The 140187-nt window shown below is 44.2% G+C and overlaps 3 protein-coding genes and 1 pseudogene across 11 annotated transcripts in view; 1 reads left to right on the top strand and 3 right to left on the bottom strand.

Annotated features, from left to right (window-relative positions):
- Window positions 1-21178: 21178 nt before the first annotated feature.
- LOC139385444 (septin-4-like) lies at window positions 21179-51012 on the top strand. 6 transcript variants are annotated; one of them, XM_071130497.1, is made up of 12 exons: window positions 28117-28218; window positions 29584-29708; window positions 34896-35285; window positions 35718-35901; window positions 35995-36118; window positions 36349-36483; window positions 37203-37320; window positions 39403-39504; window positions 41500-41596; window positions 43952-44114; window positions 45854-45953; window positions 48686-51012. In XM_071130497.1, exons 2-12 carry the CDS (start codon window positions 29607-29609, stop codon window positions 48752-48754), a joined length of 1584 nt encoding a protein of 527 aa, XP_070986598.1. In that variant the 5' UTR covers window positions 28117-28218; window positions 29584-29606; the 3' UTR covers window positions 48755-51012. The 6 variants fall into 6 exon arrangements, with proteins under 6 accessions (XP_070986599.1, XP_070986596.1, XP_070986595.1 ...); XM_071130495.1 differs by having other exon boundaries at window positions 28115-28218; window positions 35718-36118; window positions 48686-48816; XM_071130496.1 differs by lacking the exon at window positions 48686-51012 and having other exon boundaries at window positions 45854-46893.
- A 123-nt stretch (window positions 51013-51135) lies between these two features.
- Window positions 51136-80565, bottom strand: LOC139385443 (max-binding protein MNT-like). 2 transcript variants are annotated; one of them, XM_071130491.1, is made up of 6 exons: window positions 80301-80545; window positions 73514-74186; window positions 73004-73045; window positions 72331-72442; window positions 56979-57171; window positions 51136-54292 (listed from the first exon to the last, which is right to left on the bottom strand). In XM_071130491.1, exons 1-6 carry the CDS (start codon window positions 80371-80373, stop codon window positions 53475-53477), a joined length of 1911 nt encoding a protein of 636 aa, XP_070986592.1. In that variant the 5' UTR covers window positions 80374-80545; the 3' UTR covers window positions 51136-53474. The 2 variants fall into 2 exon arrangements, with proteins under 2 accessions (XP_070986592.1, XP_070986593.1); XM_071130492.1 differs by lacking the exon at window positions 73004-73045 and having other exon boundaries at window positions 80301-80565.
- A 5393-nt stretch (window positions 80566-85958) lies between these two features.
- On the bottom strand, window positions 85959-114797 carry LOC139385718 (RNA N(6)-adenosine-methyltransferase mettl16-like; annotated as a pseudogene).
- Window positions 114798-116247: 1450 nt separating this feature from the next.
- LOC139386356 (lissencephaly-1 homolog A-like) overlaps window positions 116248-140187 on the bottom strand; it is a 73659-nt gene continuing 49719 nt past the window's right edge. For 2 of the 3 annotated variants that reach the window (XM_071131893.1, XM_071131894.1), the window contains exons 3-11: window positions 138664-138748; window positions 134817-134891; window positions 134172-134378; window positions 129300-129468; window positions 127085-127187; window positions 126732-126960; window positions 122640-122741; window positions 122088-122244; window positions 116248-120377 (exon numbers count right to left, since the gene is read on the bottom strand). In XM_071131893.1, coding sequence (XP_070987994.1) covers window positions 120304-120377; window positions 122088-122244; window positions 122640-122741; window positions 126732-126960; window positions 127085-127187; window positions 129300-129468; window positions 134172-134378; window positions 134817-134891; window positions 138664-138748 — 1201 coding nt within the window. In that variant the 3' untranslated portion in view covers window positions 116248-120303. The remainder of the gene's footprint in view (window positions 120378-122087; window positions 122245-122639; window positions 122742-126731; window positions 126961-127084; window positions 127188-129299; window positions 129469-134171; window positions 134379-134816; window positions 134892-138663; window positions 138749-140187) is intronic. The other variant, XR_011629035.1, reaches the window with a different exon arrangement.

Raw genomic sequence — 140187 nt, 5'->3', positions numbered from 1 at the left:
GATCCTTGGGAGCAATTTCCAAATGCCTGAAGGTACCACGTTCATCTGTACAAACAATAGTACACAAGTATAAACACCATGGGACCACGCAGCCATCATACCGCTCAGGAAGGAGACACGCTCTGTCTCCTAGAGATTAATGTACTTTGGTGCGAAAAGTGCAAATCAATCCCAGAACAACAGCAAAGGACCTTGTGAAGATGCTGGAGGAAACCGGTACAGAAGTATCTATATCCACAGTAAAACAAGTCCTATATCGACATAACCTGAAAGGCCACTCAGTAAGGAAGAAGCCACTGCTCCAAAACCGCCATAAAGCCAGACTACGGTTTGCAACTGCACATGGGGACAAAGATCGCACTTTTTTGAGAAAGGTCCTCTGGTCTGATGAAACAAAAATATAACTTTTTGGCCATATTGACCATCGTTATTTTTGGAGGAAAAAGGGGGAGGCTTGCAAGCCGAAGAACACCATCCCAACCGTGAAGCACGGGGGTGGCAGCATCATGTTGTGGGGGTGCTTTGCTGCAGGAGGGACTGGTGCACTTCACAAAATAGATGGCATCATGATTATGTGGATCGATTGAAGCAACATCTCAAGACATCCAGTCAGGAAGTTAAAGCTTGGTCGCAAATGGGTCTTCCAAATGGACAATGACCCCAAGCATACTTCCAACGTTGTGGCAAAATGGCTTAAGGACAACAAAGTCAAGGTATTGGAGTGGCCATGACAAAGCCCTGACCTCAATTCTATAGAACATTTCTGGGCAGAACTGAAAAGGTGTGTGTGAGCAAGGACCTGACTCAGTTACACCAGCTCCGTCAGGAGGAATGGCCCAAAACATGCACCTCTGGAACGGTCGTTAAGACACTAACATCTTACAGACGGTAGGCAATTAAGGTCAGTTATTAAATCTTAGGACACTAAAGAGGCCTTTCTGCTGACTCTGAAAAACACCAATAGAAAGATGCCCAGGGTCCCTGCTCATCTACGTGAACGTGCCTTAGGCATGCTGCAAGGAGGCAAGAGGACTACAGATGTGGTCAGGGCAATAAATTGCAATGTCCGTACTGTGAGACGCCTAAGACAGCGCTATAGGGAGACAGGACGGACAGCTGATCGTCCTTGCAATGGCAGACCACGTGTAACAACACCTGCACAGGATAGGTACACACCTGCGGGACAGGTACAGGATGGCAACAACAACTGCCCGAGTTACACCAGGAACGCACAATGCCTCCATCAGTGCTCAGACTGTCCGCAATAGGCTGAGGGTGGCTGGACTGAGTGCTTGTAGGCCTGTTGTAAAGCAGGTCCTCACCAGACATCACCGGCAACAACATCGCTTATGGGCACAAACCCACCATCGCTGGACCAGACAGGACTGGCAAAAAGTGCTCTTCTCTGTCTAGTCGCGGTTTTGTTTCACCAGCGGTGATGGTCGGATTCGCGTTTATCGTCAAAGGAATGAGTGTTACATTGAGGCCTGTACTCTGGAGTGGGATTGATTTTGGAGGTGGAGGGTCCGTCATGGACTGGGGCGGTGTGTCACAGCATCATTGAACTGAACTTGTTGTCATTGCAGGCAATCTCAACGCTGTGTGTTACAGGGATGATATCTTCCTCCCTCATGTGGTACCCTTCCTGCAGGCTCATCCTGACATGACCCTCCAGCATGACAATGCCACCAGCCATACTGCTCATTCTGTGCTTGATTTCCTACAAGACATGAATGTCAGTGTTCTGCCATGGCCAGCGAAGAGCCCGGATCTCAATCACATTGAGCACGTCTGGGACCTGTTGGATCGGAGGGTCTTGGCTAGGGCCACCCCCCCTCCCACAGAAATGTCCTGGATCTTGCAGGTACCTAGGTGGAAGAGTAGGGTAACCTCTCATCGCAAGAATGGGCAAATCTGCTGCAGTCCATGTGGAGGAGATGCACTGCAGTACTTAATGCAGCTGGTGGCCACACCAGATACTGACTGTTAATTTTGATTTTGACCCCTCACCCCTTTGTTCAGGAACACATTATTCCATTTCTGTTAGTCACATGTCTGTGGAACTTGTTCAGTTTATGTTTCAGTTGTTGAATCTTATGTTCATACAGATATTTACACGTTAAGTTTGCTGAAAATAAGCGCAGTTGACAGTGAGAGGATGTTTCTTTTTTTCCTGAGTTTACATACATACATGCATGCACACACTGAGTGCACAGTTTATTAGGTACACCCATCTAGTACGTGGTCGGACCCCCCTTTGCCTCCTGAACAGCCTGAATTATTTGGGGCGTTCTACAAGGTGTTGAAAACATTCCACAGGGATGTTGGTCCGTGCTGACCAATTGTTGGTACGTGCTGGTACATTCATGCTGCGAACAGCCTGTTCCATCTCACCCCAAAGATGCTGTATTGGGTTGAAGTCTGAGAACTGTGCAGTGCACTCAAGTAAACTGAACTCATGTTCCAGGCAATGTTTTTCCTAACCTCAGTTGTCCACTGTTGGAGATCGCGTGCCCACTGGAGACGCTTTGTGTTTTTAGCCGATAAGCGTGGAACCCGCTCTGGGGCGTCTAATGCGATAATCCATCCATGACAAGGATCGATGAGTTATGAGTTCCGAGATTTAATTTTACACACCACTGTTGTACTGCGCCGTTATTTGCCTGTTTGTGGCCAGTCTGTTAGCTTGCACGATTCTTGCCATTCTCCTTCGACCGCTCATTAGCAAGCTTGGACACACCTACTCATTCCAGGGTTTCTTTATTTGTACTACTTTCTATATTGTAGAATAATAGTGAAGACATCAAAACTATGAAATAACACGTAGTAACCAAAAAAAGTGTTAAACAAATTAAAATATATTTTATATTTGAGATTCTTCAAAGTAGCCACCCTTTTGCCTTGATTACAGCTTTGCACAATCTTGGAATTCTCTCAACCAGCTTCAGGAGGTAGTCACCTGGAGTGCATTTCAATTCAAATGTGTGCCTTGTTTTTTTAACCTTTTATTTAACTAGGCAAGTCAGTTAAGAACAAATTATTATTTACAATGACGGCCTAGGAATGGTGGGTTAGCTGCCTTGTCCTGGGGCAGAACGACAGATTTTTACCTTGTCAGCTCTGGGATTCGATCTAGCAACCTTTTCGGTTACTGGCCCAACACTCTAACCACTTGGCTTCCTGCCACCCTATGGGACTCCCAATCACGGCCGGATGTGATGCAGCCTGGATTTTGTTAATTTCAATTTTGGAATTTCAGTCCTTCTTAATTCCGTTTGAGCCAATCAGTTGTGTTGTGACAAGGTAGGGGAGGTATACAGATTCTAGCCCTATTTGATAAAATACCAATTCCATATTATGGCAAGAGCCGCTCAAATAAGTAAAGAGAAATGACAATCCATCATTACTTTAACACATGAAGGTCAGTCAATCCAGAAAATGTCCAGAAAGTTTCTTCAAGTGTAGTTGCAACAACCATCAAGCGCTATGATGAAACTGGCTCTCATGAGGACCACCACAGGAAAGGAAGACCCAGGGTTACTTCTGCTGCAGAGGATAAGTAACAATATAGCCTCAGTATACTATTTATATGCTCCATATGTTTATGGTACTGCTGCTGTATGTGTGGAGATGGAAATTGAGGAGGTTGTGGTTAGAGTAGGCCTAGTATAGATGATATGTACAGGCCCAGGTCTCCTCTCTCTCTCTCTCTCTTTATTTTACTCTCTCACACACACACACACTCTCTTACTCTCTCCCACACTCTCCACCCCTCTCAACCTCCATCCTACACTCCTCTCTTTTGCCCAGGGTAATCGAGCTTCCATCCCTGTGTGGTCTTGCCTGTAAAGGAGTGGTGGAGTTAAAACAGCCTCCATAGAAAAACAGTCCACAAGGACATACAGTATAATGTAATGGATATAAACAGTAGTTTAGCTGGAGGCTTTCTCTGTCACAGGCTCCATGTCGCAACTTTTTTCACTTTCGTTGTCTGTGTGTCCTCTCTGTAGTCAGGCCTTTTCTTGGACCCAGATAGGAAACTCTTCTTATCTACTGCAGTCTGTGTAACTTGTTTAATAGAGGGGTTTCTTAGGGGACAGGCTGAATTTAATTGATCTAATAATGAATTTAGAGAGATTCTTTGCTTTTCAATGAAGGGATGATGCAGGTGTAGAAAAAAATATGAAAGAGAGGGACATGGAGAAAGAGCAGAACCTTGAACAAGTTAACAGAGCTGGTTCATGAATGTGTGTACGAAACTGACGGTCACAGACCCAGCCCAACCCTCACCCATGCTCTCCCCCTCAGACTGTGTGTGTGTGTGTCCTCAATGCCCTCTTCCACTCCCACGTTTGGGGTGATCCAGCACAGAGCTCACACACACACACACACACACACAAACCAGTGGCACCATGACCCACTTCTCAGGTCACTGTGGATCTTTTCCAATCAGTTGAGCCTCCATCTCAATAAAAAGGTTGCCATGACAGCCACTGACCCCTTGGCAGGCGAGTGGCTGGCCGCTAGTCAGAGCAAGGGTTTGGGGACTGCTTTGGATGTCATCAAAGGTCCTGCTTGGAACCAATGTCTATGCTTTGATACTCACTTGGAAAATCAACTGTTCCAGACCTTTTTAAAGAAAGGATGTATTTTCTAACTAAAAGTTTAATTGACTTGAAAGCTTAATGAGAGTCAGTATATCAGTCTATCATTCAGCCAGTTGGAGTTTCTCTGTGCTTGATAGACACTGATCTATCTGATAAGCAGTGAGTCACTGAAGTTGAGATCTTATACTCTGAGAAGGTTGATGTCTTAAGCTTTTACTGACAGAGATCTAATCATAGGCTATTTATTTTATTTTACACGTATGTAGTTGGACGGACCCTCTTTTGGCCCCCTGGGCCCTAATTATTGTGCATGTATGGCTTTTCCCCCTGGAGGTGTGTAAATGTCACCCTCTATGTGGTCCTGTTGAATGTCAGGCTTCTTGCTGGCTCCTCTCCTTCTACTGGTGCACTGTAATACCTCTATAAGTGTGTGTGTGTGTGTGTGTGTGTGGTAAGTGTTCAATCTCTCTCTCACATTCTGTGCCCTTTTGCCTTCTTCCTTTCTCTCACTTTCTCTGTTTCGTCTTAATAAATTATTAATTGAAGAAAACGTTGACGACATAGTGCATGGATTGTAAAAGCTGATTGATGAACAACAAGCACAAGTGAAATGTATTTACGTAAGACATGGCACACACACAGTCATTTCAGGGTACAGTTTGAGAGTTTTGCTGAAAGAGCTAATGGGCGTTATACTGACTATCAAGAGTGTTCTCACTAACCCTGTAGGAAGAGTGTTTCACTGTCCTGTAGGATAACAGTCCTAATGTTGGAAACAAGCAGTCTTATGTTGTCACCCAGAATCACACGTTTCTTTAACAAGCTATAGCACACGTTACATACAGTCGTTTTTTTAAAGGACCACATAGTTTAGTCTGCTTTGTGTTTTCCTTTTTGCCAAGGAAAATTGGGTATCGCAATACTGGTATCGTGACAACCCTACTGTCCTGTGTGTGTGTGTTCGTGTGTGTGGTTGTGAGTGCGTGCGTGCAAGGGAGAGAGACTGGTGTGTATGAGTGAGGCCATGACCAGGCAGGCCTGAGTAAATACCATCATGCCCCACTGCATGTACCCAAACAGGGCCTCTGTTGTACCAGACCAGTTAGCTCAACAAACAAACTGGAGGTGAGGTGACGGGGCTCTGCCCAGATCTACAACCACAGTAGTCGACCACGGAGTGTGATGTATTAGCAGTGTCTGGTGTCCCCGGTCCTCAAAAACACCACTTTATTACCGTGTCACGTTGTTTCTGCAGTTCATCCAGGCTGTATCACAACCGGCCGTGATTGGGAGTTCCATTGGCCGCCGCACAATTGACCCAGCGTCATCCAGTTTTGGCGGAGTAGGCCGTCATTGTAAATAATAATTTGTTCTTAACTGACTTGCCTAGTTCCATAAAGGTTACAGAAAATAAACAAGTAAACTATACTACCAGAGTTTAGAGTGGGATCAGCTGAAGCAAGAAGAACCATTGTTCAATATCTCAACCATTTTAACGATTGGTCTTCAACCCACATTTTTTTGTTTAGTTTATTAATTTGACCGTTTAAAAAAAACAAGCACACATAAAACTTGAAAAAGCCATACATGCACATTAACAAAATCATAGAGGATAACGCACAATGAAGTCTGGGACTTTTTTCTCATTGTGGTCCTCTTGAGACAAGATGGCTAGACAAGATCCAACACAGTATGGCAGAGAAATAATAAAACAAAAACATATATTTCAAGGAATGCCGTGTTATCGTTTAACCAGGTCTTTCAACTCACTACCATGACATCATTGGCTATCTATGCCCGCTCCTACATTAAGTGGAAAAACCTGTCTATAGGTAACTGTCTATAGGTAACTGTTCTGTGTTGGATTAAAGAGTCAACCTGAAAATCATTGGACATCTGCAACTGACTTTCCACACAAGGGTTGAATCCTCATGCATACCTTGACCTTTCCCACAAATCAAGCATTGATGTAAATGTGGATATGTCAGGATTATGCATGGCGATATGGAGATCAGGGTAGGATTTGACCCTGAAGTTATTGTATCTGTGTACTTTCCTCAGACAGACCCTCCTATAGTCCTTCTCTCTAGCTCTGTATCTAAGCATGGAGATCACAACATAATATTTGACAGTGGACCGACCCTAAGGTTATTGGTGGATGGTCGTGTGTAGTTTCCTCCTTCCTCCGGTAGCCCCGCTCTCTCCTTCCCTGTAGCCACATTCGCAGTCTACTCTGCCTGGAGTTCCCAGCTTCTGATGGAATTTCCTGAAGTCTATTGTACTGGGGAAAGCTTGATCTCTCATCCCAGAGCTTTCCCTCTCTTTCCTTTTCACTCACACTCTCTCCCCTCTGTTTTTTTTTCTCTCTCTCCCTCCCCTTTTTTCCCCCCGAATTGCTCTCTCTCCCCTCTGTGTTTTTCTCTCTCACTCCTGATGTGTAGGCAGCTTGATTTCCTACAGCTCTAGCTGGGCAATTTAAGTCATTTGTTTTTGCGCAATATTCCAAATTCCTGTATTGCAGAATCTAGTTTTTGTTTGTTTTTATGAGCATTTGTCTGCTTGTTCTCATGTTGTCTTTTTGGTCTCGTTCACTCCTTCTGTGCTGTGCACCTTCCCATTTACACCAGAGATCTGTATATACTGTCGATGCTCATGTCTCCGCCCTAGAATTGGGAGACGTTGTCCCAAAGGTGGGAACGCAGGCGACCAAGCTTAGGTTAAAAATAAGCACATAGAAACGCATTGGGCTTATTTTGGACAGATTCGCCTCTTTTCTACAAAGCCCCTCCCCTACCACTCACAACAACAAAGATGAGAGATCACTTCTTCCTCTCTGACAAACGGTTTCAACTCGCTATTTGCATTTGAGGTTTGGTCCAACAGCATCGGTCATATGGACACCAAAAACATTGAGACATTATTTTACTGCAATAAGAGGAGATGTGAACCTTTCGAACCATACCCTGTTTATGTTTCAACTCCTCACATTTCAGGAAGAGCAGACACTACTAAAACAGATAATAAACAATAAACATTGATTCTGGAAAATGAGTGCTCAGTTTGTCATGCGTGCATTATGGTACCACGTATTGCTAGTAGCATTTTAGTAAAATAAATATCGTTATGCTAGCTGTTTAGTCTATGTTTTATAAATGTGCAATAAGCATAAAACAATTGATAGAAGGAATTGGCAACTCGTTCTCATTCTGAGAAATAAGGCAGGCCACTTGATTTCAAGCTGGCATGCTGTTCAAACAGTTGGAGACGGACAGACGGTTGTGTTCATAACAATTCAACTGTTTTGCCTTGTTAGCTGAATTTAGATCTTGTGAAATTATACCTAGATCCAAGTTGGTTAATATTAGCTGGGTACTCACTAGCACATGGACTTGTGCTTGAGAGATTATTTGAGACCGGTGGTAATTTTCCACAATGCCTGCTACATTATTAGTGAATATGCATTATGTATGGTTCTGGTTAAATCTGTTACAAAAAAAGCATTTTTATAGAAGACCTGAAAGACAGATCAGTGACTGCTGCTGCTGCTGCAAAAAAGCAGGTATAACTATTTTGATAAAATGACATTATTAGTGGGTCTTATGGTTGTGGAAGGAATATATTCAGCTGAGGTATAATTACACAAGCTCAGAATTCATTGGATTATTGCTGACTGTTTAAATGCAGTGGATTTGATATGTAATTGGACCACAAAGCTTATTTAGAGAAAATGTATATATTTTTTAATCTAGATATATATATATATATATATTGAATCCCCCATAGTTTTGAAAAAAAGAGATGAGTTTTGGGCCATATCGCCAAGTGTGTGTGTGTGTGTGTGTGTGTGTGCGCACCGCATACATGCTCGCTCATGATAGATGCAGAAGATTCCTGGAGCGGCTCACTGTCCCTGTTGGCAATCTGTAGCATGGTAAGTACTAGCCTGCTTTCTGTTGGCCAGCAAGAGGGAGCTTCAGCTAAACTAGGCTACAGGAGGGGGGGGGGGGGGGGGGCAGGTGCTGCAGCAGCTATTCAACCTGCAGCTGTTTATTATAGAGGGCATGAGACAAAGCTAGCTCTGACCTATTAGCTGAAAAGATGTCTGTATCTGGTAGTCTGGCTTGACATCTGGTTAACTGCTCGTTTCTGTCTGCGATGCATTCAGCCTGCCTATCAGCAGGGAACAGGACCATGCTGAAGTGTGGAACTAGAACCTAATGTGTACCATATATAGCTTGTGTGTCACAATATGACTGGTCAGTCTCTGTTGTGGGTACTTGTTTTAAAAACAAGGTCAAATGGACATTGTTAATTTGCAGCTACCTGATTGTTATATGGCAGTCTGATGACTGATTGGAGGTTTTAGTGCAGGAGCTGATAACTTGGTATGCTTGAGGGTCTGTGCGTGGGGGAATTTTACGTAGATTCATGACCACTACAGATGCCAAGTTTTCAAGTGTTGTCTATGAATGCCCTATAAAGCCTTTATAAGTTGTAAAATTGTTTCAAGTGTAACGTGTGTTTCTCTGCTAGAGTGTGTTGGTTGGCATGCATTCTTTGCATGTGTGTTTTTCCAAATGGCTTTTTGTGTATTTGTTCTCTGATGTTATAGGAGTGGAATGGTCTACTGTAGATGTTAGTTTACTGATGGGCTGATGAGGAAAACGTGACTGAGGAAGTTGGAAAATTAGCCTTGGTCCAAATGAACGACCCGGCCAGGCCAAAGATGTGCCTCCCTAGAGGACCCCATACGCCTACTGTGGGTAAAAGTTGCACAAAAGTAATAGGCCAAATTACCATTAGCATTATATGAATCTGCAAGTTCAGCAATGTCTGAAGAATGCACATAGAAAACAATCCAAGCATGCAAACTCCTCTGGGTACAGGTCAGGATATTGCTTGTCCAGTCACAATATATATGAGCAAGACTTTAACAACCAATTGACTTCTGGCTAGGGTCATAAGCTTGGGATAATGTTCCAGTTGGTTAGTCACAGGTGAAGCCCAGACTCCAGATGTTATGACTGTTCCCCAGTGAAGGCTTAGCAGGCCAATACCCTGAGGTCTTTAGCACCTGACTTACAGCTGAAATGTCGTTGCTCTGTCTTAAGTCAAAGACCCTGGAGTCTCTACTACATGTCTGAGCCTGGTGTCTTTACTAAGACTCTGTGACTACATAAAGGTCAGGGGAGGATTGGACTTGAGACCTGTTGCTTATTATGCTAACAGCTTCATAATGGCTGTCGCTGGGGGGGGAGAGAGAGAGACGTACATCTTGTGGTGTCTGACCTGTCAATCACACAAGCCAGGAGTCTGTGTTCGTGCGTGCGTGTAATGTCTGACCTGTCAATCATTAACTCCAACAGCCTCATCACAGGCTGAGGAACGTCACTCACATTGTTATGGACAAAACCCCCGGTCGCCTGGGAGAGGAACCATGAATGGACTCAGTCGCTTGGCAGATGAGCCAGGAGGGGCGTCAGGAAGCTGGAGGTCGGAGGTCAGAGGGAATGAGTGACCAGTTCAAAACAAGATGGACAACGGATGTCACACCTCTTATACTTGACAAATCAGTTATTGGATGCAGATTTGGCTGTAATTTTATTAGGGACTGGGTGAGTCTGTGCTAATGAGTCTACATGACTTTGTGTTAAATGGAGGTAGCTGTGCAACTGAATATTGTGTGACTAGAAATCAGTCACATTATGAGCTCGTGTTAGGCTAGTCATTGAGCAGTTCAGCCCATTGAGCACATACATTTTACTGTTTAGATGAAGGAGCATATCATTATTAGCACTTGTTTAGTATTTCTATGAAATGCTGTGAGCTAGCAGCAGTTGGTTTGAGTCAGAAGAGCTCTTATGGAGTGTTTAGAGAGGCAGAGACTGAGCTTTTCAAGTTCTCTAATCTCAGCATCTGTTTTGGTTCTGCCCTGTTCTTATCCGGGGGAAGTGTGTGTCTGCTTGTGTACATGCGTGTGTATGTGTGCGTTCAAGACTTTGCACATCTCTACTACTAGGCTGTAGCATTCAAACACCAGAGCCAAATCACTACTAGGCTGTAGAATTCAAACACCAGAGCCAAATCACTACTAGGCTGTAGCATTCAAACACCAGAGCCAAATCACTACTAGGCTGTAGCATTCAAACACCAGAGCCAAATCACTACTAGGCTGTAGCATTCAAACACCAGAGCCAAATCACTACTAGGCTGTAGCATTCAAACACCAGAGCCAAATCACTACTAGGCTGTAGCATTCAAACACCAGAGCCAAATCACTACTAGGCTGTAGCATTCAAACACCAGAGCCAAATCACTACTAGGCTGTAGCATTCAAACACCAGAGCCAAATCACTACTAGGCTGTAGCATTCAAACACCAGAGCCAAATCACTACTAGGCTGTAGCATTCAAACACCAGAGCCAAATCACTACTAGGCTGTAGCATTCAAACACCAGAGCCAAATCACTACTAGGCTGTAGCATTCAAACACCAGAGCCAAATCACTACTAGGCTGTAGCATTCAAACACCAGAGCCAAATCACTACTAGGCTGTAGCATTCAAACACCAGAGCCAAATCACTTTCATCTCCAAACCAAGTATATCCTCACGTTGGAACTCAATATTATATGAACGGATATGAACTTTTGTCTTATTTTTGCCTTTTACTTTGATTTCTCTGGCCTTACTTAGTGTACTATATGAGGAAATACAGTGTTGTTCACCACTAGAAGGCAGGCATTCCAAACAGACTGAGGCCCCTTCCTGAGAGAGAACCTACCATTAGGTGTATTTCTATTCTCTGTGCCTGTTAACCAAAATCCCAGCGGACATTCAGTCTTCCTGTGAAAGGAAATGGTTTTCATTTTCAATGTGGGTGCACATGCATGTTTGTGTGCTGTATTATTTAGGGTTGGGTGATATTTTGGATTACCTATTCTATTCTATTGTAGAAGAAGTCATCCAACCCTAAATAATATAGCACACAAACATGCATGTGCACCCACATTGAAAATGAAAACCATTTCCTTATCTTCGTATGGTGAAATAATTAATCTTAGTTAATTCATTTAGACTTAATTTTCAACATATTGATAGAGCCTAACTGATAAAACTGAGCCATTTTGATTTGTAAAGTTCAAATAAAGTGTAGTCTTGTATTTCAAGATACATCGTCTTGCACTTCACAATATATCGTCAATGTCAAATATCACAATATTCAATTGAATCATATGTCGGACCAACCCTCATATTATTACATTATCTTGCATATCACAGGCTGTTACCATCATTGTCTATAGGAGGGCTGTTCAATTCCAGTCCTGAAGGGCCGAAACTGTTTTTACCTGCTAGTTAATTGCACTCACCTGGTGTCCCAGGTCTGAATTAGTCCCTTATTAGAAGGAGAGGATGAAAACCAGAAGTGTTTTGGCCTTCCAGGAACAACATTGAACAGCCCTGGTCTACAGACAAGGGATCTATTCTACGTCGTGCCCACAGATTCCATTCTAATATATACATGTTCTTCCTGTCTCCTTTTGGAGTGTCCTTCTTAAAAGCCTTTCTTCCATTCTAGAGCTGACTGCCTGTCTTGTAAAAATGGAAATGAGAGATAGTAGTAGTCTATGTAGTCAATGTGTTGATTCACTGGAAGATGCTGCTAGCACAGCAGAGGCCCAGACACACTGGCCCAGACACACTGGCCCAGACAGACAGACGACGTCAAGGGACAAGGTGTGGCTCTGAATCCTAAACTATTTTTGTGTGCAGTGGCAAGACACAAAACACTGCCAGGGATTCTTATCTGTTCCTCTTGGAGATCCACAATGTGGGATGAGTTTAGTAGACAGAACACCTTTTGAAGCAAAGGGAAACGGGTGGTACTACCTGAGTTTGTCCAATAAGAACACAGATGTTCATTTTCCGTTCCAAACCGCTTTACTACGGACCTACAGTGTGATTTGTAGTTTATTCAAGTACCCCTGCATGCCTAATTCTAATTGAAGGTGAGAAAGCCAATAAAGTGGTAATAAGCACTTCATAATGTTGTAGTAAGGACCTCACCTGCCCCCCGACGGGCCGGGCCTTCAGCAGACTAATCTGGGCTCATCTCTCCGCTCTCTCTAATGACATAATGGGATAATCGGTGAGAGGATACACTGAGGGATGGGTGCTGGCCATATGAGCAGAGAGAACAACATTCAGAATAGAGAAACACGAGTGCAGATTCCCTCTCCAGACGTATTTGATCATAACTAGGCTACTGTACGTCTAGCTGAGCATCCGTCTTTCCATGCTGCTGTGTAATAGGCCAGGGTGACTGGTACTTTGCAGAGTTGCTTTGCTGCTGAGCTGGATACTGGTCCTGGAAAACATGTTTTTAATAAGAGTGCTTTAGTAGGGATTGGGTGACCCACGAATACGATGAGGTATTCAATGAGATATGTGTGGCCAGACAGAAAAAGCCAGCATGCTGGGTCAGCAGGTACAACCTCCACTTATGACAGGGATGAGATGAATATGTATAGTGGCAAGAAAAAGTATGTGAACCCTTTGGAATGTCTGCAAAAATTGGAAATCAAATTTGATCTTCATCTAAGTCAAAAATCTTCATCTAAGTAACACAAAAACTATTGTATTTTTCTTGTCTATATTGAATACATCATTTAAACATTCACAGTGTAGGTTTTAAAAAAGTATGTGAACCCCTAGGCTAATGACTTCTCCAAAAGCTAATTGGAGTCAGGAGTCAACTAACCTGGAGTCCAATCGATGAGACAAGATTGGAGATGTTGGTTAGAGCTGCCTTGCCCTATAAAGAAACACTCACAAAATTAGAGTTTGCTATTCACAAGAAGCATTGCCTGATGTGAACAATGCTTCAAACAAACATCTCAGAATACCTAAGATTAAGAATTGTTGTCACGGCTGGCTGAAGGACTGGACCAAGGTGCAGCATGGTAAGCAGTGTATCTGTCACGGCTGGCTGAAGGACTGGACCAAGGTGCAGCATGGTAAGCAGTGTATCTGTCACGGCTGGCTGAAGGACTGGACCAAGGTGCAGCATGGTAAGCAGTGTATCTGTCACGGCCGGCTGAAGGACTGGACCAAGGTGCAGCATGGTAAGCAGTGTATCTGTCACGGCTGGCTGAAGGACTGGACCAAGGTGCAGCATGGTAAGCAGTGTATCTGTCACGGCCGGCTGAAGGACTGGACCAAGGTGCAGCATGGTAAGCAGTGTATCTGTCACGGCCGGCTGAAGGACTGGACCAAGGTGCAGCATGGTAAGCAGTGTATCTGTCACGGCCGGCTGAAGGACTGGACCAAGGTGCAGCATGGTAAGCAGTGTATCTGTCACGGCCGGCTGAAGGACTGGACCAAGGTGCAGCATGGTAAGCGTACATTTTCTTTTTATAAAAAATGACGCAGACAAAACAATGAACAAAACCAAACCGTGAAGCTTTGGGCTATGTGCCCTGAACAAAGACAAACCGTGAAGCTTTGGGCTATGTGCCCTGAACAAAGACAAACCGTGAAGCTTTGGGCTATGTGCCCTGAACAAAGACAAACCGTGAAGCTTTGGGCTATGTGCCCTGAACAAAGTCAAACCGTGAAGCTTTGGGCTATGTGCCCTGAACAAAGACAAACCGTGAAGCTTTGGGCTATGTGCCCTGAACAAAGACAAACCGTGAAGCTTTGGGCTATGTGCCCTGAACAAAGTCAAACCGTGAAGCTTTGGGCTATGTGCCCTGAACAAAGTCAAAGTTAACTTCCCACAAAACAGGTGGGTGAAAAGGTATGGTTCTCAATCAGAGACAACGATAGACAGCTGTCCCTGATTGAGAACCATACCAGGCCAAGACATAGAAATACAAAACATAGAATAAAGACATAGAATGCCCACCCTAGTCACACCCTGGCCTAACCAAAATAGAGAATACAAAGCCTCTCTCTGGCCAGGGCGTGACAATTGTTGACTTGCATAAAGCTGGAAAGGGTTACAAAAGTATCAATCCACGAATAGACAAATTGTGTATAAATGGAGAAAGTTCAGCACTGTTGCTCCTCTCCCTAGGAGTAGCTGTCCTGCAAAGATGACTGCAAGAGCACAGCGCAGAATGCTCAATGAGGTGAAGAAGAATCCTAGAGTGTCAGCTAAAGACTTGGCCTCCAGCTAAAGACAGAAATCTCTGGAACATGCTAACATCTCCGTTGACGAGTCTACCATACGTAAAACACTAAACAAGAAAGATGTTCATGGGAGGACACCACGGAAGCTGCTGTCAAAAAAACATTGATGCACGTCTGAAGTTTGCAAAAGTGCACCTGGATGTTCCACAGCGCTACTGGCAAAATATTCTGTGGACAGATGAAATTAGTTGAGTTGTTTGGAAGGAACACACAACACTGTCTGTGGAGGAAAAAAAAGGCACAGCACACCAACATCAAAACCTCATCCCAACTGTAAAGTATGGTGGAGGGAGCATCATGGTTTGGGACTGCTTTGCTGCCTCAGGGCCTGGACAGCTTGCTATCATCGACGGCAAAATTTTAAAAAGGACAACGACCCAAAACATGGAAGTAAATCAACAACAGAATGGCTTCAACAGAAGAAAATACGCCTTCTGGAGTGGCCCAGTCAGTCCTGACCTCAACCCAATTGAAATGCTGTGGCATGACCTCAAGAGAGCAGTTCACACCAGACATCCCAAGAATATTGCGGAACTGAAACAGTTTTGTAAAGAGGAATGGTCCAAAATTATTCCTGACCGTTGTGCAGGTCTGATCCGCAACTACAGAAAACGTTTGGTTGAGGTTATTGCTGCCAAAGGAGGATCAACCAGTTAAATCCAAGGGTTCACATACTTTTCCCACCCTGCACTGTTACTGTTTACACTGCGTTTTCAATAAAGACATGAAAACGTATAATTGTTTGTAAATAGTTTAAGCAGACGGTGTTTGTCTATTGTTGTGACCAACAACAGATACCTGTTGTGCTTCAGTTCATTTATACAAGACCCTCCTCTACTGAGCAAGACAGGAAGTCCAGTCCAGACGCTGACATCAACTCCCCCCCCCCCCCCCCCCTTATTGAATCTGCTCACCACACAATGTCAACACTGTGTCCAACGGCAACCATCAGTCCTAATTTTCTCCTGGCCCCTGTTTAGAGTCAACATTGTATTAAGGCCGGTTTTGGAGCTTGAGATCACACAAGGTAGTAAGTAGTATGTTAATGTAATGAGGACGACAGACCGGGTGGATGGAATGCAATGTAACAGTTTAGTAATAGTCCACATTTTCACACAGTTCACAGCCTTGCTACTAACCAGATGTTCATACATTGTTTTGTCTGACGTGGTTATTTGCAGTCTCAGGTGTCTGTCGTCTAGGCTGCATATTTTCTCTTCCTCCACTGTTTGGGTACAGCAGACCTGCAGTACTTTGGTAAAGCAGCCCTAGCTAGTCTAGATAAACATCAACATCACTGTTTGGGTACAGCAGACCTGCAGTACTTTGGTAAAGCAGCCCTAGCTAGTCTAGATAAACATCAACATCACTGTTTGGGTACAGCAGACCTGCAGTACTTTGGTAAAGCAGCCCTAGCTAGTCTAGATAAACATCAACATCACTGTTTGGGTACAGCAGACCTGCAGTACTTTGGTAAAGCAGCCCTAGCTAGTCTAGATAAACATCAACATCACTGTTTGGGTACAGCAGACCTGCAGTACTTTGGTAAAGCAGCCCTAGCTAGTCTAGATAAACATCAACATCACTGTTTGGGTACAGCAGACCTGCAGTACTTTGGTAAAGCAGCCCTAGCTAGTCTAGATAAACATCAACATCACTGTTTGGGTACAGCAGACCTGCAGTACTTTGGTAAAGCAGCCCTAGCTAGTCTAGATAAACATCAACATCACTGTTTGGGTACTAACAGACCATAGCTAGCTAGATAAACATTAACAATACCTTCCCATGCAGGTTTACAACCAAGGGCTTTGTTTTCTGTCTGAAACTAAAAGTAATTATCCAGCTGTAGTTTAAACGTTACAGTGATCCGGGGTTCATTGAAAACCAATAAAAGTAATTATCCAGCTGTAGTTTAAACGTTACAGTGATCCGGGGTTCATTGAAAACCAATAAAAGTAATTATCCAGCTGTAGTTTAAACGTTACAGTGATCCGGGGTTCATTGAAAACCAATAAAAGTAATTATCCAGCTGTAGTTTAAACGTTACAGTGATCCGGGGTTCATTGAAAACCAATAAAAGTAATAATCTCTGGTTTCCCCAGCTTTGGCTAAATGGGTGAGAGTATAGTGAGTTTTTCCTAGCCACCGTGCAGACCTTTTGTTCAGCTTGGCTTCTGTAACTGATGTTAAATGTCATTTCAAAAGATTTATAAAGACATTCTCGCGTGTGTATGAATACCTTATGGGTGCAATTTCTGTGAGATTCTTTTTATGATACGAAAAGCTTCAGAGGCTCAATGCTGTGAGGCCACCGGTTAGCTGCACGGTGTTCATGCTTCTGTTAATGGAGCAGTTCTGATTGCTGTGCTGTTTTCTTAACCCGCAGCATTGGATGGGACATAAAACAGTAGAAACAGCCACAAAAATATATACATCTTTTGAAAAGCAGACTCGTAACAAATGCAGTTCAAATGGCCAACTGTAATTGCCCTATTATACAGTTGTGTGTCTTTCTCCGCTCTTTCCATAGTAGCTCTCTCTCGAGACGTCAGCAAAATAAAGCAGCTCAAAACAGCCCAGACAGCCTTTTGCCTTGCTGGAAATCACAGCTCTACCGTGTAGAGGTATAATTTGTCTCTCTGCTTGGAGGGAGGGAGGGAGGGAGGGAGGGAGAGAGACCCCGCCCCCCCGTTTTGGGCAGTGACATGTTGTGGTGGTCAGAGGAGGTATGGATGGATGACAGGAGCCACACTGCCCAACCCTGCACAGGAGGATGAGTGCCCTTAAATGTTACACTCCCTGTAGGGACTGGGTAGGCACAATGGTTGTGGTGCAGTGGTTTATTGTTGCCTAGCGGGAACTATCCAGAAGCCTGCATCCATCTTAAGGCCATTGCTTTCATAGATCACTATCCAACTGAGCATTCGAGGAGAGAAATACATTTTAAAGACCTGAGGGCATGTGCCGTTTTTCACTTCTTCCCACTTTGTTTTTCCTCTGGAATATATACTGGGTGTTGTCGCTAAGCATTTGATTATAGGTCTCCATCCATCCATCTCTCTCTCTCTCTTCATCTTTGATGGCCTCTGCCTTTCGTTTCCTCAGCCCTCTGACGGAACACCTCCTTTTCACGACCTCACAAGCCGATTGTTTCTCCGCACCGGCTTGTCGAGGATAAAACCAAACTGAGGGTGGAGGAATGCTGCTTGTGCAGCCTGGTTCCAACAGGAACGTTTAGCTGGGTCAGATAAAGGACCTTAATTGAATGGAGGAGGAAGTGTAGGAAGTGTAGGTTCGGCACTAACGTCTTCTCCTCATGTGGGGGCTAGGGCTGCTGTGAACTGATGTTTTTGTTCCTGCAGATGTGGTAGATAACGGGTGATGTTGGAGTTCAGTGAGAGCTTTAAGATTCTGCAACATTCCATCTTGTGATCAATGCGTTTAAATTATTTGAGTAGTTCTGAGAAAGCCGACACTGTTAAGGCATTTTGGTGTCTGTTGTGAAAAACTCTGTTTTCAGTCACCAGCCTTGGTGCTGAAATGTTCTCATAATGCTTTTCCTGTCCTGAATTAACCTCCGTGGAGAATATCAGTGCCTTTTTTGAGCCTATTTGGCAAAGCCTGGCTTCATAAGAGCCAGGCTGCAGTGACGGCTGCACCCAGAGAGAGACCCTGTCACACATATGACTGAATCATGCTTGGGGTGGTAGTTGTCCTTGTCTACAGAGCAGTAGCACAGTTAGATTGCTGTGTTCATTACAATTATTGTCCCACTAGTGTGATGCAATGAAGCTCTGCTATTTATAACAAACACAGTGTGTGCCTTTGGCATCAGCTGTTATTTTATGACATGGGGTTGTCGTCACTTTCGTGTGTGTCAAGCTGTTCCATGTGGAGGGCACCAGATGGCGCCCCCCTCTATCTGCCAGCTCACACTTGTGTCATTGTGGTATCCAGGGGAGTCTGAGGATCGAGTGTCTACAGTGCTACGTGCCTCGGCACAGTTGGAGCAACCATGTGTTTTCCTATATCATATGTCTTCCAGTTGACGGAGGTCTGTTGACAAAAAGTTTACACAGTAAATGACTCACATTTTTATCTGATCTAAGTGCATCTGATTTACATCTGACTTGTTCCCTACTGTTACAATTAGGAAACCAGACTGTTCTTGTCACAAACCGGCGGAGGCCATATTGGAGACTTAGGAGTTCCAGTAGCATGTACCCTGTTTGTCTGTGAATAGTAGTTTTATCATCAGGGAAGCCATTCTGTACCCTCTGGCCCCGTGCCGGCTGACCCTACAATGTAAACTGGGAGAAGCCAGGCATTTTAATTGTGTTTGGGAATATGATCCGGCTGAGCCTCCAAAGTCAGCTTTTTATTATTGTGTGTGTGTGTGTGTGTGTGTGTGTGTGTGTGTGTGTGTGTGTGTGTGTGTGTGTGTGTGTGTGTGTGTGTGTGTGTCATCCCATCTCTTGGGGCATGCTGTCAGCTCCTTCAGACAACCCTGATTATCAGTCCCTGAGAGAGTATTTGAGAGGACCAGGGCCCATATTCACAAAGTGTCTTAGAGTAGGAGTGCTGATCTAGGAACAGTCCACCCTGTTAAATCATAATGAATAAGAGGGCAGACCTGGATCAGCACGCTTCGTAAATACGGGACCTGGACTCCTTTCAACAGATTTTGAATACTACAGGACAATACTATTGACACCACAGGAAACTGGGCATGGCACCCCAGTCTGCATGGAAATGGGAATGTCCCCCTCATTCTCCCTCCAGCCAGCCCTGCATATTTCTCTGAGCTTAACAGGATCTTAGTGGGTTTTTACCATATTGTATGGTCTGTTAAAGGGGATACTGTCTACTGCCTACAGTATTCATTACATTGTCTATATGTTAGTCGCTGACAGTGATTATCATATAGGTTGGGATCTGGTAGTGGTCTACAATAATCCAGACAGTCTTTCCTCTCGGAGGCTGACTGTGTGAATTCCACACAGCAAATCTGTCAAGTGAAGATGAATGTGTATCATCTGACTCCCTGCCCTCACTCACTCACTCACTCACTCACTCACTCACTCACTCACTCACTCACTCAGATTAGCTGAAACCCCGAGGAGTTGTGCTTCTTAATCTACATATTTAGAACAATGACTCTGGTTAAGCCTATGAGACCATCTCAGTCTGACTGCTGCTGAACTGAGAGAATCATGTTCCTGCTTCAGTCCTGGGCTGCCTTTACTAAGGCATTACAAAAGACAGAGAAAATGTATGTGGCTCAGTCTTTCTGCTGTTCCCATTCATTTGACTTTAAACCTCGCTGTAAAATGGGAGGGAATAGCGTAATCGCAAAAACCTAATTCCCTAAGAATGAGTTATTATTACTGGGCAAGCGATGTGTACCCTCCCAGCCAGATTATGGGAACTCTTTGTACTATGGCCCAGTACGGTGACTGACTAAAGCCTCTTTGTGTGTGTGCATTGTGTCCACATTGCAGACATGTATTTTTATGGATCTTCCAATTTAAAAAAAGTATTTGAGTGTGTGCATCCCTTTGTGCAGTATGCCCTGTCCCCTCACAGATGCCTGTGACATGCGCGCGCACACACACACACACACATGCACACACACACACACACACACACACACACACACACACTGGAAAGACTCTTCTGCCCTGCTGCAGTACCAGTCTGGCCCTGGTACTGGCAGCTGAGAAGCTAGGGGGGTTGGACGGGGGCAGAGAGTGGTGCCAGAGCATGAGGCGCCTGCAGCCTGTGTGAGCACTAAGGGATGAGCTGTGCTTAAATTAAACTCTTCCTTCCTGACAGTTTGACTATTAGTGACACAAGAGTGTGCGTGTGTTCGTGTGTGTGTGTGCACGTGGATGCACATGCATGCACAACATCTGTGTGTGCATTGTGGAGCACAGCTGTGGCTGTGTAGAATGAGGACAGCATGGGCTTGTTTAAAAGGCGACAGGGCAGATGTTGTAAAGCTTCCAACAGTGCAGCATCTCTCCTGAAGGAAGGAGGGAGAGGACATCACTACTTCTACATCTGCATCTAATCTGCATGGGCTGCACACTGTGGTCAGAACTGAGAAAGGGGTGGGATTATTCAAATATACACCACACAGAGTGGTTGGCAATGAGTCAAGGGGCATGTCTATGCAAAACAGAGCCCTAAAGTCTGTAGCAAGGGGTCTGGTTATGCAGATTTGATATCAATTGATTGGATGAGGGTAGGAAAAATGGGTGTGTTTATGTAATGAGGTGTATTCTGCGAGAGGTGATGTGACCGCAGGACGGAGGAGCTTTTCAAGGCCTGTTTACTGTCTCCTCCTCCTCTGATCTGTCTGTTCTTATTGGGGGCTTTTATTTGCATGTTGTTGTGGTCCTAAAGAAGAAAATGGCAGCAAACTCTGAAACAAACAGCGACTACGAGGTATGTGTTGTTGTGTTTGTCTGTTGCACTCTGCATAAATATGTGTGAGAGTGAGTGAGTTAATGGTGTGTAGTGTTTACATCTTCATTCTCTGCTAGAGTATTGTAATGAAACTATTTGTCTTGTCAGCAATGCCAGTTTCTCCCCTGAGTATATACTTGAAGTTCACCACTATAATCACACAGTCTGCAACACAACACTACAAGTTGCATTCAGTCAGTTTGGTATAAATATCAGTCTGTGTGTGTTCTCTGTGTGAACATAATTCTGCATTAGGCTTGATCTTTTTTTTCTCAACTCGGCTTTATACTGTGAAGTGTTTGGTTTGATATGCATGGCTTCCTATTACTGTAAACACATGTTGGTTGTTGTTACCATGTGTTATTGTTGGGTGCTTGTTGCCTGTTGTGAGAGGGGAACCATCACTTTTCCATAGGGATGTCAATGTTGATTAGATGTAGTAACAGCTGAATGCACTGTGAGTGTTTTGGATTTGGAGAGTTAGCCTACCTGCTGCTGATGCTGCAGGTGTTATTAACTGGGGCACTGGGGCTCTCTGCCTGTCTGATGGTGTCAGTTGAATGGCATTTTGCTCAAGTCTACTGTAGATGTACTGTAGTCAATATGGGTATTTCCAGGGTTGGGGAGTAACTGATTACATGTAATCGGATTTACAATTTTCTTTTTTTTTAACATTACCAGCAGAAATATTGTAATCAGATTAGATACTTTTGCAAAACTAGTTGATTACTTCTTGGATTATTTTAAATTCAGAAAGGTTGTTTGAAAAAATACGTTGACATCTTTCTGTTTTCTCAACATTCAATTTTGCATTTAAAAAGGTTTTAAATCTCAGAGATCACTATGATGACACACCAAATGTGTCTGATGAATCGTTTTTGTCTTCTAATCCCTTTTAAAGGGAAAGTAATCCAAATGTAAATAATCAGATTACGTTACTGAGTTTGGGTAATCCGAAAGTTATGTTACTGATTACAATACTTTATACACTCCATGGCCCCCTCTGTATGTATGACAACTAAGATGAGCACCTGACTTCCCTTTGGCTGTTCTGGCAGATCTGTGTGTGTGTGTATGTATTGGCAGCTCTCCTCTCCTCCCCCCCATCTATCTCTCTGCCTTCCTGCCTCTCTCGCTCTCTGCATCTCTCCATTCTGTCTCGTTAATAGCCCAGTCTCACTCAGACACACAGAGCCCTGCTGTGCTGATCTAAACAACCACAGCATTCACATAGAGCAGAGAAAAGCACACATGCTCACTGCATCACCACCTGCACCTGGGTGAGTCACAAGGGTGAACCTCACTTTTGTTCTACACAAACATGAAACCAAACACTCCACAATGTGCAGACATTATAAAGGGAATTCGCTCATAAATGAGATTGGGGTAATAGCCTATGTTCCAAAATGAGTGTTTATAGGTGAATCCCACAGAACAAGAACTCATTATATTTAGATGTTGTTTGGATGTTCTGAATCTACTGTATGTTTGAATGTGTCACAACACACTCGCAGGACTTGGGTGGCCAATGGGGCATCTCCCGTCTAGTCTGCAGAACATCCCAGTAAAATACAGTTTGGATTTCACAGGGGCATTGAAGCCTCTCCTTTCACTTAAGACACTGGAAAATAAAGTGCAACCTCCAGAAGGAGGGGAAATGAACATGTTCTGAAGTAAATGCCCAGTCTATGACTATACTCCCACTTAATAAGGTTGTTTTCACAACCGGACATTGAATGATGACACCATAATTACCATACTGTAGTTTTAGTAGATAGAAATAACTAGACTGACATTTGAATTTCCTGCAGTAGAAATGTGTTTTCATCACACCAGGTCAATAACAACATGCTGTACAGTTTTTTATGGCTCTCTGGGGCTTGTGATAGCAATTCCCATGTCTGCACACATTTCTGCTGAGTGGTCAATAGCTGGCACAGCCACAAAGTCATAAAATCTGATCTTAACCGTAACCACACACCCTAATGCCCTAACCTTTAAGACCAAAAAGCACATTTTTGTTTCTATACATTTTTACGATATAGCCTATTTTGACTTTGCAGCTGGCCTATCTAAAGGGAAATTTCTCGGTTCTATTTCCAGGAAAAGACTTGCGACAATAAACGTTAACCTGCCACACACACACCATGTCCTATGTAAAGCACTTAGCTGCCTGGTCCCCTGAGTGCAACATTACATGCTACTCCTCCTCATCTCTCAACACAGTGGCAGGTCAGCACAGTGGCAGGTCAACACAGTGGCAGGTCAGCACAGTGGCAGGTCAGCACAGTGGCAGGTCAGCACAGTGGCAGGTCAGCACAGTGGCAGGTCAGCACAGTGGCAGGTCAACACAGTGGCAGGTCAGCACAGTGGCAGGTCAGCACAGTGGCAGGTCAGCACAGTGGCAGGTCAGCACAGTGGCAGGTCAGCACAGTGGCAGGTCAGCACAGTGGCAGGTCAACACAGTGGCAGGTCAGCACAGTGGCAGGTCAACACAGTGGCAGGTCAACACAGTGGCAGGTCAGCACAGTGGCAGGTCAGCACAGTGGCAGGTCAGCACAGTGGCAGGTCAGCACAGTGGCAGGTCAACACAGTGGCAGGTCAGCACAGTGGCAGGTCAGCACAGTGGCAGGTCAACACAGTGGCAGGTCAACACAGTGGCAGGTCAACACAGTGGCAGTTAAACCCTCTACCTCGCTCCATCAGTAACAAAGCAGGGTATTGTTGCCAACCACAACTACTGTTATGTTCAATTTGGTTTCATGTCCTTTTATTGTTTCTCTGAGACTGTATTATATAGTCTAACCAACCATCCACCTTTTAGTCCGTCAGTCAGGGGGAAAAGTTTGTTCCCACAACCCATCATTTCTTCCCCTTTTTTGGACTTAGTTGGTGGTATGTTGACAATGGGCCCTTTGAGGGCAGACAGACAGTGAGTTGATTGAAGTACCCTCCTAAAGGTGAACATTAGCTTCTTCAATAAGCATGTGAAGGAACCCCATAACATGCCATTCAAAAGAGCTTATAACAACTCATTAAAGAGTATTAAGTACCTTCCACAAAAGTGGGTGCAGAGTAAAATGCATCATGTGCATTTGCTGGCTATATGCTGGCTTCATTATGGCATGTTGTTACTCGTAATGACCTGAACTATACAGATAGAAAAGTTTGAGATCACCAATTGTTGTCACGTGTAGTTATTGTGACAGGACATTGCCTGGCTGAGAAGTCTGATTCTGTACTGTAGAGATTTTTACCCATGACATTTTCTTTAGAGCAGAGAAATATTTTGTTGTGTTGGACTGACTGCTCTGTAAAATCTGTGGAATGAAACTTTTAAGATAAGATCACAAGATCACAAACCTTCATACAAATCATAAACAGCTGACATACTACACGTTTCTGACTGCAGCTGTTGAGTTTTCCACAACATCTGTGGAAGTATTTTGCAGTTAAGTGCCTTAGATATTGCTCAAGGGGCTGGCCACCGCAGCAGTATGCCACCTTGGACTTGAACCAGAAACTTTCTGGTTTCATCTGGTTGGTATGCACCGACTGCACTATATACAGTGCATTCGGAAAGTATTCAGACCCCTTGACTTTTTCCACATTTTGTTACGTTATAGCCTTATTCTAAAATGGATTAAATACAATAAAATCCTCAGCAATCTACACACAATACCCCATAATGACAAAGCCAAAACAGGTTTTAAGACATTTTTGCCAATAATAAAATAATTGAATACCTTATTTATAAGTATTCAGACCCTTTGCTATGAGACTCTAAGTTTAGCTCCGGTGCATTCTGTTTCCATTGATCATCCTTGAGATGTTTCTACAACTTGGAGTCCACCTGTGATACATTAAATTGATTGGATATGATTTGGAAAGGCACACACCTGTCTATAAGGTCCCACAGTTGACAGTGCATGTCAGAGCAAAAACCAAGCCGCGAGGTCGAAGGAATTGTTCATAGAGCCCCGAGACCGGATTGTGTCGAGGCACAGATCTGGGGAAGAGTACCAAAACATTTCTGCAGCATTGAAGGTCCCCAAGAACACTGTGACCTCAATCATTCTTAGATGGAAGACGTTTGGAACCACCAAGACTCTTCCTAGAGCTGGCCGCCCGGCCAAACTGCCCAATCGGGGGAGAAGGGCCTTGGTCAGGGAGGGTTCCTCTGTGGAGATGGGAGAACAACCATCTCTGCAGCACTCTACCAATCAGGCCTTTATGGTAGAGTGGCTAGACGGAAGCCACTCCTCAGTAAAAGGCACATAACAGCCTGCTTGGAGTTTGCCAAAAGACACCTGAAGACTCTGTCCATGAGAAACAAGATTCTCTGGTCTGATGAAACCAATATTGAACTCTTTGGCCTGAATGCCAAGTGTCACGTCTGGAGGAAACAAGGCACCATCCCTATGGTGAAACATGGTGGTGGCAGCATCATGCTGTGGGGAGGTTTTTCATTGGCAGGGTCCTGGGAGACTAGTCGGGATCGAGGCAAAGATGAACGGAGCAAAGTCAGAGAGATCCTTGATGAAAACCTGCTCCAGAGTGCTCAGGACTTTAGACTGGGGCGACGGTTCACCTTCCAACAGGACAACGACAACAATTAGTGGCTTCGGGACAATGTCATTGAGTGGCCCAGCCAGAGCCCTGACTTGAACCGATCAACCATCTCTGGAGAGACCTGAAAATCGCTGTGCCCCAACGCTCCCCATCCAACATGACAGAGCTTGAGAGGATCTGCAGAGAAGAATGGGAGAAACTCCCCAAATACAAGTGTCCAAAGCTTGTAGCGTCATACCCAAGAAGACTTGAGACTGTAATCACTGCCAAAGGTGCTTCAACAAAGTACTGATTAAATGGTCTGAATACTTATGTAAATGTCATATTTCTGTTTTTAGCCATTTATAAAAAACAATTTTTTTCTTTGTCATTATGGGGTATTGTGTGTAGATTGTTGTTGTTTTTTACCTCAATCTAATACATTTTAGAATAAGGCTGTAACCTAAACATTTTGAAAAAGTCAAGGGGTCTGAATACTTTCCGAAGGCACTCAGAACAGCATATGAGACCACCAGGCTAATCTTACTGGAGGTGTCATTGTATTAGTTTCCTGTGGTGTGATTTCTGTGTTGGTCTGGCTCAGCTCCACCATAGGTTGGGTGTTTTATAGCTAGTCGACAGTGTTTTTTCCTAAGCTTATTGGTGCATCAGCCTCTGGAACTATGTTGAGTTCAGATGCTCAGCTGTAGCCCTGTTGGCTGACTGGGTTGTTTCAGGTATACGTCAAGAGAGCGTTCAGATATATAGCCTAATTTGTTTCTGACTGTATGCTTTAGATTTCTCCTCTCCTTTTCTCAGGAATAATGTGATTTAAATCAAATGGAATGCAATGGAATAAGAAGTTAAATGAAGATGTAAACTGTAGAGTTATGTGACTTAATTTACCAAGACAAATGTTGGTCAACGTGACTATCATTTTCATTATGACAGCCTCTTTGTCTATTCTTGTTAGTTGTGATGAATTCAGTTTGACTGATTCTCTCTGACTGTATGTAGTCTGCTCTCCCTTCCTTTCTTTCTTAAGGATTTGAGGTTGTCTTATTATGTTGAACCCATGATAAGCACATCAAAGTGATCTAATGGAAAGTCCCATGAGAAATAAATGTCCAACGTATTTTCCCAACAAAGCACTGTACGTACATGAGATAAATGGATGGAATCATTCTAAACACAGTTGCGTAATAGGCCTAGTGTTATGTTAGGGAGGTTGCAGCAGTTCAATGCATAACTCTGTAAAGTCATTAGTGTATGTGTGTCTCCCATGAAGGCAAGTGAATAAGTACACACTTGGGACAGGGTAGAGAATCGGGAGAAGGGAGATGAAGGCTCAGAAGGAAAGCATGCGTGGGTGACGAAACACTTGGAACTGTATTTGTGACTGATGCTACCCTACCTCTCTAGATTGAGCTGTTCATTAACAGAGAGCAGGATACATGATGCTGTTCGCCCTCTCTCCTCCCTCCATCCTCATATCCTGCAGCAATGCAAGAGGGTGAAAGGGGGGCAGTAATCCCAAGGTTAACCCACTCCAGAGTACTCTGTGCCAGGCATGCCAAGTAGCCCTGATGGACATGCTGCCCAGGCTGACTGACTGGGTGATGTCACCAGTCCAACTCTGCTGCCTGACCGTCACTACCACTATTGTTTTGCTGTCTGTGTTAAGGCTCTTAAATTCAGTATAATCTGAGATTCCTCCTCTTTATCCCTCTCTTTATCTCTCTCCTCTCACTATTGGTTTCTATCTGTTTTCTCTCTCTCCCTCTCTTGATATGCCATCTCTTTTCGTCTCACTTTATGTCAAACTGTTGAATAAAGACCTCATGAGACAGTGTTCTTTTGGAAGCGAGGCAGCCAGCCATGCAGGCCGGTAAAGAGAGGAGACTTCCATCCATCTACAGGGAAATTCCTTGATCATCATCCCTTAAATCCTTTCAGCTGTGGCTGCGGTCTCTTAAGACTTTAATGCTAAAGATAATCACACAATCCAGTGTTTGACAGCCCAACTGATACACCTGGGCTTTTCAGGCAGTGTAACCAGAGATGAGTGGCCTCAAAAGTTAGGAAGTTGGTGTTATTGGGATGGTGTGGTTTGGACAGCCTGATCCTGTGAACCGTGATGGGTGCGTGGGCCGTGGATGGATTTCATGTCTATGTGGCTGATAGGACTAGGAGCCCCAGGGCGGTGGGACAGCCAGGCAGCTCGATGGGGCTGAAGGACACAGTGTCCTGGTTCAGAGGGGGTATATAGGCAGGGGATGCTGGGCACTCCGGACCATTTCCCGGTGAGGGCATGAAGAGCTGGTTGAGAGGTGGCAAGAGAGCAAGGCTGTTACATCTCATACAGGGTAACACAGGTGAGGTACTGCAGGAGAACAGGTGAGTTATTGTTCTGAAGATGATTTTTTAAAATTGAGTCTGGTGAGCTTTTTTTTTGTTAAGGACATCATAAAAATGTAGTCTAGTTGGAGTACACCCAGGATTAGTTCATTTCTTATAAAGTACACTTTTTTGTAAGTTTGGATTGTCTTTGAATTGTTTAAAGATTGATTACAAAGACTGCATTATCTTTAGATATATGTCATCAATCAGACTTGTCCTTCAGGTTTTTAAATGGTAGAGCAGAGAAGTGTTCAGAATCTGACAATTATCCTCTCTGTGTGGCAAGTAAAAGATTTAGAAATGTTTGATCTGAAAACCATTCCACACACATCTCTGCTCCAGAGTTGATAGTGTTGGTTGTTATTGACCTGGGACGCTGTTAACTGGGTCACATGGTGGGTCGTCCATGTTGGGCAATAGATTGGACATTGATCCATGTGGTTTGGTCAGAGAAAAGCAGACCAGAGGAAAACAGGTCAATTGTCCTCTAATCTGTGAGACTATTAATTTCCTTTCCTCTCTGTCCTCTCTGCTCCTAATCCCAATCCCTGTGTAATTAAAACCTTGTTGGGATGACATGAAAAACCTTGTTGGGATGACTTTGAAAACCTTGTTGGGATGACTTGGAAATCCTTGTCTTGAAAACCCTGCATGGCCTTGCTGTGAACTTTGAGTGTTAGTATGCATGCGTATTTCAGTTTTTACTTTCAGTAAAGACATTTCCACTCTACCTGATGCAACTGCAGCCGGATCAGTTCATTTCATCTGCTTCAGTAACAGTGCTTTGTTAGACCCCCTGAATGGGAAGAATCAGAATCAGATCAGAATCAGTTAAACTAAGTGCAGCTGGACAAATAAACAACATTAGGCTGAGAGTACTGCTGGAGTGGAATGACCAGACAGAATAGATCCCTGCCCATACCAACATTATTTCTGGACATTGCTGAAACAATTCTTTCCACACACCACTCTGAATACAACTCAATCACCCTGTGGGCTACTCCAGCGGACAGCCATGTTGCTTACTCTGGCATCCAACAGCCATGTCATTTTCTACAGCTGGATCCAGACGTCTGTGTCTCACTACACACTCGTTGTTCATTTAATTCAAGTTTATTTAATCATTTCATTTATTTATTATTATTATTTTTTCTTCTTTCAACCCTTTTGTACTGGTCTGTTCTACACAAAACACCATCACGCAACGCTATCCTGTTGTCACGCCAACCTACCCTTCCACTTCCTCCATCCCCATTCCCCATGCCTCGTTCTGTTTGGTCCTTCCAATCCTCACTTCCCTGTTGCCCTTGCCCCGCCCCTCTCCACTCCAAATACATGTTCCCTCCTGGTTGGAGATTGCAGAGTGCACTGTAGCCCCAGTAGCAATGGAGGACAGTGACCGTGAGGCTCACTCATCATCAGATGACCAGGACTCTGCCCCGCCATCCCCTGGCCACACCAGGGACCACCACCATCAGACCGAACAGGTACCAGTGATCAGACCAGATATGGGTCAAAGAAATATGCCAAGTACTTTCCAAATACAGTGCCTTGCGAAAGTATTCGGCCCCCTTGAACTTTGCGACCTTTTGCCACATTTCAGGCTTCAAACATAAAGATATAAAACTGTATTTTTTTGTGAAGAATCAACAACAAGTGGGACACAATCATGAAGTGGAACGACATTTATTGGATATTTGAAACTTTTTTAACAAATCAAAAACTGAAAAATTGGGTGTGAAAAATTATTCAGCCCCTTTACTTTCAGTGCAGCAAACTCTCTCCAGAAGTTCAGTGAGGATCTCTGAATGATCCAATGTTGACCTAAATGACTAATGATGATAAATACAATCCACCTGTGTGTAATCAAGTCTCCGTATAAATGCACCTGCACTGTGATAGTCTCAGAGGTCCGTTAAAAGCGCAGAGAGCATCATGAAGAACAAGGAACACACCAGGCAGGTCCGAGATACTGTTGTGAAGAAGTTTAAAGCCGGATTTGGATCCAAAAAGATTTCCCAAGCTTTAAACATCCCAAGGAGCACTGTGCAAGCGATAATATTGAAATGGAAGGAGTATCAGACCCCTGCAAATCTACCAAGACCTGGCCGTCCCTCTAAACCTTCAGCTCATACAAGGAGAAGACTGATCAGAGATGCAGCCAAGAGGCCCATGATCACTCTGGATGAACTGCAGAGATCTACAGCTGAGGTGGGAGACTCTGTCTATAGGACAACAATCAGTCGTATATTGCACAAATCTGGCCTTTATGGAAGAGTGGCAAGAAGAAAGCCATTTCTTAAAGATATCCATAAAAAGTGTTGTTTAAAGTTTGCCACAAGCCACCTGGGAGACACACCAAACATGTGGAAGAAGGTGCTCTGGTCAGATGAAACCAAAATGGAACTTTTTGGCAACAATGCAAAACGTTATGTTTGGCGTAAAAGCAACACAGCTCATCACCCTGAACACACCATCCCCACTGTCAAACATGGTGGTGGCAGCATCATGGTTTGGGCCTGCTTTTCTTCAGCAGGGACAGGGAAGATCGTTAAAATTTATGAGAAGATGGATGGAGCCAAATACAGGAACATTCTGGAAGAAAACCTGATGGAGTCTGCAAAAGACCTGAGACTGGGACAGAGATTTGTCTTCCAACAAGACAATGATCCAAAACATAAAGCAAAATCTACAATGGAATGGTTCAAAAATAAACAAATCCAGGTGTTAGAATGGCCAAGTCAAAGTCCAGACCTGAATCCAATCGAGAATCTGTGGAAAGAACTGAAAACTGCTGTTCACAAATGCTCTCCATCCAACCTCACTGAGCTCGAGCTGTTTTGCAAGGAGGAATGGGAAAAAATGTCAGTCTCTCGATGTGCAAAACTGATAGAGACATACCCCAAGCGACTTACAGCTGTAATCGCAGCAAAAGGTGGCGCTACAAAGTATTAACTTAAGGGGGCTGAATAATTTTGCACGCCCAATTTTTCAGTTTTTGATTTGTTAAAAAAGTTTGAAATATCCAATAAATGTCATTCCACTTCATGATTGTGTCCCACTTGTTGTTGATTCTTCACAAAAAAATACAGTTTTATATCTTTATGTTTGAAGCCTGAAATGTGGCAAAAGGTCGCAAAGTTCAAGGGGGCCGAATACTTTCGCAAGGCACTGTATTTGAGCTGCTGTGCTTGATTTAGTTGGACGGGCACAATGAATGGAACAAATGGAATAGTCCAAAAAGTTCAAAATTCTAAGCTAAATAGAGTGCACCTCACATATTTGTATAGGTCTCTCAGTGACGTCCCCAGAAATCCCCATCGCCCCCCTCCTAAGCCCTATCCACTCTTAAGTGTCATACACAACACAGTGATGTTGTTGTGGCAGGATGTTTCATACCGCTGCGCTCTTATGTTGCCCCTGTTACCTGCCTCGCAGGTAGCCTAGTGGTTAGACTGTTGGACTAGTAACCGAAAGGTTGCAAGATTGAATCCCCGAGCTGACAATGTAAAAATCTGCCATTCTGCCCCTGAACAAGGGGCTGTCATTGAAAATAAGAATTTGTTCTTAACTGACTTGCCTAGTTAAATAAAGTTAAAAAAAATATGGAACCACAATCAGCCTAATTGTCGGCATGCAGGGACAATCTCCTGTTATTATCCTCAGAACTATGTGGAAGGACAATCTAACTTTCATACATACCAAGGACTGGCAACCACGTACATGAAAATGTTTAAGTTAATTGTCCCCATGCTTTAGAACCCCTTTTGTAGTTCACTAGTTTACTTCCTAGTTTACTAGTTCCTGTTTGAACCAGATATTTGTGCAAAAAAGTTCAGAGTGCTTTACTATTGATCCAAAGAAAGGAGGCCCAATGGGCTGTGTGTCTGTTCACAGAGCTAAAAGCTGGAAGAACAGCAATGTATCATCATGACTCTGTCCGCTTTCAAAACGTAATATCACTATTGAGCAGAGATATGGTACCATAACTCCAGTTTACACTCATTACTATTGTTCCTTTAGAACTAAAACAGCCTCCTAGCCCTTTCAAAACCACTATATTATTTATAGTGGAGCAGGCTGGTGATTCTTTACACAGGCTGGCGCATGGCAGAGAGAGTTGTGGTAACATGAGCACCAGTCTCTAGTCTGGGAACTACAGGGAGAGCTGTGGTAACATGAGCACCAGTCTCTAGTCTGGGAACTACAGGGAGAGCTGTGGTAACATGAGCACCAGTCTCTAGTCTGGGAACTACAGGGAGAGCTGTGGTAACATGAGCACCCGTCTCTAGTCTGGGAACTACAGGGAGAGCTGTGGTAACATGAGCACCAGTCTAGTCTGGTAACTACAGGGAGAGCTGTGGTAACATGAGCACCAGTCTCTAGTCTGGGAACTACAGGGAGAGCTGTGGTAACATGAGCACCAGTCTCTAGTCTGGGAACTACAGGGAGAGCTGTGGTAACATGAGCACCCGTCTCTAGTCTGGGAACTACAGGGAGAGCTGTGGTAACATGAGCACCAGTCTCTAGTCTGGGAACTACAGGGAGAGCTGTGGTAACATGAGCACCCGTCTCTAGTCTGGGAACTACAGGGAGAGCTGTGGTTACATGAGCACCAGTCTCTAGTCTGGGAACTACAGGGAGAGCTGTGGTAACATGAGCACCAGTCTCTAGTCTGGGAACTACAGGGAGAGCTGTGGTAACATGAGCACCAGTCTCTAGTCTGGGAACTACAGGGAGAGCTGTGGTAACATGAGCACCAGTCTAGTCTGGGAACTACAGGGAGAGAATTCCCTTTACAAGTTCAGCTACACACAGGGGCTCTGCCTTTGTTGGTCTCATGAATTGTAGGTATTGTCATCAGGTAAGGTAGATGGTTTACTCTTGTGGTTTGGGAAAAAGCAGAGAAGGGAAGAAAAATGTAATTATGATTGACAGGTTTAGGTAGATTTGAAAATGAGAGTGCTGTTACTAATCACCACCTTGGGGCCACAAATTAATCAGTCATTGTGTAAATGACATTTGAGGTGACATTTTTAACACCACCAGGTTTTTATCAGGTTTCCTTTGTATACCAGTATGTCGAGAGAGACACCCATTAGATAATGTCAAGGTTAAGTCCTTGTTGATGTAATAAAGTGTGTTTTTGTGAATGTTTGAAGTTGTATCACACTATGCATTACAGCAGTTCATTTGAGTAGTCATCTAGTAATCAAGAGGGTTCATTAATCGCTTAGAGGTTAATTTGCTTTAGCTCTACTCTATCATTTGGTTGTGGAGAGCGAAGTGCACACAAATGCCACCCAGATGTGGTGTCACAACATGTTTCTGTGATCTGTGCAGTCTGGCAGTGCCTCCTGTCCTTCTGCTGTGGTGGAACTTCTGATGTAATCCATTAAACGGTTCCCTCCACTCTTTATCATCCACGTGGCTACAATACCGTACCTTCTATTGAATTGTGTTGTCCCAGCTTGTGTCCCAAATGGCACCCTATTCATTATATAGTGCACTACTTTTGACCAGGGTCCATAGGGAATAGGGTGCCATCTCATATGCATACGTATATACTGTACTCTATATCATCGACTGTATCCTTATGTAATACATGTATCACTAGCCACTTTAAACTATGCCACTTTGTTTACATACTCATCTCATTTGTACATACTGTACTCGATACCATCTACTGTATCTTGCCTATGCTGCTCTGTACCATCACTCATTCATATATCCTTATGTACATATTCTTTATCCCCTTACACTGTGTACAAGACAGTAGTTTTGGAATTGTTAGTTAGATTACTTGTTATTACTGCATTGTCGGAACTAGAAGCACAAGCATTTCGCTACACTCGCATTAACATCTGCTAACCATGTGTATGTGACAAATAAAATTTGATTTGATTTGATTTGACCAAGTCTGAATCTGCTGAGCAGGGAGAATCTTTTCAGCCAGCTGCCACGACACTGCACTTTAAACAAGATATATCCTCCCATTTCCTACAAGTTCATGAAGGTCAATTATGTAGTTCTGTCCTTGAGCTGTGCTCGTCTATGAATGTTCTGTGTTATGTCATGTTTTGTGTGGACTCCAGGAAGAGTAGCTGCTGCTTCAGCAATAGCTAATGGGGATCCTATTAAAATACTAATACTACAATTATGATACGAGTTATCTACTCTAGTGGAGGACCATGTGCTTGTTATCAGTTTGATGGACATCACGGAACTCTTCTTCCCCGGCATTTGACATCGGCATTCCACAAATCAGCACAAATATTTACCCTCTTATGTTGTTAATCTTGTAGCTTCTCTGGTAGTCTCTCTAGTGAATCAGTCAATCAATATCTTCTTTCCTCACTGTCTCTTAGTGTAAATCTTCTCGAACACCTAGAGAACTAGGCCTATCTTGCACTTATAATAATGATTTCTTAGGTTGTTTCTCGTACCTTCTCTCCATCAAAACATTCAGTGATTCTAACCACTCTGTACTTTCTTCTTTTCTGTTGATCCTTATGTTGCCCCTGTTACCTTCCTCCTTGTTTTCCTTCCGATCTATATTATCCTCCTTCCTGCGTCAACCTTTACTCCCCTCTGTCCACTCTTCTCTGCATCACCTCTCCCACCCACCCGGAAAACACCCACCCGCATCGTTCCCTGGCCCCCCTCCCCCTTAGCACTCAAGCCATTCCAAGGACGACTCTGAAGACTCTGAGTTGGAGAACATTATGCAACAAGACCCCCACCACAACGGGGGCCATCCACACCCCCACCTGCCTCTTCCCGGCTATGAGCACAGCCCCGACCATGAGCACCCCCACCCGGTGGACAGGGAGGCGGAGGGTGGCGACAGCCCCCCGAACACCCCCGGGACGCCCACCTCTGGGACCCCACCGTTTTTGCGCCCCCCCACGGCAGGTGGCAGGGCCCAGTCAGACAACCAGTGCGTAGGGAGGCTGCAGCTGGGTGGAGGTGGGATGATGGATCATTATGACATGCAGTCTCCCCTCAGTCCCACCAGGCCCAAGAGCCCCTGGGGCCGCTTTGATCCCTACGACTTTCCAGAGGTAAACTTCAGGCCAGGGGGACCGTGTAGAGACCAGAGGCAACACTATGGGCAACATGGGTTGGGTTATCAGCTCTCCAGTCCAAATAGTATGTGCTTTAGCCTCAGAGGAGCACTTAGCATCAGGTTTAGGCCATTTCCAGTGATGTTTACTTGGGAACTTTGATTGTGTCTGACCGATGACTCAGTTTGTGGCTTTCGCTTTGAAAATTGATGTTGGTCAAAGACAGTAGTGTGTTCTGTTGTGTTGACAATGGCTTCATTCAATACCCTACATCTGGTAAAATGGCTTTAAGTTTGAAAGACATGTATTTATGTGTGGTAGGTGTTACCTTTTTATTTGGAAATATTACTGTAACTCGCAATGTGCCGCCACCAGAATTTAGCAGATTGTTTAAAATGGCGCCTCTTTGTGTTTCTCCTGCTTTCTTAGGACCAAGACAAGGAATATGTGGGATTTGCCACACTGCCAAACCAGGTGCACCGTAAGTCTGTCAAGAAGGGCTTTGACTTCACCCTGATGGTAGCAGGGGAGTCTGGTCTGGGCAAGTCCACCCTGGTCAACAGCCTCTTCCTCACAGACCTCTACAAGGACAGGAAGCTACTCAACGCTGAGGGTGAGGCGGCCATTTTGGTGTCTCATCTTCTGAATAAATTAATGCATGATTTTAAATGGCCAGCTGCTGAGGAAATGTGTGTTTTAACTCCAGAGCGGATCACTCAGACAGTGGAGATCACTAAACACACAGTGGACATTGAGGAGAAGGGGGTCAAGCTGAAGCTCACCATCGTAGACACCCCTGGCTTTGGAGACGCTGTCAATAACACTGAATGGTATATGTCAAACATCCTTCCTCCATAGGACTCTCCTTTGATGTCAGTTTGAGGTACAGTTGCAGTATAGCTCAGTATATAGTAGGAGAATGACTGATGTCTGTGTCTCCCCCACCGCCCTAGCGTGAGGTCAGTGGGTTAGGGTTGGTATGGTTAGTGGTTGTAGGGTGGCTGTCTCTGCAGTATTGCCTCAGTGCTGGTGTGTCTCTGTGTCTCCCCCACCGCCCTAGCTGGAAGTCAGTGGCGGACTACATCGACCAGCAGTTTGAGCAGTATTTCAGGGACGAGAGTGGACTGAACAGGAAGAACATCCAGGATAACAGAGTCCACTGCTGCCTCTACTTCATCTCTCCCTTTGGACACGGGTACATCAGCTACGACATGTCGTCTCTGTCTCAATACTCTTTAAATGGAGTCCTTTCTTCTGTTGAGATAAACATATTGGCTGTGTCTCAATACTCTTAGATGAGTTTCCTTTCCCCTTCTACCTTCCTTCCTTCACTACCACTGATAGGGTTTCCACTATGCACCATGTTGGTTTGCACCATGTCCCATGCATTCTAAATGCATTGGGTTTCCCTGGAATCTAGAACCACCTTGCTCTGCTGCCTCCAGGGAAATCTGCATCTCGTGCAGTGCTAAACGTTCAACGTTCTATCCATTTTGAGAGCAGATGCTACAATACGAAACTTTCTCTCCAATCGTTGGGGTAAATGCTGATGCGGTACTTTTGTCTGAGTTTACGGTCTGTTTCACACCAGTGTGTAAGTTGCACCATTAGTAGCATTGAAGCACTGCTGCAAACCTGTAATAAGGAGATAGCTCCCTCTGCTGACCACTATTGGATACTACTACTGTCCTTGAAAATATGGGTTAATGAGGATTACCTTCATTTGGATTACCTTAATTATCCCTTTAGCTCTTAACCATATCCAAGTTTTGTCAGTGTTTCCACATGTACAGTGTGTTTTGGTTGTTTTCTTAGTGTTGAGTTGTTGTCCCTAATTGTATGTTGCTCTGGTCATTTAGTCTGCTAAATCACAAAAAATATATGTCATATCTTGTTGTCTTGTATCTGTCTCAGTCTGAGGCCTCTGGATGTGGAGTTTATGAAGGCCCTTCATGAGAAGGTCAACATTGTGCCCATCCTGGCCAAGGCAGACACACTCACACCCACTGAGGTCAAGAAAAAGAAATTCAAGGCAAGCCCTCTCAAACTCGCTTTTCTATCTGTGTCTGCTTGTCTGAATACCGTGGGCGTGTACAAATAAGAAATGGACAGGGTTCATTGGTTTCTAAAATCATTTTGATTTCTAGGTGACTGTTTTGATGGATTTCCTTTTGCTCCATCCTCAATCACAGGATTGCAAACAGTAGTTTATTGTTCTCCTCTTCTCTCTGTCACTACCTCCATCTTCTTCTCTCTGTCTCTCCCTCCATCTTCTTCTCTCTGTCACTGCCTCCATCTTCTTCTCTCTGTCACTACCTCCATCTTCTTCTCTCTGTCACTACCTCCATCTTCTTCTCTCTGTCACTACCTCCATCTTCTTCTCTCTGTCACTACCTCCATCTTCTTCTCTCTGTCTCTCCCTCCATCTTCTTCTCTCTGTCTCTCCCTCCATCTTCTTCTCTCTGTCACTACCTCCATCTTCTTCTCTCTGTCACTACCTCCATCTTCTTCTCTCTGTCTCTCCCTCCATCTTCTTCTCTGTCTCTCCCTCCATCTTCTTCTCTCTGTCACTACCTCCATCTTCTTCTCTCTGTCACTACCTCCATCTTCTTCTCTCTGTCACTACCTCCATCTTCTTCTCTCTGTCACTACCTCCATCTTCTTCTCTCTGTCTCTCCCTCCATCTTCTTCTCTCTGTCTCTCCCACCATCTTCTTCTCTCTGTCACTACCTCCATCTTCTTCTCTCTGTCACTACCTCCATCTTCTTCTCTCTGTCTCTCCCTCCATCTTCTTCTCTCTGTCTCTCCCTCCATCTTCTTCTCTCTGTCACTACCTCCATCTTCTTCTCTCTGTCACTACCTCCATCTTCTTCTCTCTGTCTCTCCCTCCATCTTCTTCTCTCTGTCTCTCCCTCCATCTTCTTCTCTCTGTCACTACCTCCATCTTCTTCTCTCTGTCACTACCTCCATCTTCTTCTCTCTGTCTCTCCCTCCATCTTCTTCTCTCTGTCTCTCCCTCCATCTTCTTCTCTCTGTCTCTCCCTCCATCTTCTTCTCTCTGTCACTACCTCCATCTTCTTCTCTCTGTCTCTCCCTCCATCTTCTTCTCTCTGTCACTACCTCCATCTTCTTCTCTCTGTCTCTCCCTCCATCTTCTTCTCTCTGTCTCTCCCTCCATCTTCTTCTCTCTGTCACTACCTCCATCTTCTTCTCTCTGTCTCTCCATCCATCTTCTTCTCTCTGTCTCTCCATCCATCTTCTTCTCTCTGTCACTACCTCCATCTTCTTCTCTCTGTCACTACCTCCATCTTCTTCTCTCTGTCACTACCTCCATCTTCTTCTCTCTGTCTCTCCCTCCATCTTCTTCTCTCTGTCTCTCCCTCCATCTTCTTCTCTCTGTCTCTCCCTCCATATTCTTCTCTCTTTCCCTCCCTCCATGTTCATCTTTCTGTCCTTCCCTCCATATTCTTCTCTCTGTCACTACCTCCATCTTCTTCTCTCTGTCTCTCCCTCCATCTTCTTCTCTCTGTCTCTCCCTCCATCTTCTTCTCTCTGTCTCTCCCTCCATCTTCTTCTCTCTGTCTCTCCCTCCATCTTCTTCTCTCTGTCTCTCCCTCCATCTTCTTCTCTCTGTCCTTCCCTCCATCTTCTTCTCTCTGTCTCTCCCTCCATCTTCTTCTCTCTGTTCCTCCCTCTGTCCCTCCCTCATTCCATCTTCTTCTCTCTGTCTCTCCCTCCATCTTCTTCTCTCTTTCCCTCCCTCCATGTTCATCTTTCTGTCCCTGCTTCCATCTTCTTCTCTCTGTCCCTCCCTCTGTCCCTCCCTTGTTCCATCTTCTTCTCTCTGTTCCTCCCTCTGTCCCTCCCTCATTCCATCTTCTTCTCTCTGTCCCTCCCTCTGTCCCTCCCTGGTTCCATCTTCTTCTCTCTGTCCCTCCCTCTGTCCCTCCCTCATTCCATCTTATTCTCTCTGTCCCTCCCTCTGTCCCTCCCTGGTTCCATCTTCTCCTCTCTGTCCCTCCCTCCCTCGTTCCATCTTCTTCTCTCTGTCCCTCCCTCTGTCCCTCCCTCGTTCCATCTGCTTCTCTCTGTCCCTCCCTCCAACTTCCTGTAGATCCGAGAGGAGATCCAGCAGTATGGGATTAAGATCTACCAGTTCCCAGACTGTGACTCTGATGAGGATGAGGACTTCAAACAGCAGGATCAGGAGCTCAAGGTGAACCACATTTATCCAAACCTCACATCACTAGTTGAGGAAGTAAAGGACACTGGTCATCATAACCTGTCTGCAATACAGAAATGCTGGGATAGGAAACTTAGATTAGAGATAATGTCCATACCCGTGTTGTTATTGAGCACACAGCCTTGAATAGTTATCTGTTTGTGAATTCTATTGATGTGTGTGTGCACTGGCGCACTAGAGGGCAGGGTGTGGCTGTGCATCCAGACCAGGCCTGAATGGCGTTTTGGTAGATAAATGTGTCTCAGTCACTCCCCCTCATAGAACCGTGTCTGTGACCTCATGTGCTCTGTTCATTTCTAAGTAGACTCCAACACCATTGTTAAGTTTGCCGATGACACAACAGTAGTAGGCCTGATCACTGACGACGACGAGACCGCCTATAGGGAGGAGGTCAGAGACCTGGCAATGTGGTGTCAGCACAACAACCTCTCCCTCAACGTGATCAAGACAATGGAGATGATTGTGGACTACAGGAGGAGGACAGAGAACGTCCCCATTCTCATCAACTGGTCTGTAGTGGAGCAGGTTGAGCGCTTCAAGTTCCTTGGTGTCCACATCACCAACAAACTAACATGGTCCAAGCACACCAAGACTGTTGTGAAGAGGGCACGACAAAACCTTTTCCCCCTCAGGAGACTGAAAAGATTTGGCATGGGTCCTCAGATCCTCAAAAGGTTCTACAGCTGCAACATCGAGAGCATCCTGACTGGTTGCATCACTGCCTGGTATGGCAACTGCTCTGCCTCCGACCGCAAGGCACTACAGAGGTAGTGTGAACAGCCCAGTACATCACCAGGGCCAAGCTTCCTGCAATCCAGGACCTCTATACCAGTTGGTGTCAGAGGAAGGCCTAAAAATTGTCAAAGACTCCAGCCACCCTAGTCATAGACTGTTCTCTCTGCTACCACACGCAAGCGGTACCGGAGCACCAAGTCTAGGTCCAAGAGGCTTCTAAACAGCTTCTACCCCCAAACCATAAGACTCCTGAACATCTAATGAAATGGCTACCCAGACTATTTGCATTGTCCACCCCACCACACTTTTACACTGCTGCTACATTCTGCTTGTTATCTACATGTACATATTACCTCGACTAACCGGTGCCCCCACACATTGACTCTGTACCGGTACCCCCTGTATATAACCTCCACATTGACTCTGTACCGGTACCCCCTGCATATAACCTCCACATTGACTCTGTACCGGTACCCCCTGTATATAGCCTCCACATTGACTCTGTACCGGTACCCCCTGCATATAACCTCCACATTGACTCTGTACCGGTACCCCCTGTATATAGCCTCCACATTGACTCTGTACCGGTACCCCCTGTATATAACCTCCACATTGACTCTGTACCGGTACCCCCTGCATATAACCTCCACATTGACTCTGTACCGGTACCCCCTGTATATAGCCTCCACATTGACTCTGTACCGGTACCCCCTGTATATAGCCTCCACATTGACTCTGTACCGGTACCCCCTGTATATAGCCTCCACATTGACTCTGTACCGGTACCCCCTGTATATAACCTCCACATTGACTCTGTACCGGTACCCCCTGTATATAACCTCCACATTGACTCTGTACCGGTACCCCCTGTATATAGCCTCCACATTGACTCTGTACCGGTACCCCCTGTATATAACCTAGCTCTTTAATTTTTTGTTACTTTTATTAACATTTTTTTGTATTTTTCTTAAAACTGCATTGTTAGTTAAGGGCTTGTAAGTAAGCATTTCACTGTAAGGTCTACCTGTTGTATTCGTTGCATGTGTCAAATAACATTTGATTTGAGAGAGATAGAGAGAGATGGAGAAATGGGTAGATCTGCATTGCAGCATTTTCCCCTCTCTGCATTACCTCATCATAACCACAGATATATTCCCCCCACTTTGTACTTTATTCACGTCATTCATATTCACCTCTCTTGCTCTCTCTCCCTCCCCCGTCTCCCTCCTCCAGGACAGTATACCTTTTGCGGTGATCGGCAGCAACACGGTGGTGGAGGCCAAAGGGAAGAGGGTCCGGGGTCGTCTCTACCCCTGGGGCATCGTGGAAGGTAACCCTGTTACACCATTGTTATGTAGCTCTTGTGTGTGGGGGTCTTAATATGTTAGGGTTGTACTGGGAAGTGGACATAAAGCTAGGGTTAGGGTTGTACTGGGATGTGGACATGAAGCTGGGGTTAGGGTTGTACTGGGGTTGTACTGGGATGTGGACATGAAGCTGGGGTTAGGGTTGTACTGGGATGTGGACATGAAGCTGGGGCTAGGGTTGTACTGGGATGTGGACATGAAGCTAGAGTTAGGGTTGTACTGGGATGTGGACTTGAAGCTGGGGTTAGGGTTGTACTGGGATGTGGACATGAAGCTAGGGTTGGGGTTGTACTGGGATGTGGACATGAAGCTGGGGTTGTACTGGGATGTGGACATGAAGCTGGGGTTAGGGTTGTACTGGGATGTGGACATGAAGCTGGGGTTAGGGTTGTACTGGGATGTGGACATGAAGCTAGGGTTAGGGTTGTACTGGGATGTGGACATGAAGCTGGGGTTAGGGTTGTACTGGGATGAGGACATGAAGCTGGGGTTAGGGTTGTACTGGGATGTGGACATGAAGCTGGGGTTAGGGTTGTACTGGGATGTGGACATGAAGCTAGGGTTAGGGTTGTACTGGGATGTGGACATGAAGCTGGGGTTAGGGTTGTACTGGGATGTGGACATGAAGCTGGGGCTAGGGTTGTACTGGGATGTGGACATGAAGCTGAGGTTAGGGTTGTACTGGGATGTGGACATGAAGCTAGGGTTGGGGTTGTACTGGGATGTGGACATGAAGCTGGGGTTGTACTGGGATGTGGACATGAAGCTGGGGTTAGGGTTGTACTGGGATGTGGACATGAAGCTGGGGCTAGGGTTGTACTGGGATGTGGACATGAAGCTAGAGTTAGGGTTGTACTGGGATGTGGACATGAAGCTGGGGTTAGGGTTGTACTGGGATGTGGACATGAAGCTAGGGTTGGGGTTGTACTGGGATGTGGACATGAAGCTGGGGTTGTACTGGGATGTGGACATGAAGCTGGGGTTAGGGTTGTACTGGGATGTGGACATGAAGCTGGGGCTAGGGTTGTACTGGGATGTGGACATGAAGCTAGAGTTAGGGTTGTACTGGGATGTGGACATGAAGCTGGGGTTAGGGTTGTACTGGGATGTGGACATGAAGCTAGGGTTAGGGTTGTACTGGGATGTGGACATGAAGCTAGGGTTAGGGTTGTACTGGGATGTGGACATGAAGCTGGGGTTAGGGTTGTACTGGGATATGGACATGAAGCTGGGGTTAGGGTTGTACTGGGATGTGGACATGAAGCTAGGGTTAGGGTTGTACTGGGATGTGGACATGAAGCTAGGGTTAGGGTTGTACTGGGATGTGGACATGAGGCTAGGGTTAGGGTTGTACTGGGATGTGGACATGAAGCTGGGGGTAGGGTTGTACTGGGATGTGGACATGAAGCTGGGGTTAGGGTTGTACTGGGATGTGGACATGAAGCTGGGGTTAGGGTTGTACTGGGATGTGGACATGAAGCTAGGGTTAGGGTTGTACTGGGATGTGGACATGAAGCTAGGGTTAGGGTTGTACTGGGATGTGGACATGAAGCTAGGGTTAGGGTTGTACTGGGATGTGGACATGAAGCTGGGGTTAGGGTTGTACTGGGATGTGGACATGAAGCTAGGGTTAGGGTTGTACTGGGATGTGGACATGAAGCTGGGGTTGTACTGGGATGTGGACATGAAGCTAGGGTTAGGGTTGTACTGGAATGTGGACATGAAGCTGGGGTTAGGGTGGTACTGGGATGTGGACATGAAGCTGGGGTTAGGGTTGTACTGGGATGTGGACATGAAGCTAGGGTTAGGGTTGTACTGGGATGTGGACATGAAGCTGGGGTTAGGGTTGTACTGGGATGTGGACATGAAGCTAGGGTTAGGGTTGTACTGGGATGTGGACATGAAGCTAGGGTTAGGGTTGTACTGGGATGTGGACATGAAGCTGTGGTTGTACTGGGATGTGGACATGAAGCTAGGGTTAGGGTTATAGTTGAGGTTAGGGTTGAACTGGGATGTAGGCATGAACCTAGGGTTGTGGCTAGGGTTGGGGTTTAGGGGTGAACCGGGATGTGGACGTGAAGTTAGAGTTGAAGTTGTGGTTGAGGGTTAGGTTTGTGGTTGAACCTGGATGTGGACATGATGCTAGGGTTAGGGTTGTGGTTGAGGTTCGGGTTGGGGTTGAATCCGGGATGTGGCCATGAAGCTAGGGTTAGGGTTGAGGTTCGGGTTAGGGTTGGGGTTGAATCCGGGATGTGGCCATGAAAGGTTTAGAAAAAAACACTGTCCTAACATAACACACACACTGTTACTTTTGACAGTGGAGAACTCTGCACACTGTGACTTTGTGAAGCTGAGGAACATGTTGGTGAGGACACACATGCAGGACCTGAAGGATGTGACACGGGAGACCCACTATGAGAACTACAGGGCTCACTGCATCCAGAGCATGACACGCATGGTGGTGAAAGAACGCAACCGCAAGTATGGACACACACACAGACCAGTATCTCACTCACTGTAGCTCGTGTTGTTTATAGCTTGGATCAGGTATCTTAATACTGCATGTTTTGTTACTCATATACAAACATAATGTAGCTCAACTACAATTCACACTAACATACAGCACCAGTCAAAAGTTTGGACACATACTCATTCCAGGGTTTTCTTTATTTGTACTATTTTCTACATTGTAGAATAATAGTGAAGACATCAAAACTATGAAATAACACATATGGAATCATGTAGTAACCAAAAAAGTGTTAAACAAAAATGTTTGAGATTCATCAAAGTAGCCACACTTTGCCTTGATGACAGCTTTGCACACTCTTGGCATTCTCTCAACCAGCTTCATGAGGTAGTCACCTGGAATGCATTTCAATTAACAGGTGTGCCTTGTTAAAAGTTCATTTATGGAATTTCTTTCTTCCTTAAAAGTCAATCAGTTGTGTTGTGACAAGGAAGGGGGGTGTAGAGAAGATAGCTCTATTTGGTAAAAGACGAAGTCTATATTATGGCAAGAACAGCTCAAATAAGCATAGAGAAATGACAGTCCATGATGGCTTTAAGACCTGAAGGTCAGTCAGTGCGGAAAATTTCAAGAACTTCGAAAGTTTCTTCAAGTGCAGTCGCAAAAACCATCAAGCGCTGTGATGAAACTGACTTTCATGAGGACCGCCACAAGAAAGGAAGACCCAGAGTTACCTCTGCTGCAGAGGATAAGTTTAGTTACCAGCCTCAGAAATTACAGCCCAAATAAATGCTTCACAGAGAACAAGTAACAGACCCATCGCAACATCAACTGTTTAGAGGAGACTCTGTGAATCAGGCCTTCATGGTCAAATTGCTTCAAATAAACCACTACTAAAGGACACCAATAAGAGGGAGAGTCTCGCTTAGGCCAAGAAATACACCAGCAAAGGACATTAGACCGGTGGAAATCTGTCCTTTGGTCTGATGAGTCCAAATTTGAGATTTTTGATTCCAACCACCGTGTCTTTGTGAGACGCAGAGTAAGTGAACGGATGATCTCTGCATGTGTGGTTCCCACCGTGAAACATGGAGGAGGAGGTGTGGGGGTGCTTTGCTGGTGACACGGCCTGTGATGGATTTATTTAGAATTCAAGGCACACTTAACCAGCATGGCTACCACAGCATTCTGCAGCAATACGCCATCCCATCTGGTTTGTGCTTGGTGTTTTTAAACAGAACAATAACTCAACACAACTTCAGTCTGTGTAAGGGCTATTTGACCAAGAAGGAGAGTGATGGAGTGCTGCATCAGATGACTTGGCCTCCACAATCACCTGACCTCAACCCAATTGAGATGGTTTGGAATGAGTTAAACGCGGAGTGAAGGAAAAGCAGCCAACAAGTGCTCAGCATTTGTGGGATCTCCTTTAAGACTGTTGGAAAAGCATTCCAGGTGAAGCTGGTTGAGAGAATGCCAAGAATGTGCAAAGCTGTCATCAAGGTAAAGGGTGGCTACTTTGAAGAATCTAAAATATATTTTGATTTGTTTAGCGCTTTTTTGGTTACTACATAATTCCATATGTGTTATTCCATAGTTGTGTTGTCTTCACTATTATTCTATAATATAAAGAAAAACACTTGAATGAGTAGGTGTTCTAACTTTTAACTGGTACTGTATAGTCACAAACTCTAACAAAATATACACCCACATACTGTCAACCATATTGTCTTTCTCCACTCTACTCCCGTAGTAAACTGACCAGGGAGAGCGGCACAGACTTCCCCATCCCTGTGATACCAAGTACCACAGACACCGAGACGGAGAAGCTGATCCGAGAGAAAGATGAAGAGGTACAACGACGACAATCAGAGCATGAACCAGAGCAAGAGCACAGTCATGATGAGCACTCAGACCGACCCCTAGAACCCCACTCTGACCCAGGCCTAGACCCAGGGCCTGAACCTGAGGCCTCTTGAGTCCTCCGGGCTGTCAATCATATTTTATATACATTCCATTAATACAGGCAGGTGCCCCTGAGGACCCCAGTCAGGTGTGGTAATTCTGGTCTGAGGAAGGGTGAGGGGTGACAGTTGGCCCCTACAGCAGCACCCCTAAAACAGCACCCAGCCATGAGGTGCACATGGACCTGTAAGAGATGATTAGATCTGGGTACAAATAATGTTTTTTATTCAAATACTGTTTGAACCCAGGTCTGGCAGTAGAATATAATATGCCAGGTCACGCTGCCTGGGTAGAGTAGTGTTGTAAATGGAAAGAAGCTCTCGTGTGGTTCTCTTCTCCCTGTTTGAGTCTGTCCCTGTCCAAAAGCACCATCGTGCCAATTTCATATAGTTATGTATTTATATTATTTATATACAGTACCAGTCAAAAGTTTGGACACCGACTCAATCAAGGGTTTTTATTTTTACTATTTTCTACATTGTAGAATAATAGTGAAGACATCAAAACTATGAAATAACACATGGAGTGCTGCATCAGATGACCTGGCCTCCACAATTACCTGACGTTAACCCAATTGAGATGGTTTGGGATGAGTTGGACTGCAAAGTGAAGGAAAAGCAGCGAACAAGTGCTTAGCATATATGGGAACTCCTTCAAGACTGTTGGAAAAGCATTCCAGGTGAAGCTGGTTGAGAAAATGCCAAGAATGTGCAAAGCTGTCATCAAGGCAAAGGCTGGCTGCTTTGAAGAATCTAAAATATTACATATATTTTGATTTGTTTAATAGTTTTTGGTTACTACATGATTCCATGTGTTTTATTTAATAGTTTTGATGTCTTCACTATTATTCTAAAATGTAGAAAATAGTAAAAATAAAGAAAACCCCTTGAATGAGTAGGTGTGTCCAACCCTTTGACGGGTACTGTAGATATTTTCTGATTAAAAGCCGATAACTTTAAAGAACCTTAACAATACTTTAACAAAAATACCCTCACCTGAGGTTTGAATCTGATGCATGAAGCCTACCCTGAAACCCACTTGTGCAGCTTGAGTTTTGGTGCAGATCTTCCATTGATATCAATACATAATTTACTCAAAAATAAAGTTAAGCTTGTGCATCTCAAGCTAGGTCCCCCCTGAATGGCATGAGCCATTAAAAACATAATACATTATTTTCTGCTATTTCCTCATTTTTGGTATGTAACCCTTCCCATTATTAAAACGTTGGAAACACAAAACTGTCACCTTAATTTCATCCTATTTTGATATGTTTGTGGGATTGGGGGGATGCTATGAAGGGCAAATAATAGTATTTCTGCAAGTGCCATATCTTTCACACTTATACTTCATATCACAGTATTGAATTATTAGGCTCTGTGTGTAGCAATTACAGACATTTATGTGTATACCTGACTGAACACACACACAGTCACCAGCCTCAGTCACATGGTCTCCAGACAGAGTAGAATGGGGTGGCAAATTGTATCAATCAGTTGTCCTCTGCTGGCTTGTTAGTCATTGGATATGGTCATTGGTACAGTGATGTAGAAGTAATGGTCATGTTCCAGGCCACCTTCAGCCTGTCTTTCACTCATTAGACACCAACTGTATACATGACTGAACACACACGCATCCGTCATCATCATCAGGTCACATGGTCTAAAGTCAGAATAGACTGGGGTGGGCCTCCCGGGTGGCGCAGTGGTTAAGGGCGCTGTACTGCAGCGCCAGCTGTGCCATCAGAGTCCTGGGTTCGCGCCCAGGCTCTGTCGTAACCGGCCGCGACCGGGAGGTCCGTGGGGCGACGCACAATTGGCCTAGCGTCGCCCGGGTTAGGGGTGTCCTTGTCTCATCGCGCACCAGCGACTCCTGTGGCGGGCTGGGCGCAGTGTACGCTAGCCAAGGTGCACGGTGTTTCCTCCGGCGCATTGGTGCGGCTGGCTTCCGGGTTGGATGTGCGCTGTGTTAAAGAAGCAGCGGCTTGGTTGGTTGTGTATCGGAGGACGCATGACTTTCAACCTTCGTCTCTCCCGAGCCCGTACGGGAGTTGTAGCGATGAGACAAGATAGTAGCTACTACAACAATTGGATACTACGAAATTGGGGAGAAAAAGGGGTAAAATTCAAAAAAAAAAAATAATAATAGATATAAATAGACTGGGGTGGCAAATGGTATCGATCGGTTGTCTGTCAGCACTGCTGGCTTAGTTGTGATTTGGATAGGGCTTGGTTATTGGTGCAGTCATGTGGAAGTAGTGGTTGCGTTCCAGGCCACCTACATTGCAGTCATGAAATGTAGGCGATCACTACTTCCGCATGTGTAGTGTTCTGAGACAATCAGATCTGATCTCTGCAAATGCAGAAGTAGTGTTTAGCATTATAGGAATCCATCAATATGACTTAATAATCTGATAGTCTGGTGAGAGTAGACTGGTATGGGGAATCCTATTTATCTGTTGTCACATAGCTGGCTTTGTTGTGATTGGATAGCGCAAGGTTATTGGTATGAGAGTTCCTAAAGCCTGTGAGCATCTCCCCAGTCCCTACTTGTGTTTTTTTGTGTTTTGCTTCATGTCCCAGGTGTTTGACTGACAGCGGCCTCTTGTCTCTTTTCTCCACAGTTGCGGCGAATGCAAGAGATGCTCACAAAGATCCAGGAACAAATGCACACGCAGAAGGAGGCCTATTAACCCAGGCTACTACTAGAACCCCTGCCCCTCTGTAAATGCAGGCCCCCTCTTTCCACTACTAGTACCACTCTACTCTAGTCCACAAACATTGTCAACTCCAGCTCATCCAACCCCAACAGCCACCACTCCTCATTTAGTCAATAACCCTCACTATCAGAGACTGATCCACGACCAGGCATGAGGTATTCACAGACAGGAGGTGGCGTGGAGAGAATTTGCCTTCTCTTCCAACAACATGGAAGTCCTGTGTCTCCACACCTGTTGTGGAAACTCTAACAGTAACAACGGGCACTCCTTTCGAGTGCCATTGCTGGAGCACAACACCGGGCCGGATAGTACCGACCTAACCACCTGCTTGTCCTTAAAGGGTTACGGCCTGCCTGCCCTCTTTCCACTCATAGTTTACCTGTGGTCTTCTCAAGATAGCAATGAACTGGAAGGCAAAAAGTTAACACTTCAATGTTCATTGATGTTTCTCCTTAGTGAACTCTAACCCTGACATTGGTTAAGGGGTAGACTGTAGGGAATGTGTTGTCCTGTCCCTCTGCTAGGTGTTTGAAAGTCTATCTCATAACAAATGTAGTTGTGTGGTCTTAACCACCCTAGACAAGGTCTGTTGGGAAGGAGGTTGGCCTGCCCAAAATTTTTTTTTTGTCATGCACAATTTTTTCCCAAGAGCATTTTTGTTAAAGGTCAATACTATAGATGGTCATACAGATAAAATGTGTTACTTTTTTTTACTACAATGTTACATTTGTAAATGTTTTTGTTACGGGGTTGCATCTATCACTTGTTATTGCTTTTTTTTGCATTGCTACACAGAATAGCGTGGAATGAATAATTTTTTCACCATTTTTATTTTTAATTTCAACATATGTTACTGAAGTACTGTTGGGTGTTTTTTTGACATGTTAATAGGGCTAACTAATGTCCTTCACTCTCCCAATTCCAGCATGCTCAACCATGGGTTGTTCATTCTTGTATTTTACTTAAAAAGGAAACCCACTACTTACAGTTCTGATATCTGTAATGATAGTTTGAGAGTTTGCTGTAATATTGTTGACTTGCAGGTTCGTCCTCAGGTCGTAGTAAAACATTTTGCAGCGAAAATGAGTTCTTAGACTGGGATACAATCCGAGTATAGACGTTGCGACTTTTAAAGGCAATTTCAGATTAAGCTGACATACGTGATGGGATCTCTGCAAACGCAGAGAACATTGCCTTTTAAAAGCCTCAGTGCAAAACCTGCAATCTGACTAAATCCTGGCTCAAATGGACAAGTTCCAGCATTAACTCCCCATTTTAATATTTTTTTTCACTGAACATGACCCAAGAGGAGAAAATAGAAGCCTTGAGCTAACTGTGCCAGCCAAGAGATGCTGGCCTGGGGACCAAGCAGACAGGACAAGGCCCTTATTCTGCCAGAGGTCAGGGGGCTAGAGAATGACAGGGTCACTTCAGTAAGGTTGTTTGTGGGTATAGTGTCTGTTATAGAGGTGCCTGATGTAGCAGGCCTTCATTCATGGGTGATATTTTTCTTGATTATGTTTGTGGACAGTAAGTATGCACCCTCTATTTTGAAGTACATTAAGTAGATATGTATGAGTGGATGATTTTATTATAGTATATATATTATGCACTCAACACAAGATAAATTATAATTACTTATCATTTAGGTGTTTCCTCCCAAGAATTTTGACTTAACACTTTTCTTTCATGAAGAAGATGAATAGTTGTGCATGTGTATTTATTTTCCTCAGGTGTAAATGTCAGTTCATTCACAAGGAACAAGTCATGAGACAAAAATATACATTTGTTTGGATTATTAGTACGAGTACCAGAAATTGATTTGAAATAATCAGAATAAAATATTTTTATTTCACATTCTCTTTGTAAGCAACATTGTTCTATTGACCTGTTCTATTCTGATCCATCAAACGCTTAGAGATTCACCTACAGACCCAGTCCAAAATCACACTAGAACAAAGGCAGAAAATAAGAATGTTGTCATACTACTTTTTCTGAATACATTTATAATAAATTACTTTGGCCAGGATTCAATCTGAGCGCAGATTGGCAACGCTCCAATAAAACGCATTTTCCCATTGAGCCAACATATGCAGCGGTTACCGTGAATGTGGGCTCCGAAAAAGTGCATTGTGGACAAAGCTCGCTCGGATTGAATCCAGCACTTTATAAAGTCATTGAGGAAGAGAAAGGATGCAATGAATTGTAATACAATAAAGGAAGTAACATCTGGTCTCTCTTCATTCTAGCCATTTTCTACTACTCCTACTTTGTATTGCGATAGAGTGTTGCTAAGCGAGCCTACACACACCCTAAAAATGTAGATCAAATAAATTGACCAAAGCAAGAAGTTATAAATGTAATAATATTTATTAGGTATCTTAAGCATTTTCCACTTATGCATTTAAATGATTTCTCTTTTTACATAATGGACAATTAAATCTAAACGCAGTCCAAAATGTACAGGCAATATAGAACTTCCACTTTCTCCATAGGGAAAACAAACTTTGTGGAAAGGGCTCTGAAAGCTCTCCCGCAGTATACAGTACTGTACATGGTCTCAGAAAACAGCTGGCATAAAAATCTACATATGAACCAAAATCACCAATCTACATGCAAAAACAGGCAAATCTTTAAAATACACTAAAACCATTATTGAATGTGTACATACATACATACTGTTCCATTCCACACAAAGATTGATCAAATATATATTTTTAAATGTTACGACTACCATGTCCATTCTTCCTCCCAAAGACAGACACAAAACCATTCAGATTAAGTGAAGAGGAACACAGTCACGTGCTGTCTTTGCGAGTGCTATGTACAGTTGTAAACCAGTTTTGCTTTAATTGGGGTTATTAAGTAGCATATCAAAGTGCTAGAAGTTAAAAGTTGAATCTCAGCTACACAGGTCGTGTAATAGTGCAGTGGACGGCCAACACGAGAATCTAGATAAGAATTGATATACCAGATAATTCATATAGTTGGTGGAAAAAGAGGATAAAATGGCGTAGGTGACTGCCTGACCATGCCGTTTAACCTCAAACTGCCACATTCACTTCAATGGTCTACCGTGACTGCCGAAGGCCTTAGTTAAACAAGATCACTGCTGCAACACAAACAAGATATGCCTCACTATATAGCTACTTTATTACACATACATAGATACTCCAGGAACAATTTACAGTGATTGTGCCTGCTATGGCTCCTGCCATATATATATATATAAATTGTGGTAATATGTAGCCACTTGAGTATTGTAGTTTTACTCCTGTGCTAAACTGAGTGGTTGTTCAGTTTTGTGAAAAGTCCTCACAGATATACTTACATCACCTGCTTCAGATGTGCATGGTGGAACTGGTAATGCCAGCATTTGGGTTTGATTCCTGCTTGGGCCACACACACATTATATGTTATTACAAACTAGTACACTCAATGACCATTTTACATGCCGTTGTGGTTTACCACCAGCAGGGGAAGCCTGTGGAACATGCAGTAATACGACAGCGCTGCAGTGGGAGAAGAACGGCCAGGCCGTGTTTTAGGTTTCACTTCACAGCCATGTGCCTGGGTAGTGGGAAGGGGAGGTCCCAGCAATTATGTCCTCAATGTGCTCCTTTATGGCGCTTAGTTGCTAGCGCGAGCGCACACACACACACACACACACACACTGATCCCATGCTGACGCTGACGTGCCAACACCTACCAATCACACAGCCAGAGAGCAAGTCTCTCTGACCCCGATTCAGCGGTCTGAAATTGGATGCTTTGCCTTCTGGTCACATCAAGGCCCGTATCCACAAAGTGTCTCAGAGTAGGAGTGCTTATCTAGTATCAGTTTAGACTAAAATCATAATGAATGAGATTATACAGGCAGATCCTAGATCAGCACAACTATTCAGGTGATTTGTGAATACAGGCCCTGGCCTCTGGTAGACTTCAGTTAAATCTAAAACCTTGGTGCTTTCATAATAGCAAATAGTGGCACCACCACAGTCATTAGCAGTGTGGTTTGTAAATACTCTTGGCTGTGGAATACGTGACCCTGTACCAGAAATATAAAAACCGGTCCTGAATGAAAATATGCAGGTCTGACTGCCTTGGACATTGGATGTCTCGCACTATTAGCTACTGTAGATATGAACACAAAGGAGGGCCAGACAGAGAATGTCTCCATGTGATTCTCTCCACTGCATCCTATACAATATCACACTCTATCAACATTACCATCCTGGACATCATACTCAGCCCAACAACAACATAGGCTGTCTTTCACCTCTCACAACCATTATAAAGATATATTTTAAAAAATTGTACATTTTTATAGTTTCTTTTTGGAATGTTCTGAGTTACTTCTTATTGACAGCTGTAATGCATCAGGTTAGTTAATAATGCAGTTTGAGAATCATCAGTGAATATGAGGATTTGCGTCCAGTATGAAGGCTTTTACATTTGTTTGTCAGTACAGTAGTCCTGGTGCCTGCCTCACTCTGGGCCTGCTTCAGTCGCCCTGGGCTCGGAGTCTGGGCTGGTTCCTGTCCGGCTGGTCTGCTCTGAGGCCGATGGTCTCCAGATCTGGAGGTCTGTCTCCGACTTCAGCCTGACTCTGGCCACCTCAGGGTGGGTGTGGCCTGTTCATGTAGCTTGGTTCTCAGGCTAGCTTCAGGATGGCTCTGGCCTGGTTCAGAGATCAGGCTAGCTTCAGAGTGCTAACGGGGAATGAAGGCAAGGTCACCATAGTTACAGGGTTCAGCAGCTGTTGGTGATGTGTCACCACCTGGGCACCAACTGCCGTCTGCTTTCCCATGATGGTGGTTGTGCTCTGGCTGGGGGCAGTACCATTGACCTGGGCGAGAGTATGGGTGATGTGGCCCACCATGGCTGGCTGGGTGACAGCCACGGACTGGGGGTAGATGGTGGGTAGATGGTGCTGGCCCAGGTGGGTAACAGGGTGGATGGAGATGTCTCCGATGGGCTGGTGGTGGTGCCCTGGGGCCAGCTGCATGGGGGCTGAGGAGGGGGGAGCTAGATGGGTGATGTGCTTGGCTCCTCCAGATGAAGCCTGGATGACGTGGTTGACGGCCTGGATGACAGAGGCGTGGGAAGCCGAGGCGTGGGCAATGACTGTGGGCTGGAGGCTGGGGGCCTTTACCATGTGAGTATGAGCGTGGGCAGTCACCATGTGTGTGTGAGCCGGGAAGAGGGTGCTAGGGGAGGTTACGATGTGTGTGTGAGGCGATAAGAGTGCCTGGATAGGGGTGGTGGTGGTGATGTTGGATGCTGGGGTGGAGAATGTAGCTGAGACAGCCAGGGGTGACAGCGGGTGGGGGTACGTTTGGGCCTTGTGTTGGCTGGAGATGTGTTGGGTGAGGATGGAGGTGGTGGGGGTTATGGGAGTGGTGGTCACAGTCTTGTACAACTCGGGTTGCATGGCTTGTTGAGGCACGGTGGGTAAGGCTGCCGGAACATTCTCCTCATCCATGTCGTCATCCATGATGTCTTCACCCTCTGTGTGACAGACAGAAAGAACACATGAACTTTACACTTGATAACGTCACAGATATGACCGCTTTGTACATTCTTAAAACACTGTGTAGGAACTAGTGTCGTTTGGTCTTTCTATAAATAGTGTGCAATTGAGATCAACATTTCAAAATGGTTTGAAACAAAAATAACAAGGATTTTCATGAAGTTCTACATGTGTACTTAGGAATGAAAGTGAATATGTGCAAATTGGCCCATAACTCCACCTATACAACAACCTAGGTTTAGGACTATACAACCTTTAAAACAGGGTTTATACAGACACCGGCAAGTCAAATTCAAGGACTTTCAGGGACTTTTTACAAGTAATTCATTGCAATTGTCAAGAACCTCAAATGGTATACAATTTATAATGATTATAATTATAAGGTCCAATATAGAACTATATAGCTATGATCCCCCTTATATCTTAAACCAGTTAAATGTGATCTACATAATCCCCAAAGGTAATTATTTATCAGGAGGGCCATAAACAATAACTAGTAATGCTGCATACTCCAAGAAAGGTTCAAATCTCACCTTTCTGGTCATTTATAAAAACAATTGCTGGAGGTATAATCACTTTTGAAGAAGTTTAAGTACAAATATGAAAACTCAGCAAAAAAAGATAAACTCCGTTGACAGTGAGAGGATTTATTTTCAGCAAACTTATATTTACACATTTTGTATGAACATAAGATTCAACAGACAAACTGAACAAGTTCCACAGACATGTGACTAACAGAAATGGAATAATGTGTCCCTGAACAAAGGGGGGGGGGGGGGGTCAAAATCAAAAGTAACAGTCAGTATCTGGTGGCCACCAGCTGCATTAAGTGCTGCAGCACATTTGCCAGTTCTTGCTGTGAGATGTTACCCCACTCTTCCACCAAGTCACCTGCAAGTTCCCGGAAATTTCTGGGGGGAATGGCCCTAGTCCTCACCCTCCGATCCAACGGGTCCCAGACGTGCTCACATGGGATTGAGATCCGGTCTCTTCACTGGCCATGGCAGAACACTGACATTCCTGTCTTGCAGGAAATCAGCCATACAGCTCATTCTGTGCGTGGTGGCATTGTCATGCTGGAGGGTCATGTCAGGATGAGCCTGCAGGAAGGGTACCATATGAGGGAGGAGGATGTCTTCCCTGTAACGCATAGCGTTGAGATTGCCTGCAATGACAAGCTCAGTCCGATGACGCTGTGACGCACTGCCCCAGACCATGACGGACCCTCCACCTCGATCCCGCTTCAAGTGTAACGCTCATTCCTTTGATGATAAACACGAATCCGACCATCAGATAAAACCGCACCTTGTCAGTGAAGAGCACTGAGCACTGGTCCAGCGATGGTGGGTTTGTGCCCATAGGCGATGTTGTTGCTGGTGATGTCTGGTGAGGACCTGCCTTTACAACAGGCCTACAAGCCCTCAGTCCAGCCTCTCAGCCTATTGCGGACAGTCTGAGCACTGATGGAGGGATTGTGCGTTCCTGGTGTAACTCGGTCAGTTGTTGTTGCCATCCTATACCTATCCCGCAGGTGTGATGTTCGGCTGTACCGATCCTGTACAGGTGTTGTTACACGTGGTCTGCCACTGCGAGGACGATCAGCTGTGCGTCCTGTCTCCCTGTAGCACCGTCTTAGGCATCTCACAGTACGGACATTGCAATTTATTGCCCTGGCCACATCTGCAGTCCTCATGCCTCCTTGCAGCATGCCTAAGGCACATTCACGCAGATGAGCAGGGACCCTGGGAATCTTTCTTTTGGTGTCTATCAGAGTCAGTAGAAAGGCCTCTTTAGCGTCCTAAGTTTTCATAACCGTGACCTTAATTACCTACCGTCTGTAAGCTGTTAGTGTCTTAACGACCGTTCCATAGGTGCATGTTCATTAATTGTTTATGGTTCATTGAACAAGCATGGGAAACAGTGTTTAAACCCTTTACAATGAAGATCTGTGAAGTTATTTGGATTTTCACAAATTATCTTTGAAAGACAGGGTCCTTAAAAAGGGACTTTTTTTAGTTGTTGCTGGGTTTATTTCCTATTTCAACAAAACAAATGTTTGAATAAGGCTTGAAATGACTTATGCTTTCTACAAATAGTCGTTTTTATAATTAGAATATACTAACTATAAGATTTCACCTTAACTGTAAAATACATATTTTCTAACGGTCTCAAGCAAAATGTCTGCCCCCATCGCTGTGAACTTCACAGAGCTCTAGTTTGGCTTCCTGAACTCTCATCTCATATTAAAATCGTGTCCATATATGACAAAAATTGTTTGAAATCTATTTGTTTAAAATTATTTTTGATTACTGGCTCTAAATCGATCTCGGATCGCTACTGCGACAAACCCCCTCTCTCCTGCTGCACTATGATGTAAGGATTCCAGGCATATGTGTTGTTAGTGGCTGAGATGTAGGGTTCAGCAAGGAGTTTCTGGACAGTCGGAAGAGCAAATTAAATACTAGGGACATCCCAGCTTCAAGTGGTGTCAGAATTCACATCCTGCTTCACACAGGCAAAAGAGACCTACTCCTGTGTCGGTGAGAATCAGGGTTCTCGTTCAATGCAAACATTTTTGATCGGTGTGTCCATAGATCTATTTATAAGCAAAACGGTTTTCTTAATTAATTTGATAGCTTGGTTAAATCGATTGATTGAGCGTACCTGAGGCAGTAGAGGTAGAAGCCTGGTCGTCTTCTGGTTGAACCGTCTGTCTGAGAACACGGTCTATCTCCATGACATTCATCCATTGGCTCAGCTCGTTCTTCAGCTCAGCCAATCGCTGCTGAGTAGCGATTTTCTCCCGCGCCAGTCTCTCCATCTCATGCTCATACTCCTTCTCCTTGCGCTTCAACGTCTGTAAGACACAGAGGGAGAGAGAAAAGTGCTCAGTACAGTTTGAACACACCCATTTATAAATGGGGCAATCAAATATATTTCAGAGAGAGCCTGCATTCTGCAATTTGACTATAATAAAACTTTGAACTGAAGTTTCACACAAGTTCTTCAGTAGAACCAGTAATAGGCCGTCATTGTAAATAAGATTTTGTTCTTAACGGACTTGCCTAGTTTAAAAAATTTAAATATATTGGCTGGATTCTATCTCAGGTGTCATTGGTCCTCAATGTGTACATTGAGTTTGCCTAGTCATAATTAAAATCATACCTACCAATGTCATAAACCTCCCCATTTGCGTTAATGTAAAGTAAAAGCTGCTATCCAGACCGGTGTTGTTTTAGCAACAGCCGCGGAACTACATGCCCTTAGTGTATTCGTTATGCTGGTCACTTCCTTATCTGTGACAGTACGTCACACAACCAACAATAACACCAACACCATTTCCTGACCCCATGGTCTCTACTTCATCTGTCAATGTTGAGACAGCGACAGGGCTACACACACACACACACACACACACACACTGACCAAGAGATCCTTCTCTCTCCCTGTACAGAAACATGTCAAATGTTACATTACTGTCAAAACGACACCACGGCCACATCCTGAGTGTTTACAACAGCCGATAGATAATGTTTCTTCAGAAGGTCATTGCTGCCTCTACTTCACTTCCACGGTAGGCTGAGCAGGATTCCAGAGGAGCAAAGGACAATCCCCTCTGGGAACACTAACTAGTACTCTCGGAGTGTAGTACTACTGTTGGACGCAAGCATCAACATCCTCTTAGAGACTGCTTGGGTATGCCTCCTTATGTGGGTCCCTTCCATTATCCTCTTTGCTCACCTTGCTAGTCCCCACAAAATGTTCTTTCTAAACCACATGGACACTCATTTACTACTCTGGAAGCATTAATCAAGACCATTTCATAGGACTGACAGCAGTCTAAAATAAAGTGTTGGGAGAGCCATTTCCATGTCTGTTGCTTCCTTTGACTGGACGAGCAGAAGCAACAGACATTAACCTACACCATGACCGGGCAGGCAGCATGACTGTGTGAAAGGAAGAACAGACAGAGAGACCTGGATAGAGGGAAGGAGTACAGAAAGAGGGAGGTGCTGGGCAGTGGCTCTCTGACCCAGTTTATCTTTTCCTGGTCAGCTGACAAAGGCCTGACAAAACAGGCTGTAGTGGGCGGGGCGGGTCTGTACGGAGGGAGAGCAGCCGGGACAGAGAGATTATACTGTCAGGCTGCCTGGGAGACAGAAAACAACTAGGAAGAAGTCTGCCAGGACAGGAAACCTTTACATTGACTTTATGAGAGACAAAGACATTGAGTTTCATTCCCCCTCCTCCAGTGGGTATTGCCCAATCGACTAGGTTCAGAAGACCATGGAATCACGACTAGCCAATCGGGACGAAACTAAGAAGACTAGAATCACGACAAGGCTAACAAGGCTGGACTCATCTGACTCAGAGCCATTAAGCTGTGTGCTCACAGACCTGGACTTCCTGTATCTGTGTATAATGTAGCTGTGTGTGAGAGACTAGGTACACATACATTTGTACAATTGCTTTTCAGTATGGAAGTATAAACAGATGTAAGGCCAATTGCGGGTCTTCAACCAGGATCAGATAAGATGCTCTGCTGTGCTGTCACTCACACAAACTCAGGCCCCTCACACTGAAACACAACCCAAACCCTATGACCTGTCTAAATCTACGTGTGAACTGCTCCTTACCTTGGAAGGCAGAAAGGAGATATGTGTGTGTGTGTAATATATAATGAGATGAGACTGTTGTGCAGACTAAAGCTAAAGAAGACCAGATCTTTCATTCGGTCTTGATTTAAATGTTAGGGTAGAGTGAAAACGATTAAGACAGCCAGTCTGGTGTTGTTATAGGCTCTATCAGTTCAACAGAAGGAGTACTGCTGCAGACTCCCCTGACTGGCTGGTGGTGAGTCACCTATGGTCCTAGACAGACCCCAGCCGGTCTGGGTGGTCTTCACCACCAACATAACTGTATGAATAATGACAGCACTCTGCTCCAATCAGACCGCCCCTCTCATTTTGTTGTCACGGCAACAGCTGAAAACCGCCATTGTTTCCATGGCAACATGTCAGGTGATAAGCAGCACATTGTCCCAGTGCGTCAGTTGTACAGTGGTAGAATATTAAAAAGGCATCAGAAACATACATCAGCGACCAAATAAACAATGCTATAACAAAGTTAAAAAATAACGGTTGTAGAACGCAGTCATAAAGCCCATGCTGTAACACGGAGACAGTCATATGTGAATGCGAGTGTGGGGGCATGTCTTTTGCAAGCATGCTCATGAACACACGGTGGAATTCTGGGCCTAGTGCTATGACTCATACAGACAGAGAGACAGTGAGCACCCGTGAGAAAGATGCTGTATGTACTACTCACTGCTCTACAAACACCAACGCCCACTATGGCCCCACCCCTGTCACTACACGATCTAGTAGCTAGCTGCTTCTAGCCAATACACCTCCATCTGCTTGCTATACTAGCTGTAGTTGCCATTCGTATGCACTTGGCTGTTCAATACTGTCCTTGGAGAAAGTCAAAACACTCTGCAAGGCAAGATGTACCACTACCACCACCACCTATAACCGTAGTCGACACAAGCAAGGATATCTGCCCCAGCCCCCATTCAAGAACAGAGAACACACAGCAACAGCTAGGGTGAGACAAGCTAAGAACAGTGTACCTGAAACAGGCCAAGAACAGCAGATGGATACTACAGAACACAGGACAAGAAACCAGAGAAAGCATGGACGCACCTCTTCAGCATCAGCCTGTACTGATCCACCTACTACTACAGCGCATTCGGAAAGTATTCAGACCACTTAGACTTTTTACACATTTTGTTAAGTTACAGCCTTATTCTAAAATGGATCAAATAGATGTTTTCCCGCTCAATCTACACACAATACACCATAAAGAAAAAGCAACAAAAACTGGATTAGACATTTTTGCAAGTGTATAAAAAAAATAAAAAACTGAAATATCACATTTACATAAGTATTCAGACCCTTTACTCAGTACTCTATTGAAGCACCGTTGGCAGTGATTACAGCCTAGAGTCTATTTCGATATGACACTACAAGCTTGGCACACCTTCATTTGGGGAGTTTCTCCCATTCTTCTCTGCAGATCCTCTCAAGCTCTGTCAGGTTGGATGGGAAGCGTTGCTGCACAGCTATTGTCAGGTCTTCCCAGAGATGTTTGATCGGGTTCAAGTCCAGGCTCTGGCTGGGCCAGACATTGAGACGTGTCCTGAAGTCATTCCTGTGCTGTCTTGGCTGTGTGCTTAGGGTCGTTGTCCTGTTGGAAGGTGAACCGTCGCCCAGTCGGGTCCTGAGCGCTCTGGAGCAGATTTTCATCAAGTATCTCTGTACTTTGCTCCGTTCATCTTTCCCCTCGATGCGGACTAGTCTCCCAGTCCCTACCACTGAAAAACATTGGTATTGGCCAGGTGATGAGCGGTGCCTGGTTTCCTCCAGACATGGTATTTGGTATTCAGGCCAAAAAGTTAAATCAGACAAGAGCATCTTGTCTCTGGAAAACTCCAAGCGGGCTGTCATGTGCCTTTTACGTCTGACCTGATTGGTGGAGTGCTGCAGAGATAGTTGTCATTCTGGAAGGTTCTCCCATCTCCACATAGGAATTCTGGAGCTCATTCAGAGAGACCATCAGGTTCTTGTTCACCAACCTTACCAAGGCCCTTCTCCCCCGATTGCTCAGTTTGACCGGGGGGGGGGGGCAGCTCTAGGAAGAGTCTTGGTAAACTTCTTCCATTTAAGAATAATGGAGGCCAGTGTGTTCTTGGGGACCTTCAATGCTGCAGAATTTTTTTGGTACCTTTCAACAGGACAATGACCCAACACACCTCCAGGCTGTGTAAGGGCTATTTGACCGAGAAAGCTCATATGACCTGGCCTCCATAATCAACCAAACTCAAACCAACTGAGATGGTTTGGGATGAGTTGGGCCGCAGACTGAAGGAAAAGCAGCCAATAAGTACTCAGCATGTGGAAGACTTGCTTGGGCCAAGAAACACGAGCAAAGGACATTAGACCGGTGGAAATCTGTCCTTTGGTATGAGGAGTCCAAATTTGAGATTTTTGGTTCCAACCGCCGTGTCTTTGAGACACAGAGTAGGTGAATGGATGATCTCTGCATGTGTGTTTCCCACCGTGAAGCATGGAGGAGGAGGTATGATGGTGTGTGGTTGCTTTGCTGGTGACTGTTGGAAACACATTCCAGGTGAAGCTGGTTGAGACAATGCCAAGCGTATGAAACGCTATCATCAAGCCAGAGGGTGGCAACTTTGAAAAATCTCAAATATATTGTTACTTGTTTGTTTAACCCATTTTTGGTCACTACATGATTCCATATGTGTTATTTCATAGTTGTAGAACAATGTAGAAAATAGTCAAAACAAAGAAAAACCCTGGAATGAGTAGGTGTCCAAACGTTTAACTGGTACTGTATGTGTGTGAGAGAGAAGGGGTCTGAATACTTTCCGAAAGCACTAAGTCCCTACCATCCTTAGAAACACTGAAAAAGAGCTCTGCAGCTACGACAAGGCAGTCCACACTACGACGAGGGAAGAGGGGGAGAAAGGGAGATGAGGTTACAATTAGCTTTTGTTTCATTCGCACGTGACAAACATGACTCCCTCCCTTCCCCCCGCCCTTCCTTCGAGGAGTAGTGGGGCCTCGTTTAGATCTGTTTTTGTGAAAGAAAGTAGAGCAGGTTTCACTGTGCCGTGTGTGTGTGTGTGTGTGTGTGTGTGTGTATAAACACAGCTCAGGCGGCATGACATGCAATGCGGGAGCTGAGCACATGGCCCCGCAGAGAGAGGAGACCGAGGGGGAGGGAGAGTAGCGGGGGAGGAGGGAGCAGCCAGGCTGTACTCACTGAATCACTTTTGCAGAACAGCGGAGACAGATTGCGCTAGGCTAGCCTAAGCTAGATAGCGTGAGCAGCAGGCAGCCAACCACATTGCAGACAAACTACTCCTTCAGTGCACGGCGCTTGGTAATTAGCCTGGGGGACAACGGTCTTTTCACTAGCGTTTGTTGTGATCATCAGTAACCGTAAACCTGTGTGTTGTCTTCTCTCTAGTTGGAATAGAAAACTTCAAGTTGCTCTAGGCAAAAACAACAAAGGAGTCGCTTTTTAGTGGAAAATACCTACTTTAGGGTGTGTGTGCGCAAGCGCTGTGTGCGTGCATCTGTGTTCAAACTGGGTGGTAAGTGGCCTAATTTAAAAGTGCTTGCCATGTAATGAGTTATACAGTCGTAGTGTTCCAGACCTTGCTGCAGTGTTGTCAGTCACTATGAGGAAGAGTTGCTGAGGACGAAAGGCCACTATCAAAATTCGTATCAATCTTTGACTGGCACTGTACTTTTCTAGAATGAGAGCACCATGAACAATACAAACATTGCAGACAGCAACTGTGCCCTCTTCTCACCTCCTCAGCAGTTGGCAGGGGATGGAGTGGTAATTACCGGCTGTGTGGAACTGAACACTTACCGGCTGTGTGAAACACACTTCTCTAACATCCGTTATATGCAACCTGTGAGTCAAAATGTACTTTATACAGACAGAGCTGGAGGAAATGACAAAACATGTAAGATTGCTGTGACAGCTTGGGTAAAGGAACAGTACCTTTTCGTAAAACTGAAAAGAGCAGAACAATTCTGTTGCTCTTGAAAATTGATGGCTCAGACCTGACCAAGATGTGGTTTCAACACTGCAATAACAATGCTTCAAACAGAAGATACTGAATGCTCAGTCCCAAATGGCCCTCTATTCCCTATATAGTGCACTAATAGAATATGCCATTTAGAATACGCTTTTATCCAAAGTGACTTAGTCATGTGTGCATACATTTTCGTATGGGTGACCCCAGGGGGAAATCGAACCCGCGACCCTTGGCATTGCAAGCACCTTGCTACCAACTGAGCCACAAAGGACTACCAGGGAATACTTTTGACCAGGTCCCATAGTAGCTCTGGTCAAAAGTAGTGTACTATATAGGGAATAAGGTGTCATTTGGGACACACACCCAAGTCTGCCTTGAGTACCTGCCTACATTACCTCAACAAGTAGCCTCATTGGAGTCTAAATCAACACCAACAAAGAATTTCCAAAGTGCCCCGAGTTCATTCCCAGGCTCCTCCAGGTCCTAGTAAATAGCATTAATGTTCAGCCAGGGTTAATTCCCCTCTGTGTTAAACCACTTACAGATGGAATAGGAGCTGACCAAGGAACAAATAAACACACAAACCCCAATGAGGACAGACCAGTGGAAGTAATAGTTCACTATTCCAGCTTGGGATCTGGTGCTGCTTTAAAAGGACATGTCTTTCAGAATCAGAAATGACCAACTAGGTGACCCACTTCAGTATTATAGAGACTTCTTTTGATGACGTAAATCCTTACAAATAAAACACTAACACTTCAAATCCTGTGATTTCCTCTAAATAGAACAGTTATTTCTCCTTTAGACTGAATGAATTAGAAAAATGTCAACTGAAATCATTGAGTCAAAGAATTGGATTTTAACTAGGTTAAAATCTCTGACTGTGACGAACTCAAAACATGAGCTACTCTTAAAAACATATTTGCTAAATCAATTACTTTGTATTACATTTATGATATATGATTTGTAGCAGACATGAGCAGCTTCCCCACCACATGGAAAAGCACACTTGCCCTCCAACACACAGCTATTCTGCATCCCAAACAGGTTCCGTCAGAGTCGTTCTGCCGCCAGTGAAATCTAATAGGCTGGTTAAAACGAGCCTGGTGTTTACGCGTGTCCCCTCCCTCCCTTTTCACCCTCCCTCTCTCCCTTCAGTTAGTGGCTAAGCCTCCTCTCTAGCACTGAGCTGTGGCTGTAGCTGTGGGCGGGGCGAAGAGGGGGGCCCATCACGGGGTGACATCATATAGCTCTGGCTAGCCATGTGCTCTCTGCTCATGTGGCCCTGTGAGCAGAGTGAGGCAGGATGGAGGGAGGGATGAAAGAAGAGGGAGGAGCCCCAGTGCTGAGCACGTTAGCGTTTAAGAGTCCCAGCCATGGCGCAGCAGAGAGTACAAAGCCGCTCTCTCTCCCTCTCTCTCACACACACACACACACACACACACACACAACAGCAGCAATGAGGTCAGATAGAGAAACACATCCCACGTTAGACAGTCGTAAAATCTAAAAATATAGCGTAACACATAGGACAACAAACTACTGTAGGATAAAGTATTGAGAAAAACATCAAACTGTGAAGCATACGGAAGTAATGCTTGCAAGCAGCAGAATCTTTGAAACATTACACACCAGTGTTGGTTTAGATACCACAAGAATCCCACTAACACGTGATGCAGGCAGGCAGCGTTATATTCAAGTTCCTCGTTCGGTTTGGTCTTGCTAGCTTACTCACTCTCAGTCACTTCTATGAAAGGAGGAAGAAATTAAACAGAAGTGTGACTTGACTTCTCAGCAGAGTGGCTGTTGGCGAGAAGTAGCCTCACAGTGACACTAACCTCAGTGCAAAACAAGAGACATGCTCTGATAAGACACCCGGCCTGAAGATAAGAGTCTGTATTCATAAAGTGTATCCTAGTAGGAGTGCTGATCCAGGATCAAGTCCCTTCTGACCAAAATAAGTCATTCATTATGATCCAAAAGGCTAAACTGATCCTAGATCAGCACTCCTACCCAGGAGGCCATGTTGTTCAACAAAGGTGACAGACACACAGGGCTGCCAGCATCACTGCCCAAAGATGAATCAAATGAAAAGTAATCCTTTGCCCAAATCCTCTTATTCAACCTCTCTGGTCTGGTCCTCATTGGTCACGTTAGCAGACTATACTGCCGCTATGCTGCCCCTAGCCTAAATAACAAAAAAGGTTGAAGAGAGGGGATCAGGAAGGAGCATGCGGGGAGAGAGGTGCGTGCAGTCGGGAATCGTGTCTGTCCTGCACCGTACTGTCCATGTCTGAACGACAGCGATCACACGCTGCACTTTTAAACACCCCTCCATCTCCTTTTCTTCTCACCCCTCCCTCGCTCTCCCCCAACCCACCACTATTGGAGCTCAACCAATAACAATTAGGGAAGAGAACTGCGTGACTCAGCACGACTTCTACAACTCAACTGTTACCAAGAAGAGAGGCCCGCAATAGGTTAGTGTGTGTACTCAGCTCGTCTATCAGGAAACCCTGGTCTCAGTCTGACGTCCATAGATATGAGTACTGAGAAGGAGCCACTTACAGTAAACTGATGAATAAAGGGAAGACCAGAGAATGTGGGTGTGTTGTAGCACTGGAAACATGAAGCAACTACACACGTTTTGGCCTGTGTCACATACTTATAACTTCAAAAGTAATTCAAGTAATTCAAACATTTTAACCAGTATTTCGGTCCAGCAGACATGCAATATTTAAGCTGGAAATAAACTCAATCTCCCCCATCCAAAAAAACAAAATTCTGACTTCCCTCTTCACTAAATAAGCTCAAGCTAAATTCCTACGGCTAAAAATGGAGACTGCCCTGCAGTGCAAATACATCACGAGTGGAAAATGTCTGTAGTTGTTTGTTTCCTGGCCGGTACATGTGCTTTAAATACACCCTAAATCCAGCTTGGCTGTCGAGAAAGGGTGGGGGTGCTGGGTCAGTCTGCTAGTCGAGCACGACACACTAGAGAGGGAGGCAGGGGGAGGAGGGAGATTGGGTGACATGAGTTCTGTGGACCCACACTGCCCTAGTTTCCCGCGCTCCTAACCCTGCCTCCCAGGGAGTAAAACCCCACTGCTGTCACACACAGGATCAGATTCTCACCAGCAGAGGATAGGGGGGTGTGTGTGTGTGTGTGTGTACAGTACCAGTCAAAAGTTTGGACACACCTACTCATATGGTTTTTCTTTATTTTTACTATATTCTAAAATTGTAGAATAATAGTGAAGACATCAAAAGTATGAAAATCACACATATGGAATCATGTAGTAACCAAAAAAAGAAAGTGTTAAATACAAATAAACTCAAAAAAAAAAAAAGAAAAACATCCTCTGTCAACTGCATTTAATTTAACGTGTAAATATTTGTATGAACATAAGATTCAACAATGGAAACAAACTGAACAAGTTCCACAGACAAGTTCCGCCCTGTGCAACTGGATCCTGGACTTCAAGGGTAGGAAACAACATCTCCACCCCACTGGTGGAGAAGGGTGCCTTCTCAGCCCTCTCCTGTACTCTCTGTTCACCCATGACCGCATTGGCCATGCATGCCTCAAACTCAATTATCAAGTTAGCAGACGATGCTAGTGGTAGGCTTGATTACCAACAACGACGAGAAGGCCTCCAGGGAGGAGATGAGGGCCCTCGTAGTGTGGTGTCAGGAAAATAACCTCACACTCAACATCAACAAAACAAAGGAGATGATAGTGGACTTCAGGAAACAGCAAAGGGAGCACCCCCCTATCCACATCGATGGGACAGTAGTGGAGAAGGTGGAAAGTTAAGTTTCTCGGCGTACACATCACGGACAACCTGAAATGGTCCTCCACACCGACAGCGTGGTGAAGGCGGCGCAACAGAGCCTCAACAACCTCAGGAGGCTAAAGAAATGTGGCTTAACACTTAAAACCCTCAAACTTTTACAGATGCACAATCGAGAGCATCCTGTCAGGCTGTATCACCGCCTGGTACCGCAAATGTTCCGCCCACAACCGTAAGGCTCTCCAGAGGGTAGTGAGGTCTGCACAACGCATCACCGGGGGCAAACTACCTGCCCTCCAGGACACCTACAGCACCTGATGTCACAGGAAGGCCAAAAAGATGATCAAGGACAACAACCACCCGAGCCACTGCATGTTCACCACCCTATCATCTAGAAGGCAAGGTCAGTACAGGTGCATCAAAGATGGGACCGAGAGGCTGAAGCTGTTTTTCAATCTCAAGGCCATCAGACTGGTAAACAGCCATCACTAACATTGAGTGGCTGCTACTCATCTCATATGTATATACTGTACTCTATACCACCTACTGCATCTTGCCTACGCCGCACAGCCATCGCTCATCCATATATACATATTAATTCCTTTACACTTGTGTGTATAAGGTAGTTGTGGAATATTACTGCACGGTCAGAACTAGAAGCACAAGCATTTCGCTACACTCACATTAACATCTGCTAACCGCGTGTATGTGACCAATAAAATTGATCGATTTGAGACATATGACTAAGAGAAATGGAATAATGTGTCCCTGAACAAATGAGGGGGGGGAATAAAAATCAAAAGTAACAGTCAGTATCTGGTGTGGCCACCAGCTGCATTAATTACCGCAGTGCATCTCCTCCTCATGGACTGCAGCACATTTGCCAGTTATTGCTGTGAGATGTTACCCCACTCTTCCACCAAGGCAACTGCAAGTTCCCAGACATTACTGGGGAGAATGGCCCTAACCCTCACCCTCCGATCCAACAGGTCCCAGACGTGCTCAATGGGATTGAGATCTGGGCTCTTCACTGGCCATGGCAGAACACTGACATTCCTGTCTTGCAGGAAATCACACACAGAACGAGCAGTATGGCTGGTGGCATTGTCATGCTGGAGGGTCATGTCAGGATGAACCTGCAGGAAGGATACCACATGAGGGAGGAGGATGTCTTCCCTGTAATGCACAGCGTTGAGATTGCCTGCAATGACAACAAGCTCAGTACGATGATGCTGTGACACACCGCCCCAGACCATAACGGATCCTCCACCTCGATCCCGCTCCAGAGTACAGGCCTCGGTGTAACGCTTGTTCCTTGGACGATAAAACGCGTATCCGACCATCACCCCTGGTGAGACAAAAACGCGACTCGTCAAAGAGCACTTTTTGCCAGTCCTGTCTGGTCCAGCGACGGTGGGTTTGTGCCCATAGGCGACGTTGTTGATGGTGATGTCTGGTGAGGACCTGCCTTTACAACAGGCCTACAAGCCCTCAGTCCAGCCTCTCTCAGCCTACTGCGGACAGTCTGAGCACTGATGGAAGGATTGTGCTTTCCTGGTGTAACTCGGGCAGTTGTTGTTGCCATCCTGTACCGGCCCCGCAGGTGTGATGTTCAGATGTACCGATCCTGTGCAGGTGTTGTTACACGTGGTCTGCCACTGTGAGGATGATCAGCTGTCCACCCGGTCTCCCTGTAGTGCTGTCTTAGGCGTCTCACAGTTCGGACATTGCAATTTATTGCCCTGGCCACATCTGCAGTACTCATGCCTCCTTGCAGCATGCCTAAGGCACATTCATGCAGATGAGCAGGGACCCTGGGCATCTTTCTTTTTGTGTTTTTCAGAGTCAGTAGAAAGGCCTCTTTAGTGTCCTATGTTTTCATAACTGTGACCTTCATTGTCTGCCATCTAAGCTGTTAGTGTCTTAACGACCGTTCCACAGGTGCATGTTCATTAATGAAGCATGTGAAACCATGTTTAAACCCTTTACAATGAAGATCTGTGAAGTTATTTGGATTTTTATGAATTATCTTTGAAAGACGGAGTCCTGAAAAAAAGGACATTTCTTTTTTTGCTGAGTTCATATATATATATATTCAATGTAGACACCCTTTACCTTGATGAAAGCTTTGCACACTCTTGGCATTCTCTCAACCAGCTTCATGAGGTAGTCATCTGGAATGCATTTAAATTAAAACAGGTGTGCCTTGTTAATTTGTGGAATTTCTATGCTTCTTAATGCATTTGAGCCAATCAAGGTAGGGGTGGTATACAGAAGATGGTATTTTACCAAATAGGGCCAAGTCCATATTATGGCAGGAACAACTCAAATAAGCAAAGACAAACGACAGTCCACCATTACTTTAAGACATGAAGGTCAGTCAGTGCGGAAAATTAAGAACTTTGAAAGTTTCTTCAAGTGCAGTCGCAAAACCCATCAAGCGCTTTCCACAACAGGAAAGGAAGACCCAGAGTTACCTCTGCTGCAGAGGATAAGTTCATTAGAGTTAACAAATTCAGATTGTAGCATTTACTTGTGCTGCAGAGTTCAAGTAACAGACACATTTCAACATCAACTGTTCAGAGGAGACTGCATGAATCAGGCCTTCAATGTCAAATTGCTCCAAAGAAACCACTACTAAAGGACACTAATGATAAGAAGAGACTTGCTTGGGCCAAGAAACACGAGCAAAGGACATTAGACCGGTGGAAATCTGTCCTTTGGTCTGACGAGTACAAATTAGATTTTTCGGTTCCAACCGCCGTGTCTTTGTGAGACGCGGAGCAGGTGAATGGATGATCTCCTGCACGTATGGTTCCCACCATGAAGCATGAGGTCGTGGTGTGATGGTGCTTTGCTGGTGACCCTGTCTGATTGATTTAGAATTCAAGGCACACTTAACCAGCATGGCTATCACAGCGGTCTGCAGCGATACACCATGTCATCTGGTTTGCACTTAGTGGGACTACCATTTGTTTTTTAACAGGACAATGACTCATTACACCTCCAGGCTGTGTAAGGGCTATTTGACCAAGAAGGATAGTGATGGAGTGCTGCATCAGATGACCTGGACTCCACCATCACCAGACCTCAACCCAAATTAGATGCTTTGGGATGAGTTTGACCACAGAGTGAAAGAAAAGCAGCCAACAAGTGCTCAGCATGTGGGAAATCCTTCAAGACGGTTGGAAAAGCATTCCAGGTGAAGCTGGTTGAGAGAATGCCAAGCATGTGCAAAGCTGTCATCAAGGCAAAGCCTGGCTGCTTTGAAGAATCTAAAATATATTTTGATTTGTATAACACTTTTTTGGTTATTTCATAGTTTTGATGTCTTCACTATTATTCTACAATGTAGAAACTATTACAAATAAAGAAAACCCTTGAATGAGTAGGTGTGTCCAAATTTCTGACTGGTACTGCATATATTTTGAACAAGCACACACACAGCGAACATAGCAACAGGAACTCCATCACATCACTCCAGAGTTAAATTAGGTTTGTTCAAGACCTTTGTACACCAGTCCCCTGCTCGCACATAGCTTTCGATATGCTACCTGCCTGTATCACACATCATTGAACCACTTACAGCCATTCATTTTCAACCACAAAAGTCTATTAAAAAGGTTTTAATCACGTAAAAATAATCTAAATAAAAAGCGTATATAAAATATTAGCTTAAATACTTTTTCAAAGGGGTTTTAATGAACTCTTGGTACATTTTGGAGACTCTGGTCTGTCTATACCCCAGGCAGAAGTGCATATCCAAAAAGTTTAGCCTTCTGCTAGAGACTAGAAACTCCCTTTCCTCCCCAGTCCTCACCTGGACTAACCTGACCAGACCTGATGACATTGCCAAGAACACCAAGGAGCTAAGGATATACAAAGCAGCTCCAATAGCCTACTGGCACTAAAACAAATAAGAATTGTTATCATCTTAATTAATCTGAAATGAATTGCCGTTTATACCAATTTTGTCCCAGGCAGTTTTCCCACACAAGCCGCCACCTGTAGGAGTGGTGGATCAGGCATACAGTAGTTCACACACAATCAGCAGGAGACAAAGGGCTAGGCAATCTTCACTTGACAATGAAGAAGCAACAGAAAAGTTCAATGCTCAGATGGTTCCTAGCAACACCACCAGACAGTGAACCAAGGGTCAGCAACAGGGACAAAACTGTCCCGGTTGGCAGGGGGGGGATTAGTTAGTGTAAAACGTTTGTACCTGAAAAAGAAAAATTACATAAAAGTAGGTTACAAATATCACTAGGAATTCTGCAAAAAATGGGTTTAATTTAGTAAATTTGTTCAAGTATTCACACACATAAAAAAAGGCACATTACATGACCAACAGTATGTGGACACCGGCTTGTCGAATATCTCATTCCAAAATCAAGGACATTAAATATATCTTTATCAAGGTTAAGTTAATAATTATGCTTTGGATGATGTATTAAACCACCCAGACACATCAAATATGCAGTCGTCCTTTTGAACTGAGCTGCAGGACAGGAAGGAAACTGCTCAGGAATGTCACCATGAGGCCATTGGTGATTTTAAAACAGCTACTGAGTTCAATGGCTGTGATGGGAGACCACGGAGGATGGATCAACGACATTGTAGTGACTCCAAAATAATGACCTAAATGACAGCGTGAAAAAAACTAAAATATACAGAATAGCGTGTGTAAAAGGCACTGAAGTAATACTGTAAAAAAAATAATAACCTGGCCTAAATGCAAAGCCAACAACCGATCAATGAGCAACTGCCTCATGGTATGTGTATGCTTGACATAAGCAAAGACTGGGGAGTTTTACAGGATGAAAAGTAACAGAATGGAGCTAAGCACTAGAGGAAAACCTGCTTTACACCAGACACTGGGAGAGAAATTCACTTTTCAGCAGGACAATAACTTACAACATAAAGCCAAATCTACACTGGATTTGCTTATCAAGAAGACAGTGAATGTTCCTGAGTAGCCAAGCTACAGTTGCTTCCAGAGGCAGTTTGAAACTCAGTAGTGAGTGTTGCAACCGAGGACAGACGATTTTTACGAGTAAATGAGACAACGGTCACGTTCTGTGAGCTTGTGTGGCCTACCACTTCGGGGCTGAGCCATTGTTGCTCCTAGGCGTTTCCACTTCACAATTACAGCACTTACAGTTGACCGGGGCAGCTCTAGTAGGGCAGAAATTTGACAAACTGACTTGTTGGAATGGTGGCATCCTATGACGGTGCCACGTTGAAAGTCACTGAGCTCTTCAGTTCGGCCATTCTACTGCCAATGTTTGTCTATGGAGAGTGCATGGCTGTGTGCTCTATTTTATACACCTGTCAAGAATGGGTGTGGCTGAAATAGTCGAAACCACTAATCATTACACTCTACTTTCTTCAAACAAAGCCTACGAGATACGACACAAAACTGACTCTACTTCCCATGACAGGGAAAGAAGTAACATTAGAAAACTGGAAAATCCACACATTCAAATGGTGAAAACGCAGAGTGAAAATCTACACTTAATTCAACAGCGAATTCAATTCCATCGTAGTCCTTTGCTCAACCATGCAGTTATTTTAGCTTGCTTACCTGTATATATCGGAGGGCGCTCCTCAGGACACTGAGGTTAGAGGTCTTCTTCTCATCTGCATTGGGGATGTTTTTCTTCAGGGTATCAAAGCACTCCTTCAGGTGAGCCCGTCTGCGTAAGGGATGGCGGGATGAAAGAAGGGTAGAGAGAGAAGTCTTAGTGAGAGGGAGGATGAGGTCTGATTTCACACATTCAGCTTCTTTAAAGAAATAAATGTTGCAAACCAATTTCCCATTTAGGGCTAATAAATAATTACTACTAACATGAGACATATTGAACAGGTTTCTGTTTTCGTGGTAAAACGTCTGTGTTAAAGGATACAGGCAGGGGTAAGGCAACAACTCCTCTGCTTGGTCCTGTTTTTGGCCATTATAACCCTACTACTACAGTACAGGGAAGTACAATCAGAATATTGAAAGCCATTAAAAAAGTCCAAGATATGACCAATTATTGTCTGACAAATGCCATATCTATAGATTAGACATTAGTGAATAAATGAGAGCATCATTTTTTTCTTAGAACAGGACAGAGAAGTAAGCAAGCAAGTCGGTTGAAAAAAGACGTGGGCAATAATAGTGTACACCTAATCTCACCGTAACCTTAAACTGCCCTGTGCAAAGAGCTCAATCCACTGTTTAATAAAAGGTGACCATGGGAGAGAGATGCACCCACCTGTTTTTCTCAAGCTTGTTATGTACTTCTCTTGTCCCTGCCCTGTAAAAGCACAGATCGGAGCACATTATAAGATTGGGTGTCCAGAATGGGCAAGACGACGAGACTCACTGAACAAGAATCAAATCAACCAACAAATATAAAAGTACTCCATCATCTCTGTTACTTTACTTTAACAATATACTGTATAATATGCACAGGCAGCTAATTGGATCTGATTACCGCTCAATTGACCAATCAGGACACTCATTATAGAGTACATAATCCAAGAGTTATTTAGTCCAAAAATCTTTCAGTGTAGGGACTTTTCATGGTTTGTGATTTCTGATACCGTTTTTACCTTACCACTCAACATGTGACTTACAATCACATCTACACACACTCTTTGCTACAAAATAGCCCCCCCCCCCTCAAAAAAAAGGAAAACAAAAAATGCAAAAGGAAATTAAAAAAATAATCTAACCAAAGTGCAAACCATCTCTCCTATAAATAACCAAATTGGCCACTTACCCTCCAGGCCTCTTCTTCCCGTCCAGGTCAGGGGGGCTGCCTCGGCCCCCAAAAGGGCTGGTCTGGGCCCCACGGGGTGTCTGGGGGGGCCCTGGCTGGGGAAGTAAGGCATGCAGCTGGGGGGCTGAGACGATGGAGCCAGGGTAGGGCTGCACCAGCTGGGGCGACTGCTGCTGCAGCAGTTTATGGTTGCCAGATTGGGGAGAAACCATCTGCGGAAGGTGATGGTGGTGGCGATTCTGCTTGTGGTTGCCAGATTGGGTCAAAGGCAAGTGGTGGGAGTGGTCTGTCTTCACCTGAGGAGAGAGAGCCAAAAGTGCACCCTGTCCCTGGTGGTCGTGCCCTGGGGAGTGAGGGTCCCTCCTGGGGGAGGCCAGGTAGGGTGCTGCCCCGGCCTGGGGGGACAGGGTGGTGGAGGAGGGGGTTGGGACAGTGGGGGGCAGACCTGTGTGGTTGGAGGTCATCATGGGGATAGGGATGACAGTAATGGGCATGGAGGGGGGTGGCAGTGGGGGCGGGACAGGGGCGGGGCAGCGCTCCGAATGGGGGCAGGGCTCTTCTGCTCGGGTCACATGGTTCATCTGGATGGGGGAGTAGGAAGTGACATCATTGCGCCTGTGGGTGTGGTCAGACAGCTGTTGGAGGCGAAGCTTCTCCCCCAGCTCATTCTCCTCTGTGGGGAGAGAAAGAAGGCATGGTTACAGGCTAGAGCACGTTAGCAACCGTAAGAGCCAAGAATGTTACCAGAATTTCATTCAATTTATCAATAAATATTTTGATTGTACTAGCTTCGTCAACAAAGGAACATCTGAAAAGTGCAAAAACATTTGACCGTCTAAAAAAGGAAACTCCTCCATAGCTCTGGGACTGCAGTTAGGTTAGCTCTGGTAACGCAGACTTCACCACCCACTGGGTTGACAGCAATGACCTCTAACCTCTGCCATGACCAGAGAACATCGTTTTCAAATAGGTCAAGCAGCATAGGTTAGGTACCAGCAGAAACATGTCTGACAACATTTCCAGTCATTTGACTAATCTCCATCTAGTGAGCCAGGTTCACTCCCAATGAATACTACAATCAATAAACAAAAACAGGGGAGGAACACTAGGGTGGCTGGAAGGAAGCATTCTGCCATCCATTCACCTAGCTAGCACACCATGTTTACAGCTTATGTTGCATGTTCTGAAATGAAATATGATGCCAGACACCTCAATAGGGCTTTTACAATGCTGACATACATTCATACCAGACCTGCAGCCAGACCTCATCCTGCCTCCTGGACCTCTGCCAGCTTGTAAGAGCCGTATAATGCAGCCGCAATGCCTTGCCAGCCAGAACCTTGAGACTAGTTAGAAGAATTGACATATTAAAGCAGCTCGTCTTTGAGGGAATCCTGTGGGCCCTGTTCAAAAGTAGTGCACTATATAGTGCATAGGTGCCATTTCCGAGGCAGCCAAAGTCCTATATTTATACAACGTTGCTCTTGTTGGCACTGGCTGGCTACAAGACAAAACTCAAATTCTGTTTATTCTTTTTATGAGTGGATTTACACACTTACAGGTCTGCAGCATGACAGGAGGACTGACAGTATGTGTGGTAAAAGCTGGGCCGAGCTCAGTGCGAGACATTTTTTTTTGAAGAGGAAGTGGGGTATATTCCAAGGTCAGTGTGTTCAAGTAAAAGCAGGTTTTATGCCTATTGCCCAATCCAGGTCATACTGGCATGTAAAAAGGGATATGTTCTGTTGGGACATTGCAAACTTCCGTAATTCCCCAAACTAATCTTCTTACTGGGGACCCATATGCAACGACTGTAATGTGTAGGCCTAAATACTGTAATGAAGTATTTGTAACTTTGAGCTGAAGCAGAAGAGTTTTTTCTGAGAAACTTCCATGTGGGATATCTCCACATCTACTGAAAGCCCTCAGAGAGAGAGCTGCAGGACGCGGTTGGAAACACATCAGAAAATGTATTGTGGCAGCAAATCAATTAGACAAAGCTTTTATTCAGCCCTCTAACCCAATGTTGTGACTGAAAACTGAACAAACACATTGTGTTGATGTTAGTGCAGTACTGAGACTGAAGACATTGAACAATTGAAGCGCAAAACGCTCCGTGAACTCGTCTGTTATTTAGGAAGCAACTGGCTTGTTAGAACGTTTCAGTACTGATGCTCTTAACATTAGGTCCACGTGCGGTCCTGGAGAATGAGCTCCAATTGCGTTTTCCTAGCTCCTTCAACACATTCCCGTCTTAGAGTGGGGGAGAAAAGACGACAACCTGGACAAGCCAGAGAGACAAAGGAAGAGAGGGGGGGTTGAATCCCTGAGTTCTAGCAACGACCTTACCTCTCTTCATCCAATCGGATTGGAGAATCACCAACAGCATGCGTTTCAATGTGTAGATACTATGGGGGCGGGGGAAGGGGGTTGTCCAGTTGCTATGGTAACAGTGGTGTTAGAACCCGTCAGACACAAGAGAGCTTTACAGCCACCCTTTACATCGATAAGAGGTTGAGCAGATCCGAGCTAAACATGGCCATTACAGCACGTTAGCTACACAATGGTCCCTTTCCTTAGACCACCATATCCAGTTCAGTGGGAGACTTGATTCAATTGGGTTGTTCAGAGAACTTCTCAGAAGCGTGGGATAAATTGAGGACATGCAACAGTGTGTGGATTGGGCCCAAGCTGTGGTAATTTACCTGATTACAGGGAGGGTGAAGCTACATGTAGTCGAAGATATTGACAAAAGCGAAAAGTCTCAAAGAATAAATAACAGTGTATGTGTGTGTGTCTGTCATAATAATGCTATCTGGCTGTGCATCTTCCAAGAGGCCAAGGCACACACGGAACACGATTTTGCAGTTAACACAGACATTGGTCATATTTTGTTCAGAGCCAGGCAATAGGAACAAGCAACAGCTATACTCTCCCCAGCACAGCAGAGGCCAGATCGTCACGGTGACATTGAAAGCCCCCTCGGTCTTAGATATGAAGAGTTGATGATGTTCTACATACTGCCTACTAAGATTAAACAGAGCGGCTCAAACTGAAACTACATTTTGGTTGGCCTTTTATAACACTAGTAAATTGTTGATCAGAAGAGGTCTATGTATGTTTGTTCCTTGTCTAGAAAGAAACAATTTGCCTTTATACTGACCTGAACTAGATCTACTTAAGTTAGTAAAAATGAAAATGTCCAAGACCCGGGGTTGTATTCATTAGTGCACACTGTAGCACTGTCATCAGTGTAAACACCGTCATCAGTGTTTAACCTCTATCTCAGGCCTATCTGGTACACTCAATAGTGACAAAGTGCAGTCAGAGTTCAAAGTTCAGCAGCCCTGAGAAGATTCAGTCCATTAAGTGCTCTTCTCCCACATTCAAGAACAACCCATAAAAACCCAGGAGGCCTGGGGATTGGTTAGGCCAAACCCCAGAAGGACTGGATTGGTTAGGCCAAACCCCCGAAGGACTGGATTGGTTAGGCCTTGCTCAGTCACAGTCCCAGGGTAGGATTCAAAGGTCAAACACAGTATTAGTTAACAACAGAGCCAGGAATAAGTCCTCCTCTACATGCATCTGAGAAGGATGGTCCTTTAAAAACCCATGACATACTTAAACCATCGTTTAAGTGCAGAGTGTTGTGAGCTTGTCATTTGTTGAACAGGCAGTGGTGTCAAAACTCCTAAATCAAATTGTATCGGTCGCATATTTTCCAGATGTTATCACGAGTGTAGCGAAATGTTTATGTTCCTAGCTCCAACAGTGCAGTGATACCTAATAATACACACATATCAGAACGAGAAATGTCAGAGTCCGAGAATATAAATATACACTGAACAAAAATATTTTTAAAAATGCAACATGTAAAGTGTTGCTCCCATGTTTCATGAACTAAAATAAAAGAGCCCAGGAAGTTGCCAAAACTCAAATTGTATGCACAAATTTGTTCACATCCCTGTTAGTGAGCATTTCTCCATTGCCAAGATAATCCATCCACCTGACAGGTGTGGCATATCAAGAAGCATGATCATTACACAATTGCACCCTGTGCAGGGGACAATAAATAGTCACGAAAAATGTGCAGTTGTGTCACACAACACAATGGTCACAGAAGTCTCAAGTTGATGGAGTGTGCAATTGGCATGCTGACTGCAGGAATGTCCTCCAGAGCTGTTGCCAGAGAATTGGATGTCAATTTCTCCACTAACTTCATTTTAGAGAATCTGGCTGTACGTCCAACTGGTCTCAAGCGCAGACTACGTGAAACCACACCAGCCCAGGACCTCCACATCTGTCTGAGACCAGCCACTCTGCCCGCTGATGAAACTGTTGGTTTGCACAACCGAAGAATTTCTGCGCAAACTGTCAGAAAACGTATCAGGGAAGCTCATCTGCGTGCTTGTCATCCTCACCAGGGTCTTGACCTGACTGCAGTTCAAAGACGAAACCAACTTCATTGAAGGTGAGCATTTTCCCACTGGCACTCTGGAGAAGTGTGCTTTTACAGATGAATCCCGGTTTCAACTGTACTTTGCAGATGGCAGACCGCGTGTATGGCATTGTGTAGGCGAGCAGTTAGCCAATCTCAATGTTGTGAACAGAGTGCGCCATGGTGGTGGTGGGGTTATGGTATGGACATGCATTAGCTACAATGTCCCAGTTCTTCCATGGCCTGCATACTCAGACATGTCACCCATTGAGCATGTTCTGGATCATTAGGGTGCTCTGGATCGACGTGTATGACAGTGTGTTCCAGTAATATCCAGTAACTTCGCACAGCCATTGAAGAGGAGTGGGACAACATTACACAATCAACAGCCTGATCAACTCTATGTGAAGGAGATGTATCGTGCTGCATGAGGCAAATTGTGGTCACACCAGATACTGACTGGTTTTCTGATCCACACCCCTCTCTGGGGTAACTGTATTCCCAATCATTTGAAATCCATAGATAAGGGCCTAATGAATTGATTTAAATTGACTGATTTCCTTAAATGAACTGTAACTCAGTAAAATCTTTGAAATTGTTGCATGTGGCGTTGATATTTCTGGTCAGTGTATATGATGGTGTGTATAGACATATTAATAGAAATGGTGTGTACAACAGTAGTTATATAGGATGAGCCTTGACTTGGTTACAGTATGAAGTGGGTAAAACACTATGGAAACATTAAAGTCACCAGCTTTTAATGACTATTGACTATGTACACAGGTCATAACTCGTCCTCTCTCTGCAAATGAATGACTGGTGAATACACAGCTGTGGAGAAGGTAGAGGAAGGGGTTGTTGTTTCTTTTACCATTTTGGTTCTCAACCAAAGAGTAATCAGATGTGAAAGCATTGACCTAAGGTGTGAGAGAATGACACCCACTCCATGGTTTCCGGTAAGATCGGGGGCATAGTTGAGGATAGCCTCGTTCTCGTGCTATTTATAAAGATACTTTTGTGAATCCAGGTGAGAGTCAAGTCTGGTATAACGTTACTGCATTAGTGTGTCAATTAAAACACTTTTCATTGGTAAATTGGTTGACTCAAGACTACCTACCACGTGTTCTTATCTAATAACATACACCCTTTCAAGGTACAGGAAAAACTTGATTAATGTTTGCACTGCTTGCTTGACTTACTACTAAAGATCTATTGAAATGTTGTCTGGTTGTGTTTAGCTCTATGGCCTTGATAGGTTGGGGATAAAAACATGTGTAGTTCCGCTTATATAACCAAAGCACATAGCAGAGGAGTGAGTACAGTAGAAGGGGAGAAACACTGCCCTACTTTCTTCCATACTGATCTAGCAGCAGCACTAAAGAGAAGAGAACAGGGAGGGAACGAGGGGGCCTCCGAGTGTAGGAGTGCCAAGCATGCACGTGGTGAAAGGGGCGGTCCCCGTTGCAGATGGGGCGTGGTCAACTTGGACACGTCACCAGCAACAAGCAAAAAAAAACATTCTGCGATTAGCCGAAGGTTTCTTTACTAGGCATGTTCTATCTAGCCTACATATCAGTTTAAAAAGTGTCATGTACGAAATCACATACATGTAATGGTGTATTCATACAGCAATTTTAGGAATTCAAAAGATTGAGCGCCACAAGAGCCGAGAGGGAAACCTGAATCTGTCATATGATCCCCTGATATGTCAGGTCAGATGACGTAAAACGTCTTCAGCACTCGCGTCGCCACCGCCCTTTACTGAGATGAGTTTTTTAAATTTTTATGTAAAATAATGAAGAAGGTTGCTATACGACTTTAAAAGTCGTCGCTAGATGTTAAACTTACATGGTTTGGCCGAAAGCTCATAGTTGGAAACAGTGCTGCAAATAAACACGATCGTTTCAAGATTTGATAGGAGGCGCGTCGATCGACGAGTTTGTAATGCAGTAGAATTCACATGGCTACATTGTGTCCTGTCACACATCCAAATGATATATTTGTAGCCAACTTCTTAGCACAATGATCCAATCTGAAATAGGCTACTATTTGAAATCACACCTCCAATTGCTCAAGACATTTGAGACAAGGACGTCTGATTAGTCACGACCCCCAACGCAAACAAAGGCAATACAAATCAACTGTGCACTTAATCTTACATTATGAACCAAATGTTTAATTATGAAGAAAAAAATGACTGAGGTTAAATGCATGCAGATTATCTTTTCCCAGGAGAATAATCTTATAGATTTGACACATCTAAATAACGAATGATTTTGATCCTTTCAAATCGTAACGTTGAAAGCATCTAAAAAAAAAAAACGATAATTGATTGTAACCTTTACATACCACGTGCCTTCTGTTGTTGCTGGGCTTGCAATTCCAAAAACTTGGCTGCTTCTAAAAGCGTCTCGATGCTCATTTCTTCTACGTATTGGAAACTAAACGTTACAAGCAAAAATTAAGCGAATGTTACAGGCTATGCACTTTATTTTTCAGTGTAAGGATCCAGTACTTCAGTCAGCAAAATTGAAGAAAAAGGTAATCGGATACCCCTCGTAGAAACTCTTCCACATACGTAGAGGAGTTGCAACAAGATGGCGCTGAGTATAGTAGGTAACAAATCAGGGCCAAAAGCATACAACATAAGACCGCCCACACATGTATTCCCTCCCATACACTAAAATAACAAATAAAACACGACATGGAGTATTGAAATGACTTGACATACTGGCATTGAATTTCATAATGCTACAACACAAACTACACGTTTTCTCATCACAAACTACACGTTTTCTCACAGACTCCTAATCCACGATTTGTCTGTGTCCGTTCACGACAACACGTTTATATATTATTAACATTTCATTGCCTAATAGCTAATCACCAGCCGAGAACAACAAAGTATTGAGCTTGCAAACTAGTAGAGTAGCCATCATTCTCATATTATGATCCGGTCTCTGGGTCAGTGGCCTTAGCAACCAGCCATCATTGACCGAGGTAGTTTGTGTGTATGCATTGATATGTAGGCTACGTGTGCAATTTTTTTAATGTAGTTCTGTCCTTCAGTTGTTCTAGTCTAATGATGTTCTGTATTATGTAATGTTTCCTGTTTTGTGTGGACTCCAGGAAGAGTAGCTGCTGCTTTTGCAACAGCCTAATGGGGATCCTAATAAAATACAAAATATTTACCACCATACACGTATTAGTCATCAGAAATGTCTGTTTAAAGTAATGTAAAGGTAAACATGTCATTTATTGACCGTATTGCAAACATTTGCTGTAGTTGCCATCATAAAGGTACAAGTAGTCAGACAAAGGGCATAGTGGAATGGTTCATTAATAAACAAGGTGGTACTGGGCAGGGCGGCTTGAAACAAGAGCAATTAAAACGTTTGCTATATAAAGAGATGGTACGGTTTTCTCTCCACATGGCGCAAGGTCGTGGACACTCGGCCAACTGGCTGGCTGTTGGGTGAGTAGTAATTTTCCTCAGTTTAACTCTGAGCAGTAACTGCTCTGTTACTTTGTGGACAGCATACCTCTTGCACTTAGGTAATTAACAATCATGTATCTTTATGCTTGTTTGTGGGTTTTACTGGATTGACAGCTATTTTCAACTGTTTTCCAAGACCAAGGGTACCATAAATCCAAACCAATCATTTAAGTGGCACCTCTTGTGAATGGAAGCAACCATGATGTATCAAAAATCACTGACCTCCAATGAAAATCACTGACCTCCCATGATTCTCACACACAGGAACTGATCAAGTCAAAGTCCTGCTGTGTATTCAGTGGTGACCTCTCATTCAGGGCTGGTCACCTGTTTTGAGCCCCACATGTGTAGGGCAAAAAATAAAATGATATGTATGTAACCGATGTGAAATCGAGCCCAGGCGAGGAGAGAGACAGAGGCTATACTGTTACACATACACACCACATTTTGGGGGGCTTGCCTGTTTTGCATGTTATTTTGGCATTAATACATGTCACATCAGTTTGCAAACAATGTAAAAAATATATATATAATTGTTAATAAAGCTGCATACACACACTGTTTTCTTGAGTAAGGCAGCTCCAAAATGTTTCAGCCTAGCTCAGTGCTTTCTGTGGTGGTAGAGAGCCAGCAGAAAATGGGAGCATTGCACCGTGATTGGCTCAGTGTTCTGTCACTCATGGGGACAGTACTTCATCACCAAGTTTTAGTCCTTAGTAAGGGTAGACATCCAAAATTTCAGCCCTTTGGGTCCAGCCATATAATTATTACAAGTGCCATTCCAAGAAGGCTCATTGTCATTGACCACAGATAAAATGACATCAAATCAAGTTATGTACAGCAGCTTTGATTGTACTGATCATGTCAACATCTTACTTTCAAAGTCTTAGCTACCAGTCATCATGAATCAAGTCGATAATCTACTGGCAAATCCTTTTAAATCCTTGTCATATGAAGAGAAATGATAGATAAAACATATCTGTGCTCATCGGTCAAAGATTACACAACAAATTGGAAATTGCAAGTTCAACAATCAGTCGTCTGGAAGGAATCAGTGGCTAACTGCATGCATTGTAAAGTAACTACTAATGTGAGCCTGCTATTCAATGGAGTGGCTGTGCCCCCCCCCCCCCCCCCCCCCCCGCAAGTTCCCACAATAAATCCAGAGATTGCCAGACTGATGGCCCACAAAAGACCACGCGCCACCTTCACAAGGTGAGTCCAAAAATTACCTGTATGCTGTTGCATACATTATGTAATATGCAAGGGAGATATGTATACTGTAGCTAAGAAAGTAATACTAAGTGTATGTTGTGTAGTAAGATGTTAGTAGCCCATGTGCCTTAGCCTAATAATTGTCTATTTTCACCAATGCGGTATTGTAAACATTGTTCGTGGCCGGTGTCTGCTTGTTTGCCAACTTTTTTTGTACAGCTTTTAGTGCTACTGATAGTAGTGGGGGCGTGCAAATTCAGTACACATTATATAACCCGTCAAATGTTATTACGACGTACCTTTTTTGAACGCCATTTGGGTCTTTGCATGTGCCTCACCCTAAATTGTCTATTTTCACCTTAATTTCACCTGTTTTAGAGAAATGTAATCATTGAATATTGTAAGAGCTTTCAATGTTTATATGCCCCCTTTACTTATCTTACGGTTCTGACTTGTTGTACAGGGAGTACACTGTAAGAACGGCCCATGTTCTGAATTCTGTCGTTGTAAAAGTGTTGAACAAATAGTTATGACTATGTCCATCGTCGCTCGCTCATTAATGTCTTAATTGAAATTACAGATTGCCTCATCTGCTTGTCGTTCCCTTATGCCATTGTTTGTACATCTCAATTGTCAGTAGAAACCACATTTGATTAAGCAAGTCAGCCATGTTTTTTTTTAAGTCCATAAATGAGGCTGAATTAATTGTTTCTCTGCCAGTGGTAGGCCTGATCACCGACAACGATGAGACAGCCTATACGGAGGAGGTCAGAGACCTGGCCGGGTGGTGCCAGAATAACAACCTATCCCTCAACGTAACCAAGACTACGGAGATTATTGTGGACTACAGGAAAAGGAGCACCGAGGACGTCCCCATTCTCATCGACGGGGCTGTAGTGGAGCAGGTTGAGAGCTTCAAATTCATTGGTGTCCACATCAACAACAAACTAGAATGGTCCAAACACACCAAGACAGTCGTGAAGAGGGCATGACAAAGCCTATTCCCCCTCAGGAAACTAAAAAGATTTGGCATGGGTCCTGAGATCCTCAAAAGGTTCTACAGCTGCAACATTGAGAGCATCACTGCCTGGTATGGCAATTGCTCGGCCTCCGACCGCAAGGCACTACAGAAGGTAGTGCCTACGGCCCAGTACATCACTGGGGCAAAGCTGCCTGCCATCCAGGACCTCTACACCAGGCGTGTGTCAGAGGAAGACCCTGAAAATTGTCAAAGACCCCGGCCACCCCAGTCGTAGACTGTTCTCTCTTCTACCACATGGCAAGCGGTACCGGAGTGCCAAGTCTAGGACAAAAAGGCTTCTCAACAGTTTTTACCACCAAACCTTCAAACTCCTGAACAGGTAACCAAATGGTTACCCGGACTATTTGCATTGTGTGCCCCCCTAACCACTCTTTTACACTACTGCTACTCTCTGTTTATCTTATATGCATAGTCACTTTAACTATACATTCAGGTTCAAACTACCTCAATTGGCCCGACCAACCAGTGCTCCCGCACATTGGCTAACCGGGCTATCTACATTGTGTGCCACCATCCGCCAACCCCTTTTTTTACGCTACTGCTACTCTCTGTTCATCATATGCATAGTCACTTTAACCATACCCACGTGTACATACTACCTCAATAAGCCTGACTAACCGGTGTCTGTTTATAGCCTTGCTACTCTTATTTTCAAATGTCTTTTTACTGTTGTTTTATTTCTTTACTTACCTACAAACAGTTTTTTTTCTTTTTTTCTCCGCACTATTGGTTAGAGCCTGTAAGTAAGCATTTCACTGTAAGGTCAACACCTGTTGTATTCGGCGCACGTGACAAATAAACTTTGATTTGAGACAAGGCTCCGCTGAAAGCCTGGTGTAGCAGTAGTAAGGTGTTGGGACAGCTTTATGTAGGCCCTAACAGTTTGTGGGCACCGTTTGTCACCACTATAGTGCAATTATTGTATTGTTTAGTGGCTTTGCTGGCATGCATCCCAAGTTACAACCCCCCCCCCCTCCCCACCAAGATGCTAAAATCGAGCAGGAAGTCAATAATGGCCTTAAAATGTATGTATGTATGTATATATATAAAAAAATTTTTTAAAGCACTACTGTGATAGTGACAGTTGCACTCACAGAGCTGTGAACTCAAACATACATATACACTGTCTTTTCAGCTGCACCATGGAGCACATCCTGACTGGTTGTATCCTGTCTGGTATGGCAACTGCCCGGAAGGCCCTACAGATGGGGGTGCGGACGGCCCAGCGCATCACTGGGGGCGAGTTCCCAGCCACCTAGGACGTACATGCCAGGCGGTGTCTGAGAGGCCAGAAAAATTGCCATGGACTCCAGCCACCAGAGACATGGACTGTTTACCATGTTCCCGTCAGACAGGCAGTACCGGTGCTTCAAGGCTCAGACCAACAGACTCCTAAACAGCTTCTATCCCCTGGCCATAAGACTGGTAAATGGCTAACTACTGCTCTCCCTCAGGTGATCCACAGGACTCTACCAACTGACACAATACACTTACAGCCACACGCACACACCCCCTCACACCTATGCTGCTGCTATAATGATTACATTTATTACTACCATAACGCTGCTGTTCATTGATTTATATATTATTACTATCACTGCATTGTTGGGAATGAGCTCTCAAGGAAGTGTTTTACACCCGTGGTATCCTGTGCACGTGGCAAATGAACTTTGGGTCCACTTTTCCTGGTATTTACCACTAAATCCCTGTTCAGGAAGTTTGTCTGTTCGGCTGCGACCTCATGTGACAATTGTGCGTACAGGCACACGAAATACTGGGCATCCTGCATTAGGTTTTGTTTTAGCTAAAGTGTGTGTATGCAAAGTTCATTCATTACCGACTCAAGTCAATACGAGTCTAATTGTGATACTAAGACAGGCCACTAATAGGTGGCTGGCTACCCAGAAAAGCTATATTTCATCAACAGGATACAAGTGGATGAGCTGCAGCTATGGACTGCCCTCTTGTGGTTGCTTATGGAAGCTGCATCCTAGACAAATGTCTGGGATAGACTACCTGTGTGTAAAACACTGACTGAACATGGAAATACACAAATAACATGGTACTAAAACATACATTTATCAAAAACATTGCTCTAGTCATTACATTACAAACTGTACTGGGCCTGCAAATAAGTATATCTTACACAAACACTGGACACGACCGAACAATACCGGTAAATTATGTTCTCAAAGTCCCTGCCTGTTTTTCTATTTGTGAACGCGACCCAGTACTACAGGTCAACTATGTTCCATTATATCCCCAGTGGCTTGGCCACCACTCTAAGCAGTGTTCTTCAGGTAGGTCCAGTTGTTTCAGCATGTCCTTGTTTTGGCCTTCCACCCAGTGGATCTCCACAGCAACGTCCTGCTCCTCAGCCTTCACGTTCACCAAGCACTTGAACAGGAAGTGTTGTACAACACTGGGGCTCTGTGGCTGCATCACTTCCTATCCAGTGGTACCGACTTCCTCTTCCTGTGTTTCAGCAGGTACTTCCTGTGGCGTGGTTTCCTGTTTGTATCGTGGTGGGTAGTGCTGTCTGTGCCAATGTGATATTGGGTGTTGTAGAGGTAGGAGAAGACTCCATGATGACATCCTCCGCTGTCCTCTATTGGGACACAGCTGACCCCCTGAGAGTTGACGCCATCTGCCCTGTTGGTCCCGGACTGTGGAACACTGCCTGGCCCCTGTGCTGCTGTGGGAGTGTAAATCTGAGTGTGAGCTATATGGGATGTGTGTAGTGGAGTGCTGCTGGCTCTGTGGGTGCTGGGCTGTGGCTGAGGAAAGAGTGGTGGAAGTACCACTGGGGGGCGCTCTGGGCAGCTGAGGTGTCAGCCTTGGTCTCTGCATCTCTGTCTCCTGTGGATCCAGGTGTTCTCCACAGCTGTCAGGAACAGACTCTGCTCCTTCCTCCCACAAGGGACACGCTTGTGTAGCACCTGCAGAACACAGATGACACAGTTGCTGTGTATTTTGAGTCTGCAATCTATGATTTGTATACCTCTGTTGGAGAAATTGGGTTAGGGTGTGTGCTTGCAGAAAAAGTATGTCCATGAATGAGTTGTGTACATGTAAATGCTTAGTTGTCTGTGTGTGGCTCCTAAGTGTGTGTGTGTGTGTGTGGTGCTTGCTGTATGTGTCAGGGTTTTTTCTGCACAGAAAAGTATTGGGCGGGTCACATAAGTGTTTTTTTTCGGGTGGACTAAGTCCAAACAGTAATACAAAAGTGTATGTGAACAAAAAAATGTTTTTTGGGGGGGTGGAAAATGGTTTTTCAGCGTAAATATGAAATGACTAAAACCAGATAGATAAGGGACCTATATTTGTTGTATAAGATCAACATTGAAAACTTAATGACATTTCCTTCATGTTTGAGCATGAGAACAAGCTCGTGTGGCCTACCACTTTGTGGCTGAGCCGTTGTCACTTCACAATAACACCACTTACAGTTGACCAGGACAGCTCTAGCAGAGCAGACATTTAACAAACTGACTTGTTGGAAAGTTGGCATCCTGCAAATGTTTGTCTATGGAGATTGCATGGCTGTGCACTCAATTTTATACACATGTCAGCAACAGGTGTGGCTGAAAAAGCTGAATCCACTAATTTGAAGGGGTCCATACGTGTATAGTACATTAATCCCACTAATGCAACAAAATGTGAAAAAAGCTAAAGGGGGTGTGGACTATAGGTATACACAACTGAAATATTTTATTAAAGTAATTTGAGTAACTGATGGTTAATGGGCAGTCACTACCATTATGGGACATTCATTCGTGGTTCTATTGTGTTATAGCATTTAATGTAATTTAAAACCAAATCGAATCCAAAATGTGACAAAAGAATTAACCGGAACAGACCTCAGAAAGCACTAATAAGCCAGGGCAAAATGCATAGAATTGCAGGAAAATCATTTTAAAACAGCAAAATTCTCTCAGCTCCATGGCAAAGTGTGTATTGAGCTGCAGAAAATTTGCTTTAAAAAAACAGCTACATTTGCTCTCCCCTGCCAAGATTGGTGCTTTAAATTCTTGCCCGCAGGTATGCATGGACGGAACGACCACCACCTAAGCCCCTTTTTAATCCAGAAACAACCCTGTGTGTGTTTACCTTTTAGGTCACTGAGTGTCTTTTCTAGCCAGGCAGTGATGGCCTCCACGGGCCTGGGGTTGGAGGGTCAGCCTATAGAGGAGGCCTGGGACTGCAGCAGCATGAAGGACAGTGGCTTACGAGACTTCTCCAGTTTCCTCTCCTTACTGGGGGGAGACTGAGATGAGGGAGCTGGAAATAATGAAATATCAATTGACAGAGTATGTGGGATTTACCATTGTCATAATATTCCTCTCTTCCGGTGAAGATGTATTCACATACTTCAATGTATGTAAAACACTTATTTGGAAAATGTGAATCCACCTGCCCAGACTAATAAAGGGTGATTCATGATGACAGTGTGGAGACTGCTGGTAAATGCACAATATCAATACCCACACGTACAGTATGTTGTTCAGACAGGCATGTTAGTCATAAACTAGTTCACTGGGACAGCATTCCTGAACCTGAAGGTGCTAAAAGACAAGTTTGTCCCAGTTCCACACTCATACTGCATGTCATTATACACCTGAGGCACTCAAGTTCACTCTGACCAAACACGCACACACAAACAAGCTTAGACATTGACAACGTGAGCTAGTAAAGTCTCACTGTCCTATTCACCATGGAAACCCCTCTGGACGCCTGGGGTATGATGATGAAGTGAGGAGAGAAAAACAGAGGGAGGAGGAAAAGAGCGGGAGGAGAAGAGAGGAAGTAAAATACTTCAGCTCACTCATTCTGTGTGACAATGAGTGAATGAAAGGGGGCTTGATGGAGAGCCAGAGGAAGTGAAGAGAGGGAGAGAGTCTTGGATTCCTGGAACCATTATGAGGACTCCTGTCTGTTTAGACCAGCTCACGCCACGGATGAGTCACGGCCTACATACCTCTCTCACTGCTTTTCTCTCTCGGTCTCTTCTGTCCTTCCCCGTGACTCTGCTCTTTTTCATCTGCTGCTCATCTTATTGTCAACACATTGAATTGTAAATGCAATATCAAAATACACCACAAAGGGGCGCTCCTTCCACATGATTTAGTCCTACGTCCCTGCAATGACATTGGCCCTGCTGTGCCTTGCCTCAGAGCTGCTACTGGTGCCATGCTGCTATGGTGGAAGCATTCCTTATCTAAGCAAGTCCACACATAATGATGCCACGGGGCTCTACCTTATACAAACATACCGTATTGGTCCATAACATTTTATTTAAATGCACCCAATTGCCAGATCGGGTCTGCAATGAAATAATGCAACAATGACATTGTAATCAGTCAGACAACATGGGGAACTGACCTGCACGGAATGGAGGACTGGACTACGACCTTCAGACTGGTCCTAGATCAGTTCTCTGTTATCCTATGAGATAATGTAATTTGTGTGGTGGTATACTTACTGTATTAAAGACTAATGAAGACAGTCATGTTTAATTTACATATTCTCTTTCCATAGAAAAAAGGTAGCAGACTGGTCAATAGAAGAAAAACATGGAATGTGTCTAGTCTAGACTCAGACCTGGGTTCAAATACATAAAAAAAAATAATTGTAATCATTTTTTATAATTTAGTTGGGCTCTATTAAGATTGCATGGATCAAAGGAACCAATAGAACATTCGCAAAACTACAAGCCCCCGCCCATCTGGCACTCCAGGAAAGCTAAAGCAAACAAAAGATTTCAAATAGTGTTTGAACCCAGGTCTGTCTAGTGAGTCTATACCAGCCAGGCCTTGTTATAGCTGCTTCATGTGTTTCTGATTGTTTCCCAGCCCTTCTCCCTCTGCTCAGTAAGCCCCTGCAGCTCAAAGGAAGAGGAAAAAAATCTATACAATCCATCAAGGATTGCAGCCTGTCTGTACAGCACATCGTTGACATAGATACACACACTCATATGCACGTACACACACAGATTTATACACAAAGAGATAAACATACACTCCCAGACAAAAGCACACACAGGAAAACACTTACACATGCCCACAAGCAAATAAACAGAAAGCACAGACAGGAAAGGACACCTCTCCTCATCTAGTCTGATGTGTGTACATCTTTAAATCCACTCTCGGTCTCCATTGATTCATCTTTACTCTTTCTCTCCCTCCCTTTCAGTCTTTCTTTCTATTATTAATCTGACTCACCCACTCCCACATACACTCAAATGTGTGCTCAGTCCACACACACAAGAAAGATGGCTTTCTGTATTCTGTTTTGACCACACCTCGCTCTAGTCGTCTAGCGTAGCCAGTCTGTCTGTTTCTCCCTCTTTAGCAGCCAGTCAGCCCCATTTGTCCAACTAGGACTCAAGCCTGGATAATCAGCTGAACAGAGCCTCAGCATGGCTCCCCAGATAATAGGCCATTATTCAATTACTGACCACAAACAGACAGATCAGCAGAAGAGAGATGGCCATTTAACCATTTAACCTAGATAGGGATAGCCCCACCCCACTTTTCCTCTCCCTGTGGGGCCACCAGAACCTCAATACCAGGGTCTCTTGTTCCTGTTGACCTCTGACCCCTGCTGTAAATCTTCTGACTGGCTGCATGCCAGACACACCCCCTGTACTGGGCCCACAGTGTCACATGACAGTCAGAGAATAGAGACCAACAACAGAAGCTAGAAGACCATGAAATAGCCTGGCCTCCCCTTAACGCTCTCTCTTTGATTCTCTCATGTCTTGTTCCCTCTAATTCTCTCTCCAAGTTTCCTTTTATGGTATTTGTACCTTCATTCACTCTCTCTCCATCATCCTCGATCTGTCTCTCTCCCCCTCCCTCGCTCTGTTGTGAAGGGATCTGATTCTGTCCATGTGCCTGGTGAGACTCACTTACTGCATTACACATCAGTCAGATGTGTGATCTCAGAGCAATTTATTGAATCACCAGGATGTGTTAAAAACACAGGCTGTGATGCCAGAGAGGAGCTAGTTACTAGTACACAGGTGTCTGCTCTAGTAATCCATGGGTTAAGTAGGCCACAGACACATGTACACTCACCAACACCCAGTCATATGCACAATTCATACATAGACAGACAGACAGACAGACCCCCCTCCCCCAGGTGTGGGGTCATCCACATACTCCTTCCCCAGTCTGCCTGGTAATGATGCAGTGCTCCACTGTGTAAAGAGAGAAGAGGAGAGGGCAGTAAAATGTAGGCCAATCTTTCTGCTCAACTGCCTTTGTGGTGAAAGGCAAACGAGATTACACAAAGACCAAAGAAGTCCTTCAGATACTGTAACACTCCACTTCCCACCCCCACACCTCTCTAGCTCCCTTTAACTCTTGCTCTTATTCCCAATATTACCAGCTTTCACACTCTCACATTGATCTCTATGATGCTCTCTCTCATCTCATTCTATCACTCCTTCAGCGGCCCAAAAGCCTAATGGCATGGCGTGCATGTGCACACACTCCTGCCCCAGCAATGGTTGCCTGGATACAGCAAATTAGGGTAGGGACACAAACATCTCCCCAGAGGGCGGGTTGAGTGCTGCCTGCGTTCTCTAAAGGAATGGGCTGGAGAGTGGAGTGGGATGGGCCGCGAATGCATTATTAAGGAAGTGTGTGGAGGTTGGGAACGTCTGGAAAAGCAGCAGGGGTATAGTTAGGACATGCCCCTAGATGACTGGGGAAGAGAGAGCGAGAACACGAGAGAGAGCGAGATGCCATGATTATGCCTTCCTCTTCTACTCTACCACTATAGATGAACTGGTTGGGAGAGGACTCGAGGGGTACTGCCCACACCGCCCACCAGAGCCAGCTTACCAGAACAGTAACGTCATCATAGAAACTCCAGGCCAGAGCCCAGTGCATTGTCCGTCCCTGGCAGAACTCTGTGTGGTTCACTTTGGGCACCTGGGAACAGAAACAGACCGATACAGAACATTTGACAACACTAATAAAGAAGACAACACCAACAAGCGTTAGCAATACACACGTAGCTCTGCAGAGGTACATTTCCAGCATGTCCAGGTGATGGAGAGCTGCACTACGTCCTTCAAGGTGTGAACAGCACACATTTACACACAGTGCCAGAGCTGAGCACTTGTGTGAAGAGCCTCCAATAAGCATGAAGAATGTGGGGGGGGGGGGGGGGGGGGTGGAGACCAGTGTAAAAGACTCTTCAATAGTATTCACTATCCACTTGATACCACCTCCCTTCACACTCACAATCAATATGTGGTGGGTTTCAGTGCCCCAGAGATACATGTCAAAGGTCAGGGAAATGGATCCCAGAGGAAAGAAGACACATCCCTCTATGAGAGCGCCATGTTGACCCCTAAACACTCACCAAATTAACCAAGCAGCGAGAGAGAACGAGGAAGATAGAGAAAAGTGCGCGAGAGAGATAAGGTGCAAATATCATTAGCATATTAATTAGGTCTCCTATTCCACCCCCACCCTCTTGCCTGCGCTGGACGTTGGCCAAGGATGCACTCACACTAATGAGCAGTGACACGCAGCGACAGCCCTCTGACACCTCTGGAGGATTGTGGGATGGTCCTCCCCCAGTGATTGACATGGTGTGTGTGTGGTTAACACCCTTGGGAGCTGCTGTGATGCCATTCTGGTGCCAGCTGCCAGTCATCCCCACTGAATGGGTCTGATAATCTGAGGTAAGCGACTGGTACAGGCTGGAGACTAACCTCTATAGTCAGATAGTCAAGTCAGTTAGCAGTCATGCGCTAGGGGCTAATAGCTAGGATAATGGCGCTAATGAACATTAGCGGCGCTGACCTACTGTGTGTGTGTGGGCCCTGCCATGCGTTTCAGTCATGCAACACTAATAGAAATCAGCTCAATCAGGTCTGGGCTGTGACATTGTTTAGCCAGCGTATTAGCCAGGCTTGATCCGCTACGGTTCAGAAGGTATCTGATCCCCCTCTTCCGTCTCAGAGGAGGTATTAGATGGTAGGAGGGAACTCATTCAACCCTCCATTACCTCACCTTGTCATTGGGTACAGTGCCTTGCGAAAGTATTCGGCCCCCTTGAACTTTGCGACCTTTTGCCACATTTCAGGCTTCAAACATAAAGATATAAAACTGTATTTTTTTGTGAAGAATCAACAACAAGTGGGACACAATCATGAAGTGGAACGACATTTATTGGATATTTCAAACTTTTTTAACAAATCAAAAACTGAAAAATTGGGCGTGCAAAATTATTCAGCCCCTTTACTTTCAGTGCAGCAAACGCTCTCCAGAAGTTCAGTGAGGATCTCTGAATGATCCAATGTTGACCTAAATGACTAATGATGATAAATACAATCCACCTGTGTGTAATCAAGTCTCCGTATAAATGCACCTGCACTGTGATAGTCTCAGAGGTCCGTTAAAAGCGCAGAGAGCATCATGAAGAACAAGGAACACACCAGGCAGGTCCGAGATACTGTTGTGAAGAAGTTTAAAGCCGGATTTGGATACAAAAAGATTTCCCAAGCTTTAAACATCCCAAGGAGCACTGTGCAAGCGATAATATTGAAATGGAAGGAGTATCAGACCACTGCAAATCTACCAAGACCTGGCCATCCCTCTAAACTTTCAGCTCATACAAGGAGAAGACTGATCAGAGATGCAGCCAAGAGGCCCATGATCACTCTGGATGAACTGCAGAGATCTACAGCTGAGGTGGGAGACTCTGTCCATAGGACAACAATCAGTCGTATATTGCACAAATCTGGCCTTTATGGAAGAGTGGCAAGAAGAAAGCCATTTCTTAAAGATATCCATAAAAAGTGTCGTTTAAAGTTTGCCACAAGCCACCTGGGAGACACACCAAACATGTGGAAGAAGGTGCTCTGGTCAGATGAAACCAAAATTGAACTTTTTGGCAACAATGCAAAACGTTATGTTTGGCGTAAAAGCAACACAGCTCATCACCCTGAACACACCATCCCCACTGTCAAACATGGTGGTGGCAGCATCATGGTTTGGGCCTGCTTTTCTTCAGCAGGGACAGGGAAGATGGTTAAAATTGATGGGAAGATGGATGGAGCCAAATACAGGACCATTCTGGAAGAAAACCTGATGGAGTCTGCAAAAGACCTGAGACTGGGACGGAGATTTGTCTTCCAACAAGACAATGATCCAAAACATAAAGCAAAATCTACAATGGAATGGTTCAAAAATAAACATATCCAGGTGTTAGAATGGCCAAGTCAAAGTCCAGACCTGAATCCAATCGAGAATCTGTGGACAGAACTGAAAACTGCTGTTCACAAATGCTCTCCATCCAACCTCACTGAGCTCGAGCTGTTTTGCAAGGAGGAATGGGAAAAATGTCAGTCTCTCGATGTGCAAAACTGATAGAGACATACCCCAAGCAACTTACAGCTGTAATCGCAGCAAAAGGTGGCGCTACAAAGTATTAACTTAAGGGGGCTGAATAATTTTGCACGCCCAATTTTTCAGTTTTTGATTTGTTAAAAAAGTTTGAAATATCCAATAAATGTCGTTCCACTTCATGATTGTGTCCCACTTGTTGTTAATTCTTCACAAAAAAAATACAGTTTTATATCTTTATGTTTGAAGCCTGAAATGTGGCAAAAGGTCGCAAAGTTCAAGGGGGCCGAATACTTTCGCAAGGCACTGTATGTATGGGGTATTCAAGTATGTTAACTCACGCCTGGGCTTGGTACAGTGCATATGTGTGTTGTACCCATTTGCATGAGCTGTGTGTATAAGACCATGTATGAGCATCTAATGTCGTCTCGTCGGAGCTCCCATTCTGACAAGTGTCTCAACTCCTCCTTCAAAGGTGCCAGGCTGCACTTCTTTCCCAACATGCAACTGTACCATCTGGAAGAAAAATAATCTTAGGAGTGTGTGTCCAGCAGCCTGGGTATGAACTCCTGTCTAAGATCAAACAAGCCGCAGATATTGGATCTCCCTCCTTGACTCTATGGGAAAAAGAGCCTAAAGGACTTTCTGTTTTTGTAGTTCTGAGGCAGAGTGGTTAACTACGATTTCAACTGTAGTTTTAATATATATATATATTTAGACATCAAAGCTCTGCTCCTCCATAGAGACTCATACTGGTCTCATTGTTGTTCTAGCTCTCCCTCTTATTTTATATATATATATATATATATATATAAAATGAGAGAGCGAAAGAGAGAGGGTTAGAACAACAACAAGACCAGTATGAGTCTCTATGGAGGTGCAGAGCTTTGATGTCTTGGCCCTGAGCAGGAGAGCAGATCAATATCTCCTCTGCAATGAAGAGATGAGTCTATTGTAATCGATACAACAGCATATAGAGCTTCAGTATTAACCAGCAAGGAGAAAGAGAAACCTATCAGGGAGTCAATCTGGATAGGAAAACTAACAATGCATGACAAACCTTGTCTGGTTAGGTTGCCTTCCTTCCTGTCTAGATTAATTAGGCCTAGATAGTATATATCTATGAGCAATGCTATGTATGGTGAGGATGGAGTGTTTGTTATGTGAATGTCAAGTGTCAACACATCATGCACACAGAGCAGAGCACTACTTTCAGAACTATTGGCCAAAAAGTATACAAAAAAAAGAATGTATTGAAAAATGTATCACTGTGTTTAATGTACAAGATGACATGTCGTCACACCCCGAGTTGTCCTGAACAGAATGAGGCTGTGTTTGTTTATTGTGAAGAGAATTCGCCGGGTGCACACACCTGAATGCACTCATGACTCCTTTCAATGCTCACCTAAATTAAGATCCATTTCTCTGAATTTCCTTGTGAATGCTTAACACTAAGAACATATTTTATAACTTAGCTAGTCATGTTGGCAATAGAACAAGCTTTCAAATCCTTGTCATGCCCAGTGACCCAGATTGCGATTTATAATTGACAGTTTTTCGATTGCGTTAACAACTGTAACTGTGATAGTGTTGTGTTCCAAATGAAACAACTACAAGTGTGTTTGCACAGCTAGGAGAGCTCAAAAAAGCACCTTATAGTTGAGACTCTTCTTTGAGTCATAAAAGTGGATTACAATTACTTAGAAACTGTGTCCTGTGAGTCCTGTGTGACCACTTGGAGACACCAGTTAGTCCTCTCACTCAAACACTTGTCATTGTTTAGTCTTATGATACCCCACATTTACCAGGAATATTCTTATGTTACTCAAGGTATCCAGATTATTTTGTTATCAACAAATTTCGCAAAAAGTACAGTAATTGTAAAATGCAGATATAATCAGTATAATGTTTGAATTCAGTCTTGTCAGGTGAACTGTTGTGTATTAATTAACACATTCTCTCCAAACTGCTCCTAATCAATTGCTACCATAGTTATGCATATTATTTTCATATTTCTTCTGTAAAAAATATTTCAATGTAGCCCTATCCATATATCACAAGTTTAAAGGGTTGAAATGGGAGAGAACACCTTTATACAGCACAGACTACTACAGCCAACCAGATTTGAACAAGGTTTTGAATAAAGGTTTAATAAAATGAAATAAGAATTTGGTGACCTAAATGCCATTCATTGAAAGCACTGAAAGGTTTGGGAATGGGAACAGGAAACAAGCCCTCTCTGAAAAGTGTACACTGTGTTTGAGGGCAACACAACACAAAAACCAATCTGGCTAGATAAATATCAACTAACAAAAAAAGCCGGATGAGCTTGATGGCATTCACTAAAAGCCTTGAAAGATTGGGGAAGAGCCCATTCAGAGAAGCGCCCGCAGAATGGAGGTAAGGGTGGGAATGTTGGGGGTGAGAGGATTTTGGGTAGGTTTGGGGGGCAAAAGCCTCGCCTCAAGTGGCACTATGAAATATTGAGGACCTGTAATATCCCCAGATGTTCCCCACTTTGTCATGCAGCGAGGAGGGGCTGAACATTCATGTTAACACACAAACAGCTTCCTCACTTCCTTCCTCCAGAAAGATCTTCCCACCCCAAAAAACAAAACTCTCATGGGGGTCAGACAAAGGCATTTAGATTCTTGGCAAAGTCGAACATTTCTTTTTACATTTATTTTCAAGCAAACCCCTCCAAGAGTGATTATCATATCAATAAAAGACAATAATTAGCAGAGGGCATCACTTGGGGGAAATCAGCTCCTTTTCCTGGCTGGTGGTTGGGGTGTGCTTGACTGTGTGTGTGTGTGTGTGTGTGTATATATCTGTGTGTGATAGTCTGGTGAGAGTAATTACAGCTCAGTGTTGTTGAAAGGGAGGGTGGGGGGGGGGGGGGGGGGGTTGGTTGAGGGGATGGTGGGTCTCAGAGGACCAATCAGAGGGACTGGCTTGGTTTCCGTGGACACCTGGCAGTAGCTCTGCTGTCCCAGCATGCAGTGTGTGGAGTGACAGCCTGCTTACTGCTGCCTTGGCCCCAAACACACTACACACATGGCAGGAGAGGAGAGAGGGAGGACAGGAAAGAACAAAAGTCGGAAGAGAGGGAGACTAGGGCGGGCACGCCTTCCCCTGTGGCAGACACTCATCTATGGTCTTTACACAAGCCAAGCGCACCACCAAGTGTGAACACACAGACACATGCACAGCCAGGCAAACAGACAGAGGGAGACAGACACTTTTCCCCCTGTGAGGGCCACTCATCTTTCCACTGAAACATATGTGCACACCGACGCTCACACACACACGGTTGACAATCATCTTTCCACACAAAAATATGGTAGTGACACACACCTTTCATGTCAGCCACTTGTCTCCCAGTCACCACGCATGCGTGCGGTCTGATTAACTCTAATAGTGCGTATCTCTCCCACTGCATCCATGTCTCACTCCACTGCACCACTGACAGGCCTTGTAATGGTGGTGGTGGTGTGTGGAAGAGATCTGCACGCCCCACACACAGCTGTTCCCTGTGGGCGTGCGGATACTGCCAGGGGGTGGGTGACTGTTTACTCCTGGTGCCAATTCATTAAACAAACTCTGGGTGACAGCTCCATTCCTGCATCCCATCTGTCCTGCTCTCCTCCATCAGTAGTCCTCTCATTCTTCAATCTCTCACTTTTCCTCTCATCCAAAATTGAAAAGGTGCATTTGTAACAGAAGGTAATGAACAAACACCCAACAACACCAACACATAACCATCAGCTTGTTCTATATTATATTTGGGGTTTAGGAAAGTGGCGCAGATATGAAGCATGAGCAATCTGAAACCAATCTGAAACGATCTTGAACGCTACCCCACTTCCTTCTGTGAATGCTCAGTGTACTGATGGGGACCAAAATGTTGTGTTTGTGAACACAATATGCGCATGCGTGACAAGTAGGCGTGTCTTGAGTTGCAGGCTGTCATGGATGATCCTCTTGACAAACTCCAGCTCTCCGCCCTCAGCCATGATCTCTGTCACCCCACCTGTGTTCACTGAGCTGGGGGGAGGACGACGAGGGTTCCTGGAATTTACCCCCTGGGGAGAGGAGGACAGAAAGGGAGGGGAGGAAGAAGGGAGGGGAAAAAAAGAGGGTCATGGGGAGAGAAATAAAGGGTAAGAGAAAGAGGAAACGTGACAGGAAAAGAAAGGAAAAGAAGGAAAATGAGAAAAAAATGATCTGTGAAAAGGAGATGAATAAAGCAGTTATTCCTGATACTCAAAACACTTTCAATCTAAAAGAGGCCTTACCTTAGCCTCTAGTTGGTTGGCGAAGAGGGGAGGGTTACAAATGCAGAAGTCATAGACAATGGCTGACTTTAGAGCGTCCATTAATAGGGTCTTCTGGGGAACTTGAGACAGGGCAAGGACACGTTATCAACAAGGTTTCAAGCCATCTTCCTTTCAGTAGTACATTACATTACGGCTACCAATGGCCAACTTGCCACTGACCTTTGATGAGGTCATAGAGGTTGTTCTGCTCTATGCTCCTAGTGTCTATAAGCTATAAATCAGTTATAGCCTCTCATAGCACCACATAATGAAACAGTTGACCTTTGATGAGGTCCGAGAGGTTGTTCTGCTCTATGCTCCTAGTGTCTATAAGCTATAAATCAGTTATAGCCTCTCATAGCACCACATAATGAAACAGTTGACATTTGATGAGGACCGAGAGGTTGTTTTGCTCTATGCTCCTAGTGTCTATAAGCTATAAATCAGTTATAGCCTCTCATAGCACCACATAATGAAACAGTTGACCTTTGATGAGGTCTGAGAGGTTGTTCTGCTCCACGTTCCTGGTGGCGTAATCAAAGCAGATGTCATCTACCTCAGAAGCCAGGTAATGCCAGCCGTTCATAGAGGCTCCCAGCAGGGGGTAGATACAGGACGCTCCAGTACCTGGGGATATAACACACTACGTGAGGAACAGGGTGTGTGTCTGAGTGTTAGTGTCTGTGGCAGTCTTTTTAATGCCACTCCCGCTGTCTCCTATTGTCCATAACAGAATAATAAGAGGTGAGCCAGACAGCCATGATCAGATCATCCAGGCCTAACAGAGACCAGGGCCTCTAATCTAACTGACCACAGTGAGGTCCCCTGGGGCAGTAGAGATGGGTGAGATGGCCCCCGGCCAGGTTAAGGCTTGGGAGAGTAATTCCCTGTGGATATCCATCAGGAGAGTGACATCTCCAATCAGCTTACAGAATGGACCAGGGTCACCAATCACTAACCTGTTTCTCTCTCTAATGAGCTAACTGACACACATCACAGTCTTTGATAGAGCAGGAAACCAGCCATGACATGTGGATGGGGATTTGGCCAGTGATCAACAGGAAATAGATGTGGGATCTGAAGGTGGACGTGCCAACAATCATGCAGCCCCTCTCTGCCAGTCTGTAATGCCAACTGGCAGCCAGCTGCTCTGGGACTAGTTAGAGTCAGCCTGTATTAAAAACATGTCTCAGAGTAGGAGTACAGATCTAGGATCAATCTTATTATGATCTCAAAGGCAAAACCTATCTTATATCAGCACTACTCTAAGACTTCAAATATGTGTCTTGGGCTAGACCTGCGCCAGGCAGCACCTCTCTCCCGGCCTGAAAAGTGCATCGTCAGGCAGCTGCCCTTATAGGCTATGTCCCAAATGGCACCCCAATCACTATACAGCACACTACTTTTGACCAGGACCCATTGGGCTTTGGTCAATGCACATTGTAGGGAATAGGGTGCCATTTGGGATGCAACCACGATGAGTCATACCCAGAAAGATTACTGCTGGAGGAATATACCCTGAGCAAACAAACACGATCACACATTAAATACCTTTATCACTCTCCATTACTGATGTGATGTTTGTATGCGAATTAATGAGAGTTTATTCATCCTATTCAGCATCAAGGTTATTTGTGCACTTTCTTTATATAGACAGGTGAGAAATCCACCGTCTGATGTAACAACTAAGAACCAGTGGGGGGATTAAAGAGACAGGCCATATAAAAGCCATCTATTCTTCTACAGAAACAGGACATAGGATCGGAGTGGTGGTAATTATGCATCCTAGCAATTATGGTTGAACCAACATGGATGGTTCATTTGGGTTCATTTCAAGGGAGAGAGAACAGGATCGGCAGAGGGGCCATATTTATAGTGGTTATTGGAGGTCATAACCGATGTCGATGCCCCTGCGTGGTTCCCCTTGGCCTCCGACCAGGTCCTCCACCCAGTGGATGTAGTTGAGTCTGAGGCACGGTGGGGATGAGACGCTCCAGAGGGATGTCCATGGTCAGCCCAAAGTCTTCCTTCAGCAGGGTAGGGCTGGGAGCAGGGTAGGGTCAGGGCTCGCACCGCCTCTGGCTCCTTGAAGTTCATCCTGCAGGAGGGGGGGGGGGGGGACAGTTACAATGCTAAAGTATCTACCCCTATAAACCAAAACCACAAGTAACTACACCTATAAACCCAGCCGTAACACATTTTTTGGAAACTCACAAAGAGCTACTAACCACAAGCCCTAAATATAAATGGCAAATCAATTCTACCCCAACAGTGACTACCCTGCCACTGCTGCTTCTCCTAAAGACCACCCTACAGGCTTCCACTGACACCATGTCACATAAACCACCAATCTTCCAGGCAGCACTAGACTGCATTCACACCTTCCTCCATATCACTCATAGCCCAGTGCTCCATATCACCCATAGCTCCATATCCCTCATAGCCCAGTGCTCCATATCCCCATAGCTCCATATCACTCATAGCTCCATATCACCCAATAGCCCAGTGCTCCATATCACCCATAGCTCCATATCACTCATAGCCCAGTGCTCCATATCACTCATAGCCCAGTGCTCCATATCACTCATAGCCCAGTGCTCCATATCACCCATAGCTCCATATCACCCATAGCTCCATATCACCCATAGCTCCATATCACCCATAGCTCCATATCACCCATAGCTCCATATCACTCATAGCTCCATATCACCCAATAGCCCAGTGCTCCATATCACCCATAGCTCCATATCACCCAATAGCCCAGTGCTCCATATCGCCCATAGCCCCATATTGCCCATAGCTCCATATCGCCCCATATCACTCATAGCCCAGTGCTTCATATCGCCCATAGCTCCATATCACTCATAGCCCAGTGCTCCATATCGCCCATAGCTCCATAGCGCCCATAGCGCCCATAGCTCCATATCACTCATAGCCCAGTGCTCCATATCGCCCGTAGCTCCATATCACTCATAGCCCAGTGCTCCATATCACCCATAGCTCCATATCGCCCATAGCTCCATATCACTCATAGCCCAGTGCTCCATATCGCCCATAGCTCCATATCGCCCCATAGCTCCATATCGCCCATAGCTCCATATCCCCATAGCTCCATATCGTCCATAGCCCCATATCGCCCCATATCACTCATAGCCCAGTGCTCCATATCGCCCATAGCTCCATATTGCCCATAGCTCCATATCGCCCATAGCTCCATATCGCCCCATATCACTCATAGCCCAGTGCTCCATATCGCCCGTAGCTCCATATCACTCATAGCCCAGTGCTCCATATCGCCCATAGCTCCATATCGCCCATAGCTCCATATCGCCCATAGCGCCATATCACTCATAGCCCAGTGCTCCATATCGCCCATAGCGCCCATAGCTCCATATCGCCCATAGCTCCATATCGCCCATAGCCCAGTGCTCCATATCGTCCATTCCCCCCTAATTACTGCTCATCGCACGTCAACCACCACAATGAAACCCGATGACAAATTAAATAATATACACTTCCTCACTTAATGATACAGAAATAATATTTTCCAGCATTAACCAAACAGACCCCCACACCTCCTTCTCTACATTTCTATGATTTTCACTGACTGGAAAGCACGTTTTGGGTTTGGGAAACACACAGACAGAGACACTGCCTGGAAAGCATGTTTTGGGTTTGAGAGACAAAGAGAAGGGACAGATGTGTAATTAACCAGTCTGTCTGCATTCACACCTCCACAGACAGCAATTAGACACCTCCTGGTGATAGGATCGTCTGGCACCTCCTTGCTGGGTTTGGGGGACAAGAAGGAGAGTGTATCCACCACAACTACGGCGGAGAGGAGAGACTATCACTGATGACGAGCAGCACTACAGGGCGAGGACGAGTTAGTTTCCCCAAAAGGCACATAGCCCGAGTTATATAGTACATATGTGACAGACCGGGGATCGAACCCGTGTCCCTCAAGATGGTGTTAGCCCGCTGAGCTAAAGCCTATCCACTAGCTCAGAGTGTCTTCAGGTCTCACAGTTTCGCTCTTCTCAGAGTCTAATGATCAACATGCAGAGAACGAGGCCGTTCAGAGCCTGCCTGCCCAGCCCCCTATTTTTAGACCGTGACGAGTGTGCACGTATGTACTGCAGAACACTACAACGGCAGGTCTCCATGGCAACCACCCGGTCCCACCGGCACACACAGGCAGTCAGCTCACGTAAATCCAGCCACGCTGGAGCAATATGGCTGATACCGGAAGAAGCGTGAGCGTGCACGAGATCGAGACACACATTGTAGGGTGGATGTTTGTGCACCAGGCGGTGGTGGCGATGGACGGTGTGGGGCATGGGACAAACCCGGTAAAACATGTTTATGAGAGAATTAATCTTGTAGGTGTGCAGGTGTTACAGGAATAAGATGAGTGAGGTGGATGGCAAATGATAAGGGAGGCCTAAGGGAACTTTTCGTAATGAAAACAGAGAAAGGTTGTGTGAGGGAGGTAGGTTGAAATCTTCAGAAGGTTGTGGGCTGTGGTGGATGAGTGGACAGGGAGAGTTCTGGTCTCCCTACGGACTCCAAACTGCCTGGGCAGAGAGGCTAACTCAGCATTTTCTCTGTGCATTAGGAAATACAGATTGTGAGAAACAGATGACAGTAACAAAGAGAAAGAGGGAGTACATCAATTAGAAGGGAGGGGGGTGGGATGGTGTGTGTGTGTGTGAGATAGAAAGTGTGAGAGAGAGCAAAATAACAGCAGAGGGAGACGAAGAAAAATATGAGGGAAGTGAAACTGATGAGCACTAGAACAGTCCTAGGGCAGTGAGATGAACAAACCCATATCTACCTAGGGAACCAACTGCCGCAGCTGAAGAAGCCAGCAGCAAGTAAGCCCCACGCCTCCATCCTCCGCTAGCGTAGTCCATCAGCACAGAGAGAGATGGAGAGGTCACCTTCAGGGAAAACTCATTTTTATTCTGAATGCACAGTATAATTATTTTACAGATTGGCAGCTCCTCTTCCCACTTCAGGTTGTGCACTGAACACAAACTGTATTGACTGTTCCTCATTCAGAGGTGTAGCGAAGACTGCACTTTAAATTAAGGCACTTCTAAGTGTGTAGAAGAGCTCATTAGGTATAACGAAAAAAATATTCCAAGGGGAAGTTGAAGCCATTCAAAGAAGCCACATTTATCCTCAGTAAAGCGCTCTACCAATCCAAGCCCTTGCGGATCAGGGGGTATCATCGGTTAACGAGCGAACCAATCAGAGAGGTCCTGGTAATCAGTAGGCTGTAATCAGTAACCCAGTCGACCAATCATGGAGGTTGAGGTGATTTAGTGCACTTCCACCATATAAAGCTACCTATCCAGTTCCTTCAAATCTGCAAGGTTAGTACATTGCCTTCAGAAAGTATTCATACCCCTTGATTTATTCCACATTTTGTTATGTTGCAGCCTGAATTCAAAATGGATTAAATATATCATTTTCCACCCATCTTCACACAATACCTCATAATGACAAAGTTAAAACATGTTTTAAAAAATGTTAGCACATTTATTGAAAATGAAATGGAGAAATATCAAATTTAGATATTCACACACCTGAGTCAATACTTAGTAGAAGCAGCTGTCTTTTGGGGTACGTCTCTAAGAGCTTTGCACACCTGGATTGAACATTTTTGCCCATTATTCTTTTAAAAATTCTTCATGCTCTGTCAAGTTGATTGTTGATCTTTGCTAGACAGCCATTTTCAACTATTGCCATAGATTTAAGCCAATTTCAGTCAAAACTGTAACTAGGCCACTCTGGAACATTCAATGTTGCCTTGGTAAGCAACTCCAATGTAGATTTGGCCTTGTGTTTAAGGTTATTGTCCTGCTGAAACGCAAATTTGTCTCCCAGTGTCTGTTGGAAAGCAGATTGAACAAGATTTCCCTGTTCTCACAGCTGTATTATGTTTATTTGTAATCAATAAACAAATCCCTAATCCTGGCCAATGACAATACCCATAACATGATGCAGCCATCAGCTTCCTTAAAAATATGAAGAGTGGTACTCAGTGATGTGTTGAGTTGGATTAGCCCCCCTTGGGTTGTGCCGTGGCGGAGATCTTTGTGGGCTATACTCAGCCTTGTCTCAGGATGGTAAGTTGGTGGTTTAAGATATCCCTCTAGTGGTGTGGGGGATGTGCTTTGGCAAAGTTGTTGGGGTTATATCCTTCCTGTTTGGCCCTGTCCGGGGGTGTCCTCGGATGGGGCCACAGTGTCTCCTGACCCCTCCTGTCTCAGCCTCCAGTATTTATGCTGCAGTAGTTTATGTGTCGGGGGGCTAGGGGGGTCAGTTTGTTATATCTGGAGTACTTCTCCTGTCCTATTCGGTGTCCTGTGTGAATTTAAGTGTGCTCTCTCTAATTCTCTCTTTCTGAGGACCTGAGCCCTAGGACCATGCCTCAGGACTACCTGACATGATGACTCCTTGCTGTCCCCAGTCCACCTGGCCGTGCTGCTGCTCCAGTTTCAACTGTTCTGCCTTATTATTATTCGACCATGCTGGTCATTTATGAACATGTGAACATCTTGGCCATGTTCTGTTATAATCTCCACCCGGCACAGCCAGAAGAGGACTGGCCACCCCACATAGCCTGGTTCCTCTCTAGGTTTCTTCCTAGGTTTTGGTCTTTCTAGGGAGTTTTTCCTAGCCACCGTGCTTCTACACCTGCATTGCTTGCTGTTTGGGGTTTTAGGCTGGGTTTCTGTACATCACTTTGAGATATCAGCTGATGTACGAAGGGATATATAAATACATTTGATTTGATTTTGATGATTAGCCCCAAACACGTTGTATTCAGGACAAAAAGTGAATTTGTCTACCACATTTTTTGCAGGATACGTGTTTTGTAATATTTTTATTCTGTACAGGCTTCCATCTTTTCACTCATTTATGTTTGTTTATCCATCCTCAGTAATCTCCTATCACAACCATATCACCTTTTTAAAATCAGTATTGGCCTCATGGTAAAATCCCCGAGCAGTTTCCTTCCTCTCCGGCAACTGAGTTACAGTAGGAAGGACTCCTGAATATTTTTAACGACTGGGTGTATTGATACGCCATCCAAAATCTAATTGATAACTTCGCCATGCTCAAAGGGATATTAAGAGTCTGCTTTTCTATTTTAAACACATCTACCAATCAGTGCCCTTCTTTGCGAGGCATTGAAATACCTCCCTGGTCTTTGTGGTTGAATCTGTGCTTGAAATTCACTACTCGATAGAGGGATCTATATAGATAATTCTGTGTGGGGTACAGAGATGGGGGAAGTCATTCAAAAACCATGTAACCACTATTATTAAACACAGAATGAGTCCACACAACTTATGAGATTTGTTAAGCACATTTTTACTCCTGAACATATTTAGGCTTGCCATAACAAAAGGGGTCGAATACTTATTGACAAGACATTTCATCTTAGAGATGTACTAACAAAATTCCACTTTGACATTATGGGGTATTGTGTATAGATTAGTGACACAACCTTAAATTTAAATTCTGATTAACAACACAATATGGAGAAAGCAAAGGGGTGTGAATACTTTCTGAAGGTACCATATTTGGTCTAGCTAGGGGCTCGTTTTCAGACTGATCCATACATATTTCTCATTTCACCTCCTCCTGCCTTCCACTGTGTTAATAATGCAAGCAGAGCACCAGGAAGGAACCCACTGTGAGATGGAAAGTTCAATTACTCCATTTATTAAAGGAAGGGAAAAACTCCTCTACCCACCATGGATGATTTCTCTGCTGGTAATATCTGCCCCCCCCCCCCCCCCCCCCCCCCCCCCCCCCCCAAAAAAAAGAATGACAGCCAAATGAAATGTCACCCAGAGAGCGTTGAATTTTTAATGTCCCCTCCTCCCCCTACTGCCGTGGCATCAAGGGTCGTCAGCCAGCCAGAGACAGCCATGATGGAACGCCTGGGCTGGGTCATCTTTCTGGTTCATGATTCCTAATCCCATCTCTCTCTGCCATCTGAGTCCCATCTATCCATCTCCTCTGTACTCATCTACACCCCTCTCTCATCTCCCCTTTACTATTCACTCCATTCATACAAATTTTGCTCTGTGGTCTTGGTCTTTTTACTGTCCATGTATCTTCTATTGCTCTCCCTCCCTCCCTCCCTCTCCTTGACGAGAACCCCCAAAATACACTGCTCAAAAAAATAAAGGGAACACTAAAATAACACATCCTAGATCTGAATGAATTAAATATTCTTATTAAATACTTTTTTCTTTACATAGTTGAATGTGCTGACAACAAAATCACACAAAAATTATCAATGGAAATCAAATTTATCAACCCATGGAGGTCTGGATTTGGATTCACACTCAAAATTAAAGTGGAAAAACACACTACAGGCTGATCCAACTTTGATGTAATGTCCTTTAAACAAAATGGGGCTCAGTAGTGTGTGGCCTCCACGTGCCTGTATGACCTCCCTACAACGCCTGAGCATGCTCCTGATGAGGTGGTGGATGGTCTCCTGAGGGATTTCCTCCCAGACCTGGACTAAAGCATCTGCCAACTCCTGGACTGTCTGTGGTGCAACGTGGCGTTGGTGGATGGAGCGAGACATGCGTCTCCAGACTGTCACGACTGTCACATGTGCTCAGTGTGAACCTGCTTTCATCTGTGAAGAGCACAGGGTGCCAGTGTGTTCTCTGTCTTGGTGTTCTCTGGCAAATGCCAAACATCCTGCATGTTGTTGGGCTGTAAGCACAACCCCCACCTGTGGACGTCGGGCCCTCATACCACCCTCCCGTCGGACCCACCCATGGAGTCTGTTTCTGACCGTTTGAGCAGACACATGCACATTTGTGGCCTGCTGGAGGTCATTTTGCAGGGCTCTGGCAGTGCTCCTCTTGCTCCTCCTTGCACAAAGGCGGAGGTAGCGGTCCTGCTGCTGGGTTGTTGCCCTCCTACGGCCTCCTCCACGTCTCCTGATGTACTGGCCTGTCTCCTGGTAGCGCCTCCATGCTCTGGACACTATGCTGACAGACACAGCAAACCTTCTTGCCATAGCTCGCATTGATGTGCCATCCTGGATGAGCTGCACTATCTGAGCCACTTGTGTGGGTTGTAGACTCCGTCTCATGCTACCACTAGAGTGAAAGCACCGCCAGCATTCAAAAGTGACCAAAACATCAGCCAGGAAGCATAGGAACTGAGAAGTGGTCTGTGGTCACCACCTGCAGAACCACTCCTTTATTGGGGGTGTCTTGCTAATTTCCTATAATTTCCACCTGTTGTCTATTCCATTTGCACAACAGCATGTGAAATGTATTGTCAATCAGTGTTGCTTCCTAAGTGGACAGTTTGATTTCACAGAAGTGTGATTGACTTGGAGTTACATTGTGTTGTTTAAGTGTTCCCTTTATTTTTTTGAGCAGTGTATATCTACTTTCACTTCTAAAGGCTAATTCTCTTGCATCCCTCTCTCCAAAGTTCTCACTCCCACCCTCCCCACATCCCCCTTTCAACTTATTTCAATCATCTCCCACCCATCCCTGGTCAGGATGAAGACTTGTCTCACTGGTAGGTATTTTTTCAGTTGAAGGATCTTGCACTTTTATGACTATTACATTTGTTCCATTGCACCAGGCCAGCTCAAAAAGGCACAGCTGAAATATTTGAAAGAAAACAAATAATATTTGAACCCATGCGGGTCTGGTAGTGAGCAAACTCTAGAGAAAGAGGTTGTTTGTCGTCTCCCTCTCGTGTCTGTCGTTTTGTCCATCAGTATGGTATTGAAGCTCTTTCTGTCTGTCAGTGTCTTTAGTTCTGTCAGCGAGTCATCTCTATCCGTCTGTCCTTCTGTCAGTTTGTCATGTACTGTATAGTAATGATTCTCTCTTCTGTAATCAACACCTGGCTGTTGCAGATGGACATCAAGCACATTTAAACAACTCTCCTCTGCCTCACTGCTCCCCCAGATATTCACGAAAAAAGCCACGCCAGATTGCTGATAAACTAACTACCTCACACGCTCTCCACATTCACAATGAAAATACCCACAACCCATGCCAATATGCTTTCACTCACACAGTAGATGCTTGCACCTGGTGGTGACATCGGCATATGTGTCTGCTATCATCTGCATTTACACAATGTAATTTTCACACTGAACAGACCGTTGGCAATTTCACCACAAAGACGAGGCTGGATAATAATTTCCTGGAGTACGAATGAGAGGGGTGTACACACTAGAGGTCGACCGATTAATCGGAATGGCCGATTAATTAGGGCCGATTTCAAGTTTTCATAACAATCGGTAATTTTGGACGCCGATTTTTTAAATATTTTTTAACACCTTTATTTAACCTCTCTGTGCACGGAACCCGGTAGCGGGATGAAATTCGACAACAAACGGTGATCGCTACATAAATAGTCATATTAAACATGAATGAAAATACAAGTGTCTCACATGTTTCGAAAGCCTAGAATCTTGCTAATCCAACTGCGTTGTCAGATTTAAAAAAGGATTTACTGCGAAAGAATACGATGCAATTATCTGAGGATAGAGCCCCATAAAAAAAACTATTTCAACCAGCACAAGCGTAACAAAATCACAAACTGCAATAAAATATATATTGTTTACCTTTGACGATCTTCCTGTTTGCAATCCCAATGCTCATTTTTACACAATGAATGGTCTATTGTTTGATAAAATAAATTTTTATAGCCTAACACGAAACATTTTGTGAAACCGCTTGTGTCGTGAATTCCGTCTCATTCCATTTGATGACACACTCAAGGTAAATACACACGCAAAACGTGACTTTTCCAGTCATATTTGGTTTCATTGCAATCAACTGGTTTGTTTGTAACACAACCAAACCTGATGGGTCATTTCGGGGGACGTATTGACTGAAAGAAACCGATTTGAATACAACAAGTAATGACATCATTGTGCACCAATGATTTGCCCGCTGTTGATTGACTGTATTTTAACCCAATGACCACTGATCGACTTGAAATCTAGCTGGGTAGATAGCCAATGAGCTGAGGTAAACGGCAATATGTAAACTCTGGCGTAAAGAGGGTCATTCGCCATTGAAGTTTCATACCGGAAGGAGCAACGCATGTTGCGCACAGCATTGTTTTGGTAAAGCGCATATTCAGCTGTTTATATATCAATCAGCATGGAGACTAAGTCAGGGAAAGCTAAATCTAAGTCTAGATATACAGATGTACACACAATTTTAGAAGAAATTGATCGAGGACGATTCATTTAGCGATTCCCAAATGGAGGAATATTTTTTGAACGGAGAGGACATAGTTTTGGACTGGTAAGTTCTTCTCATGCTAATGCCGTTGTTTGAAATTAATAATATAAAATATTATTTATGAAACGAAATAGCCTATTTGAGGCTGTTGAGGGGAGGGCAGGCCCACAACAATGACCAAAGTGAAATGGAGACAGTAGATACAGCTGGTCTGTTGTAATATAATAAAGACAGTAGATCTAGCTGGTCTGTCATAATATAATAGAGACAGTAGAGCTAGATGAAATGTCATAATATAAATGAGACAGTATATCTAGCAGGTCTGTCATAATATATTCAACCTTATGTTCCCTGTACTCATATATATATATATATATATGTTTATTATACCTGTTGATACAGGGCTCAGTGACACCTACTCCGAATGGGAGCCCCCAGTGCCAAGGTGTCCATCCCCCACTGAAGCTGGTTCATCCAGCTCCTGCCACAAGTGGTGTTCATCTGTATATGTATGTACACACACACACACACACACAATCATTTTGCACGCCCAATTTTTCAGTTTTTGATTTGTTAAAAAAGTTTGAAATATCCAATAAATGTCGTTCCACTTCATGATTGTGTCCCACTTGTTGTTGATTCTTCACAAAAAAATACAGTTTTATATCTTTATGTTTGAAGCCTGAAATGTGGCAAAAGGTCGCAAAGTTCAAGGGGGCCGAATACTTTATGTGTATATATATATATATATATATATAGGGGGTGGGGGGTATCCTCTAGTAATTGGAGTAGTGCTGGACAGGCTAGACCACGGCCGGGGAGGTTTGGGACTTCAGTCTGTCATTAGCAGGAATCAAAGAAAAGCTAGCAACTCAGGACACTCTTCATCCTCTTTCATCAAACAGAGACCGCGGGAAGAGGGAGAGGGGGAATGAGGGAAGAGGAAGAGAGTGAGCAAGACAGAAAGAGGATGCAGAGAAGAAGGAAAGGACAGAGACAAGATGGAGGTATAGAAAGTACACAAGGCAGAGAATAAGAACAAGAGAGATGTGCTCTATTACGCGCCGTCAGCTCCAGCCCAGCACCAGGTGCAGTGATGACTGCGCAGTTGAGTTGACATCAAAAACAACATTAACCCAATAACCTCCCTTTCTTCTCCTGCCTGTCTGTATGTCTGGTCTTTCTCTCTATTGCACCTGGCCGCCTACCCAGCCATAATAACCTCTCCTGCAGCCACAGGAGGAGGCAATACTTGTCAACCAGGACTGCTGAGGGCTTTCAATCTAGCCTCTAAGCTTCTTAATGCAAGACTTTATTTTGCCTTGTAAATGAAATGTTTGACATTTATTTCTCATAGACCCCCACATCTCTATTCCAAATGAAAATTAGTCATCATGTTTTGTTTTTTTGAGGACCAGAATCCGAACCGGGAACGAAGGTGATCTATACTGTCCCAGAACATAACTTTTAAAAGCATGGGATCCGGTTAAACGTTCCTTTAAAGGAGTTTTTCTCCAGCCAAACAAAGTGCCTATACAAAGCAAATTACTCTGTCACTCAGAAAACTATTTGAGTGTCTGCCTGCCAGCTGAAAATCTTTTGCCAGTGTGTGTGTGCGCGCTTAGACAACCTGCCCCTCACCAGCAGAAGCATAAGCTGTGTTCGAATATTCATACTAACCTAACCCTACTATTTGTGATATAAATTGAGTATGTAGTTAGTATGCTAAAAGTTCCCGGATGTCATACTAAATTCACCAAAATGTGAAGAATAGAGCAGTGGACACTAGGTACATGCGGTTCAGAAAATGCCAAAACGTTTTCAGATTTGAAGAGAATGGCGTATGGAGGATACAAATTCATTGCTTTAACTAATTTTGACAAATATTATGAAAATGTTGAGCAATGTAATAAAGTAATTACTTTTTAAATAAGTTACATTACACCCTATGTTGGCTGACAATTTGTTAGCTACACTATCCTTACGAACCTCATAGCATTACAGCAGTATGTACCGGTATGTTAGCTAAACTATCCTTACGAACCTCATAGCATTACAGCAGTATGGACCGGTATGTTAGCTACACTATCCTTACAAACCTCATAGCATTACAGCAGTATGTACCAGTCGACCGATTAGTCGGAATGGCCGATTAATTAGGGCCGATTTCAAGTTTTCATAACAATCGGTAATCTGCATTTTTGGACACCGATTATATTGCAATCCACGAGGAGACTGCGAGGCAGGCTGACCACCTGTTACGCGAGTGCATGCAGCAAGCAGCCATGGTAAGTTGCTAGCTAGCATTAAACTTACCTTATAATAAACAATCAATCTTAACATAATCACTAGTTAACTACACATGGTTGATGATATTACTAGTTTAACTAGCTTGTCCTGCGTTGCACATAATCAATGCGGTGCCTGAAATTGTGTCAGTTCTCGTGTTCAGTGCCAGCAGAGTCAGGGTATATGCAGCAGTTTGGGTCACCTGGCTCGTTGCGAACTGTGTGAAGACCATTTCTTCCTGAGAAAGACCGTAATTAATTTGCCAGAATTTTACATAATTATGACATAACATTGAAGGCTGTGCAATGTAACAGAAATATTTAGACTTAGGGTTGCCACCCGTTCGATAAAATACGGAACGGTTCCGTATTTTACTGAAAGAATAAACATTTTGTTTCCAAAATAATAGTTTCCCGGATTAATGACCCAAGGCTCGTATTTCTGTGTGTTTATTATATTATAATTAAGTCTATGATTTGATAGAGCAGTCTGACTGAGCTGTGGTAGGCAGCAGCAGGCTCGTAAGCATTCATTCAAACTGCACTTTCCTGCGTTTGCCAGCAGCTTTTCGCAATTCTTGAAGCACAGCGCTGTTTATGACTTCAAGCCTATCAACTCCCGAGATTAGGCTGGTAATACTATAGTGTCTATAAGAACATCCAATAGTCAAATGTATATAAAATACAAATGGTATAAAGAGAAATAGTCCTATAATAACTACAACCTAAAACTTCTTAACTGGGAATATTGAAGACTCATGTTAAAAGGATGGTTCTAGCTTTCATATGTTCTCATGTTCTGAGCAAGGAACTTAAACGTTAGCTTTTTTACATGGCACATATTTACTTTCTTCTCCAACACTTTGTTTTTGCATTACTTTAACCAAAGATGTTTCATTATTATTTGAGACTAAATAGATTTTATTTAAGTATTATGTTAAGTTAAAATAAGTGTTCATTGAGTATTGTTGTAATTGTCATTATTGCAAATATATTGGAGGACCAAAAAAAGCCAATACCGATTAATCGGCCGATTTAGATATAGATACTCAGTACTGAGTGTTGCAACCAAAGACAGACTATTTTTTACACGCTACGCGCTTCAGCGGTTCCATTGTGTGCTTGTGTGGCCTACCACTTCGCGGATGAGCCGTTGTTTCTCCTAGACGTTCCCACTTCCCAATAACAGCACTTACATTTGACAGGTGCAGCTCTAGCAGGGCAGAAATTTGACGAACTGACTGTCTCTGACTTAAGCAGCCATCGTGTTTGTTTTTCCCACAACCAGAAGGGGAGTAAATTACACAAAAGCACACCATGATGTGATGTGACAGGACTCAGCAGTCATAATCACACAATATTTCCCCTTGTCAGTTCTGAGAGAAACCTCTCTCAAGTCTTTGTTCTGTGAGGAAAAGTGAAGACAATCTTGACAGTAGAGATGTGATCTGAAAAGCCACTCGGAGATAGAAAGCAGCCCCAAAGCTCTCTACCTCTCGGTCCCTCCGTCTGTCTCTATCCATCCTTCACGCTCTGTCCCTCTCCCTCCATCTCCCCCTCTTCTCTCTCTGCATATTTCACATCCCTGTGTGTGTCCCAATTACTGGCTGGCAGACCCTGCCCTCCAATCAGGGAGAATTGAGACGGTCTCCCTCCCTCATCAGACTGTGTGACCCCCTAACCCACCACTCTGCACCTTCCATTCCCTCTCCAGCCCTCGTTCCTCCTGGTTTCCAACTTTCCACTCCTCCCCATCAGAGCTGAGATTCTGTCTGTAGCGCATGCATTAATAATTTCAGTGATCACTTTTTCTTCCTCTGTAGCCGATGAACATCACAAGCAACCACAGGCATTTGTCTAAACCCTGCTCCAATAGCTATATGGGAAGCTAGTGTCTATGGGTAACGTCTGTAACAAACTATAGCACCATGACCAGGTCACTAATCGTCATGGTTGTTAGCAATGATGTCCGTTAATGTAGTTAAATAAAGGTTCAATTAAATAAAAATACATTAAAAAACGTCATCCTGTCTAAATACAAAAAATCTGGAACCCCCATTTCCTCCAAAAGAGGAAGGGAGAAAAACATTTTTTTATGGTGTGATAAGAGGAAAATCAAACTGTCTTTGATGCCTCTCTCCTTCCAACTCTCTGCCCCTCCTACTGTGAGTTCTCCCTGTCACCTGCTAGCTGGACACACACACACACAGGTGAGAAAACTACAGTAATGAGAGAACATTGAGTTGGCAACACTCAATAAAAAAAACTAATTCTGCCACACACATGGGTTTTACTGGTGTGACACCAAATAAATAGTGGCACAAATTGACACTAAGTCATAGTCAACAGCAGTGGCTCCCAACTCCGGTCCTTAAATACCCCCAACGGCACATTTTTGTTGTAGCCGGGGACAAACATACCTGAGATTCAACTCATTGAGTGCCTGATGATTAGTTGACAAGTTGAATACGCCGTGCTTATCCGGGGCTACAATAAAAATGTGAACTGTTGGGGATATTCGAGGACCTGAGTTGGGAACAACTGGGCTACAGCATATGTACTGGGGCGTATTCATTGCGCCGATTCTGTTGCAAAGCGTTTCTTAAATGGAAGCAACCCTTCCAGAGGGTCCTAACTACCAGAATTTGTCCAATACAACTTATAGTTTTGCTCACGTTTGGTTCTTAAAACGATTTCCGTAGCTAATGAATACGCCCTGTACGCACATAGCTCTGCCACCCAGGTTGGTGTGGACATGCTGTTTGAAGTCTGGATACTTGGAGGCCGAGTAGGCCAAGTCCGGGGGCTTGTCTTTGTAGCGGTTCCATTGACCTGTTTAGTGACATTTTCACTTCATTATGGAGGAAGAACACATGACACACAATTGTACATTTTTAAAAAGGGTTGGAACGCTAAAAAGTTAGCTAACTGACATAAATGCGTGTAAAATACAACATACAAAAGGTAAAACTATGGGGGTAGTATCTAGCTTGTTAGCTAACTAAACGCATTAAATCAGTAAACTGCAAGTTAGCCACCTAGCTAAAGCACATTTAAACTCCATGCCAACAAGATGGCTATATAAGACCTCTCTAAATGAGATGCCTAGCGTTAGCTAGCCTCTTGTTATAATGGTAGTAACTTGAATACCTGAAATATTCGCTCGGGAATATATTCGTATGTAGAGTTGTCTTGTACACACGATCTGAGAACTCACGTTGGACTTTTTTTGCATAAACGATATAGCGTTTCTTCTGTGATGGTGGACGAAGTCACAATTCTGCGACGAGACATTGATTGACGTCGATATTCAGCGCATTCAAAACAGTCAACATTTTGAAGGGTCAGGGCTATCCGGGATCTTTGGTTAGTCCCTACTCTAAACCTTAACCATAATTTCTTACCTAACCATTTCACATTCCTACTTCAATTGAGGTATGGATCCCGCCAGCATGGATAAGCATGATAGGTTGAGGCTACATATCATCAGTAGTATCCCGACAACAATTTATAGTTGATGTTGAGTGTGTGTGGTTGATTGATCTATTCTCCACATACAAATTATCCTTCATTCAGAAGCAGACGGCAAAATGATGGCAATTGTACACCCTACCCACCCAGTCAAACATTTGCAAAGGGGCAACAGTAAAACAGATTGACACTTGCACAAATGTATCCAAGTTAATTAAAATATTGCTTGAGCAAGTATATTTGAGTCATAACCTAAACTGCTCAGCATGATTAATCTGTTCCCAGAGCTGCATTTTACACTTCATCGATATTTTTCAAGATCATGAGACATTTTTAGTGTAGTCAGACAATTAGACATAGCAGGAAGGTGCCAGCCAGGTGGAACCATGCATTTATCTGGTAGATTAGTTATTTATTTTGCAAAGACACCAACATGGTCTTAGAAATGTAAGATTTAGATTTTTGGGTCTGTTAATGTAAATTGTCAATCACATTCTTTTTCAAGTATGGTTTCCATCATCTCTTGGCATACATAACAGCTGTGAACATTAAAAATTAATCCCTACCATTATATTAATACTTCACACACACAGTATACTGGCAATATGTAATTATCATTTAATGATCTATAATTTTCTACCCAAGAAAAAAATACATGCCATCCACTGAAGAAAATCATGAAATGTTAAGACTCGCTTTCCCCGAAACCTTTAGCTCAAAATCAGAAAATCCCTAAATGAACTGATCTGTGGTAGACATGTAATATATCAAGCAGTGCATGTTCTTTGTTGAGAACCCCCCCTCCAATCCAATAAAAGGACAACGTTTACATATTTTTCTTTAATTATGTTGCAAACAATAATGACATCCAGATATTTTGTTAGCAATTTTGCTGTGTGAAGAGTGAGAAAGACGTTGAAAGCAAAACTATTAATCCTGTTCAAGCTGTGAGAAGTCTGAAGCCCTCAATCTATTCACAAGGCAGATTATAGCAGACAGATGGACTTGAGACTGAGGGGAAGGACCAACAGACAGTGCAAGCTTGTCTGCCAGTCCCTCTGATCCACCTAGCCAGTGCAGCATAGGGATTGCTTGGGAGCTGCAAATGGCAAAAAGTGATTTCTTTTCACAGGGAAGGTACAATAGCACAGTTATGGAAAGCATTCATTCAATGACAACTATATTACAAGGGGAGACACACATTCTCCCTCTGGACAATTTGTTTATAGACCTTTGTCTAACCCAAGAAAAGGAAAGCTGAGTTTTTTTTAATAACAATAAAAGTCAAATATCCATTTAGGCTCACTTCAGGCCTGGTTTAGAATTTACACACAAGGAACCTGATATGGTAATCCTGAATTAAGCCAATCTAAAGAGAGAATCGGCTTAAATCAGGAAGCTAACTTAGCCTAGGATTGAGAACAGAACAGATCAGGACATCTGAATGCTGAAGCTAAACCATGTCATCTTACTGTAATTACATTTTTTGGGTTTCAGCTAAAACACGTTTTATGGTGCATCAGCACCACCATGTCCAATTGTCCTATCGATGGTTGGTGTAACGGAATGAACTCACGCCGACTCTTCAATCAAAGTCTCTCCCTCCCTCTGACTGACAGAGAAAGGTGCTTGGAGAAAGACCTGTCTAGTCTGATACATGGGGGTCTCTAGTCTAGAGGAGGCATAAGTGGTATTCTCTCAAGGAGGCTTCTTTTCTCTCAGAACATCTTTAGTCTGCCACAATCCCATCGCATATAGAGGAATGAAGGAGCCAGTTCATACATTTACAGATCTGTCCTCCTTTCAGCAGCAACAAACAACCACATTAAGTACAGTGAGGTCTGTCTGCAGCCATCAAGCCAGCCTGAGCCAACCTGTCTGGTGTCTTTGAAAAGTCAATATGCAAAATACACAGTATACATACATAGATACACAGGGACAATACACCTGCTTACTGGCAAGCAACAGTAGGGGTACCACCCCTTCTCATAAGAGATGGTGTTCTCTTATCCTACTTCTCACTCTTTTTACAGTATATAAATTTGTCAAGTGGACAGACTAGCCTTTGACAGCTTAGCGGAGTGGCCTGTGGCTGATTGAGTCTGCGTCTTAAGTGCACTAATTTTAGGGAATAGGGTGCCATTTCAGACTCGGCCTGAGTGTTCAGTGGCTTACATCATAGCACTTGAACCAGAAAGGCTCACAAGACCAGATGGCTCAGCCTCTGGTACAACAGGGGTACATGCAGCAGTGGTATTGTCGACAGGTCAAAGGGTTCATCACACTAGCCACTATGAGGGTTCAGAGGTCAACAGCAGCAGCTAGCTACATCCAATCAAATACACACAGGAAGAGGAACAGGAAGTTATTCAGCAAATAAGCTTAAAATAATAAAATCAGTTAAGCAAGTGGAGTATTTTATTATTACAGAATTGCATCATAATGCAAAAAGGCTGATTAAAAAAAATGATATTGTTTATGCATTTTATTGAGTCTTAATTTCTCTTTGGTCCCCAGTCGGACAAAGGACCAAAGAGCTAACGAAAAGCAGGGATGTGCAAGATAATAGGATTCTTCCTCACCTGCTGCAGAGTAGGAAGCAATATGTTATTTTTTTGTTGTTGGGGGGAATGGTTGGTCTCCATTGTCATAGATAGATTTGGTTAGATTAGAATTAGTTCCAATTGTCATTTTTCATTATTTCTTCAGCCTTCTAGCTCATTAAGATGAACAGAATAGGATACAGATGTGCTTGCCACCCCGGAGACTACTGCAATGTGTTAGAGTCAGTCCTGAAGAGTTTTGACCCAAGAGCTCTTCCCTAGGAATGGTGTCTAAGCATTCTCCTGTGCACAAACAGATTCTAGTAGGTCTAGCCCAAGACCAACGTCGGTCTGTGGCAAGGGAGATGCTGTATGTAGTCTTAGGGGTGAAGATCCCTATACAAGAACTATAACCATCAGACCTCTACTGTACAGAGAACACAATCATTCATTAGCATGTCTACTGCTAGCATTTTATTTCATCACCAACTGAATGAATGAATCCCCTGAAAGTGAACCAGTCAGTTCAGTGGAAACACAGATTTGGACACTTACCTACAGCTCAGTAAAAAGCTTTAGTTTACATGTCTTTCTCCCCCACAGAAACAGCTTTGTATTTTTCCAGGGAGATATTTTGCACATCAAAACCAGAGGGGCAACTTTGACTCCTTGTCATGCTATGACGACGTCTCTCTGACTGTGTCCGACTCATTTGAAACTTGCATATTTCATCCAGAGCTAAGGCTTAAGCTTACCCTTCCTAATTTACACAGCCCATAGAAGCAAGCAGCACAAGACAATGGCCAGCTGAGCATCAAATCTCTTACATGATTCCTGTAGTATAAGGGATAATAAAACCCAGCTGACACCTGATTCGTCATATGGTTAGAAAAACGGAGAAGGTTCAGTTGAGTCCAATGGAAATCACTCAGGTTAGACTTGAGACAACAGTGAGACATCTTACAGAGGGAGGGAGACACCTAAAGGTCTTTCTTTTCAAGTGCTTGAGATTAAAAAGAGGTGATATCCCTGAAGTCAGTTGCTAAAGGGCCAAGTGCTAAAGAAAGGCTGAGGCGGTCGGTCGCCTGATCAGTTGCGGCCAACCATAAGGTCCAGTACCAGTCCGAACAGACAGGGGGCAGCGTTTCAGGGAGGAGTAACCTCACGCTATCGGCTCACATTGCCTAAATGCTAACCTGAAAGTCATCAGTCCACTGAGTTTTCAGCCAAAATGCTAACCCACTGAAATAAGGGCACCAGCTGCGCAGCCTAGCCAGGTTAATTCATTCAGATGCCAATATAGAAAGGTTCCGATTCAATAAACATAATTCAGTCATTGGATAGGATAATTCTAAGCCTATCAGGTGTGGTTTTGCTACTCAGTTTAGGACACGTCGTCATGACAAGAGTACAAAGCTGTTTTGTTTTCTCAACCCCCAGATGACCGAAGATAGACAACAGTTTGAAACAATCGTATATGCAGCCATTAATATATTATCTAGTTCCACATGAAGAGAAATGGTATGCACACTTCAGAAGTGATGTTACAAAGCTACAGATTATTCCAATAACAAAACCCCCACAGACAGACAATCTCATATCCTCCGACATCAAGGGATTATACTTTTCCTTTTCCCCCTCAAAAAGGTCACTGACAGACTACAACAGTGAAAAGGAGAGAAAATAACAAAAATAAAATAAACAGGGAAAAAAGTGACAAAAATAATAAATCTGACACGAAAAGAAACGACAGTCGTTTTTTAAATTATCAGTGTTAGCGCCCTACGTTTTACACCCAGTCAAAGAATGTGTCCCAAAAGGCACCCTATTCCCTGTAGTGTACTACCTTGGATCAGGGCACATAGGCCCTGTTCATAGGTATTGCAACATGTAGGGAATAGGGTGGCATTTGTGACGCACACAAAGAAACATCTGCCTTCAATAAGTAGGTAGGTAAGGCTGCATGTGACAACAGACTTAGCCAGCCCCACCCATGTTAAACCTATGGTACTTCTAGACAACCTTATGTAAATTTACAGTATACAATTTTGGATTCATCATCACCATGCAAGAACACTTTTTTTGCTGTGTAACATTTAATAGCTCAATCTACATCCAGAATAATGTACATAAAAGGACCATAGTTATTGGACCAGAGAGCGTGATGACAGGATAAGTTATTAACCATGGTGTGTGAGTGTAACCAGAGGTGATGAAAGAGATAGTGTTAGGTGGGATGTGGGGGGGGGGGTGGAATGAGGCCTATAGGAGGTGGGGTGAGAGGAGGTGGGGTGGTAATTGGGATGGTGGTGGTCCGATCTTCTTAGGCCTGATCGGATCAGCGACACTCCCACACTTTTACTGTTTGATCTACGCTCCCGGTGACAACATACGGCGCATTCTTGTGGAAATCTGAGGAGGAGGAGAAAGGGCATCAGTACAAAGGAAGAGTAGATAATTTGTCTTTTTCACTTGCTTTGGCCATGTGAACATGTTTCCCATGCCCACAAAGCCCTTTGAATTTAATTGAAATTAATTGAGAGAGAGAATCGGGTTCTATCCAGAGGAGATGGCAGAATAATTAGTTAACTTCCACATTAAAGGCCATTTATCAAGCATATTCCATTTAGCAGTATGACCTGAATATATCATTATTTTATTATCAATAGTTGAATTGGGGCATTTCATTAACTAGACAAAGCTCTTTACCTCTTGGTACATGCATCACACAGAAAAGCACAGCACATCAACCTCAACAAAAGGTGTTTTTGTCTTCTCCCCCCAAAATATCCAAACAATAGCTTACAGCAGTGCTCTGTGTGTGTGTGGCTAGATTTTGGAGGCTGAGGCTTCAAACAGCACTAGCCTGACAGGAAAGCTGGCTGGATAGCTGGAGTCTCCTTCTCCGGAGAGTTCCCTAGCCCTGATCCGCTTAGAAGAATCAGATTTGAGGAAAATTGGGAAAATCCTGGAGTATTTGTCTACCTCTTAGACCCCAGCTGCCAGCTAGCAGCCCCCAGGATATTGAGCCAGGCAAGACCAGTTTATCATAACTCTACAACCCCCACCCCTCTCCTATCCATCTATCCCTAACCCCATTCAACCAACGTCCAAAACAGCTTTGTCTAACCCCTGCCTGATCCTCTCACTCTGGGGCCTATAGCATGATGCACCCGAGGGGGTTAATGCAGAGCCTCCTAGCTCACACCTCAATAAACCACCAAACAAAGAACTAACAACTCAGGAAACACCAGGGTTGAGTTCACTAAGGACATGGAGATACAGGCAGGTACTCCCTGAACTTAGCCACTGAGATGAAATCAAATGTTCGTTTCACGTTGCAAAATGTTTTGTAGTACTGAGTGATTAGTGCTTTTTGAGGTTAGTTCTGTTCGATTATAAAAAATAACGTTTTTTTAAATTTCAGTTTCAATAATATTTTTAAGCATTAAATGCACTATGCATTATGTGGATTGAATGCTGTAACAGAATAAAACATTAAATAAAAGTAACATGATGATAGTGACTGCCTATTACTGCTCATCACTTATTAACCATAATTTAAATATTTCAGTTGTGTATATTACATTTGTTTTATTTGATGACTAGTAATCATCTTTACAGAGCTGCTGCATATGGTGTCTGACAAAATCCCTATTTTGTAGTTCTTCAAAGTAAATAAGGCATAGTTTTATGACTACTTTTTATGACTCTCTATATCATCTCACGATTGTGAATTCTTCCCTCTTCCCTAGTAGGCATAAAAGAAAGACTGGACAAGGAAATGTGCAATGGATTATGCACCGCTTTATGCGTTAAACTATGTAGAATATTGGCCTGTTGGAAACTACAACTCTACTATGTCACACAGTTCAGGCTGGATCTAATTTATCTCTAGAGAAGCTGTGCAATGTGCGCATTAAACTCACAGAAAAAAAACTAAATTGAATTCAAATAATTGAACAGAACTCGGATCAAATAGTTGTTAAAAAAAATATATTAAAAAAAATCAGTTCATAGCTCAGCGCAAACATTTTGCTACTGTGTGCCTACTAAAAAAGACCCAGCAGTAACTGCCGCTGACTGTGACTGTAGGAGAAGAGAAGATTGAGAGCGGTTTACCCAGAGAGGTAACAAAGTGTTCATGGGCACTCAGAGTCTTCATGCAGCGCTTGTTCTTGTAGTCCCAGATCCTTAAGGTCTTGTCGTCAGCACAGCTTAATATGAACTTGCCTCCGGGGTGGACAAGCATCCCGCGCACCCAGTTATCATGGCCAACCTGGGACAATAGTGTTTGGTTAGAATTGTTAATACAAAATCTAACCCTGATAAACCCTGATGAAGACAGCTTGGCTGTCGAAACGTTGGTAATTACATTTTTGCACCTGAGCTCCTAGAGTGTGCGGCTCTCTTTTATTTTCAAATACAAAATCTAGTGCCAGTTTCCCCAGACTGCTCCTTGACTAAAACAAACTATGCTTAGTTCGGGAAACCAGTCAACCGGAGACAGTGTGTTCGGTTAAGACTAGGGTTCAAGAAGGTCAATCACATTACAATTCAAGTCATGTTATGTGAAGAATGGAGTCGGCATCACTAATGGGGACATTTTTCAATTAAAAACTGCATGAATCAGAATGACCATTATCGAATGTCTATGATTAATGGTCCACTCACCAGTGTCATAAGGCACATCCCAATGCTGACGTCCCACATCTTGATGGTCTTGTCTCTGGAGCCAGACAGCAGGAAGGGGCCCGGCTTACCACTCTTCTTAGACTGGAAGGACACAGGGAGAGAACGAATACGATGAGCTCCAATTGCCGCCGTAAATTGCCAATACAGAACCTTTAGCAGTGTTCACTTGGTGGATATCAACCCTATGATTATTTTGTTATAAGGGCTATGTGCTACCAGCAGCCCTCTGAAATAAATGCATTTTTGTACCACAGCCTTCGATAAATAAATAGCACCTTAGCATTAGGGGAAATGGACTACAAACGGAATAGTTATCAGAGAATGCGTCTCAAGAGCAGGACAGACTCTGCATAGATACAGTGCCTTCGGGAAAGTATGCAGACCCATTGACATTCCACATTTTGTTACAGCTTTATTTTAAAATGGATTAATAAATACAAATCCTCAGCAATCTACACACAACACCCCATAACAATGAAGTAAAAACAGCCTTTTAGAAAGGGGCACCTCCTGTACTTTTCATTTCATGGTCTGATTCAAACATGTCTGGTGATTTTGAACGCCGATTTTGCCGATATTATTATTATTTTTTTACACCTTTATTTAATCTTTATTTAACTAGGCAAGTCAGTTAAGAACACATTCTTATTTTCAATGACGGCCTAGGAACGGTGGGTTAACTGCCTTGTTCAGGGGCAAAAGGACAGATTTTTACCTTGTCAGCTCAGGGATTCAATCTTGCAACCTTTATGGTTAACTAGTCCAACACTCTAACCACCTGCCTCTCGTTGCACTCCACGAAGGAGACTGCCTGTTACGCGAATGCAGTAAAGCCAAGGTAAGTTTAATGCTAGCTAGCAACTTATCTTGTAAAAAAAACAATCAATCATAATAACTAGTTATAACTACACATGGTTGATATTACTAGTTTATCTAGCGTATCCTGCGTTGCATATAATCAATGCAGTGCGCATTCGCGAAAAAGGACTGTCGTTGCTCCAACGTGTACCTAACCTTAAACACCAATGCCTTTCTTAAAATCAATACACAGAAGTAAATATTTTTTAACATGCATATTTAGCTAAAATAAATCCAGGTTAGCAGGCAATATTAACCAGGTGAAATTGTGTCACTTCTCTTGCGTTCATTGCACGCAGAGTCAGGGTATATGCAACAGTTTGGGCTGCCTGGCTCATTGCGAACCAATTTGTCCGAATTTTACGTAATTATGACATAACATTGAAGGTTGTGCAATGTAACAGGAATATTTAGACTGATGGACGCCACCCGTTAGATAAAATACGGAACAGTTCCGTATTTCACTGAAAAAATAAACGCCTTGTTTTCGAGATGATAGCTTCCGGATCGACCATATTAATGACCCACGGCTTGCCTTTCTGTGTGTTATTATGTTATAATTAAGTCTATGATTTGATAGAGCAGTCTGACTGAGCGATGGTAGGCACCATCAGGCTCATAAGCATTCATTCAAACAGCACTTTTGTGTGTTTTGCCAGCAGCTCTGCTGTTTATGACTTCAAGCCTATCAACTCCCGAGATTAGGCTGGTGTAACGATGTGATGAGAAATGGCTAGCTAGTTAGCGCTAAGAGCTAATAGCGTTTCAAACGTCACTCGCTCTGAGACTTGCAGTAGTTGTTCCCCTTGCTCTGCATCGAAGGTGGCTGTTGTCATTGTGTTCCTGGTCCGAGCCCAGGTAGGAGCGAGGAGAGGGACGGAAGCTATACTGTTACACTGGCAATACTAAAGTGCCTATAAGAACATCCAATTGTCAAAGGTATATGAAATACAAATGGTAGAGAGAGAAATAGTCCAATAATTCCTACAATAACTACAGCCTAAAACTTCTTACCTGGGAATATTGAAGACTCATGTTAAAAGGAACCACCAGCTTTCATATGTTCTCATGTTCTGAGCAAGAAACTTAAACTATAGCTTTCTAACATGGCACATATTGCACTTTTACAGTCTTCTCCAACACTTTGTTTTTGCATTATTTAAACCAAATTGAACATGTTTCATTATTTATTTGAGGCTAAATTGATTTTATTAATGTATTATATTAAGTTAAAATAACTGTTCATTCAGTATTGTTGTAATTGTCATTATTTCAAATGCATTTTTTTGTAAAAAAAAAATAAAAAATTTAAATCGGCAGATTTAAATCGGTATCGGATTTTTTTGTCCTCCAAAAATCGGTATCGGCGTTGAAAAATCATCATCGGTCGACCTCTAATACACACACATATACATTTTACTTAGGGCACGCAGTGGGGCAAAAAAGTATTTAGTCAGCCACCAATTGTGCAAGTTCTCCCACTTGAAAAGATGAGGCCTGTAATTTTCACCATAGGTACACTTCAACTATGACAGACAAAATGAAAAAAAATATCCAGAAAATCACATTGTAGGATTTTTAATGAATTTATTTGCAAATTATGGTGGAAAATAAGTATTTGGTCAATAACAAAAGTTTCTCAATACTTTGTTATATACCCTTTGTTGGCAATGGCAGAGGTCAAACGTTTTCTGTAAGTCTTCACAAGGTTTTCACACACTGATGCTGGTATTTTGGCCCATTCCTCCATGCAGATCTCCTCTAGAGCAGTGATGTTTTGGGGCTGTTGCTGGGCAACACGGACTTTCAACTCCCTCCAAAGATTTTCTATGGGGTTGAGATCTGGAGACTGGCTAGGCCACTCCAGGACCTTGAAATGCTTCTTACGAAGCCACTCCTTCGTTGACCGGGCGGTGTGTTTGGGATCATTGTCATGCTGAAAGACCCAGCCACGTTTCATCTTCAATGCCCTTGCTGATGGAGGTTTTCACTCAAAATTTCACGATACATGGCCCCATTCATTCTTTCCTTTACACGGATCAGTCGTCCTGGTCCCTTTGCAGAAAAACAGCCCCAAAGCATGATGTTTCCACCCCCATGCTTCACAGTAGGTATGGTGTTCTTTGGATGCAACTCAGCATTCTTTGTCCTCCAAACACGACGAGTTGAGTTTTTACCAAAAAGTTATATTTTGGTTTCATCTGACCATATGACATTCTTCCAATCTTCTTCTGGACCATCCAAATGCTCTCTAGCAAACTTCAGATGGGCCTGGACATATACTGGCTTAAGCAGGGGGACACGTCTGGCACGGCAGGATTTGAGTCCCTGGCGGCGTAGTGTGTTACTGATGGTAGGCTTTGTTACTTTGGTCCCAGCTCTCTGCAGGTCATTCACTAGGTCCCCCCCGTGTGGTTCTGGGATTTTTGCTCACCGTTCTTGTGATCATTTTGACCCCACGGGGTGAGATCTTGCGTGGAGCCCCAGATCGAGGGAGATTATCAGTGGTCTTGTATGTCTTCCATTTCCTAATAATTGCTCCCACAGTTGATTTCTTCAAACCAAGCTGCTTACCTATTGCAGATTCAGTCTTCCCAGCCTGATGCAGGTCTACAATTTTGTTTCTGGTGTCCTTTGACAGCTCTTTGGTCTTGGCCATAGTGGAGTTTGGAGTGTGACTGTTTGAGGTTGTGGACAGGTGTCTTTTATAATGATAACAAGTTCAAACAGGTGCCATTAATACAGGTAACGAGTGGAGGACAGAGGAGCCTATTAAAGAAGAAGTTACAGGTCTGTGAGAGCCAGAAATCTTGCTTGTTTGTAGGTGACCAAATACTTATTTTCCACCATAATTTGCAAATAAATTCATTTAAAAAATCCTACAATGTGATTTTCTGGATTTTTTTTTCTCATTTTTTCTGTCATAGTTGAAGTGTACCTATGATGAAAATTACAGGCATCTCTCATCTTTTTAAGTGGGAGAACTTGCACAATTGGTGGCTGACTAAATACTTTTTTGCCCCACTGTATGTACATACAGGTTTTGGAACAGATCCAAATACAGGGCATAAGGGCAAGGTGCTTTTGAAGAGTCAGCAGTGGGTGTTTTGACGACGAAGGGGTTGCATGATCTGCTTTTGGGGACCAAAGAGGAGACAAAGCCTTTCGTGAAGTGTGTGTGTATCAGTATCTTCGTGTCGAGCACCTTCTCACCTCTGAGCCGGTGGCTTCCAAGATGGTGGGATGAGCGCTCTCAGGGGCCCAGGAGATGCACTCCACCACGTGTTCGTGCTCCCGCAGCTCGGCCTTGCACTCTTTGGACGCCACCACCCACACACGCACAGTCTGGTCATTGGAGCAGCTGGCGATCAGGGTGCCATCCTGATTGGGCCGGACCATCCTCACCCACTCCCTGTGGCCCGTGAACGTCTTCACACAGTAACTGACGGGTGGGAAGAGGGGAGAAGGGTTAAAGATGGTTGCTTGCTTTGCAGAAGCATAGGGAACTTTTTAAAGAACATTTAGGCTCATGGTGAGCACTGACTGCTATTATGCAGTGTACTTACCCAGTGGCCACCTCCCACATTTTAATGGTTTTGTCCCTAGAGGCAGATACTATATGATCTCCATTGGGCATGATGGCTACGGACGAAACATTGTGATCGTGTCCTGGAAAACAAAAGACAATACAATGAGACTTTTACTGGGCGGCAGGTAGCTGAGCCAGTAACCAAAAGGTTGCTGGTTCGAATTGTCAAGCAGAAAAGGTAGAACAATTTTGCCCTTGAGCAACCCCCAACAACAAATGCTCACCCAGGCACCTATGACGTCAATTTAAGGCAGCCCCCGCACCTCTGATTAAATATGGAAGACAAGTCTCGGTTTAACGCATTCAGTTGTGCCACTGACTAGGTGTCCCCTTTCCCTTGGTGACTGAAATATCTATTGGTGAAATGTTCAAGTACTGTACTTCAGACAGTGGCAGTACGAAGTTGGGCTAAAAGCATTAGCCAGCAATTCCTGCCAAAACCTTTCCATTTCTGAATGCCACCCACTTTGACAAGAAGTCCTTAACCATCCCCTTGATAAAGTCCCCGGAACTAAACATGCCATAAAATAGGTTTTGTCCAAATGAGCCAATTAACATGTGTAGTGAGACAGCCAATTACACCCAGGGTGTCTTTGTTCCTGGAGAAGAGGCAGCTAATTACCTAGTCACCAGGGCAGCCATTTTTAATCTGCTAAAAAGATACAGAAATGATAAGTAGGTTCTAAAAGGCAAGCTTAAAATATGAGAAGTGTGCGTGTGTGTGTTGGGGAGCACAGTAGCCCCACAGTGCGCTACTGGCTGTTATAATAATGGGTGGTGAAAGCCTCACAAAAGGGCTGCTATCTGGTGCTGAGTGAAGAGGATAATTAAACTGACTGTCCAAAATCTCTCCTAATCTTCACTACCAAATCAGCCAGCCTGGTGGGAGGGGGAGGGATGCAGGGAAGGAGGGGAAGAGGATGAGAGAAGGAGAGGGAGAGGAAGATGGGGAGAGAAAAAGGTGTTGATGAGAAAGGGTGAGGAAAGAGGGGAAATTGGTTACGGGGAAGGGAAATTGGTTAAGGAGAATGGAAGGAGAGAAGGAAAATTAGAGGAAGAAAGGAACTCAAGGAGAATGAAAGGATGAGAATATGAGGGGATGGGAGGATGACTGGAAAGATGGCGCAGTGGAACTGGCAGGCGCAGAGAGAGATGGAGACAAAGAGAAGAGGTCCCCGAGCTCTCGTTTCTTCACAGTGTGAACACAGCCTGTCTGTTTTGGGGCAACATGCCAGCTCTAACTGACGCGGTGTAAATTACACCCAAAACGGATTGGAGAGAGACTGCTAATATCTCACACGCGCACACACACACACTGAAAACCTTTACAAGTCAAACATGGATTAAAAAATGACTGAGTCCTAGTCAAGAGCTTATTTTCATCTTATTTACATTAAGCATTCATATTCATTCATGTAGTATACTTCTCAGTCCGAGCAATTTGAGACATTTTGGCAGAGATTTTAAGGGGCATATGATGTCAAACATTAAGTTTTGATATGTTTTAGGAGCTCTCAACAGGAAAGCCACTCCAGTGGTGTCCTCCTGTTTCAGTGGGGCCTGAAGGCACACGTAAGATATGCCGCTTCAATTTATGCAGCAATTAGGATTTAAAAGAGGGGAGGGGGCAGTGACACTGCCTAAGGACTGGTACATTTAGAGTGCTGATATGAGAAATAGCACCTTGTCTTGAGGGTGTACGTGTGTGTGTGTGAATACAAAAAGGCTTCTCATATTCTGCCCTCCAAATCTTAATATTAAACGGTGCAAATGACTGAATTCCTCAGAGAGACAGAGAGATGGTGAGAGAACAAGTCCCCACCGCCTATAGGAGTTAGAATGGGGAGGATATTAAGAAGTGTGGAATGGCTGGCATTAACATTAAAGCCTGTGTGACAGATCATTTGGTTGTTGTGTGAAGCTCTTTTGTTTCACTGAGTTTTCTGTGAATTGGAACAGATTGCCATGAACTTCAGTGAGGATGAGCCATAGCATACGTGACAATGAACAGCATCGGTAGCACCTGTGTCCCAACGCACCATCCAAACACATTCTCACATACATGTTGGGAATTGCTTATCCATGCTTTGCCTGAACCAAACAGACATACCTCACCATCCCTGGTCCTCCTCATAGTCTAAGACATATAATATCCTCCAACCAGTCCCACCCATCCTCTCCTGTCCCCTCACCATGCATGGTTCTGATGCACTCAAAGCCCTGGAAGTCCCACAGCTTGATGGTCATGTCTGCAGAGCATGAGGCCAGCAGCTTGCCAGTCTGGTCAAAGGAGATGTCCTGGACAGAGTCAGTGTGGCCCTTCAGCGTCCGCTCAAAGTCTCCTGTCTCATAGTCCCACACCTGGTGAGGAGAGAAAACACTATTTCAGCTTCTGTCTAAACATGTCACACATGAAAATGAGAACACAAACACACCTCAGATGAGAGAGAAGATCACACATGAACACACAATTCTAAACTTCAGCTGCTGTGTGAACATAAAACACACATGAACACAAACACCTGAACAGAAACGCACACCTCAGCTGCTCTCAAAAATCTAAAAATCTCCACAGAGACCAAATATCACGGTCTAGTCTAGCCTAGCCTGCACCCTGTGACACTGCCTCCAGGCTGAGAATGGCAGAGAGAGATGGGGATAGCAGATCATATTGATGTCATATCACAGGAGCTCCAACACACCCTGGGTAGGGTGCCAGACAAGCTCTCTAGACATTAACTACCACAGTTCACTGTCTGAGATTCGTCTCCAGAGCTCCAAATAGCACAGAATCATGACCCTACAAGCCAGACGGCGTCTCAACATGCAAACACAGACCCCATACATATTAAAATATTCAAAATCTTCCTTGTCTGATTAAATGACTTTCTAGAAGACTACATTAGTCTGTGAAGCGTGTCAATTCAAATATCCTCATATTGGGATAGTCAGAAGGAAATAATCCAAAAGTAAGACTATGGTGGTTGAATAAATATGAGTGTCTATACTGACAGTGGGATTTGAGTCTTAAATAAAAAGTTCAAAAACACTAGTTTGGCTGCATCTCAAGCATAATGGCTATCACATTACCCTGTGTTTCCAGGCAGACAGGCACTGTGGGGATAAGCTTTTCCTCCACCGCTGAGCAAGCAGGGTGGTGGGGGCTGGATTTTGGCAGACAGTGACAGAAGCCCCCTCCTTCTGCCTCATTTGGGCTTTCTCCACTGCCAACTCCACCCGCTCCCTCTCCCCTCCTGTTTCAAGTCTAGTGTACCACAAAATCCACCCAGTATGTCGTGGTGTTAAGTCTGCCAGTACCACCAAGACCATCACTTGGTCTGCTGAGCTTGTGCTACCTATGCAAGTGGCGGGTAGTGAAACATGGTGGTGCAATTCCAGCTTTTATGACATTTGTCTGCAGACCCATGTAGAATATTAGCTCAGTAAAGTGCAGTCTAGATGCACTGCAGAAGGTCATTAGGTAATAAGGTCAGAGGAAGCTAACCTGAAAATTAACTGTGCTTATGTACTGACAACAGCATGAGATTAATTTAGTGTTTATGTTAGCCACTCGTAACAATGTGGCTCTCTATTGATTAAGTATTTCCATTGACCAACTGAAGATAACCTATATTCAATTTGAAGAAAAACCAAAATACCAAGGCAGTAATTAATATAGGCCCACTTGTGAGAGAAAGACACTTTAAAATAGTCACTAAAATAATGGGGTCCAGTATATGCTAAAGGCATATGTCGTTCTTGCCATAAGCAGTAGTTCACCTCAAGCTGTTCAGTCTAGTTTTGTGTGACAGGGTTTCTTATCACGATGCAGAGAAAGGGAGGTGGGGGGAAGCGAGAGCGAGAGAAAGCGAAGGGAGAAACCAAGAGCAAGAGAGAGTGAAATAGAGAAGGCTCACTGCTCACAAAACCTGCTGATTTAAATACTGCCAAGGCGGCGAGCTCAAGGCTGGTAACAAGTTAAAAAAAGGATTGTATAGATTTGCTACGTTAGCAGAAGGAAGAGCAGTGGACAAGGGAAGAGAGGGAGTAAGAGAGGGAAGGAGTAAGAGAGGGAAGGAGTGAGATGAAGCAGTTTGTCCGCAGAGCACCAAAGCCCCGTGACAATTACTCCCTGCATACTAAACAAAGAGGAGGGGGAAAAAAGAGACTAGTTTGACTGCAGGCAAACTAACACAGCCATAGCGGAATGTCAAAGAGAGAAATAGAGAGAATGTCAGTGTGCAGAACTCTTAAGTTCAGCTCCCCAGTATAAGATTTAACAGCAAGGTCTGGAGGGAAAGTAGGGGACAAGAGTGGGGCGAGACAGGCCAGGAAAGAAGAGGCGGCATAAGAGGGGAGGGGGCAGATTGTGAGATTTGGGGCCTGATTGGGCCTGCTCCGGGTTGGATGGATAGTGGTCGAGGCGGAGGGGCCAGCACTCAAGCGGAAGATAAGGGGGAGGGGGGTGCTGGGAATGAAGAGGGGTAGCTGGGAGGAGGTGGTGGTGAAGTAGGTGGTGCCAGAGGAGGCCCCTTGTGGTAGTGTAGTCAAATAGAGAATGAAGGGTAGCATGGCAAAACAGAGAACAGGAGTCTGATTCCACATGAATAAAATATACAGCACAAATATTTATACGGAACCGAGGAAGTGGGGCATGAAGTTATCTAGCTGTGGTAGAGCAGCAGACCAATCCTGGATGGCTGTAAAAAATAGCAATGGCGGACGAATCAGGGTGAATGAATAAATAACAAGGAAGCAGAGCTTATCGCTTTGGGAATGCAGCTAAAAGCAAAACACAGTGTCCTTTTATGAACATCTCTCCTCTGTTATTGTGAAAACAATATCTAAAGAAATCCACACACTCACAGAGTATATTATACAGCATAAGCAAATCCAATGCAAGTCGATGGAGAATGAGGCCTGCTACAGCATTCTCCCTCTTGCTCTCCCTCTCTCACAAGCACGTGTCCAAAGAGTATAGTACAATACAGAAACAGCTGTGATTAACAAACGACAATGAGTGGAATCATATATTTGGCATATTTAAGCAATAAAGCCTGAGGGGTGTGTATGTGACAAATAAAATTTGATTTGATTTATATGGCGAATATACCACGGCTAAGGGTGTTCTTATGCATGACGCATCGACCATTGCCGTTGTAAATTTGCCATATACCACAAACCCCCGATATGCCTAATTGGTATTATAAACTGGTTATCAACGTAAAAAAAATAAACATTTTGTTATACGGTCTGATATACCATGGCTGTCAGCCAATCAGCATTCAGAGCTCGAACAACCCAGTTTATAATTGGTCGTAGAACAGGTCAAATAACAATACTATATGCTTTAGAACAATTTAATTCTGAAATGTATTTCAAAATACATATGTTGAAGTCATTTTCTCAAAATGGCACTAGAAGTATGACAACATTAAAATATCAATGTGGCCTGATTACACACTTGTACTATGCCTTATTGGTTACAGTTATACAAATCAAATCAAATCATCAAATCAAATTTTATTTGTCACATACACATGGTTAGCAGATGTTAATGCGAGTGTAGCGAAATGCTTGTGCTTCTAGTTCCGACAATGCAGTAATAACAAGTAATCTAACTAACAATTCCAAACTACTGTCTTGTACACAGTGTAAGGGGATAAAGAATATGTACATAAGGATATATGAATGAGTGATGGTACAGAGCAGCATAGGCAAGATACAGTAGATGGTATCGGGTACAGTATGTACAAATGAGATGAGTATGTAAACAAAGTGGCATAGTATAGTATAAAGTGGCTAGTGATACATGTATTACATAAGGATACCGTCGATGATATAGAGTACAGTATATACGTATGCGTATGAGATGAATAATGTAGGGTAAGTAACATTTATATAAGGTAGCATTGTTTAAAGTGGCTAGTGATATATTTACATCATTTCCCATCAATTCCCATTATTAAAGTGGCTGGAGTTGAGTCAGTGTCAGTGTGTTGGCAGCAGCCACTCAGTGTTAGTGGTGGCTGTTTAACAGTCTGATGGCCTTGAGATAGAAGCTGTTTTTCAGTCTCTCGGTCCCAGCTTTGATGCACCTGTACTGACCTCGCCTTCTGGATGATAGCGGGGTGAACAGGCAGTGGCTCGGGTGGTTGATGTCCTTGATGATCTTTATGGCCTTCCTGTAACATCGGGTGGTGTAGGTGTCCTGGAGGGCAGGTAGTTTGCCCCCGGTGATGCGTTGTGCAGACCTCACTACCCTCTGGAGAGCCTTACGGTTGAGGGCGGTGCAGTTGCCATACCAGGCGGTGATACAGCCCGCCAGGATGCTCTCGATTGTGCATCTGTAGAAGTTTGTGAGTGCTTTTGGTGACAAGCCGAATTTCTTCAGCCTCCTGAGGTTGAAGAGGCGCTGCTGCGCCTTCTTCACGATGCTGTCTGTGTGAGTGGACCAATTCAGTTTGTCTGTGATGTGTATGCCGAGGAACTTAAAACTTGCTACCCTCTCCACTACTGTTCCATCGATGTGGATAGGGGGGTGTTCCCTCTGCTGTTTCCTGAAGTCCACAATCATCTCCTTAGTTTTGTTGACGTTGAGTGTGAGGTTGTTTTCCTGACACCACACTCCGAGGGCCCTCACCTCCTCCCTGTAGGCCGTCTCATCGTTGTTGGTAATCAAGCCTACCACTGTTGTGTCGTCCGCAAACTTGATGATTGAGTTGGAGGCGTGCGTGGCCACGCAGTCGTGGGTGAACAGGGAGTACAGGAGAGGGCTCAGAACGCAACCTTGTGGGGCCCCAGTGTTGAGGATCAGCGGGGAGGAGATGTTGTTGCACATACACAGTCAACACGCACACAAGTCATGTAGATGAAGTAAGTTGCCAAGACAGTGTTGGGAAGTTGTATGGGGTGGGTTGCTGGCATCCCTTATTATGATGATCACGTTGTTTGTACATTGTTTCACTGTTTAGGCAGTCTTCAGGGACCTTGGCAACCAATCTGGAGAAAAACTTAGAAAGAGTAAAGACTGTTGTTGTTTATGATGATTATATTCTACTGACCTTTATTGTGGCGTCCTCGGAGGCGGACACCATGACGCTGAAGACTGGGTGGAAGATGACGCGTGTGACAGGGGAGCGGTGGCCGCTCAGTGCGTACTTCTCCGGCGGGCGAGGGATCCACTCTTTGGGGTCACGCTTCTGGGCTATGGGCCCACCTAGGGTGATCTCCTCCTTGGCCTCGTTCAGCTTCGACTCCAGCTCCATCACCTGGGGGGGTCAGACATGGCGACAGACATGGCGACTCAGTTACCATCACAGTAAGATATGTGGTATTACATTATTACAGAAGGAAACTGGCTGTTTTCATCAGGTGGGAAATGTACCACTTACAATGTAAAGCACTTTGGAATACAGTACAGTGTATACTTTGTACTACGCAAGTACAAATGGCTAATATAAGCTTGCTGATACATGGAAATCTCTGCAGGCAGCTTCAGTGTACTGCTAAGCAACCACATGAGAGCCAGCCATATCAAACAATCTCATATCATAAGGGCATTGGGTTAACACATTAAATTCCTTGAACTGTAACCTTTTTAATATGCCGTGTATGGTGAATTTATGATCAGATGATGTTCCACCGCAGTCATGGGCCGAGACTAGCAGACAGAATCCCCACCAGCATCCCTGAAACAAACCACAAACCTTCTTTTGTAATCTGATGACTGAGGTCCATTTCTTTTCCAAAAGGCCGGCATACTTCTTATCCAATTCTTCATTCTGGTTGGGGATGAAAAGAAAGAAAGGAGTTAGGAAAAGAACGCTGCATGCACAGACACACAATCTAAGCACAGAGCTTAGCTTAGGCCTAATCAGTGGGCCCTATGGTCTGCCTAGGGGGCAGCGGAGGTTGCATGCAGTCTGTGGGTACAGTAATAAGGAGTGTGTGTGTGTGTATACACAGTAATAAGGAATGGGATTTACACCCCTACAGCCAAACAGTGGTCGCACCACAGAGGGTCAGATTGGAGGCTAATTGTAAACACACATACACAGGGAGACATACTTACGGACACACACCCACACACTTCTTAATCCCCCTCACACAGGCTAATCTCCTGCAGACAAGTGCTTACGCCCTCACAGTCTGCTGGGGATGGACATTAACTTCCGGGAGCCTGGCAGAGAGCGGCTTCCACCTGGAGGAAAGGCTAGCAACAGGGGTATGGCGGCCATTTTACTAAAGGGCGAGGGAGGGACTTCTGGTGCATTTTTACAGGCTGGCTAGGGTAAGGAGTAAGACAAACTTGAGTGAAATCTGTTACGGGTAGTAACAAAGATCAAGACGAGCAATTCACCTAGAAATGAGCCTACATGTTCTATTCAAGGAAGGCAGAAAGGGACAAAGAAAATAAGTGGTTGGTGTGTGTGTGGCATATGAAGCCCCTAGCTCTTGATCGTGTTGTGGGTGCCAATGAGCCAGGGGGAGGTTGAGTTACCTGCAGCTGAGCCCCACACCTGCCTCTACAACATGCTAATCAGACAGTCACACTGAGCAGGGTTACACACACCAGGTGGGTTCTCATCCGTCCTCCCACACAGTCTAGACAACAGCACTCCCCAAGACACATGAAGGTGGAAGCAGTCAGACAGTGTGGTACACACAACTGCTGCAGACACCATTTCTGCGGTCTGAAATATGTGTGGGGCGCAGATTGATAAAGAGGGGGCTAATTTCAATTATTATTATCAATTTGATCATATTTGTATTGTTTTCCTTCACTTTGTCCTGCACTGTTGGACCTCAACTGGCTATGTGGCTTATAAACACTAAAAAAGGGAAAGGGATGGAGTGTTTGCTGAGAAGAGTTGGTACCCGAGGTCAACCGATTAATCGGAATGGCCGATTTCAAGTTTTCATAATCGGAAATCGGTATTTTGGGGCGCCGATTTGCCGATTCTTTTATTTTTTTTATACCTTTATTTAACTAGGCAAGTCAGTTAAGAACACATTCTTACTTTCAATGACGGCCTAGAAACGGTGGGTTAACTGCCTCGTTCAGGGACAAAACGACAGATTTTCACCTTGTCAGCTCGGGGGATTCAATCTTGCAACCTTACAGTTAACTAGTCCAACGCAATAACGACCTGCCTCCCTCTCGTTGCACTCCACAAGGAGACTGCCTTTACGCGAATGCAGTAAGCCAAGGTAAGTTGCTTGCTAGCATTAAACTTCTCTTGTAAAAAACAATCAATCATAATCACTACTTAACTACACATGGTTGATGATATTATTAGATATTATCTAGCGTGTCCTGCGTTGCATATAATCTGACTGAGCATACAAGCATACAAGTATCTAACTGTGCGGTGGTAGGCAGAAGCAGGCGCGTAAACATTCATTCAAACAGCACTTTCGTGCATTTTGCCAGCAGCTCTTCGTTGTGCGTCAAGCATTGTGCTGTTTATGACTTCAAGCCTATCAACTCCCGAGATGAGGCTGGTGTAACAGAGGTGAAATGGCTTGCTAGTTAGCGCGCGCTAACTAACTAACTAACTAGAGGGACGGAAGCTCTACTGTTACACTGGCAATACTAAAGTACCTATAAGAACATCCATAGTCAAAAGTTAATGAAATACAAATGGTAGAGAGAAATAGTCCTATAATTCCTATAATAACGACAACCTAAAACTTCTTACCTGGGAATATTGAAGACTCATGTTAAAAGGAATCACCAGCTTTCATATGTTCTCATGTTCTGAGCAAGGAACTGAAACGTTAGCTTTCTTACATGGCACATATTGCACTTTTACAGTCTTCTTGAACATGTTTCATTATTTACTTGAGGCTAAATTGATTTTATTGATGTATTATATTAAGTTAAAATAAGTGTTCATTCAGTATTGTTGTAATTGTCATTATTACAAATAAATAAATAAATAAATAGGCCGATTTAATCGGTATCTGCTTTTTTGGTCCTCCAATAATTGGTATTGGCGTTGAAAAATCATAATCGGGCGACCTCTAGTTGGTACATATTTCCATTGTCTCCTCATGTGGTGTTACTAATGGGAGAGGATGGAAGAGCCATGAGGGGGAGAGTTGAAGGGATAGGGGTAGCACAACACTTAACTTCTCTGGTGATTCAGTACAGTTCTATAGCAGGTCACTGGCATCAGTTCAGCTATCAAACAAACCATCAACAATTCAGATTGACAGCCTAGCCACTGTTTCAATGGGGGAGAAACAAAAGAGAAAATGTGGAACTGAGGAGTACTGCTATAGGCACAGAGGGGAGGTGTGTGTTCTGAAGCTGAACTACTGCTCCTAGGCAGAAATAGCTCTGATGGAAAATCAGAGGTGTCCAAGAGAACAGTTGCTGCCTCGCTCAGCGCTTGGAGCGATAAAATGGGAGGAGAGGTTCACAGGATGGAGGGATGAAAGGAGTTGTGGCATTGTGTCCGTGAAGAGAGACGAAGAGAGGTAGAGAGGGAGGAGAGAAAAATCTAATTTGCCATCTGCCAAGACCCTCTGCCGACAGCTTAACACACACAGTCAGTCAGTGATCCACACACACACCTTCTAATCACTGCGGTCTGCCAGTCTAATCAGCAGGGTGTGTGCGGGCAGTGCCAGACGAGAGGTGTGGCATGCTGTTTCGTATACTACCTTCAACACCACTCTGCTCACCTACATACCGCATTATATTATTTTAGGAGGTCTTAAAAGAAACCCAAGACAAAGGCTGTGTAAATGTAGCATTAGGGGAAATGCCTCCATTCTCCATTGGTATAACCTACTCATTTAACAGGTAATAAATAAACTAGATTAAGGCAATGGAAGGCTGGAATTGCCAGCATCATTAGGGCAGGTTTTTAACACAATCCTGCCAAGGTGTGCCTGTGTGTGGTGTCAAACGTGTCAGGGAGCTTCTCTGTCCATAGCAATCTATTATTCAGGCTGTTTCCACTAACTAGGGAGGAGGAAGGACTGAACCCCTCTCCTATCTGTGCTATAGAAATATGGAGGAAATTACAAAGACAGGGAGAGAGGAAAAGAGTCAGACACAGAGAGAGCGAAGGGAGCATTTACATGTTACCCTGCCACATGTTGTCTTTGTGCTTTGTTTTGTCTTGTTTGAGGAGAGATTGTACATTGAGGTAATTCAAAGGGCACTTATTTTCCCAGGGCTTTAGCTGCTAGCTACCTGCCATTACATTAGCTCTGATAGAGATAGTAAGGAAGACAGGTTATCTTCAGCTTCTGTTCCACTACCTGACTGCAGCTTCTCCCTCGTGTGTGTGTGTGTGTGTGTGTGTGTGTGTGTGTGTGTGTGTGTGTGTGTGTGTGTGTGTGTGTGACAGACAACCTAATAATGACTCTAGATTCCCTTAACTAGGCTCAATTGGCTTCAGTCAGACTTGTGTCTGTGTCAATTAAAAGGGGGAATAAAGTAGAAATTAAAGTGGTATTGTTTGGGTAAATAGGCTTGATTTATAGTGAGCGTGTATTATTGTGTGCGTTTGTGTGTAATGTTCCATCGTTACTCACCACGTCTAATTCTGCCTCCTTCTTGAAAGTAGAATATGCCTCTTCATATCCATTTGAACGAAGGTAATCAGCTATCGCTCGATTTCTGAAATAGGACAAAAGAAACCAATGATTTATCTTATTAAAAGCAGTTGAGATTAGAGTTTCTCTTGTTAAGAAGATGAGACCTTTATCTTTAAAATGGAGAAAAAGCTTGAGTCAGGGATTTGACTACAGGTAAAACAAAGAACGAAAATAAGTGTGTCTGAGTAACAAGTAAATTGCATTGGTCTTTTGTTTGACATGTGTTAAATAGAAAAATAACACGCACGGCCACACGCTCACAGAGCAATTTGACACAGATAGATAGCACATGTGTCTGCTGTCGATAATGAGCTCTTGTTGCTCTGGGCAGATAATGGAGGAATCACTCCCCACAGAGTAGAGAGAAAATGAAAACTAGACTACTGTACACCACAGAAACACCTGCAGACAGACATGCACACGCTCTCCTGACACACAGCTTTTCTACAAAATCCTTCACATGAAGACCAGACATGAGCCAAGCGAAAGCCGAGCTAGAGGTATGAGATGAGATGTTGAGATAGACATGACAATAGACCAGCAGACAGAAGCAAACAGTAAAATGACTGCCTGCCTCTTCCTCTCTTTGTTCAGGTTTGGGACAATAGAGACACGCTCAGAGGGACAAGCACACACATACGCTTAACTGAGCTGTAGATCAACCCTAGGACTACAACTCAGGCTAAATTTACCCACCAAGGGCTAGGTTATTTCAGTGGCAAAAGTCATTCAGCTGAAACTGTTGTCTAAACCAGGGTTTCCGTTAGGAAAATGTAGCGGAGGACAAGACGGAGTAACATTTTAATTTAACGGACCCATATCTATCGGTTAATACCCTCTGTAGTGACTTGCGGACGGAGGCCGAGCAGTTGCTTACCAGGCAGTGACGCAACCAATCAGGCAGGATGCTCTCGATGGTGTGGCTGTAGAACTTTGAGGATCTGAGTACCCAGTGCCAAATCTTTTCAGTCCCCTGAAGGGGAAATAGGCTTTGTCGTGCCCTCTTCACAACGGTCTTGGTGTGCTTAGACCATGATAGTTTGTTCGTAATGTGGACACAAAGGAAATTGAAGCTCTCAACCTGATCCACTACAGCCCCATCGATGAGATCGGGGGCATGCTCGGTCCTCTTTTTCCTGTAGTCCACAATCCCCTCCATTGTCTTGATCACATTGAGGGAGAGGTTGTTGTCCTGACACCACATAGCCTATAGGGAGGAGGTCAGAGACCTGGCCGTCTCGTTGTTGTCAGTGATCAGGCTACTGCTGTGTCATCAGCAATCTTAAATGATGGTGTTGGAGTCAGGCCTGGCCATGCAGTAATGAGTTAACAGGGAGTACAGGACGGGATTGAGCACACACCCCTGAGGGGCCCCTGTGTGGAGGATCAGCGTGGCGGATGGGTTGTTACCTGCCCTTCCTACCTGGGGGCTGCCCGTCAGGAAGTCCAGGATCCAGTTGC

This window comes from Oncorhynchus clarkii, chromosome 27, assembly GCF_045791955.1.
Source record: "Oncorhynchus clarkii lewisi isolate Uvic-CL-2024 chromosome 27, UVic_Ocla_1.0, whole genome shotgun sequence".
Classification (NCBI taxonomy): domain Eukaryota; kingdom Metazoa; phylum Chordata; class Actinopteri; order Salmoniformes; family Salmonidae; genus Oncorhynchus; species Oncorhynchus clarkii.
The sequence above is the reverse complement of the archived record's forward strand: the minus strand, read 5'-3'. Positions and strand labels throughout refer to the sequence as shown.

Coding starts and splice junctions, on each gene's coding strand:
- LOC139385443 (XM_071130491.1), bottom strand. CDS start 80,373: ATGAGCATCGAGACGCTTTTAGAAGCAGCCAAGTTTTTGGAATTGCAA. Junction 74,187..80,300: donor GCAACAACAGAAGGCACGTG/GTATGTAAAGGT, acceptor CTCTCCCCACAG/AGGAGAATGAGCTGGGGGAG. Junction 57,172..72,330: donor GCGCCCTCCGATATATACAG/GTAAGCAAGCTA, acceptor TGTGTCTTACAG/ACGTTGAAGCGCAAGGAGAA.
- LOC139385444 (XM_071130493.1), top strand. CDS start 29,607: ATGGAGGACAGTGACCGTGAGGCTCACTCATCATCAGATGACCAGGAC. Junction 36,119..36,348: donor GCTGTCAATAACACTGAATG/GTATATGTCAAA, acceptor CCACCGCCCTAG/CTGGAAGTCAGTGGCGGACT. Junction 44,115..45,853: donor GTGAAAGAACGCAACCGCAA/GTATGGACACAC, acceptor CTACTCCCGTAG/TAAACTGACCAGGGAGAGCG.